Below are 103,051 nucleotides of genomic sequence, written 5' to 3' on the forward strand. Positions count from 1 at the left end.
GGAAAACCAAAGCAAGCCTGTTCTTCCTGGCTACATGCTCACTCTCACAAACTCCTTGGGTGATCTGGTGACTGTATTCTGGTCAATGACTTGGAAATAGGAGAGTGGGTTCTGGAAAATATTTTTTCCTCCATAAAAAGAATATGTTCCCTTTTCCAATGGAATCCTTTTCTTTCTATTATAGAGGAGAGAAAAGGCTTTTTTCCCTCTATCCTCCTAGGGTCTCTAACTGGGGCCTTGCATATTAGACAGTGAAAATACATATTAATAAGAGAAAAAGAATTAGAGTTTATTAATACGTATCAGGCATAGATGCAGAAGAAACTCAGTGATGAGTAACTCAAAGGGGCAGTTAGAAACTGGGCTTAGAGAACATTTTCACAAGAACAATAAGCTTGTATAGAAATGACAAGACAAAGGAAAAGGGGGTTTAGGCTTTTAGAGGCAGCAAACTGTGGGAAGGCAAATATTAGGGGAAACCTAAGGAAAGGGAAGAATTCCTTTAATACGATTTGTTTGCAGACTTACCATGGTGCAGGGTTCCTATCCTCTTCATGGCCTTACAGTATCCCAGGACAGGGGATGTACGGTAATCCTCACTTCTCAGAAGTTTCTGCTTTTAGTCATATAAGGGAAACTCTAAGAAGGCTTCTTTCTGCAACTGTTGGTTCTCATTTTCCTCTGGTTCAAAATAATCCTCATGCCTAAGCGGCATATTTTGCCATGGCATATTTGAATCCCCTACACTGTCTTGAATGTGGTTTGTAAGGATATGGTTTTTAAGGCAATGGCAGCCATTTTGTAACCACACAGTGATAAAATCTATTTAGAGTCCAGTACTGGGCAGAATGGGCTTCTCTAGTGGGTCAGTGGTAAAGAATCCACCTGCCAACACAGGAGACATGGGTTTGATCCTTGGATCAGGAAGATCTCCTGGAGGAGGAAATGGCAACCCACTCCAGTATTCTTGCCCAGGAAATCTCATGGACAGAGGAGTCTGTTGAGCTACAATCCATGGGGTTGCAAAAGAACTGGACACAATTTAGCAACTAAAGAATAACAACTGGGCAGAATGCATGGATATATAAAAAAAAAAGTTATATAGTCCCTGAGCCAAAAAGTGTAATACAAAGTGTCAAGATACACACATATGAATTAACCAGAAAACAATTACAAAATAACTTACAGTATGACTCAGCATGCAGCACTGATGGGAGTCCTCAAGAATTGATGGTTGCTAACTTCCTCCTGTCGATCAGATCAGATCAGATCAGATCAGTCGCTCAGTCATGTCCAATTCTTTGAGACCCCATGAATTGCAGCACGCCAGGCCTCCCTGTCCATCACCAACTCCCAGAGTTCACCCAGACTCACATCCATCGAGTCAGTGATGCCATCCAGCCATCTCATCCTCTGTCGTCCCCTTCTCCTCCTGCCCCCAATCCCTCCCAGCATCAGGGTCTTTTCCAATGAGTCAACTCTTTGCATCAGGTGGCCAAAGTCCTGGAGTTTCAGCTTTAGCATCATTCCTTCCAAAGAAATCCCAGGGCTGATCTCCTTCAGCATGGACTGGTTGGATCTCCTTGCACTCCAAGGGACTCTCAAGAGCCTTCTCCAACACCACAGTTCAAAAGCATCAATTCTTCCACGCTCATCCTTCTTCACAGTCCAACTCTCACATCCATACATGACGACAGGGAAAACCATAGCCTTAACTAGATGAACCTTTGTTGGCAAATTAATGTCTTTGCTTTTTAATATGCTATCTAGGTTGGTCATAACTTTCCTTCCAAGGAGTAAGCATCTTTTAATTTCATGGCTACAATCACCATCTGTAGTGATTTTGGAGCCCAGAAAAATAAAGTCTGACACTGTTTCCACTGTTTCCCCATCTATTTCCCATGAAGTGGTGGGACCGGATGCCATGATCTTCGTTTTCTGAATGTTGAGCTTTAAGCCAACTTTTTCACTCTCCACTTTCACTTTCATCAAGAGGCTTTTGAGTTCCTCTTCACTTTCTGCCATAAGGGTGGTGTCATCTGCATATCTGAGGTTATTGATATTTCTCCCCACAATCTTGATTGCCTTCTGTCGATACTTCTTGCCAATCCAGCTAAAATGATGAAGTTTTTAGGCAAGATGTAACATTTAGAGAAGATTCTCATCTCAAATTCTTATCCTTTTAAAATACAGTACTGCCCCTGTTTAAATGCCCCTAAGACCTTTCAGTTAGAACTGGACATGGAACAACAGACTGCTTCCAAATAGGAAAAGGAGTACGTCAAGGCTGTATATTGTCACCCTGCTTATTTAACTTATATGCAGAGTACATCATGAGAAACGCTGGGCTGGAAGAAGCACAAGTTGGAATCAAGATTGCCAGGAGAAATATCAATAACCTCAGATATGCAGATGACACCACCCTTATGGCAGAAAGTGAAGAGGAACCCAAAAGCCTCTTGATGAAAGTGAAAGTGGAGAGTGAAAAAGTTGGCTTAAAGCTCAACATTCAGAAAACTAAGACCATGGCATCTGGTCCCATCACTTCATGAGAAATAGATGCAGAAACAGTGGAAACAGGGTCAGACTTTATTTTGGGGGGCTCCAAAATCACTGCAGATGGTGATTGTAGCCATGAAATTAAAAGACGCTTACCCCTTGGAAGGAAAGTTATGACCAACCTAGATAGCATATTCAAAAGCAGAGACATTAATTTGCCAACAAAGGTCCGTCTAGTCAAGACTTTGTTTTTTCCAGTGGTCATTTATGGATGTGAGAGTTGGACTGTGAAGAAAACTGAGCACTGAAGAATTGATGCTTTTGAACTGTGGAGTTGGAGAAGGCTCTTGAGAGTCCCTTGGAGTGCAAGGAGATCCAACCAGTCCATGCTAAAGGAGATCAGCCTTGGGTGTTCATTGAAAGGACTGATGCTGAAGCTGAAACTCCAATACTTTGGCCACCTCATGCAAAGAGTTGACTCACTGGAAAAGACCCTGATGCTGGGAGGGATTGGGGGCAGGAGGAGAAGGGGATGATGGAGGATGAGATGGCTGAATGGCATCACCAACTGGATGCAGATGAGTTTGGGTAAACGCCAGGATTTGGTGATGGACAGGGAGTCCTGGCGTGCTGCAATTCATGGGGTCGCAAAAAGTCAGACACGACTGAGCTCTGAGCGACTGAACTGAACTGAAATGAACTGAACTGAAGACCTTTCACTAAGAAAGGAAACAGACTATCAAAAAAGCATTGGGCTGGACCCTGGGCTTTAGTCTTGGTAAAGGCTCTGAACAGCTGTGAGACATCACAAAGTTTATTTAAATATCTGGCATTTTGATTCCTGATTTATAAATTAGAGTAATGATTCATTTAATTTGCTGAGCCCTTAATAGTGTAGCTTTAGGTGACAGAGATTTAGCAGCAAAAAAAGAGACATAGCCCCTGCCCTCAAAAACAGTAGAGAGACAATAAACAAATATATACTCTATCAGAATGCAGTAGGAAGTCTGCTAGAAACACATAAAGCAGGCTAGGGAGGACAGGAAGAATGACAGGTAAAGGGGGAGGGAGCTGCTATTGCATATAGAATGGATGAGAACACATCTTTGATAGGAAGGCTGTATTTCCTTTTCCTTGTGGCGTGAAGTGTATCTGTGTTCATGTGTCTGTGAACACATTGCCCTGCTTCTCCAGGGTCAGAGAAGAAGTCAAATAACTGAAAATATGTAAAAAGTGCTTGGTAAATTACTGGGCATTATGTGGACATAACGTATTGTTATTGTCATTATAATTTCAGGTTAAGTCTAAACTCCATAACTTGACATTTAAGATGCTTTACAAAACAATTTTCTAATCTACCTTTCCAGCTTTATCTCCACTCCCCTGCATAAACCTAACTTGCAAATAAAATTTTCACTTTAATTCACTTGGCAATTAATCATGTACCGACTCACATTGCTTCTCCTATTGTTTCTTCTGTTCAAATCCTTTATTATTTTCATTTCCCACAAACTCTGTGTTCCTAATGATATTTTAAACTTGTGTATGTCAGTCTTTCTATAAATTCCTTAAGGTATTCAATAATATGATTTGGCTTTGCTTCATGTACTGATATACTATTTATCATCACTCTGATAGTTATTATGTTTTGGAATTTGGTGTTATACTCAATTTTGTATGGGTTTTGAATTGCTTTATTCATCATGGAACAACGTACCCTTGAGAAGCAGAATTTTTTAAAAAAATTCTGTATTGCTGAAATGAGCCTATAACTGTGGTTAGGACTTGCCTTAAGGATTACGTCAGTTCACTCAGACCAATAAGCACCTCCTAATCCTCTGCGTCCACTTCATGACCACAGTCCTAGCCATCCTCTTGGCTTTTTCATGGCCTTGGGATTTCTCTTGCTGGTATACATTTGTTATTGTCTCTTGAATGACTTTCAAGTGATTTTTTGCATTGAAAGAACTTCCCAGCAGTCTGAGAAATCAAGCAGAAGAGATGGATGAGTAAAATATAGTAGAAACTATAGGATAAGTACTAAGTGAAGCTTTGGTAGACATAATGATCCTACCAAAATAGCTAATCCCTGGAACCTCTATCTTACCTTGAATCACAAAAGGGCCTTTGCAGATATGATAAATTAAGGATTTTGAGATGGGGATATCATTCTGGGTTATCTGGATTAACCCAAAATAATCACAAGAGACTTTATAAAAGAGGGATGCAGGAGAGTCAGAGTCAGGGTAGAGGATAAAAGAGGTCTGAGTGATGTGGTCACAAGCCAAGAAAGGCAGGTGCCTCTAGAAACTGAGCAAAGAACAGTCAGGAACAGATTCTCCCCGTAGAGCTTTCAGAAGGAATACATAGCCCTGATGAACCTTTGATTTTAGCCCCATAAAACCAATTTTCAGGCATTGTACCTCAAAAACTATAAAATAATAAATTTGTGTTGTATTAAGCCACTAAATTTGTGGCAATCTGTTATAGCAACAGGAGAAAACTACTGCAGGAGACCTGGGTTTGATCCCTGGATTGGGAAAACCCCTTGGAGAAGGGAACAGGAACCCACTCCAGTATTCTTGCCTGGAGAATCTATGGACAGAGGACCCTGGCAGGCTACAGTCCATGGGGTCACAAAGAGTCAGACATGACTAAGTGACTAACAGGAAACTAATAGAGTAGTTTAATAATTTAAAAAAAAAAAAAGCCTGAGCTAGGGATCTGTCACAATCTAGCCCCTATCACCTTTTTAGTTGTGTAATATCAGGAAAATTGCTCTACCTCAGTTTCCTTTCCTGTAAAGTAAAATTATACCTGCCTTACAGAGTCATTATGAAGACAGATGAAATCATTCATACGAGCATTTTGTAAAGTATTTTGTGTTATGTAAACGTGAAGTGTAAAACTTTAAGTTAAGGCTTTCTTTTTTTTTTTTTTTCTTAACAAGGGTTGGGTATGGAATGAAGACACCCATCCTTATATGTTGCATTATAATAATTCTCAATAATCAACATGTTATTTTAAAAGTGGTAGAAATAGCCTACTGCCGGGATGGCCACCCAGCACACTTGTCACAAACTTCCCTCTATTAACCAAACTGGACATGGCGAATGTGCTTCCCTGGTGGCTCAGATGGTAAAGAATCTGCCTGCAATGCAGGGGACCTGGGTTTGATCCCTGGGTTAGGAAGATCCCCTGGAGAAAGGAATGGCTACCCACTCCACTATTCTTGCCTGGAGAACTCCATGGAGGAGCCCAACAGGCTACAGTCCGTGGGGTCACAAAGAGTCAGATACAACTGAGCAACTAACACACACACACAATGGAGTGCAACATTCTTTGTGCAAGAGCCAAGACACAGCCTTAGAATCCTTCTTAACCTACCTTTAGGAAGTTGCAATCAATCATCTAGAGCTGGCATAAAAGAAGAAATTTATTAAAATCCCTGACTTAGTGGTTTAGAAAGTTTGGTCCCTTGGCCAGCAACACAAACACCCCCTGTGAACTTGTTAGTAACCACAGATCCACAGGTCCACCCAAGGCCTACTGAGTCAGAACCTACATTTTAACAAGATCCCCAGGTGATCCCCATGAATGAGAGAATCTCTTTTGCAGTGTTTTGAATTCCAGTTATGCAGTTACTACTGTGTGACCTGAAGCAAAGTGTCTAAATCATTGAAGCTTTAGTTTTCTCATCAGTAAAGTGGAGAATATCACTCACTTCATTGGGTCCTTAAGAGAATTATAGAGACTGCATATAAGGCATTTTGCACAGTGCCTGCCAACAAATAGTCGGTGAGCATTACCTCTTTTCAGTTTCATTTGCACCATCTGCAGCTGCTAACCATACTACACATCCATTCAGTGTTGCTGGAGCCACTTTCAGTGGACGCTTTCCAAAACCATCCATGCCCAGGAGAGGGGAGTTGGGGCGGTAGGGGGCAGGGGGCAGGAACACTGTCAGCAATGCATTCTCCAAATACGCGGGGCATCATACTTTTTGCAACACCGAGGAAACCTCGGATGGTCTCCTTGGTTTCAGATCTCTGCACTTGGCTCTACTGGAACCCGTGTGCTGGAGTCAAGACACAGCCATGGAGTCTGGCGACCTGCGGGTGGAGCGAGGGCCAGAATTCCTGCGGAGCTGCTCTGGGCCCCGGCCCTCTATCTTAATCTCCTTCTGAACTTTCCACCTGCTGCTGGTCTCCTTGCAGCAACACCGCAACCCGCCAGCGGGGACCCGGATGCCCCCTGGCCCGCAGCAGCCGCCGCCGCAACCCCTTCCCGCGGGACGGAAGGCTGGGCGGGGGCGCGGCGGAGGCGGAGCTCGGCGTCCTGCTGCTGCTGCTGCTGCTGCCGCCGCCGCCGCCGGTGCTGCCGGTGCTTCGGCCGCCGCTCTCTGCGCTCCTGCCGCCCCTTCCTCGGATACTCAGGCAGGGCAACACTGTCCGGCGAGGACAGATGGGCGCAGCCCGGGCCTGACGGACGAGCAGTCGGGGACGTGAACTCCCACCTCCAGTTTGGCTCAGTGCCGGGCGGCGGCGGCTGCAGTCCCGGAGTGTGGGGTGGCCCCCGCGGTCTCCGCCCGGCTCCTGCGCGCCGCCTCTGCTCTTTGCATAGTAATTTCAGTTCCTGCTAGCACCCGGCTCCCTACCGGAACAGGTCTGAAAAGGACCGCCGCTCCCGAGCCCGCTGAGGCATCGGTGTGGCGCCGGGAGCCCCTGCGTGTGATATGCGACGGGAAGCCCTTGCCAAAGCGCAGGCAGCGGCCCCGCCACGCCGGAGACAGCCGGGCAACAGCAGGTAGGTGACCGGCGGCCGCGGGAGGAGACGCCCCCCGCGCCACCTCTGCCCATCTTGCAACCCTGGGAGACCACAGCTTTGCGGTGTGCTCGGTACTGATGGGAGATGGATTCGGTCCCACATTTTGCCAGGTGATCCTTTTTGCCTGTTGCTCTCGTTCCCATCCCGTCCTGAGCTCCAGGAGGGGCAGCCTTTCGCGCAGGTGATAAATTTCTCGGCAAGGTCATTGCTCCTTTAGGCTCTGGCTTTGAAGGTAAACCGGCGAAGACGCCTGTTGTTCTTGTTCTTGAGAGAGGGGGATTTGCAATCAGGTCTGCATACTGTGAATATCCAAATAGGGGTGCGTGTGTGTATGTGTGTGTGTGTGTGTGGCAATACTACACATTTTTCTCATTTTTCTACACTTACTCCGTTTAAGGTCCGCATACTATCGTTCTATATAATATACATGCTTTTGTATGCGTGTGTATACACACATTACATACATAGTTTTTCTTGAGATAGGCAGAGAGAGAAGGGCAGGCAGAGGTTGATAAAGGGAAATCATTGTAGAGACCTGTTCAATATCTAGAGGTGAACTTTGGAACCACATTAAATCAGGGTAGACTAGAGGCTATAAACAGTTCTTTGGAGATGGATTTTAGAAAAGAAATCACTGAAAAACAGTCAACCAATACACACAAAAGATCCCTACGCCATCCAGGCAGATCCAAAAGATACAGACAAAATTTCAGACGCAACAATGGGCAGTGAAAGAGTGGGGGGGTGGGGGGAAGAAGGGGGAAGAATTTAGACACTCGAAAGTGATTTTGGCTGGTAGGAAGGCAGCAAAGTCTGGTCAGGTTTAAAGTGCTTTTTAGAGGGGCCTTGGCTTGGGGTGTAGGTAGTTCAAGGTTAAGATGATGTAAATGTCCTGAGAGAAGCATAGGCAGTGGGGAAAAGGCAATGGTTTGGAGGGGAAGGGGAGAAAGGAGGCTCTGAAAGTCATCAAGAAGCAACCACCTTTATTAAGGTATACTCTTCTTCCTGTCAAGGCAATACCTTGGATATGCTCTATCTGTTAATAAATATTTTTCACACCACATTTGTTAAAGATCCATTGGATCGTGTTTTCATTTTGTTTTTGCAAAGAATCTGGGTCATGGTGGGACTGGAGGAAACTGAAGTGTTTACAACACCAGCAAGATTTGGAGAGAGTTGATTAAGGCTTTAGCTTCATGAAATATTTACACATCTCTTGCGTGGGCTTTTGTTTGCTCTTGTTGATAATGCTGCATATTTTACTTTGATAATGCTTTGAGTGTACTTCTTCTGAATGTGCTTATTTTCCAGTTATAAACTCTTCTTTCTTTTCCATTGTGTTCACCACTGGCCTGCCCTGAGTAGCAGCTGTGGGAATAAAGATACAATGAGTCACAGTATAAAGAAGAAAATCTTCTCTGTTGCTATCTGGGAATGGCAGGAGTTTGTATTAGGGAATATTCTTTTCAAATAGGATCGCAAAGAACATCTTTCAAGAGTTTTGCTGCTTTTAGTTTATTGGCAGGGTGGGGGGTTGGTTGTTGATTCATAAACATAAAAAAAGTAGTAATTGCCATGGCAAGCCTAGATGTTATATGACTGGAATTTATTCTGGAAATAGTGCAAAGGAACTTATGAAAATCCATGCAGAATGTGTGTGTGAGACTTCACCTAATCACTAACCAGACTAATGAAAATGATGAGGACAAAATCGCAAGTGCATAGCTTCATGTGGGAAATGGAGATCTGAGGCATGGTCAGAACCCTAACTGGAGGTCAGGGTGGGTTCCAACCAGCAGTTTTGTGTTTTTTTTTTTTTTTTAATTAATTATTTTTTGGAGGCTAATTACTTTACAATATTGTATTGGTTTTGCCATACATTGACATGAATCCACCACGGGTGTACATGTGTTGCCCATCCTGAACCCTCCTCCCACCTCCCTCCCCCTCCCATCCCTCTGGGTCATCCCAGGGCACCAGCCCCGGGCACCCTGTATCATGCATCAAACCTGGACTGGCAACCCATTTCACATATGATATTATACATGTTTCAATGCCAGTCTCCCAAACCATCCCACCCTCACCCTCTCCCACAGAGTCCAAAAGACTGTTCTAAACTTCTGTGTCTCTTTTGCTGTCTCTCATACAGGGTTATCGTTACCATCTTTCTAAATTCCATATATATGCATTAGTATACTGTATTGGTGTTTTTCTTTCTGGCTTACTTCACTCTGTATAATAGGCTCCAGCAGTTTTAAAATCTGAGTAATTTTTTAAAATTGCCTCAGTACACTTGCCCAATATACTACTTTATTTGTCCCTTCAAAACACCCTTGTTTGTGCCCTACATAAAATTGAAAGAATGTATTAGACACAGCTGTCCTTCACTATATGAATTTCCAGTCACAAAATCTGCACCCTTGAGGGAAACACTAAAATCATGGTCATAGAATCATAAAGTCATGAACGACTGGCCTTGGAGGGTCAAGACACACAATTCCAGTCCCAGATCACATTCAAGCTTTTTCAGTGGCCATTCTTTATGAGGTCACTTGTTGATTCATTTATGCCTTCTCCATATTTTTATCCTGAATTCAACATGGCCCTAGATTGTAGAATAGAAGTCTCAGCCTATAAATCTCGGGAGGGAGGGAGGAAGAGCACAGGGTGCTATGAAAGTCACATTGTGGGAGAGGAGAGGAGTAAGGACAGTTCCCAGGGATTTGAAGGATGAGGAACTAGCCTGGTAAAGAGGACAAAGAAGGGCATTCCTTGTATAGAGACCAAAATATACAGAGGCCGAAGAAGAACAAGTAGTTCTAGGTGGCTGAAAAACTGAGGCGATGAAGATGCAAAGATGGGGATAGAGAAGGAAGTGGATCCATCTTCAAACTGAAGTTCAGAAGAGCTGTTAACTCATTTGATCCAGACGAGTTAGGTAAATACATTCATACTGAGGCTCTGTGTTGTTCACATTACCCAAGTTTATCTCTTTTAAATGTCTAGTAACCATATTTACCTGAATTTATAATAGCCTGATTAAAAGGGAGATATGTCATTGAGAAAGTCAGAATTCTCTGTGCCTAAATTTCTTCATCCATGAAATGTCTACCACCTACCGTGCATATTGTGAAAATAAAAGAGAATGAGGGAATGGAGATTTCAGTTTTACAGAAATTCAGGGAATCTTATCTTTTGACCAGCAGTACTCAGGGCAAAAGAATGGAAAATACTGCATACGCCAAGCATTTAATTGTCCCAGATGACTCCACACATTGGACTACGGTAAAATGGATATCATATCATGCATCGTTTTAAAAAGTCTGAAATCTACTGCTTTAAGTGATACAAAGAAGAGATACTTCCAGTTTGCAAGTCACCTAGAGATCTACTACACAAGCATTTACACCATATTCTGAATAGCAATCAGAATATAGGGCTTCCCTTGTAGCTCAGTCAGTAAAGAATCTGCCTGCAATGCAGGAGCCCTGGGTTTGATCCCTGGGTTGGGTAGATCCTCTAGAGAAGGAAATGGCAACCTACTCTGGTATTGTTGCCTGGAGAATCCCATGGACAGAGGAGCCTGGTGGACAACAGTCTGTGGGATTTCAAGAGTCAGACCCAGCTTAGTGACTAAACCACCTTATAGCAAACTTGTCTTGAGAAAGGTAAAAAAAAAAAAATGAGTATCAAGGTGGGGGGAGAAAATAACAGCAGAATTTCTGTTTAGACTAAAATACGACTCGAAAATTGTTATTTATTTTCTATCTAAGGTTTCTTTTCTCAGTCCTACTACTTTAAGAATGCTAGACAGAAAGGCCATAACGTCAGTCACTTATCTGTTATTTTCTGCCATATTTTTTATTTCTTTTGCAATAATTTACTGGCTAAGCCTTGCTTCAAATGAATTTAATAGTTGAACTACTGAAATTATATGACATACCACAATATAGCATGATTATTTCATTTCTCGGAACACAAATATAGTCTTTGGCACAGAGCAGCAAGGGTGATCAAGTGATTGTCTTACATGGAGCAAATCTTGCTTCTGTTCTCAACAGGCTTCTTTCCTGAGTGCCTTATAGGTGTAGGCTCCCATGCTCGATACTGGCAGCTCTGTGAGGATGAATCAGACCACCTGATACTCAGAATCCCAAAAGGAAGGGATTCTGCCAGAATTTCTTTTACAGTTGCTCTGTGACTTGTCCATCATTTTAATTAAATCTGTAAATATATCTGTATGCATTTTGAGAAATTAACATCTACTGTAACTAAACAGTTATTTTAAGAAGATAAAATCAGAGAAGAAAGTGCGTTATGTGTATTTCTGAAAACTTTTGGTGGGCTTCTGTTAGCTCTTGCTGTCTTTCCTAAGCAATAAAACAATCTTAGAATTTGATATCCTCTTGAATAAACCTTTAACCAAAAGAACCATTGCCAGTTAAAAATAGAGCCTCATGTGCTTCAATTAGTTGATTTGGAAGGCAATCAATATGGAAATTCACTTTTTATAAATATGTCTCGGACTTCTCTTTCATCTTTCTCCACTTCAGAATGTTTACATTCGTGATAATCTAACTTTTTTGCATGAGACAAGTCTGGGTAATAAAAACATGTAGGGGCTGCATTTGAGTTGAAAAGGCATTTGTTAAATTTCATGGAGGAAGACATAAATACATACATATATATACATACTGTTACAATTCAAAGTACTGTCTTGAATGCCAGTGAGAAAAATTTTCATAGCTTTTGATCTGGGCATGTTACAGTTGGCAATACAATAGCAGCTTTCTAATTTTACATGCCTGTAATTAGACTGACAGCTTTATTTTGAAGCTAGCAGCATAACTGAGGGCCTGAATTATTAATTCCAGTCAGTAATAACTCACCCTTAGCTGCTGTGACCTATGGAATCTGAATCTGTAGGTAGGGCTTAGAAATCTATATTCTATAATAGTTAACAAAGGATTTTAATCGCCAGTTGTGGACACTCCTGTTTAGTGTCCAGCCTTTACTTATAAGGAAGAGGAAAGATTACAGATGCGTCCCAGAGAAGTTAATAAATTGTCCGAAACCACTGAGGCAAAACAACCTAGACCTCCGCTTTCTAGTTCACTGATTCTCTGCAAAGGAGAGGAGGAGCAGGACCTGAAGTGAGGGTCTGAGGGGCTCCTGAGTGGTAGGGGGAGGGAAATCCAATTACTCCTGCCTCTTTCTTCCTGGATTGTGAGTCAGTACAGTGATCTCTGTCTCAAGGGTCTAATGAGGCAGAAAAATTTTGAGGATCTACTGTGTGATCTGAGACCAGGCCACTTTCTTGGCCTCACAAATCAGATTCCATTTTAAAATGTTAATTCTTGGGTCCTAAACCTCGTAGATCCCCAAGCTATCCCTAGGAAGATTGCTTTAATCAGTAGTCACAGCCTGTGACACTAGCAGAACCAAGCAAATCCTGAAAAAACTTAAGACTAGAGAGTGAAAATCTATAAAGTCACAAGCACCTTGAAGGACCTCAGGACTGCTGCTAATTCAGTAATGGAAAGCTGGACAGAGACCTCAGAGCTCCTTAAAAAATCACATTTGCATCTACTAATTTTCTGGAGGGAAAGGAGTTAGAATACCTTTTTTTTTTTAAGCCTGAATTGCATACGGCCCAACAAAGTAAGAGATCTAGTTTAGGGGGTATTAATCAAGATGGTTTATGTGGATAGCTTCTTGATTTTGTTTTTTCAGAATATTGACTTCTAAATAGACTCAAATTAAGCGAACCATATTGTGTCTATGGGAGACTCTTTCTTTATAACATAAAGCTTGGAGTAAATGAAATGCTTGAGGGAGTTAACTGTTCAGCGTATTTTCTGAGTAATAAGAGCATCTTTTTGTTTGAATTCTTGTTGAAATTTTTTCTGAAATCTAATACCCTATGCTTGTATGTCTGCCTTAATAAGGACAATATGGCAAATATTATCAGGATTCAGAATTTTGTATTGCCTCTGGGTTTTTATTCTGAATTATATCTGTGTAGGACAGGGCTGCTGAATATAACATAGGATTTTTGAACTGTTTTTTATTCATTCTGATGTGTGTTTTCTCATGATGTACTTTAAAAACTTTTGTTGTTGTTCAAAAATGCAAAAGATGTTTGATTCATTGTGGGTGTTACTTTGTTGGACTTTGATCTTTGCTTTTGCCGTTACATCATTTTGGAACGCTTACTTCATCTGAAATTAGTTTCTCAATCCCCTCAAAACATGGTTTAAAGCTCATTTAATTCAGCAAACTCTCCATGCTTCTTTAGACCTATTTCTAAGTACTATTTTATACATGAATTTGTAATTTATCCTTACTTGTGTTATTCTCTAAGCATGCCTTACTTTGAATCCTATAAATGATTTCTCCTTGAAATAGGCAAGCAAAAAATGAAGTGACTAGAATTTTTATGCTAATGAGATTTTTAAATCAGAGCTAAGGTTAATAAATCGATGTACATTTCCCCCTGCATCCTTGAATGAGTAAAAATTGCTTATGACAGATGAGTGTAGAGGACTGGCCTTGTTTTCGTGTTGAACAAGTTCTGAAATCAGTCTGAGAACAGAAAGAAATCTGTCAGTGTCAGGGTCAGGGGCTAAGCTCCGACTGAGTGAAAATGCCTCTGCCTTTCCTTTCACTTGGGGGGTGATTTCTTGTCTGCATATGTAGATTCACAGAGCAGGAGAGTCCTTTGTCATTAGCATCTGAGGGGCCTGGTGTGCTTCACTTAAACCTCTCAGACAGGTTTGAGGATGTATGTGTGTGCTAAGTTACTTCAGTCGGATTCTTTAGCGCTGAGCCACCCAGGAAGCCTGAGAATGTAGGTACTAGATCAGAAATTGAAAACTGGCCAACAGGAAGATCATGTTCTATCTGATCTGCAGGTATTTCTTTTTAATTAAGCCAATATTTAAAAATAAGAAGATCTATTATAAAAATGAAACACCAACCCACACTCTCTAAGCCAGAGTTGACTACAGTATGTGCCTTTATTACACCTCAGACTATATTACACTTCAGTCTTTATTACACTTCAGACCCCACTGCTCCCTATTGTCTCCCTGACACTAAAACTGCGTATAATCCCTTGTACTCAACAGCTTCGCTTAATTGTGCGAGCTATAGGTACTGGGTTCTCAAAGCCTGAACTAGATGTTTTCTGAGTCCCACTGAGCTCTCCAGTGCTCTGAGTGTGTTCATGAAATTGATGGGCCTCTACAGAGTAGAGAGATTATTGTGCAGTGTGTAGTTAATTCCTATACACTCTCATGAGAATCTAAACAGTTCTCATCATCAAAATATGTAAATTCTGTGAAAGGGTAATGAATGCAAACTGAGTTGACCTGGTCTGTTAAGAACAGACTAGTGGAAATTTTTGTTTGCTTGCATGCTTTTTATGGTACCACATTGGAAAATATAAAACAAAGAAGCAAAAAGTTTGATCAGTTATCAGTTTACATTGGGTTGCTTTATGTATTGAAGTACAGTTGAATTATAATATTGTGTTAGTTTAAGGTATACAGTAAAGTGATTCAGTTATGTGTGTGTGTGTGTATTCCTTTTCAGATTCTTTTTCCTTCTGGGTTATTACAAAATATTCAGTATAATTCCCTGTACTCTATAGTAGGTCCTTGTTGGTTAGCTTCATATATTTTTAATGCACCATATCTTTGTTTTATTCACAACTCTTTCTGTAGACTCTACACATGTGTAGCCTCCTAAAAGCGCAAAGCATATCTCAAGCTTTCAGTGGATGGTGTTTGGTAGACTGGGCAGTTGAGAGTAAACTGTCAGGGGTGGTATTGACTTGTGTCCCAGTTTGTGACTGTGTCTGTGCAACTGAGGAAGGGTCATCTAATGACGGTCGCTGGTAACGATTCCAACCCGTGGCCACAGCGGCCCGAATCCCTGTGCAGTCTGACCACTACACTGTGTGGAACTGCTCTGTTAATATGGCTGAAAATGAAGTGACCCTGTCAGTGTTGATTTATTCATGCTGCAAATAAAAGCAAATGCCCTTTGGAGACAACAGGCAGAAAACGCAGGCAGAGCCCTGAAGTAGACAAAGCTCTTCCCAGCTCTCTGAAATCTCTGCTACTTTCTCAACTTCAGCTGCCACTCTCCTTCCTCGTGCATACTTCATGCCTGCCACCCCCACATCGTGCCTCCCACTTTACTTCTAAAAACATCCTCGCACCTAATTATTAATCCCAAAGTGTCGGTGCTTCGGCAGCTTCACTCCAAGAAGACAATGCTGAGAATAGTATCAATGGAGGCCAACAGAGGACACGGTGCCACATCAACTGTATGCTTCCTTGGGACAAGAGTGCATTTCCTTCTAGAATATTGTCTGTCCTTAAGTAATAGGCATCATATCCCCTGAAGTATATTGATAATATATATAAAACCAGAGGTGCCCAGTGACTTAAATTGACTGACACTAAAACTTTTATGGTCTCTTATGAAACTATCCTCCTTTTCCCCTGGTGGTTATTTTGACGTTTAAAATTGCAGCGATGGGCTTTTAAAGATCATCCCTCTGGGGTTTGTGGCTTTTGAGTGCTGGGTCCAGGTCTCAGGAGGGATGATAAAAGTTAGTAATCTGAATTGGACTGGGTTGAGGGTACATCAGCACTTCCGTTTGGTAAATCAAATAAAAACATTCCTCAAACTGGAAATAGGAATCGAGTTAGGAGCTGAAGTACAGAATGTGAGAAGGGATTGGCAGAAGGCCCTGATTTAAGGAAGACGGATGTTTGGTTCATTTGGTAAGTTGGATATTGAGTACTTCATAAGTAAGACCCTATGCTATGTGCTAGGGATTCATAGTTGGATAAAACGTAGTCTGAATTCTCAAATAATTCCCAGACTACTGGATTAGATAAATTTATTGATCAATGTGGCTCAGCAAAGTGACAGTGAGCTCTTTTCCTGTCAGGATCTCCAGGAATTCCCCTAGTCGCCTAACAACCAGGCTCCTTTCTCAGTCCCAACCACACACACCCCCGTGCCTCCCTCTTCCTTACTTAGGCCCTAGTGATTCAGATCACTTTCCATCCATCTTCACAGCTTCACTACCTGTTCATCACACCTGGGTTCCTTTTTTCCCCAGCCAGGCCAGCATGGAAACTGGAAGTCTTTCCCCCCCCACTATACTTCCTTCATGAATTTGAAAATAAAAATGTAGACACATGTATTTTCAACTTTATCCTGCTAAAAACAACTAAGAAACAGAAGATCACAAGAGTGACCAAGATGGGGAAGAGAGAAGATCAAGAAATCTTCTGAGTTTCTGCTGGTAGCTAGTCTGAATACTGTAGGGAGTTTCTTCCCCATGAGTATATAAGAAACTCTGTGTAACTCCATCCCCTTCTCTTTTCTCTATTCAGGAAAATATCTACAAATGCAAGTGAGGTGAATAAGAGTAACATTATTATAGAAGTGACTTTATTATCGAGATCAGCATGGTTGACATTAGAAAGAACTGCTTTAATTATTCTTTTAAGAAATCATTTACTGTCATTGATACTTTATCTTTGCTCATAAACTGTTTGTGATACACTAGTGAATTATTAGATGGTTTAAAGGTCATGGTTTTAGAGTATTGCTTAGATTCTCAGGGTTCACGTCCACCCTGGGGGGATGACTTTGAGTTAGATCATTACTGGGTCGTGTACCCACTTCAGGGCACTGAAAATACCTGGCTGTTTTCATAGTTGCCTGGCAAAATGCCTCATACCCTCATGCTGTCTTTTGTTTCTAAGGTGGTGCTCATCACTTTCCCCTGGTTTTCCTCCTCGGAGTTAGGACCCTGGAAGTTCCAATGGTAATCCACGTCTCTGCAAAGCCCTGGTGAATGAGCCCATCTCTGTGTGCTTGCCCCTACTTACAGAACTTCCTAGCCTTGTTGCCTAGAAGGCAGTAGTGCAGGGAGAAGGGGGACGGTACCTGGATTACAGAACTAATGATGATGAGTGGAGAGAACAAAAGGCCAGCCGGACACAAGAGAGAAGAGGAATTTAAGTGGGATAAATAGGAGCAAGAGACCAAAGGACCCACTCTGGCCACTTTGTCATCTTGGTTCCGGCACATGAGAGAATGGACTACATTTCTTTTTATCTATTTGCTTTCCACTGTAAGGAAACTAAACATGAGCAGATTATACTGTGCTTAGTCTCTCAGTTGTGTCCTACTCTTCACGTCCCCATGGACTGTAGCCTGCCAGACTCATCTGTCTACGGGGATTCTCCAGGCAAGAATACTGGAGTGAGTTACCATGCCCTCCTCCAGGGAATTGTCCCAACCCAGGGATCGAACCCAAAACTCCCACGTGGCAGGTGGATTCTTTACTGTCTGAGCCACCAGGGAAGTTTATAGGTTGGTATAATTAATGACCTCCAGCTCTTTCAAAACTTCATTCTTTAGGCTCGTCTGCCAATAACATCTGCTAAACTCATTTCTCATTTAAACAAATCTATGAGGTTTGGACTTTCCTGGTGGGTCAGTGGTAAAGAATCCACCTTCCCTTGCAGGAGATATGAGTTCAATCCTCGGGTCAGGAATCCTCTGGAGAAGGAAATGCCAACCATTCCAGTATTCTTGCCTGGGAAATCCCACAGACAAAGAGCCTGGCAGGTTACAGTTCATGGGTTCGCAAAGAGCTGGACATGACTGGGCGACTACACAACAACATAGGTTTGTATAATACTATTATCTCCCCCATTTTGGAGAGAAGGAAACAGATTAAAAAACATCCCCAAAGTCCCTCAGATACTAAGTGATGGAGCTGAGAATCCAGAGTTGTCTAACTTTAAAGGCTACACCCTTTACCACTATGCTATATACCTTGCAATATTTTACTATGAACGTTATTAATACTGTGGGTCAAAATATTAGGAATGGACAGGATCTTACAGTCTGCTTTTTCCTATCTCAGATTTCATTCTGTGTTATTTAAAAGAAAATATGAAAGCTTCTAGATCAGTGATAAGTCATTCTTTTAGCAAACAGGGTGAGCTCAAGGACAAACATTTTAAGTTAAAACTTCATAAGTCATAGTATAGGCAGAAAAATTGCAGAACAAAATGTCTTTTCAGAATATCCAGGTGACACATATGTCATACAAACAACATCTTTGTTTCTTGAAAGAAAAACCAAATATATTCTACGCAGTCACAGGTTTACACATGTGCGCATACACACATATAACAAGAAAGAAAACCGGGCAAGTCTGTGTTTAGCTTCACCTCTGGACTTTGGACCTAGAAACTATTTATAGAACTAGTGTTTCCGTGATTGAGGTTTTAATCACAGACAGTCATTTACTTATGAAAGTGAGCAATTCCTTATTATAGTTTGCCGCTAAGTGTTCTATTTGCAGACTGAAAGATGAACAAAAGGTAATCTATGCACAGGAGGCCCATTTGAGACAAGTTTCTTCTTAAAACTCTATTTCTAATAAACTAATGGTACGTGACAGGAGGATGAGTATACATAGATTTGTCTGTTTTGAACATGAAAATTCACTCATTGCTTTAAAGTCATGATTGCTGCTTTAATTTTTTTAATATTAAAAATAAGCAATTGATTTTTTTTCTAGTTAAAAATAAAAACAAAACAGAAGTCCCCTGCAGGCACTAGGCTTATTGCTGGACTCTTAGCTTCAATCTGGAATGTCTTTACCACTTGGTGTTGTTTCAAAACCCAAAGTCTTTGTTCCAGAGTGTGGCACAGTAGAATGCACTGCTTTCCAAAGTGCGAGAGGTTTCTACCAGTGACCTGTGAGATGAGCTTAGGTAGTATACATATTTACTTTGTATTGAATAGTTACAAATTTATCTTGAAAGAAAAAAGAGTAAATTGTAAAGTATATAATTTTAAATATGCTATATGAAAAATATATCACTGATACAACAAACCTGTGACTTTACAGGTACCATTTCCTAAGGCTGGGCTAGTATTTTTAACTAGTGCACCAGTTACATTCAATTGAATGAAAAATATTAAGTAAAAAATCATTTAGATAAGAGGGCTTCCCTGGTAGCTCAGTTGGTAAAGAATCCACCCGCAATGCAGAAGACCCTGGTTTGATTCCTGGGTTGGGAAGATGTGCTGTAGAAGGGATAGGCTACCTATTCCAGTTTTCTTGGGCTTCCCTTGTGGCTCAGCTGGTAAAGAATCTGCCTGCGGTGTGGGAGACCCGGGTTTGATCCCTGAGTTGGGAAGATCCCCTGGAGAACAGAAAGGCTACCCACTCCAGTATTCTGGCCTGAAGAATTCCATGGGGTCACAAAGAAAACTATTAAGTAAAATATTTTGTAAATGAAAATATTAAGTGAAAAATCATTTAGATAAGAAGTACATAAACCAGAAATCATGAGAGAGGTACACAAATGTCGCAATCTGTGCAGGTGGTATATGAAACCATTGCCCTACGCAGTGCCCTAGGGCAAATGTCATTGCCCTAGGCATCTCAGATTCTCTCTAGGAATGAGAAGGCTGGTCCAGAAATCCCTAAGATCAACTCTAGCTCTAAAGCCCAATTATTTTTAACAGGCTTGCATTTTTTTCTTTATCCTTGGGCCCATTTACTGAATTTTAAGTCTTTCAGCCTTTTCCAGATCTTAAAGACACCCTTCTTAACTGCCCCCCTCCTCTGTCAGCACCAAGCACTCATGCATTCATTCATTTATGCCGGGTACTCCTGAAACAAATATTCTATGGAGAACGTACATCCTAGGTAATGTGGGCAAACAAGAAAGCTGCGCAATTCTATACCCTTGACTTCATTCTTAAATGAGTATACATGTCTGTGGTTCCCACTAAAGTTAAAACCCTCAGAAACGCTGGACTTACGTCATAATCTTTTCTTTGTACTTCCTGAATGACTAAGAGATCCTCAATGGAAAGTCCCTTCATTGATAAAAGCACATTATCAAGGCTCATATTACAAATTTAAAACATGTGCTGTATAAATCCTGAGTAGGATTATATATGAGAATAGACAAAAAGGACTTTCTATATTTCATAGCTAGAATGGTCTAATGCTTGGGCCATTTTGAACACGAAGGGAAAAATACAGTACTTTTTTTTTTTTTTTAAACTTTACATAATTGTATTAGTTTTGCCAAATATCAAAATGAATCCACCACAGGTATACATGTGTTCCCCATCCTGAACCCTCCTCCCTCCTCCCTCCCCATACCGTCCCTCTGGGTCGTCCCAGTGCACTAGCCCCAAGCATCCAGTATCGTGCATCGAACCTGTTCTGTAAAGGGTAATACAGTTGGTTGTCTAGACATTTTTACAGGTCTGAGTGAAATGAGGAATTTTAACACGTCAGGTGTTTTTTAATTCAGTGACACTGAGGGAGGAATTGAGTTTCAGCAGTGTTTACTGTTTTTCTGTATAATTTACCTGCAAACACATGATACTTAGTCACTTATCGTGTCTGACTCTGCGACCCCATGGACTGTAACCCTCCATGCTGCTCTGTCCATGGAATTTTCCAGGCAAGAATACTGGAGTGGGTTGCCACTTCTACTCTAGGGGCTCTTTTCAACCCAGGGATTGAACCTGCGTCTCCTGCATTGGTGGGCGGATTCTTCACCACTGAGCCACCTGGGAAGCCCAAACACATAGTTATGGTGTAACTATTATTATCACTAGTTTTCTTTGGGAATTTGTCCTTGAGAAATGTTTGAGAAAGTATTGTAAAGCACCTGAGTGTGGTGAGTAGAAATTGTCACAAACATCTGTGTGATGTCAGTAGAGTTCTTTTATGCTTGCCAGCAATTCATAAGATTTTCCTGTACTGGTAAAAAGGATATAGCTGTGGTTTCCTGCTGGGGTTTCTATATAATAGTGAGAAAAGCATCAGAGGATCAGTTCGTTGTGGTCGTTCATGCACTGCTGTTCTTTTCTTTTTTGCAAAAAAACAGGAAGTTGAAGTTTACTCTTTACTCAGTTCAATTATGTTTAATAAGGACTTATCCATGTCCTCCTGTAAAAGAGGATATAAAGATGAAAAATGCCTTTAAAGACCATAAACTCTTAATATTAAGAAAAAGTAAAGAGGTTGATGTACATACATTGTGATTAAAAACTGTGAAATTGTTATCAAAAGTTTAACGTTTATGTTTTATCTTAGCATATATAAGATTCCAAGTGTCACACTGAAACATATTTTGAAGAAACAGCTAGTTAAACAGGTGATTTTTAATGCTAGTAGTTACACCAAAGTTCAAATTATAGTAGTTTCTTAGTTCTGTATTCTCTAGTGATAGCCCAAAATCTTGATTTCCTAGCCCAGTAATTTTGAGGAGAATTGGGCAGAAGAGCATAGTCCAAGTCCTTTTCTCAAAGACAAAGTAAAATGATGTACTTAGATTTAATAAATCAGTATGATTACACTTAACACTATTATACATTTAAAAAGAAAGAAAGCCATGCACAAAAAGAACATTTGTAACCAAGTATGTATTCTGAATGGGGCTTTCCAGGTGGCTCAGTGGTAAAGAATCCGCCTTCCAATGCAGGAGAGGCAGGAAATGTGGGTTTGATCCCTGGATTGGGAAGATCGCCTGGAGGAGGGCATGGCAACCCACTGCAGTATTCTTGCCTAGAGAATCCCATGGACAGAGAAGCCTGGTGGGCTACAGTCCATGGGGTCGCAAACAGTCAGACATGACTGAGCGACTGAGTGTGCATACACATATATTCTGAATAAAAATGATTTAATGGAAACTGTATCAGTTAGGAAAGCAGTACTGTATGGTACTGAGCACACCGAAGAATTGATGCTTTTGAACTGTTGTGTTGGAAAAGACTCGAGAGTCCCTTGGACTGCAAGGAGATCCAACCAATCTATCCGAAAGGAAATCAGTCCTGGGTGTTCATTGGAAGCACTGATGCTGAAGCTGAAACTCCAATACTTTGGCTCCCTGATGCAAAAAACTGACTCATTCGAAAAAGACCCTGATGCTGGACAAGATTGAAGGCAGGAGGAGAAGGGGATGACAGAGGATGAGATGGTTGGATGGCATCACCGACTCAATGGACATGAGTTTGAGTAAACTCCAGGAGTTGGTGATGGTCAGGGAGGCCTGGCGTGCTGCAGTCCCTGGGATCGCAAAGAGTCGGACATGAGTGAGCAACTGAACCGACTCACCACTATGGTGATATGGAATAATGGGTTTATTATAAATTTTAGACCTTGCACAATTGTGGGAGCTTATAGAAAAGTTTATGAAAAGTAGTTGCTTTTGCATCTGGTATTGGGTCTGAAGTCATCATAGGTTAACAGAGCTGGTGTGTGTTGTGTGTGTGTTAGTCAGTCATGTCTGACTCTTTGTGACCCTGTGGATTGTAGCCCGCCAGGCTCCTCTGTCCACAGAATTCTCCAGGCAAGAATACTGGAGTGGGTAGCCATTTCCTTCTCCAGGGGATATTCCTGATCCAGGGATGGAATCCGTGTCTCCTGAATTGCAGGCAGATGCTTTGCCATCTGAGCTACTAGGGAAGCCCTAACAGAGCTGGTAGTGGGAAGAAAAGCTGGATGTTAAGTGAGGATGGGCAAAGGCACACTGGAAGCTATGTCGGACAACTGTCCCATCCAGTCCCAGTGATCTGGGAGAACTGTAGAAGGAGCTGGCACTCTGCATTGCAAAGCTGTTTGTGCACCTGGCCCAGAAGGTGAAGATGGGGATCTGTGTGCTCAGTCATGTCCAATTCTTTGTGACCCCATGGACTGTAGTCTGCCAGGCTCCTCTACCCATGGGATTTTCCAGGCAGGAATACTGGAGCGGGTTGCCGTTCCTTCTTCATGGGATGTGGATTTGGTGGGAGGCAAAGAACCACAACCTGGCTGCTACTTGACTTCACCAAGGTGAGCTGGAAGATCTGTGCCAGCACCTGTTGCACCACATGGCCCTTCTGAGAGTTGTAACACTACTGCTTCACTTCTGCCTTCCAAAGCTCACCTAGATTTTCCTTGTAGCCAAGTGTAATGAAGAAACATTTAGAGAAGAGAATTCTGGAAATGGGTTTCCATCTAAACTAAATTGGCAACTGGTACAAAACCATCACGGAAACTAGTCAATAAATAGAGAAATGTCTACGGTCAGACAGCCCCTTGTTTTTGAGTTCTGTGAGAATCCTTTAAACTGAAGGACTCAGGTTCCAGTCTGCTCATGGATTATGTTTAAGATGTTTTCTTCTATTTATACAAATTTTCTTCTGTGTGCAACTATGAGTTGTTGGTTTACTTACACTCAAAGACTAAAGCTTCAAAAGTAGTATCTATTAAAAAAAAAAGTTCCTGGATTCATGTCATTTAAGCCACTGAGCTCATCACTTCAAAATATATATCATCTTGCAATACAGAAGTTAATGAGATTAACTCAGCACATGGCTGAATGATGTAATGATGAACATATTTTCTGCCACAATAGATTCCAAACTCCATTTTTAGATTTCCGTAGGTGCTGCAGAAGGTTCATATAATATAATGTTACAGAAAAGAAAAGGTTCATTTAGAGATAAGCTGCCTTCTCCACCTCTTTGCAACCCCATGGACTGTAGCCCACCTGGCTCTTCTGTCATGGGATTCTCCAGGCAAGAATACTGGAGTGGGTTGCCATTCCCTTCTCCAGGGGATCTTCCCGACCCAGGGATCAAACCTGGGTCTCCTGCATTGCAGGCAGATTACCATCTGAATCACCAGGGAAGCCCAATGCAGCATGTGTCATTTGCCTATTGCTGCAAATCTCTGCACTGGGTTAGGGTGACAGTGCGCTGGCACCCCACTCCAGCACTCTTGCCTGGAAAATCCCATGGACGGAGGAGCCTGGTGGGCTGCAGTCCATGGAGTCGCTAAGAGTCGGACACGACTGAGCGACTTCACTTTCACTTTTCACTTTCATGCATTGGAGAAGGAAATGGCAACCCACTCCAGTGTTCTTGCCTGGAGGATCCCAGGGACGGGGGAGCCTGGTGGGCTGCCGTCCATGGGGTCGCACAGGGTTGGACACGACTGAAGCGACTTAGCAGCAGCAGGGCTATACATACAAAGGTGGCTAAGATTTACTCCGTGTGCGTGCTCAGTCACTTCAGTCACGTCTGACTCTTTGAGACCCTGTGAACTGTAGCATGCCAGGCTCCTCTGTCCATGAGAGTCTCCAGGCAAGAATACTAGAGTGAGTTGCCATGCCCTCCTCCAGAGGATCTTCACAACCTGGGGGTCAAACCTACGTCTCCTGCATCTTCTGCATTGCAGGCAGATTCTTTACTGCTGAGCCACTGGGGAAGCCCAAGATTTACTTCTTACCAAGAATAAATCTGTAATCTAGTGGGAGAGATAATACAGAGATTCAAGTGAGGGAGAGCAAGTGTTTAATGTGGGCCTAATATGGAAATAGAAATATTCTGGTTCTAAAAAGATGAAGTGTTAAAATACTGTCCCACACTATGCATATAGAATGACAAGGACAAAACAAAAACTTGACAATACCAAGTGTTGGCAAAGCTGTGGTATAACTGGAACTCTCACATGTCACCAATAGGAATACAAAATGGTACAGGGACTATGGAACGTATTTTGGCGGTTGCTTATAGAGTTAAACATTCAGTTACCCCATGATCTGGCACCTCCACTCCTATTAACTTAAGTGAAATTAAAACCTACAGTAACCCAAAGATCTATTTCTAGTGGCTTTATTCATAATTGCCATAACAAGACATACTGAAAATATAGCTCAACTAGAGAATGTATAACCAATCAGTGGCACACTTGTGCAATGGAATACTATCCAGCAGTGAAAAGGAAGAAATTATCGATACAACCAACAGCACAGATGAATTTCAAATATATTATGCCAAATAAAGAAGGCAGTCTGAAATAGCTCTGTACTTTTACTGTTACATGACAATCTGGAAAAAGCAAAGTCAAGTGGAAAACAAATGAGTGGTTAAGAGTGGGGGAGAATTTGACTCCAAATGAATGGTCAACAGTCAAGGACTTTCTTTGGGGAATGACAGGATAGTTTTGTATCTTGACTGTGGTGGTGGTTATACAGCATTTATCAAAACACATAGAATTGTACCCCCCAAAAGTAAATATTACTGTACATATTTTTTTTAATTCTTAAAAAAATAAATTCAGCTTTGAATCATGGTCCATAGTTTAGCATCCTCTTTGTTCTGAGATCAGAAAATCAAGCCATATGGAGAAGATGCTAATCCTATTCTCTGTTTATTGACATAGAAAAATGTGCAGACTGAACAGATTTGTGCTCTGATGTCCAGAAATCTTGGGTTAGTTTAGATCTCAAAACTCTCTTTAAATGGATGGAGGCAGGGATCATGGGGCCCTGAATATCAGCTAAGAATTCTGTTGCCAAAAATGCTGTTACGTTAACCATATGGTGGATGTAGGTGAGGGTATTGTGCGCTTGCTGTGTCTTCTACTGGCTGTGTGTGAATGGGCTATGACCCCTTCTCTCACCATATCTCACGTTCACAGACCCTGAAGGTGACTGTTCACTCCAATCTAATTTATTAAGGTCTTATAAAGGAAGTGCTAAACTACATGCTGTGAGCACTAATACCGAGCTACTTAGAGTCTATATCAAAAATGGAGCTTACAACCTAGGGTGAGAGATAAGACATGATAAATCCTGTAATAAAGGTCTTCTCACTGGACTGTGGCTGTTGAGAGATGGAAGTCACCACTTCCTGCCAGGAGTATCAGAAAGGTTTACTTTGAGGAGAAGATGGTGTTTGTCCTGAACTTTGAGATTCTTAGTTCCTAAGGTCTTTGAGAAATGGGTCTTTTCTATCTTATTTACTAGTTTCTTCCATATTTCATCCAGTCCCTGATACACTATGTTTTATTGATACATCAATGTTTTAAAATTAATAAATGAAATAAAAGACAGAGGTGGAGAGCACACACCAGGGGGACATGGGCTGAGCACAGAAATTCAGGCAAATGCTTGAGAGATGCATGTTTGAGAAACTGAGAGTTGTTCTGTCTGGCTGGAGTATTAGGGGGCTTGTGGAAACCAATGTGGTGAAATCAAAATGGTGTTGAAATCAAACTGGAGGTATTCTTCAGTGAATGTTAAATAATATGAACATGTTTCAGTATAGGAAGCCTCTGAAGGATTCTAAGCTGAAAGTGAAGTGATCAGTCTTTTAAGATAATGTCATTTGACAGTGATTATAAGACAGTGACTATTACTGATTATATAAGCTGTATTGAAGCAAAGCAAAAAAACCATACCTTAGGCACCTATACCAGCTCAAGCATGACTTGGAGAGCTCAAGGGTTGGAAGATCGAAACTGGAAAACAAGAGTCAGAAGCCCTGGGATCAATTCCTAACTCTGCTTCTGAGCTATGGTATAAATCACAGAAGTTCCTGAAGCCTTACTCTTTTTAATCTGTAAGGTTAATGTGGAAATTATAAGAAAGAATATCTGTGGGAGCTTTGTATATTCAAAAGAGCTATATAAATGTGAGAAGTATTGTTATTTGAGTCTTGGTTATAGGCAGGAAAGTTGCAAATATTTCTGGCAGAGCTGTGACAGGAGTTGGGGACTGCATGATTATAGGGGATGAGGGATCTGAAGCTGTCAAAACCGTTCCAGGATTTTAAGCCAGACCTGGCTGGGTGACCACTGGTGCTATTAATAGGAACAGAGATGTCAAGAGGGAAAGTTCATTTTGGCAGAATGATGTCGAATATGGGATAGCCAAATTCACCATCCAGTCGCTGTACCATGTTGAGTTTGGGATACTGGCATAACATGCAGGTACGCAGTTGTAAAATGTAGGAGGATGGGAGAGTGGGGAAAAGTGGTGCCTGTAAAGAAGTTACAGCTATTAGATCAGCACCATTAGATACTCTAAGTGTGAAAGAGATTTCCAAGGACAGGAAAGAAGAGGACTAAAGAGAAAAATTCCTGATAAAACCCATGTTTAAGGGTCAGAAAAGGAAACAGTTTCATCTAAGGCTACAAAGGGACTGTCCAAAAGTGGAAATGAAAGTCAACTAGGAAGAATGTCAGAAGGGTTCAGTGGTGAAAACCATGCCTGGAGTTCTCGGCAGATGAGTAATAAAATTCAGTTTCCTTATTTTAAAATTAATAAAGTAATACTTTCCTTGCTGGCTTATTGTGGAAAATAAATAAGACTTAGAGCAATATCTTATACATAATAGTCTTAAAATACGAGCTGTTATTATAGCATTTCTATTGCTATTAGAAATGAAGTCTCATTTTCAATATCTTTTAGGAATTAAAAAAAAATGTAATTACCCAGGCCTTGTGAGTTTTGTGTGTGTCGTGTTCCTTTATAAAACATAAATCATAGGCTAAATTTGCAGCATAATTAACGTCTACCAACCTTTAAAGCATAAAACCGAGCTCCACCATCATTTAAGAAGAGCTCCATACTGTCCTGACAAGAGCATACTATTTTTCAGTGATTCATGAAGGTGTCCTGCTTGAAAAAAATTTCTTCTATCCCTGCCAAAGTTAAAGCAAAGATACACAGGTTAAGAACTTGCCTGTCTGTTTCCTGCTGCTTCCCTAATGTGAAATGTATGATTTATATGGAATTAATGCTATATTTCAATCCTGAAGGTGGAAATGTAAACTTAGTTAACTCAGAAAATCACTAGTGGGGGGGAGAAAAATTAAAAGAATATCAGTTTTATATGTACACTTTTACACTGTCTTATGAATAAGTGACCAGACAGCATAGAATAATCATAAAATCTATTTGTACCATGCTGATTATTTTTTAGATTTATCTAAAAAACTGAGCATCTCTGCTTTGATTCAGGTAAAAACCAGTTTCCTTTAAAACAGTGGAAAAAAATCTTCCAGGATCACATCTTGTGTCTCATCTCAAACCAGCCACCTTGAAAATGTACGCTATTAAAGAAACAGAAAGCACAAAAGGCTTGGGGACGTTGGCAGTTACTCTGGGGAACACTATCCAAGGCAAGGAGCAGGATACTGTATCTTTTAAGATCCTCAGGGCTCTGAAATTCACTGGCACATTGAATATAAGTCCCTTGGTTTTCAAAGCCAGATGTTCTGGGCTTGTTTTCCTGGTGTAGGACCCCAAGCTCAGCCCTTTGTAGGCTTGGACCCTTTGCTCCTTGGGGAGGACCTGTGATTGGGACATTCCTTCCATTCATGGCTCACAGTCCAGGGGGATGAGTCCTGACTACACTGTGTATCTGCTCCTCCTACTCATATTGCTGTGATTTCTCCTTTGTGTCTTTAGTTGTGGAAATCTTTTCTGCACGTCTCCAGGTTGTTCTCATGGATAGTTGCTCTGTAAGTTTGGTGTGTCTGTGGGAGGAGGTGAGCTCAGAGTCTTCCTACTATGCCATCTTGGCCACTTTCCCTCTACAAGTTTTGATTAATCATTTAAACACATGAAGTAATGTGCCATTGAATTTCAGAGCCATGAGGATCTTAAAAGATCAGAGCATAATAGCCCCTTATCAGCTTCTCTCTGAGTCCTGGCACAGGCAGCAGTTTGAAAGAAGCCAGGGTCAAACCTACTTGATGATCTTGGAGAGCCTCCTGGAAAAACAGGAGGCAGCTGGGACTCCCCCTGGGAGCCTTCTTTGGGAACTCATTCTACCACAATAACATCAGCGTTGGCAATCACTATTTTGGAATTGTCTCTATAACCTATTAGTGTTAGGGACACAGCCTTGCCCACCAGTAGGCCATGCCAACCCCCAAAAGACTGTGTAGCACTTTATTTATAATGAAAAAAATCTGCATATAGGTGGACCTGAGCAGCTCAAAACCACACTGTTCAAGAGTCAACTGAATACACAATGGAATATTAGTCAGCCATAAAAACGAAAGCTTGTTATTTTTGACCACGTTTATGGATCTAGAGATTACTGTGAAAAAAGTCAATAAAAAAGCAAATACTGTATGATCTTGCTTATATGTGGGAATCTAAAAAATGAAACAAACAAAATGAAATGAAACTAGACAAATAGAAAACAAATGAGTGATTGCTAGAGGGAAGGGATGCAGGGGGCAAAATAGGTTAAGGAGATGAAAAGGTACAAATCTCCAGTTATAAATAAGCCACTAGGATGTTATACAGCATAACAAAGATGGTCAATAATATTGTAATGACTTTGTATAGTGACAGATGGTTACTAACTTGTGGTGATCATTGTATGGTATATGCAAATGTTGAATCACTGTGTAGTATAATTCTAAAATTAACGTAATATTGTAGGTCAACTATATGTCAATTAAAAAAAACTATGGGACCTCCCAAAGAAATTGATAACACATTTTGTCATCATTTGATATGAGTTGCTGCCCCAACACTGAAATCAAGCACATTTTCTTCTATATAGCAATCAGTAAAAATGAATCTTATCATGGAACCAGCTCATCAATATTTCTCTTTTCTCTTTTTTATTTTGTAAATTATGAAAGTATGATAACACATTTACAAGAGACTTGGAAAATACAGAATGAAGTTACATATAGTCCCACTATATATTACAATTATTTTTAAGTAGATAAATTAAGATCATCAATCTTTCTTTAGGATTTATTGTGATTTGCTGAATTTTCAGAAACATCTCTAAATATACACATTTCTTTCTGTACTTTCATTCTACATTTTAGTTAGTGATTTATTCTTTACTTATTTCAACGTATAGGCCTTTGAAATAATTTCTAGAATAAAATTCAATTTCTTAACTTGGCACTGAAGTCTATTCATAATAGACTTGGGCTGAGAGCCATATTTCCCAATGAATATCCCAAACCATACCCCATTTTCACACAACTCCCAGCTCTCCTCCTTTATATACTCTTAAGTTCCAGGCACAATGGACCACAGTAAGTCTATAATTTCCCATGTTTGAATCTTTCCTTAGGCTGTCTCCTCACTCCCAAAGCTCAACTTTAAAACCTCAACTAACACCCTTACCATGTGCTATGAAATAGCACACCGTCCAGTTTAGTCAGTTCAAATGTGTAAGCCACAGTAGACTAATTTCTAATAACATATAACCCCAAAATGTCAAGGCTTAAGGAAATAACCTTATATGTGTTTCTTAAAATCTTTACCAGCACTTGCAAAAAGCCTTTGAATTTTACTCTAGTGTCATTGAACATTTGCCCTCCTGTACTCTCCTAGCGCTTTCCTTAGTAAGCCTAGTACGGTAGTTGTTCTTAGAGGTATATCTTCCTTAAAATGTTCAGTTCTGGAGCCTATCAGCCAGCTTTTCTGGCATAGCCCACCCCCCAAACTTAACATAATGCCTTAAGCATAGCACTCCTCAATAACTGTTTACTTAGTTCAGTTTTCCATTGAGTTCAGTGTTGAAATTCTTCAGGAATTTGAGACTAGCATAGTAGAGTAAAAAATAATAATAATTTGCTTTATAAGTATTTTCGTGGTACTTCTAAATCCTTATAAAATTAACAGTTTTTTTTTAAGTGGCTGTATTGTATCTAAGATATTTATCATATTTAAAGCATCTTTAATGTAATGAAATAAAGCATATATTTCCCAGTCAGTACTTGGTGACTTTTCTTCCTTGAGGTTTTTGTTTTCTACTCATTCTGAAAGTCAAAAAACTCCTGGAACCAATGATAAGAGATAAAATAGATAGGAATGTATTTATAATGTATAAGAGGAGATGTATAAAGAAAATGCAAATACATTGAAGCTGGAGTCACATTTTTTAAATGAAAAAAAGGACAAAGGATCTATAGTATTTTTTTAAAGTAAGCTTTCCAATTATGAGGTAGATTCTCAGATGAAAAGAACCTTTATCTGATGTCTTTATCTGATGTGATAAAGACAGAATACAGGAAAGCACCAATGAAAGGTGAATTTTGCTGGAAGAGAAATATCAAAGCCGGTCTGAAGTCAGTCCCAGCCAGAGTATGAAGAATTAAAACGCTGAGGACAAGATTTCTAGGTCATCATGATAGAATGGTTATAATGAGCATCACCCACCTGATAATGTTATCTATATAACTTTAACAAGATGATCAGCAAAAAACCACAATTTTGTTGAAGCAGTTCAGCTTTTGAAATGAACATTTTTGTGTTTTGCAAATCAGTATCCTTGACTTTTATTGACAATTCCTTTTACCACTTTTGTTAAAACATTCAGAGAACATGACAACTACTTAAGTATTGTGTCCTCTTAATCTTTATGTGTAATTACATGAGGAAAATATATTCCTTCTATTAGAAAGAAGGGGTGAGTGTGATTGAGCAACCTCTATGAAAAGGAAAATGTCTATCAGTTAAAGAAAAAGATACATAGATATTTTGCAAAAGAAAAAGGGAAAAAGTTGAAAAGATAAGCAACTGATGAAGTCAAGCTAGGAAATGATGTATCTAGGTGGAAAACTAGTGTATGACTTCTTGTCCACTGAGGATAGATTAAGCAGCTGGAGTAGCAGAGTTAGAGATTTAGGCAAAGAGTGGATGTTCTAATGAGCTCCTTGCTCATAGTGATTCCTTCCCAAACACCCAGTTTCTCTGCCAGTTCTTGTATGCTGAATTACTTTATGTGCCTTTTCCCCAATCTGTGTCAATTCCATTTTGTATAAAAGGTGAATCTTGATAATTTCTTTTGGAAATAATTATGCAGAAAGGACATAGTAAGATTTGAGAAAAGCAAAAAGAAGTGCATTGGAGGACAGAGTCGAGAACTGAGATCTTTTCAGTGCAGCCTAAGGTTCCAAAATATTTTCAGAATTAAAATGTCAAGTTATGGACCATGACCTTTGGTGGTTCTGTGATTATGGAGTGGATGGAGTAAGGGAAGGCAGGTGGGGAAGGGGCAGTGGACTTGGAAGGTTACCTGGCAGTAAGTTGATTAGTAAGAACCTGCAAGTGGTTGTACTGCGACTAACACCACATATGCTGCTGCTGCTGCTGCTAGCCAACACTGTGCAAAGCCTTCTTCCAAGAGCTCACAACAACCCCATGAGGTAGATGCTACTTCCATCCCTCTGTTATAAGCTCTAGGCGCCGAGGAGTTAAGTCATTTACCCAAGGCCACACAGTTCATAAGTGGCAAGCTGGGTGTGAATCCAAATCATCAGATTCTAGAAAATTCTTAACAGTCTTGCTAATGGAGCCTCTCCCACAGAGAAATGTTTCTCAAAGATAAGGTCCACAGTAACTCTAAACTGCTAGTAGTTCTCTAATGCCTTGTGTTCAGTCTCCTGCCCCTGCTCATGCTGTTTTCTTTGCCTTGAGTGACCTCCTCCCTTCCACCCTTTCCTTCACGTGGCTAACTCTTCACCCTTCAGGTCTCAGTTCAGGGGTCATCCTGCTCAGCAAAGCTTTCTAGAACCCTCCTGAAGGTGGTGGGGTCCCTTCCCTCACAGACTTATATGGTGTCTTATGAGCACCTTCATCACAGCACTTACCTGTTACTGTACTGCCTCATCTTGACATCTTGGATAGCCCAGCTAACTCATCCCTCGCATCCAGTCAGTCATGGTGCACAGGAGGTTTCATAGCTTCAGTATTTCTAGATCCATCCCTTCCTCTCTGTTCCTGTGACCATACCTTGGTTCTCTCAGTACCTCCTGCAGTCACCTTCTGAAAGGTCCTTTTCCCTCCAGTCTCCACACACCTGCCCCGTCAGGCCCGCAGTGACTTGCCTGTTGGCAAGGGGAAAGCCCAGCGCAGTCTCAGTTTGTTGCTCCCTTTAGTCTCATCTCTTGATAGATGGCTGCTTTGCACTATCAGCCCTGATCTGGATGGAGCTCCAGCAATGCTCAACAATACATCGTTCCAACCCCACCCCACCCTCAACCACTCCTGCCAACAAGCTGTCTGTCTCTTCTAACATCTGTCCATGAGTTGTTCTCAATGTGCACATGAAATGCCCTCTCCCCTTCGCTGACAACTCCTGCTCAACTTTCTTTTTTTTTTAAATTGAGATATAGTTGATTTACAGTATTATGGTAGTCTCAGATATACAGCATAGTGATTCAGTATTTTTACAGATTATCTCCATTAGAGTTATTATAAATTATTATAAGACAGTGGTGACAATTCCCTAAAATATAATCTATTTTATACTTAGTAGTTTGTATCTGTTCATCTCATGCCCATGATTTGTACTCCCTCCCCTCTCCCCATTGGTAACCACTAGTTTGCTTTCTGTATCCATGAGTCTTTTCTGTTTTGCTACTTACATTTGTTTTATTTTTTAGATTCTATAAGTAATATCATGTAGTATTTGTATTTCTCTGACTTATTTCACGAGTCATAATATTCTCTAGGTCCATCATATTGCTCCAAATGACATTATTTCATTCTTTTTTATGACTGAATAATATTCCATTATCTATTTTTACCACATCTTCTTTATTCATCTGTTGATGGACATTTGAGTTGCTTCCATATCTTACCTATTGTAAATAGTGTGCTCTGAACATTGAGGTGGACGTATCTTTTCTAATTAGTGTTTTTTTCTTTTTCTGGATATACCCAAAGTGGAATTGCAGGATCGTATGATAGTTCTATTTTTAGTTTTTTGAGGAAACTGCATACCAGTTTCCATAGTGGCTGCACCAATTTATATTCCCACCCAAGGTGTACACGTTCCCTTTTCTCTACATCCTCACTGGTATTTATTATTTGTAGTCTTTTTAATGACAGCCATTCTGACTGGTGTGGTCATGTTGACATATGTTCCCTCTATATTCACTTTGATGAGAGTCTTTATCCTGAATTTTGTCAGATGCCTTTTCTGTGTCTACTGAGATGCTTGTGTGATTTTTATCCTTCCCTTTATTAATATGGTGTATCACAGATTTGCACATACTGAACCATCCTTGTGTCTCTGGCAAAAGTCCACCTTAATCACCATGTATGATCTCTTTTGGAGAAGGCAATGGCACCCCACTCCAGTACTCTTGCCTGGAAAATCCCATGGACGGAGGAGCCTGGTAGGCTGCAGTCCATGGGGTCACTAAGAGTCGGACACGACTGAGCGACTTCACTTTGACTTTTCAGTTTCATGCATTGGAGAAGGAAATGGCAACCCACTCCAGTGTTCTTGCCTGGAGAATCCCATGGACAGAGGAGCCTGGTGGGCTGCTGTCTATGGGGTCACACAGAATCGGACACGACTGAAGCGACTTAGCATGATCTCTTTTATATATTGTTGGATTAGATTTGTTAATATGCTGTTGAGGATTCCTGCTTGACTTTCAAGGCAGCCTTGCTGTCACTTACTCTCAGATTCCCTAGGTAGGCCCTCTCTCAGTTTCACCAACAGTGTGATCTCCTAATGCCCTATATCTCATTCCTTCATGAAGCTCATTATATTATATTCCAATCAACCCTTTTTGTTTCTTCCTTCCCCCCTAGGGAGGAACTTCCTGAAGGTGAGAACTGGTATATTTATCATGATACTGTCAGTGCCTGGGATGTAGCAAAAGCTAGATAATGTTTGATGAATGAATTAATGAGTTAATATACATGTTTAAATGTCACATATATAAATACATATAAATAACATTATTTCCACCTTTTGTGCCTGCTGCCTTACCATTTCTCCTTCCCCCTTACTCCTCATTAAACTTGGAGCTGTTCCCGAAGTCCACTTTGCATGTACCATGATCTTTGTGGTTACTTCCACTGACTGCACAGATTGGAATGAGTCCTTTTCCTCTTGTGTTCCTGTTGAAATCTCTGGCACTTAAATTGCCTCTGTCCCCAGCAGATGCCAACCCCTATAGGCCGGAATGAAGTTTTGCTCATTTCTGTGTCTCTCTAGTACCTACCCCAGGCCCAGCACTAGTGTATGTTAAAAAATTTTGAATAGCTAAAAAAAAGTAGTATGTTTCATATTTAGTACTTCAGGCCCTTTATTTAGCTGTATAAGAGTTGAGTGGATACAAAAATAATTACTGTGAAGGCCCTACCTTCATCTCATCTTATAGCCTTCAGTTAAGCAAGAGGTTTTACAAAGCTACATGCTGAGGTCCTTGGCAAGCTTGGTTAATCTTAATAACATGTGGTCTTCTTAGGCCTGAGCAGATGTGGGTGATGTTCTTATCACTTTTAGAAAAAAATAGCCTCCATTACCATCTGAGAGTAATATAATTGCATGTATGACAAATTATTATATTAATGAATTCTTAAAAGCAAACAAGTCCAGCTCATTATAACTATATTAGGTGAATTTCCACAGATTTGTGAGATTTCTGACATAAATTCATAATCCCCATGATAATCAAGTGGGAATAGCCCACTAAGCCACTTCAGGCCATAAAGAGGTCATTTTTAATGAAAAGCACCAACACATCTGCAAAGTAAGTTCTCAGGGTAGCGCCTACACATTTTGGATTGATCCTTTTTAATTAATTCTTCTAAACCTGTGGGTTTATCCCAATAAAGAATGTGCACTGCTGAAGCAAGAGAGAGAACACAGCTACTCATGGTCAGGCTGACAAGGCATGATGTAAACTTGCCTGGATTCCATTTATTTTATTGTTTAAAAAGGATATAGAATATTTATTTTTGTTAAAAACTGCTAGACAAAGCAGTGAATAAAAATGCAGAGCAAACAATTAATGAGTTGCGATGGCATGGACATGATTCTCATCATAGCTAGTGAATAAAAACTTCAATAATAGAAACAGCTCTTCCTTTATGTTAAAGTGATTTTGTTGGCAATACATTGCACATTATTGGTCTAATGTGAGATCTTATTTTCCCATTAACTTATGTCCACTCTACTTGATGATTTATAACTTTCTATTTGAAGGAAATAAGAGCACACTGCTTTTGAGGCATGTTAAACTTTTACCAGTGTTAACTGCACGCGTTTTTTTTTTCTTGCCAGTGCCAGGGAGGATACCAGGCCTGCCAGATAGGCACTCTCTTTACACTCTTAGACCTTACTGCTTAACAAATAAAAACAAAGGAACACAACTCAATGTTTGACAGCAAAGCAATACCTTATAAAGGGGCCATGCCCCTGCACCGATGCAATGAGAACAGAGGGGAGGTATCTAAATCAGGGGTTGGGAAACGCTTAGGGTGGGAGAGGTCTAAAAAAGTTACCCAGAGGAGGAGATGCTGAGCTGAACTGAGGTTCACAAGGGAATAAAGAGTTAGGAGGAGTGTATTAGTTTCCTAGATCTGTCATAGAAAAATGCCACAAACTGGGTGGCTTGAAACAACAGGGATTTGTTCTCTTGCTGTTCTGCGGGCTAGAACCCGAGACCAAGGTGTGGGCAGAGTTGGTTCCTTCTGGTGGCTCTAAGAATCTGTTCCATGTCCCTCTCCTAGCTTCTGGTGGTTGCCCACAGTGCTCAGATTGTAAACACATCACTCCAGGCTCTGCTCCTGTCTCTTCACAGGAGCTTCTCCCCAGTATTTGTGTCTAGGTCCATTTTCCCCTCTTCTTAATGAACTAGTCATATTGGATTTAGGACTTAACCTAACCCAATGTGACCTCGTGCTGCTGCTGCTGCTGCTAAGTCACGTCAGTCGTGTCCGACTCTGTGCGACCCCAGAGACGGCAGCCCACCAGGCTCCACCATCCCGGGGATTCTCCAGGCAAGAACGCTGGAGTGGGTTGCCATTTCCTTCTCCAGTACAGGAAAGTGGAATGTGAAAGTGAAGTCGCTCAGTCCTGTCTGACTCTTAGCGACTCCATGGACTGCAGCCTACCAGGCTCCTCCATCCATGGGATTTTCCAGGCAAGAGTACTGGAGTGGGGTGCCATTGCCTTCTACAAAGACACTAGTTGTGGGTTAAGCTTACATTCACAGGTTATGGGTGGATCTGAATTTTGGCGACAGTATTGAGAGTATAGAGGGCATTCAAGAAACAGGAAGCATCATGGATGCTTGTTTACAGTTGGATTAAAAGGCTCTGGAGATCCTAACAAGTTATGAGGCTTAGAGGCAACAGGAGCTTCATCACAAAGAGTTTTGTGTGCCAAGCTCAGGAATTTGAATTTCCTCATGGAATGTGTGGGTGTCACAGAAGGATTTTAATTCTGGAAGTTACATGATTATATTTGCATTTTAGAAAAATCTTTCTGGCAGCAGTGTGGAGAATAGAAGAAGGTACAGATTGGAGATAGAGAGATTATATAGGAAGTCCTTGAAATAATTCTGGCAAGAAGTGATAAGTGCCTACATCACATCAGCAGTAGGGAGACTCAAGAGAAAGTGGTCGATAAAGGAGATATTTAAAAAGAAGAATCTCTAAGACATGGTGGCTAGTTGTGTGTGAGGGAGAAGAACAGAGAGACAAGAGTGGCTTTGAAGTTTCTGGCTCTATGTGAGGAGATGGAGGTGACATTCGCTTAGCTAATTGAGAAGAAGGAACATGATTAGAGATCAAGGTGTGTTAGCATTTGAACCTACTTGAGGTAATAACACTTCTAAGTGGAGGGCTGCTGTTTTGGAGACTGACTGACAATTCTGGCTTGAGATTTGAGATTCATGAACATATAAGTAATGGTGCCCCTCAAGTTGAAAGTAAAAAGTGAGACAAGCAGAAGTTCTGGGAAATGCCAACATTTAGGAAATTAACTGAAAAAAAAAAAAGTCAAAGACTGCATTATGAAGGAGACTTCTATAGAAAAGAGGAAAAAACTCTCATATCTGTGAGATAAGAGAGCTTCCAGAAGGACAAGGTGTTCAGACTGTCAGTGCTGCTGAGAAGTCTACAAAGATAAGGAGAGAAAAGTGTTTGTTTTGGCAAAATACAATCATTGGTGGTTTTAGCAAGGGCAGTGTTGGTGGAATGACAGGAATGTCAGAGGAAGAAAAAAGACCATGGTTATCTGGAAGTGACTCTACAGGAAGGGAGGTATGTCGGGATCGTGGACTGTCATTTCAAGATGGTGGATTGTGAGGAATCAGAGCTCTGGTGGAATCAGTAGCTCCATGGGGTTAGGGAAGAGTTTTCCCCTGATGGAGATTTAAACAAGCTGTGATTCAATTCAAATGGGAGAATATGAGGTCTACGGAGTGGCCTTGGGGCAGAGGTGGAAGGTGGGAAATGAGTAGGGACATCTCTCCCAAATAAAGAAGTCTATGAGGGCATGTTCTTAAGGCAGTTCTGGGCTCTCTCGGAGAGCTGCTATGTGGTCATTGTGTTATATGAATAAAAATCTTTCATTCTCCATGAAATGGGCATGTTTTGCTGGCTACCTTTCCCAAACCTTAGAACTATCACATGAGGGGACCTATCCTCCTCCAGGCAAGGTCAGTTATGCCTCTCTCCTTGGGCTTTGCATCTGGAGCATTTAATTGATGCAGGCAGGGGTTTGGGAGATGTCAGTGGGGGTGATTAGAAATAACTTATCCCAGTGACAGTTTTTTACCATACCCTGGTTTCTTCCTCTTCTACCCTACTTCTGTAGCTTTCTCTTCCATTCTACGGCTACCCTGTGTCTTTTGATAGGCTATAGTGCCAAACTCTGGGAACCACATGGCCTGGGTTCAAATCCAGACTAGCCACACTCTAACTGTGTGATTTGGAGCATGTTACCATTTAACTTCTCTGTGCCTTGGTTTCCACATCTGTGAGACTAGAGATGATGCCTATATACAGGGTTCTCTAGGAATTGATGATTTTAATGCTTAGAATGGTCTCTACTCAAAGCAGATGCTCTAGGTGTTTGTTATTACTTTTCTGATAAATTCCCCTTCTCTGTAAGCTAGTCCGGATCATCTGTTTCTGTGTGCCACCAAGGAATCTTTATGGATACCTCCTTCATTCCAAGTGGGTAACATTATATGATAGTATACTAAACTTGAATATCTCATGTAATTAATACTTTCATAGGGATTAACCACTACCATGGTTTAGAGAGAGGTGAAAGTTCTCATTTAAGTATCAGATAAAGGAGGTTAGCAAGAGACACTAATGGCATATTTGTACAGAATTTTAGAGAACAAATATGGGTGAATTTTTAAAAATTATTTTGAAATGTGATAACTCCACATTGTCTATTGATAGAAATGAGATGGATATGATAGTTCCTTTCTAAGTTCATAATACATAGAAAATGCAGTGGCCGGAGCATCAGATTTGGAGGCTTATGTCACTCATGTCCCCTATAAGAAGGTAGTATTTCTGAGTCTCAGTTTCCTCAGGCAGAAAATGCTCATGGCTATCTGACATTGAATTCTAGGGTAGTTTGTTAAACAGCAATATTGCAGCAAAGATAAGGAGGCTGATAAAGCGATGGGATTAAGATCTCCTTTAAAGGAAAATAGGGGATAGTGAAAAAAGCCAAGGAATAAATCTAACAAACTCTGGCAGTTAGAACTAAGGAAAAAAAGCTACCCAAGGCAGTCTAGACCAAAACACAGAAGAAAACCAAATAAACTGTGGGTCATAGAGGCTAAAAGAGACACACATCTCAGAGAAGAAACCTTCATGTGTTGAACCTGGCTAAGAGGTAAACTAAGATGAAGCCAGAAAGTGTTTTGGATTCGCATATGTCAGGGTCAGCAGTGATGACAGCATGAGGCTGGGTGGAATGCAGGGATGAAGGCTTATGAGTCAATCATGAGCAACTAGTGACAAGAAAATATTATATATCCAGGAGCCTCAGAACCCAAGGACAGAGGATGGAAAAAGGGAATTTGAAATGACTAAGGCCCAGCAGATGGCCCAGCAAACAAACATGACAATTTTTTCTTGTCTGATTACCGCAGACAAGTAACCAGAAGGTCACCATTGTGGACTGACTCTCCAAGGTCCCATGACAAAAGGGGAAAAGCCAAGTCGAAGATCTGACAGGTGGAGCAGTGAAGGGCAGGCAGCCGCACAGAACAGTATCTGCACGAGGAAGCACAGTGGTTCCGAAGCAGAAGAGTTCAGCCTGTGCTCCCTGGGGCTCCTCGCCTCTCTCCTGGAGTGCACAGTGTGTAGACTGCACACTGTTCCTTGGGGACAGGTGTTCTGCTTTTGCAGGTCTCTCATGCCTTTCCCTGAGATCATCTTGCCTCCCACCTAGACACAGACCCCACAAGGGCAGAATCTGCCACTTCTCCTGAAAGGTCAGCCCACAAAAAGAGGGAACAGTGGCCACTTTCTTCACCATTTAGGCTGGAATCTAAAATTCCTAAAACATTTTGAGAATTCAGCTGTGATCTCAAAAGCCACTGTTATGGAGAATGGACACTTCTGAGGTCAAAATACTCCCCAACTTTAAAGGTTCTGGGAGAAAAATTCTTTGTTTGGGCTGAAGGCCCTTCCCAAAATGTGTGAGAAGCTAATGAATCAGAATGAACTGCTGAAAAGGAAAAAAGATATTTAAAAAGTGTTATGTTTAGGTCTGCCCAAACAAGCATGTGTGTGTGCTTAGTCACTCAGTCATGTCCAGCTCTCTGTGACCCCATGGACAACAGCCCGCCAGGCTTCTCAGTTCATGGAGTGGGATGTCATACCCTTCTTCAGGAGATCTTCCCAACCCAGGGATCCAACTCAGGTCTCCAGCATTGCAGGTGGATTCTTTACTGTCTGAGCCACCAAGGAAGCACTAGAATACTGGAGTGAGTAGCCTATCCCTTCTCCAGGGGATCTTCCCGACCCAGGAGTTGAACCAGGGCCTCCTGCATTGCTGGAGAAGGAAATGGCAACCCACTCCAGTACGCCTGCCTGGAAAATCCCAGTTGAGAAGAGTCAGACACGACTGAGTGACTTCACTTTCACTTTCATGTATTGGATAAGGAAATGGCAACCCACTCCAGTATTCTTGCCTGGAGAATCCCAGGGACAGAGGAGCCTGGTGGGCTGCCGTCTATGGGATCGCACAGAGTCGGATGTGACTGAAGTGACTTAGCAGTAGCAGCAGCTCCTGCATTGCAAGTGGATTCTTTAGCAGCTGAGCTACCAGGGAAGCCCCCAAACAAGCATATTTGACACATACTTTTTTTCTTTTAAAAAAAATGATTCAGTTATACATATACACATATATGTATTCTTTTTTAGATTTCTTTCCATTATAGATTATTACATGATATTGAATATATTTCCCTGTGTGATACAGTATCCTTCTTGTTTATCTACTTTATGTATAACAGTCTGTATCTGTCAATCCCAAACTCCTAATTTATCCCTCCCTGCCCCCCTTTTTTCTTTAGTAACTATAAGTTTGTTTTCTGTGTCTGTGAGTCTATTTCTATTCTGTAAATAAGTTTGTTTGTATCATCTTTTTAAATTTCACATGTAAGTGAGATCGTATGATATTTGTCTTTCTCTGTCTGATTTACTGCACTTAGTATGATAACCTCTAGGTCCATCCATATTGTTGCAAGTGGCATATATTGCACTTTGGCACATATTGCAAGTTGGCCAGGAGGTTTGTTTGGGTTTTTCTCAGGGGAAAAAAAAAACACAGTATGATATATATGTATATCACATCTCTATGTATGTATATACACCATGTATCTTCTTTGTCCATTTATCTGTTGATGAACACAGGTTGCTTCTATGTCTTGACTATTGTAAATAGTGCTGCTATGAACACTTGAGTACATGTATCTTTTTGAATTAGTTCTTTTTTTTTTTTTTTTTGATATATGCCCAGGAGTGGGATTCCTGGATTATATGGCAACTCAATTTTTAGCTTCTTAAGGAAGCTCCAGACTGTCCTCCATAGTAGTAGCACCAGTTTGCATTCCCACCAACAGCGTAGGATGGTTCCCTCTTCTCCACACCCTCTCCAGCATTTATTATTTGTAGATTTTTTGATAATGGCCGTTCTGAGTGGTGTGAAGTGATATCTCCTGTAGTTTTGATTTGCGTTGCTCTAATGATCAGCAATGTTGAGAACCTTTTCATGTGACTATTTGACATCTATGTCTTCTTTGGAGAAATGTCTGTTGAAATCTGCCCATTTTTTTGATTGGGTTGTTTGTTTTCTTGATATGGGGCTATATGAGTTGTTTGTATATTTTGGAAATGAATCCCTTGTCAATCACATCAATTGCAGATATTTTTCCCATTCTGTAGGTTGCCCTGTTTTGTTTATGGTTTCCTTTGCTGTTCAAAAGCTTTTACATTTGATTAGGTCATATTTGTTTATTTTTGCTTTTATTTCTATTACTCTAGGAGATGAATCCAAAAAATGTTGCTGCAGTTTATATCAAAAAATGTTCTGCCTATGTTTTGTCTAGGAGATTTATAGTATCTGGTCTTACATTATCATATCCAGCCTTACTTTTGACATGTATTCTTATATGCTATCATTTTAAGAGTATATCTTCCCTCTACCCATTATGGGAATATTAAGTATATGTTCAAACTGAAGTTGCAGGAGCACAACTCCTGCTGCTAGATTCTTGGCAGGCAGAGCATCTCCCAGCTAACATATCCACTCGACAAATGAAGGTGGGAGAAATGATCCATCAAAGATCCCTTTGACTTCCTATCATAGGGATCGCAGAGAAGAGGCTAGGAAACAATGACAATTCGCCTGACAACAATAATAATAATAATCTGTGACTGGTCTTTCCCCATTTCTTTGCATATTACGAAGAATTCACATTATTTTCTAGTACATTTATGTTTCTTCTCTTTTACTTTCAGAGGCTTTGGGGTGAGTGAGGGGAGGATGTACTTCTCATGTGTACCAGATTACTTGTTATTTCTATAGAGAAACATAACAGCAATGTCGAGTTTATCAAAGGAAACTAACCACCATTTATATTAGCCTCCCCCAAATGAAATACTTGAGTATAAATTTAACAAAATAGGTAGAAACTTTATGAGGAAAGCTATAAGACTCTGGTGAATGAAATCAAATGAAGAGATATTTCCATGTTCTAGGATAGGAAGATTCAAAAATGGCAAAATGCGAGTTCTTCCCAACTTGATTTATAAATTTAATGCAACACCAATTGAAATCTCAGCGTTATTTTGTGATCTTGCCAAACTGATTCTAAAGTTTATGTGGAGAGGCAAAATACCTAGAATAGCCAACACAATATTAAAGAAGAACAAAATTGAAGGACTGATGCTACCAAACTTCATGGCTTCCTATATAGGTACAATAATCAAGGCAGTCTGATCTTGGTTAAAGAACAGACAAATAAATCAATAGAGTAATAAAATGTCATCAGAGTTCAGATTTTGGCCCATATAAATATAGTCAACTGATCATCAAGAAAAGAGCAAAGGTAATCCAAAATCACTGCAGATGGTGACTACAGCCATGAAATTAAAAGACGCTTACTCCTTGGAAGGAAAGTTATGACCAACCTAGATAGCATATTCAAAAGCAGAGACAGTACTTTGCCAACAAAGGTCCGTCTAGTCAAGGCTATGGTTTTTCCAGTGGTCATATATGGATGTGAGAGTTGGACTGTGAAGAAGGCTGAGGGCCGAAGAATTGATGCTTTTGAACTGTGGTGTTGGAGAAGACTCTTGAGAGTCCCTTGGACTGCAAGGAGATCCAACCAGTCCATTCTGAAGGAAATCAGCCCTGGGATTTCTTTGGAAGGAATGATGCTAAAGCTGAAACTCCATTACTTTGGCCACCTCATTCGAAGAGTTGATTCATTGGAAAAGATTCTGATGCCGGGAGGGATTGGGACAGGAGAAGATGGGGACGACAGAAGATGAGATGGCTGGATGGCATCACTGACTCGATGGACGTGAGTCTGGGTGAACTCCAGGAATTGGTGATGGACAGGGAGGCCTGGCGTGCTGCGATTCATGGGGTCACAAAGAGTCAGACACGACTGAGCGACTGAACTGAACTGAACTGAAGCAAAAAATTAGTCCAGAAACAGACCTTGCACCCTTCACAAAAACTAATTCAAAATGGTGGATCATAAACCTAAATGCAAAATGTGAAACTATTAAACTAGAAAATCACAGAGGAGAAAACTCAGATGACCTTGGGTATGGTGATGACCTTTTAGATACGACACGAAAGGCACAATCCATGAAAGAAAGAATTGATAAACTGAACTTCATTTAAATTAAAAACGTATGCTCTACGAAAGATGATGCCAAGAGAATGAGAAGACCAACTATAGACTGGGAGAAAATATTTTTAAAAGACATATCTGGAAAATGACTGTTAACTCAAAATATACAAAGAACTCTTAAAATTCAATGAGGAAACAAACAATCTGATTTTAAAATGGGCCAAAAATCTTTAAGAGACACTTCACCAAAGAAAATATACAAAGAGCAGATAAGCGTATGAGAAGCTGCTCCACATCATACTTCATTAGAGAAAAGCAAATTAAAACAACAACCAGATGCCATTACACATCATTTAGAATGACTAAAATCCAAAAAATCAAAATAACACCAAAGGCTGGTGAGGATGTAGAATAAGAACTCTCATTCATTGCTGCTGCTACTGCTGCTGCTAAGTCACTTCAATCATGTCCAACTCTGTGTGACTCCATAGACGGCAGCCCACCACGCTCCCCTGCCCCTGGGATTCTCCAGGCAAGAACACTGGAGTGGGTTGCCATTTCCTTCTCCAATGCATGAAAGTGAAAAGTGAAAGTGAAGTTGCTCAGTTGTGTCCGACTTAGCGACCCCAGGGACTGCAGCCCACCAGGCCCCTCCATCCATGGGATTTTCCAGGCAAGAGTACTGGAGTGGGTTGCCATTGCCTTCTCCAGAATATCATTAGCAAACCTATAATAATTTAATTAAAATAAATATTCTGAAAGGAACCTAAAGATCAGTGTATATTTTAATTTATATGTGGAATCTAAAAGATTAAACAAATGTAAGAAAACGGAAACAGACAAATAGAACAAACTGATGGGTTGCTCTCTGAGGCTAAGGGGTTCAGAGGATGGGCAAAATAGGCGAAGGGAATTAAGAGGTACAAACTACCAGTTCTAAAATAAAAAAGTCCTGGGGATGTAATGTACTGCACAGGAGATATAGTCAGTAATATCACAATAACACTGTATGGTGTATAAGCTATAAAAATAATTGAATCACTATATCATATACTTGAATCTAATAAAATGTTGTAAGTCAATCACACTTGAATAAAATGTTTTAAATCAATTTTTAAAAAATCAGTACATAGACGGTAGAATAAATACAAGGCGTAAGAATTGTTTAAAGTATAATTATACATGATTATACCTAATATATAGTAGGTGATCAATAAATATGAGAGAATGGTTACTAAATTCATTGTTAGTATCAAAAATACTCTATTATTTGCTATATGGCAGAGGGATAAAATAGCTCTGAGCTCTGAGACAGGTAATTCTTTTTTTAAGCAAGAATTTCCTGGATTCAAGCCCCTTGAGACAGGTAAGGCTCAGAGAACCTTCCCTTAAAATTAAGTCTGCCTGGCCTAGGTTAATTGTAGACATTATGGAACTGAGAGCTCCACATGAAACTGACCCACTGTTAAGATCAGTTAAGCAGGTTGGGGTTTTGATTTTCCCTTTTTTTTTTTATGAAATGTGTTGGCAGGACCCAGATTGTATTACGGTGACAACATTACAGTTTGTTATTCCTGTTGACGTGGACAGGGAGACAGACAAAGGTCTATTTCACTAAGGAAGAAATAAACAGCCGAGTAAGGGATTGCACAATTACTTTTCCTAGAGCTCTTTGCAGGGCTGGCAGGAAATGAGTGAGGAGGAAGGAGGGCTACTTTGTGCTCCTCCTCCAAGGATGGACACAGTTCTCAAATGTCAGCAGGAGCACAGGACTGCCAGAGCAGATCTAGTACAACTGTCGGGGAATCCAAATCTGTTCTCAAGAAGGAAGAAGAAAGCTATCCTATTGTCTTTTATCTCTGATTTGATTCCTTTTTTCCTGATACCAAAATTACTCAAATACAATCAGGATCAAGAATGTGCTGACTCAGCCTGGCATTGAGTGGCTGCTGGCTCTAGGCAGGATGCTACTATTTTATTATTGATTAGAATATCTTGAATAATAAAATGTAGACATCCTTGGTAAAGCTTTAAAATTAGAGATCCAGCATTTGTTCTATTATTCAAGTCACAGGGCCAAACCTGTCTTCTATTTGAGTTCTCTTCTCAGGCAAAGGCACTGCTTTACTCTAAAGTTGCTTCCATTCCCCCCATACCCATGTGTGATTGTACACACTGAGCGTGCACACACACACACACACACACATACATACATACACAGAGGTTGCCTGTCCCCATCCTGGAAAATGTAGAAGTCACCATGACACAGTGCTTGCCATAGCAACTGAAGCTCCTCTGGCTACATCTATAGCTCCTATTGCCTGTCCATGAAGTTCAGATGATTTTAAACTCCTATTTGTTGTGGCTGTTGGATTTAATGCTACAGTTGGGATTGTCTGGGACTTGGGGACAAATTTACTAAGTTTGCAGATGGCATAAACTGAGATAGTCATGCAATGAATTTACCAAATCTTTTTTAAGAAAAATGGAGGATCTACCCAAAAGATGTGATTCCTTCCCTCTTTCCTATTTGCAACATTTCTAAAGCTTTACATGTTAGATTCTGTGTGGGCACCAGAGGCCCAAGATGACCACCTGGTTACCTGTTATTTGAAGCTCTCAGTTAAGCTGTCTGTTTTTCAATCTTTGGGTCACTATAGATATAAATTTGATGGATTTTAGTCAACACTTTTTAAAAATGTATTTTATTGACACATAGTTGCTTTACAACATTGTGTTTTTGGTGTATGATTTAGTTTTATGTATATAATACTTCATATATATATATTATAATATATATGCTATGCTATGCTATCCTAAGTCGCTTCAGTCGTGTCCGACTCTGTGCAACCCCAGAGACGGCAGCCCACCAGGCTCCCCTGTCCCTGGGACTCTCCAGGCAGGAACACTGGAGTGGGTTGCCATTTCCTTCTCCAATGCATGAAAGTGAAAAGTGAAAGCAAAGTCACTCAGTCGTGTCTGATTCTTAACGACCCCATGGACTACAGCCCACCAGGCTCCTCCATCCATGGGATTTTCCAGGCAAAAGTACCAGAGTGGAGTGCCATTGCCTTCTCCGAATAATATATATATATTGGCTTAAAATTAAATATTCAAAAAACTAAGATCATGGCATCCAGTCCTATCACTTCATGGAAAATAGATGGGGAAAATGTGGAAACAGTGTCAGATTTCATTTTCCTGAGCTCCAAAATCAATGCAAATGGTGACTACAGCCACAAAAGTAAAAGATGCTTGCCCCTTGGAAGAATAGCTATGTCAAACCTAGACGGTGTTTTAAAAAGCAGAGACATCACTTTACCAACAAAGATCCATATAGTAAAAGCTATATTTTTTTCAGTAGTCATGTATGGATGTGAGAGTTGCACCATAAAGAAGGCTGAGCACCAAAGAATTGACACTTTGACACTGTGATGTTGGAGAAGACTCTTGAGAGTCCCTTGGACAGCAAGATCAAACCAGTCAACCCTAAAGGAAATCAACCCTGAATATTCATTGGAAGGATTGATGTGAAGCTGAAGCTCCAATACTTTGGCCACCTGATGAGAAGAGTTGACTCATTGGAAAAGACCCTGATGCTGGAAAAAATTGAGGGCAAGAAGAGAAGAGGGCAACAGAGGATGAGATAGTTGGATGACATCACCCATTCAAGGGACATGGGTTTGAGGAAACTCCAAGAGATAGTGATGGACAGAGAAGCCTGCCTGGTGTGCTGCAGTTCACGGAGTCACAGAGTTGGACACAACTTAGCAACTGAACAACAACAACAACAATATAAGAATACACACACACACACACACACACACATATATTCTTTTTCATATCCTTTTCCATTATGGTTTATTATAGGATATTGAAATAGTTCCTGTGCTATACAGTATGCTCTTCTTGTTTATCCAATCTATATGTAAGTCTGCATCTAGTCAGCATTTTTAAATGGGATGGAATTGAAATATCAGAAGTATTGTTTTTAGTACCATTTTATTTTAGTGGGCTAAACAATTGTATAAAAATGTGTGTACTGGATTGTGAGGTAATTTTTTAAAGATACATTGTGTCAAAAAAACAAAAAGCTCGAAATCCACTAGTATAGCTAATATATTGACAGAAAAATTTGTGATAGCCTAAGTATTCCATTGAAGCAAAAATCCCATTAATTGCAGTTGTTTTCAAACAGTTGGAAACATGCCATCAGGAAATCAGTGGGAATGAAAGTTTGAATTGAATGGCCAAAGAGTGATTAAAAACATGAAAAAAAAATATTTTTAGAAATCATAAAATAGTAAGTGCTAAGATAATCATGACTGCCATAGTGATATGACCCACCATAAAGCTCTGAAAGGAGATTCCTTATGGGATTAGCAGAGTCAAGAAAATGCACTGATCATAATAAACACCCTCTTCCAACAACATAAGAGAAGACTCTACACATGGACATCACCAGATGGTCAACACCGAAATCAGATTGATTATATTCTTTGCAGCCAAAGATGGAGAAGCTCTATACAGTCAGCAAAAACAAGACCAGGAGCTGACTGTGGCTCAGATCATGAACTCCTTATTGCCAAATTCAGACTGAAATTGAAGAAAATAGGGAAAACCACTAGACCATACAGGTATGACCTAAATCAAATCCCTTATGATTATACAGTGGAAGTCAGAAATAGATTTAACGGCCTAGATCTGATAGAGTGCCTGATGAACTATGGAATGAGGTTTGTGACATTGTACAGGAGACAGGGATGAAGACCATTCCCATGGAAAAGAAATGCAAAAAAGCAAAATGGCTATCTGGGAGGCCTTACAAATAGCTATGAAAAGAAGAGAAGCGAAAAGCAAAGGAGAAAAGGACAGATATAAGCATCTGAATGCAGAGTTCCAAAGAATAGCAAGAAGAGATAAGAAAGCCTTCTTCAGTGATCAATGCAAAGAAAAGGAGGAAAACAACAGAATGGGAAAGACTAGAGATCTCTTCAAGAAAATCAGAGATACCAAGGGAACATTTCATGCAAAGATGGGCACGATAAAGGACAGAAATGGTATGGACCTAACAGAAGCAGAAGATATTAAGAACAGATGGCAAGAATACACAGAAGAACTGTACAAAAAAGATCTTCACGACCCAGATAATCACGATGGTGTGTGTGATCACTAACCTAGAGCCAGACATCCTGGAATGTGAAGTCAAGTGGGCCTTAGAAAGCATCACTACGAACAAAGCTAGTGGAGGTGATGGAATTCCAGTTGAGCTATTGCAAATCCTGAAAGATGATGCTGTGAGAGTGCTGCACTCAATATGCCAGCAAATTTGGAAAACTCAGCAGTAGCCACAGGACTGGAAAAGGTCAGTTTTCATTCCAATCTCAAAGAAAGGCAATGCCAAAGAATGCTCAAACTACCGCACAATTGCACTCATCTCACACGCTAGTAAAGTAATGCTCAAAATTCTCCAAGCCAGGCTTCAGCAATATGTGAACTGTGAACTTCCAGATGTTCAAGCTGGTTTTAGAAAAGGCAGAGGAACCAGAGATCAAAGTGCCAACATCCGCTGGATCATGGAAAAAGCAAGAGAGTTCCAGAAAAACATCTATTTCTGCTTTATTGACTATGCCAAAGCCTTTGACTGTGTGGATCACAATAAACTGTGGAAAATTCTGAAAGAGATGGGAATACCAGACCACCAGATCTGCCTCTTGAGAAATCTGTATGCAGGTCAGGAAGCAACAGTTAGAACTGGACATGGAACAACAGACTGGTTCCAAATAGGAAAAGGAGTTCATCAAGGCTGTATATTGTCACCCTGCTTATTTTTTTTTTAATTTTATTTTTAAACTTTACATAATTGTATTAGTTTTGCCAAATATCAAAATGAATCCACCACAGGTATACATGTGTTTAACTTATATGCAGAGTACATCATGAGAAATGCTGGACTGGAAGAAACACAAGCTGGAATCAAGATTGCGGGGAGAAATATCAATAACCTCAGATATGCAGATGACGCCACCCTTATGGCAGAAAGTGAAAAGGAACTAAAAAGCCTCTTGATGAAAGTGAAAGTGGACAGTGAAAAAGTTGGCTTAAAGCTCAACATTCAGAAAACGAAGATCATGGCATCTGGTCACATCACTTTTGGGAAATAGATTGGGAAACAGTGGAAACAGTGTCAGACTTTATTTTTTTGGGCTCCCAAATCACTGCAGATGGTGACTGCAACCATGAAATTAAAAGACGCTTACTCCTTGGAAGGAAAGTTATGACCAACCTAGATATATTCAAAAGCAGAGACATTACTTTGCCAACAAAGGTCCATCTAGTCAAGGCTATGGTTATTCCTGTGGTCATGTATGGATGTGAGAGTTGGACTGTGAAGAAGGCTGAACGCCGAAGAACTGATGCCTTTGAACTGTGGTGTTGGAGAAGACTCTTAAGAGTCCCTTGGACTGCAAGGAGATCCAACCAGTCCATTCTGAAGGAGATCAGCCCTGGGATTTCTTTGGAAGGAATGATGCTAAAGCTGAAACTCCGTTACTTTGGCCACCTCATGAGAAGAGTTGACTCATTGGAAAAGACTCTGATGCTGGGAGGGATTGGGGGCAGGAGGAGAAGGGGACGACAGAGGATGAGATGGCTGGATGGCATCACTGACTCGATGGACGTGAGTCTGGGTGAACTCCGGGAATTGGTGATGGACAGGGAGGCCTGGCGTGCTGCGATTCATGGGGTCACAAAGAGTCGGACACAACTGAGTGACGGAACTGAACTGTGTGGTGTGATACAGTGTGACCTGTCTCAGTACTCAACATCAGCAGTTCCATTTTGTGACTCTATTGCCTTCCCCTCTCTATCCACTCCCTGCAGTCTTATATTAAAAACCTAATTTTTGCAGCCTTCTCACCAACATGTAGGCCCCGTTTCCAGTTTTTCCATTATTCTCTCTAACTAGTTAGAATTCAAGTCCTGGTAATTCTTCCTTGAAAAGATGTATCGCATCCATGTCCTTCATCTTTCCACTCCCCGTCTCACTGTTAGTCCAGACTGTTGTTTTAACCACCTGTCCATTGCCTTGCTTCCCAGGTGGTGCAGTGGTAAATAATCCGTCTGCCAATGCAGGAGACTCAAGAGTCAGGGGTTTAATTATCTCTGGATAGGGAAGATCCTCTCGAGTAGGAAATGGCAAACCACTTCAGTATTCTCGCCTGAAGAATCCCATGGACAGAGGAGCCTGACAGGCTACAGTCCATGGGGTCACAAACAGTCGGACATAACTTAGCCACTAAATAACAACAAAAAGGGTTATTGTGGGTTTTAAATGAGATAAAGCTTATGAAGTCTTTAGGACACGAGAACACCTGGAGCATAGTACGTGCTCAGTAAATACGTTTCCATATCGTAACACATCGCTAACCTATATGATGGAGTGTACGTGCTTCCAAACAATACTCATCTTCCCTTAGTGTGACGTGCTGAATTTGTATTGTCAAATCCTCCTGATTCACAGACTTCCCACTGTAGCTGTCCTTGAACATGGCAGCCTGAGATGGTTGCCTTCTCCCTCAGTTGCTGCCTTTCCCATGCACTCTAATCCTTCTCTGCTGTGCCACGTTCCAACTTCTGCATCATTTTGCACCTTGTTTTCTGCCATCGTTTGGCTTTTAGCGATATGTGTGATGAGGTATTGTTTCTTCTATGTGTATCTCTAAGCATGAGATTTATAGGAGAGGTGCCATAGCAAATGAAAAGGTTAAAATGCCAGATACGATGAATTACATATAAGAAAAAATATGTTTGAAAGAGTAACAAATAGATGAACCATTTGTATTTCCAAACACAGTGGGGTCTGCATTTGTCTGGCAACTTTGATAAGCTAATTTGATTCTAGTTAACTGAACTTTGTTTTCTTAGTATCAAAGCAGATTGCAGGGAGAATGACTTAGTCACCAGATTTGATATAGGCCCCAGAGGGTATCAATGTGAAGCCACTTTCTTCACCCCTGAGAAACTGTACTAAGACCAGCAGATAAAGTGAAGCCTTTTATCTCTCTTTTTTCCCCACTCCTGTTGTCCTTTTGTACATCAATTTACCACATCCCTTTCCTCACTTCCTTTATACTTTTTCATGTCACTATGTATTCTGCTTTGGTAATTTTAAAATAGTAATTAATCAATAGGTCTCATAATATTTTCCCCCCAGAGAAGTAAAAATACTCAAGCTAAGAATAAATACTCAAGCTTTACATGCTATTAGTTGGTTAAATTAGGCTGACAGTTATACAATAGAATTTTAAATGAAAGGGACATGTATTGCCTAAGTTCCTCAAATATTTGATTTAAAACTTAGTGCAATGAGAACTCTACTGCTACAGAAAAATACTCCTGTCACTCCACAAATATTTTTGAGCACCAATTATGTATTAAACCACAGAACAAGAGATTGGATTCTTTGATAATGCCTAATCATTTCCTTAGGGCTTCCCAGGTAGCTCAGCTGGTAAAGAATCTGCCTGCAATGCAGGAGCCCCCGTTTCAATTCCTAGGTCAGGAAGATCCCCTGGAGAAGGGACAGGCTACCCACTCCAGTATTCTTGGGCTTCCCTGGTGGCTCAGATGGTAAAGAATCCACCTGTAATACAGGAGTCCTAGGTTCGATTCCTGGTTTGGGAAGATCCCCTGGGGGAGGGCATGGCAACCCACTCTAGTATTTTTGCCTGGAGAATCCCGTGGACAGAAGCCCTGGTGGGCTACAGTCCATAGGGTCGCAAAGAATCAAACATGGCTGAGTGACTAAGCACAGCACAGCACAGCCATCATTGTCTTGAAAATTACATGGGAATCTCTGTCACTCAATCTATAGTTTTTTCTAATACTTACGGAGGCTTGAAGAACTGTATTTTGTCCTGTATGGGAAAATATGGTTCTAAATAATGGGGATCTTAACCATGGACCACGACTGAGTAACCTGACTTTCACTTTTCACTTTCATGCCTTGGAGAAGGAAATGGCAACCCACTCCAGTGTTCTTGCCTGGAGAATCCCAGGGACAGGGAAGCCTGGTGGGCTGCCATCTATGGGGTCACACAGAGTCGGACACGACTGAAGCGACTTAGCAGCAACAGCAGCAGCCATGGACCATAGATCTTAACCTTAATCCAAACAAAATGTCATTTAGGCATAATAACCTATTGTATCCTGTCTGCTCTGGTTAATAATTTCTGTAATAAATTTCACAGTTGAGGGATTAAGCCTTAGAAATAATTATGAAATGAGTGAATACAAACTACATTAGCTGTTTGTAGGAGGGAGGAGAAAGACCAGGCAGATGGGGTTGTAGAGGGATGGGGTAGATGTTTTAACACAGACCTAGTTCCAGAAAGGTGCCCTAAAAGAGAAGTTTAGTAATATAACTTTGAGATGAATTACTATCTTTTTAAATAACTGTTTTACATATTGGGCTTCCCTGGTGACTCAGACAGTAAAGAATCTGCCTGTAATGCAGGAAACTCAGGTTCAATCCCTGGGTCAGGAAGATCCCCTGGAGAAGGAAATGGCTACCAATTCTTGCCTGGAGAATTCTATGGACAGAGGAGCCCGGCAGGCTATATTCCATGGGGTCACAAAGAATCAGACATGACTGAATGACTAACACTCACATATTAAGTATGCTAGCCTGCTGAAGAAAAGTCATTATTGCACAGTTGAATAATTCACCAGACTTGTAGAGGAAATCCAGCAGGATAACTGCTACAGGAAGGATAAGAAGCAGGAATTGCCTACAGTGGTCATCTTTGAAAAATATATTTATGCCAGAGTATTAAATATTGTTTTAAAAATCAAAAGCTTTTCCTTCAAGGAAACAATAGCTAACTTAGAAATATTTAGAAATTCCTTCTAAGTGGGAATAAATTCTGCCATCCCACCTTGCCTGAACCTTGATAGCAGGTATATCAAGCATACCTCAACACTATATGCTTCTACCTTTTCTCCTTCCAACTGATATTCTTAAATGTTGCCTTACAATCATTCAAGAGCATATATAAAATTTCACTATTTTTCTTGCTTTCATAGCCAATTTCTCAAGACAGGTATACATATTTAATAACTGGCTCTCTAGGAGAAAAACAGCCCTTTGTTTATAGTTTGGCAGTTTCTGTGTTGCCAGTATTACAGTATTCTGTAAATACTCCCACCATGGCCAGTTTCAAGCTACATGATGTTACTGATAGAGCTGCTGATTATGGAGATCCAGCCCAGCACTGCTTGTAGGCCTGCTATTCCCATCATTCATCACTTAGGTATCTTAGTAGTGGCTCCATAATTTCTATATAAAAAGGAATACACAGGACCAATGTCATTGGAAAGAGAAGCTGTATATTAAGTGCACTGTTTTTATTGGGTTATATGTTTATTTGGAGTTAAGAGGCACAGACAGACAGAGCAGTGCAAGAGCAGTGAAGAGGAGTAACCCCATTCATGCCATTTGCCAGCTTTCACACAGACACCCATTAAAAGTCTTCCAGTCCAGCTTTGGTCCTTGTTCAGTTTCTTTTTTTTTCTTCAGGTTAGAGCTTCTTTATTTTTTAAAAAGTTTTTATTTTATACTGGAATGTAGTTGATTAACAGTGCTGTCATGGTTTCAGATGTACAGCAAAGTGACTCAGTTATACATTTACATGTATCTATTCTTTTTCCAATTCTTTTCTCATTTAGGTTGTTACATAATACTGAGCGGAGTTCCCTGTGTTATACAGTAGGTTCTTGTTGGTTATCCATTTTAAATATAGCTATGTGTACATGTGCTTCCCTGTTCTTTAATCATCTTGTCAACCTTCCCAACATCCTCCCAGTCACTCTGATTTGAAATCTTGGAATCATCTTTGATTCCTCCCTAGCCTTGCTTCCCTCCCACATGGCACCTCTGCCCTAGTTTTCTTATCTCTTTTCTTTTTATATTCTTTATATTAACAACATTGATGGACTCTCCCTACCTTTTTAGGTGGCAGTAGCCTTGTAACTGATCTCCCTCACTGGATTCTTTTCTACTAGTCAGTGTAATTTGAAATCCGCTTCATTTGTAAACTTTCTAACTGTCTCACTGGCCTGTTGGAAAAGCTCTAGTAGCTTTATACTGCCCACTGAAGAAACCCAAATTTGTTAACAAAGCCAATAAAGGCTTTCCAGTCTCACCTGATGTATGGTATCAGCTTTTGGCTCCCCATAGCCATTTTTATGTAACTACATACCAGTATTGGTTGTTTTATACATAGCCTTGCATCCGATAAGTCAGGCACACGTAGGCATGTATTAACTGGTAAACATGTTTAGTGATACTCCTGCTTATGAGTACACTATATTTGAATTTTCAGGACAACCTACTCTTCCTTGAACAACTAGTATATTTTCCCCATGTCTGTGTCTTCTTTTTGTGGATTCTTCTGAATTCCTCCCCACTACAGTTGAAATCTTCTCTTATCATTCAAGGGCAGAGTCAAATTCATGTAGAACTTAAAGATATTAACAAACAAAAAGAGGATATATAATATGTCTTAAAACAAGCAGTAAGAGAGAGAAATGGCTGTGCCTTTTCAACGGCTTAAACCAGAAGCTAGAGACTGACTGCAGGCCAGAATGGAAAGAATGCCAAGGGCTGATGAAGAGCAGTGATAACTCCTAGAAAAGGCATGTTAATGCTGTTGAACCAGAAACATCAGGGTGATTGTAAACCTTTAAGGCAGCAACTACCTCAATGAGGCAGGTTTAACCCCAGATTTCTTCTCAGGTATCCAGTGGAGTCTCATTGTATACTTAGGACTAGAGGGCAGAACTGATTTAGTTAGACAAAGTAAAGAGCTGGTGTAACATCTGAAAATCCAAAGTGAATCGAGAGAAAATAAGATCTGAAAGTGCAATGTTAGAGAAAAACATCCTTCTTACTGATACCCTTAGCAATGGGGAACCCAGAGTTTTCACCTGGGTTATAAAATAGGAAACCTCAGGGTTCTGGAGTTTGATTTGGCAGTAATAATATTTTTCCATTCTTTACATTTTTTACTAAGTTTTACACAGTGGAAATAAGACTACAGGGTTTTAAAAGTACAAAAGAATAAAATTTTTTAAGTCATCCATAAAACTACCATATATCGCACACTAATATTTTCTATATTTCCTTCTATATTTTTTCTGTATATGTGTTTTCTCTACATATTACATTAGATATAAATTTCTTATAGCCTATAGCATCACAGCTTACTGATATAATTGATCAAAACTAGAGAACATAAGAAATTATGAAATGATATGTATATTCTTATTATTTTCCTTCCAACATAAAACATTTCAATTTTCATCATTCACTAGCCATTTGACACAGGGCAGATGGAACCACTAGTTTGAGTTTTGTATCCTTTTTCTTATATAAACTCATAATGGACTCTTTGATACTTTTCTACTTCAGTTTTATTAGAGTAAAGCAAAGAATTTCTAATTAAGAATAAGAATACTAATACTAAATGTTGTTATTTTCCCCTTTTATAGCCATCTTACCCATTCCTAATTTGATCACTCCTTTTTTTTTTTTTTTAGTGACCTACCTTTGTCAAGTCTTACCAAAGCATTCACCTTGGTTTCCAAGAAGCAAAAACACTTTTGTTATCAAGTTTTATCCTTTTTTATGCAATACAGTAGTCAAATGATGTGGTGGTGAAAACACAAGCAATTGACATGAGCAAGTTTAGGAAGAGCCACTGACTCTTGGTTTTGATACAATGTAAGTGATAGAAACAGAATTGGGCAGGACCACCAGAGAAGGGGCTACCTTCTGTGAAGGTTCCATGAGTCACGATTCTCACCAGTAAAGCCTACATTGAGAATGGAAAGCTCTTTAGCTGGATGGAGGTTATTTAGAGAGCTCCTGCTGTGTAACCCTCCAATGAATGTCATTGTTCACCAACACTTGCACGTTGTTTTGTTTGCTTCTTTAGGCTCACTTCTCAGAAGTAGAATTATACATAAGCTTAGTAGGACTTCAGAAGTAACAGAGAGTGGAAATCAGAGATTGGCAATTTAATAATGGGCTGGTCTGGAGGACCTCATTGGGAAGCCAATACCTGAGCAAAGGCATTCAGAAGCCCTGTGCTGTCCCTTCACCTGCTTTCACTCCCTTGCCCTCCTGTTCAGCTCCAGCTGCCACGCTGAGCTCTCACCCTTACCCGCAAGTTCCCACCTTTGTACTAGTTGTGCCTCTGCCTGGAGCACAAAGGGTGAGGTAAGAAGTGCCATTGGTACAACAGTTAACTACAGGAGATGAGAGACAGGACAATCAGAAAAGGTCCCAGGGAGACATTATAATTCCAAAAAGCTATGCATATTTACCCTTCTTGCTGTCTTTAATATGCATACATCATGAATTCATTTTTACCTCATTTTGTGCTTTTGGAAGCAGTAGAGTGTGGGTTCAGACTCACCAGGATTAGAATTCCAACTATTCCACTTACTGAATTTGCAACTTTGGTGAGCTGGATTTCTCTGAGCCAGTTTTCTCATCTGTAAAATAAAGATAATAACCCTCTCTGAAGCTTGTTGAAAGAAGAGTAAGCAACATACAAGGTCTGACAGATGATGAGAGAGGATGTCACTATTAAAAGACAACCGGATCAGATAGTGATGGACATTTTTTAAACTGTGTTAAGGAGCATGTATCTTATTTTATAGGCAATGGAGAACCATTAAAATTGTTTTGAACAGAGAAGTGACATAGTGTATGTTTGTTTTAGGAAGATAACACGGGCAGCAAGTGGAGGGTACGTTTTCAGAATTGGCTAAATGAGACCAAGTAGTATGGTACTGCACTGTTGTGAGACATGATAAATTCAGTTAAGCCTGGTAGAGACACAAGAGGTGGATTTGATAACTGGCAATTAAAATATGTTTTCTAAACTGTATATCTTAATATTTAGTCAATTCTCAAAATATAAACAAAATAATTTTAATCATTCTCATTGATGTTTTGACCCAGTTTCCCAGAGTCTGGCTTTAGGCCATTCTTGGATTTATTGAGGACCAACTGCTCAAGCTACCAGGAATAGGAAAGGAGGGAGGGAAAAAAAGGAAATCAACTGATAAACAGGAGTCAGAGAGTCTGGGAAAAGAATCTTAAGTAAACTTTATTTTGTGGCCCAACAGACATCGCTTTAAAAAGCATTTCTCAGCTGTTGACTTTGAAAAATAATTATATCGCCTAGCTTGGAGCTTGTAGATAACCAAGATGGATACGGAAATTATGGCTTCTTTTTAACTGGTTGCATTCCAGACTGATCTCCTTACAGAACAAAGAGTAGATGGAAAGAGTGTGAAAGGATAGATCAGCACAAATCCATCAACACTGATAGAAAAGATTCAGGGTGCAGATTTTTCTCAGTTTTGCCTAGGAGGGGAGCACGAGCTTTTAAATTTTTAATTATTTTTTAATATGTGTACATTCATATAACTTAAAATTTTAAAAGTACCAAAGAATATGAATGAAGTCTTCCACCCATCGTATTCCCCTAGACACCCAGTTCCCCTCCTCTGAAAACAATTTCTTATTTATCCTTGCAGAAATATTTTATGTATACACAAGCAAAAGCTACTCATTTTTCCCTTTCTAATATAGTTAGTAGCATTGGAAACATACTGCTCTGTATCTTAGGGATTTTTTTTTTTTAACTATCATTATGTTTTTGTCTTACTTGTTGTTTTTCCTAACAATATGTTTTGGACTATTCCATATCATTGGAGAAGGCAATGGCACCCTACTCCAGTACTCTTGCCTGGAAAATCCCATGGACTGTGGAGCCTGGTAGGCTGCAGTCCATGGGGTCGATAAGAGTCGGACACGACTGAGCGACTTCACTTTCACTTTTCACTTTCATGCATTGGAGAAGGAAGTGGCAACCCACTCCAGTGTTCTTGCCTGGAGAATCCCAGAGACGGGGGAGCCTGGTGGGCTGCCATCTATGGGATCGCACAGAGTCAGACACAACTGAAGCGACTTAGCAGCAGCAGCATTCCATATCAATATATAAAAGTTTCCTCATTATTAAATCTGACTGCTTATATAGCAAAGAATCTGCCTGCAATGCAGGAGACCCCAATTCGATTCCTACGTTGGAAGATCCTCTGGAGAAGGGATAGGCTACCCACTCCAGTATTCTTGGGTTTCCCTTGTGGCTCAGCTAGTAAAGAATCCTTCCGCAGTGCGGGAGACCTCAGTTTGATCCCTGGGTTGGGAAGATTCTCTGGCGAAGGGAAAGGCTACCCACTCCAGTATTCTGGCCTGGAGAAATCCATGGACTATATAGTCCATGGGGTCACAAAGAGTCAGACACAACTGAGCAACTTTCACCTAGTTGAACTTAGATGGACATGCCATAAATTTTGTAACTAACCTGCTCCCTATTAATGGATATTTAGAGTACATGTATCAATTAGTACATGTATTTTACTCATAAGTACCTAAGGTGAAATTGTTGAGTCAAAGTGTATTTGACCTTGTATCTTTGATAAATAGTGCCAAAAATGTTGTATTAATTTGCATTCTCAAAAAAATTTGCATCTCACAGGTAGAATATGAAGAACACTATGTTTGACCTGAAAGCAGAAAACTGTATCATTAATTCATATGTACCTGGAGTAAATTCAAAGGCTGTCACATCTACTCATGGTATTCATTCTGAAGATGCTGCTTTCTATCCAAGTGGATACATTTGTCTCCTAGATCAGAGGTTCTCAACTGGGGACAGTTTTGCCTCCCAGGAGACATTTGGCAATGTCTGGAGACATTTTTTATTATCACTAAAAGGAGGTGGAGGTGCCATTAGGGTACAGGCACAGGACCGTCATTCCTCTGTCCCTCCCCACAAAGGGTTATCTGGTCCAAAACATCAGTAGTGCAAAGTAAGAACACCTACCATAGATCAATGTCTACATCCTCCCGATCGTATTAAATATATCTTACAAAACTGCAGCTCCTCGACTCTGTAACCAAATGAAATAATGAGACCTCTGTGCTTTCACAGTACATTTGCTTTTGTTTTTTCCCCAACATTTATGTTGTATTGAAATTAACGATTTACAGGAACTGTGAGCTCCTCAAAAAAGATCAATGTATCTTATTTATATCTGAATATCCAGCATCAAGAAGGTACTCAGCTTATTAAATGAGTGAATGGATATAGAAATACTTTCTAGTTGTCTCATTGTGACTTAAAGTGTGACTTATTTTATATATTTATTTTTTTACTCTTACTTGCTCACTTTCTCTTACTTTCAGTTTTCTTCAGACTTACACAAGTAATTTTTTCTAGCAGACAGAGGAATTGTACCAGGAAGTGTCAGCTGAAGAAGTATGGGCCCCTCCCCTGACTTAAACTTCTATAAACTCTGGTTTATTACTATATCATTAATCACTTAATCATAGACTAGCTTGCTCATTTATAGCTCTGGATTGAATTTGTCTTGTCTCCTCAAATGGACTGAAATCTTCTGAAGGGCAAAATCAAAAATTTTAAGGACCTCAGTGAGGCCTAACTTAGGACTTTACAGACTATAATGCAGGAGAGTGACAGGTTGGTTCATCTTTTTGGCTAATCACAACTCAGACTTCACCCAAAGCAGATTCTGAACTCAACAAGGAAACTGCTGCTGCTGCTACTGCTAAGTCGCTTCAGTCATGTCTGACTCTGTTCCACCCCAGAGATGGCATCCCACCAGGCTTCCCCGTCCCTGGGATTCTCCAGGCAAGAACACTGGAGTAGGTTGCCATTTCCTTCTCCAATGCATGAAAGTGAAAGTGAAGTTGCTCAGTCGTGTCCGACTCCTAGAGACTCCATAGACTGCAGCCTACCAGGCTCCTCTGTCCATGGGATTTGCCAGGCAAGAGTACTGGAGTGGGTTGCCATTGCCTTCTCCCAACAAGGAAACTACTCCTTCTCAAAAGCAGAACACCCATGGGAATTCTCTTGAAGTCCTGTGGTTAGGGCTCTGTGCTTCCACTGAAGGGGGCACAGGTTCCGTCCCTGGTTAGGGAACTAAGACCTTGCAGTGCAGTGCAGCCAAAAATAAATAAAGACTAACCATTTGAAGAAAAAAAAAAAGAGCAGAGTATCCCAGACTGTCCCAGACATGCAGGTCAACAGCAGAAGGTCTGTGCTGCGAGGGATCCATCAGCTTCCTCACTTGGCTTTCTCCCTCCTCCCCACCTTGTTCTCTAAGAGAGGATGAAACAAGAGGAAAGGGAGCAGGGCATGACCTTTGAAAGAATGACATGGCCATAGAGACATGACAAAGACAGGTTAGAACCAGCTAGGTCCAAGATTCAACTTGCAGTAAACCTTGAGTTTCATGACAGGCTCATTGTAATATATTAGCATGTAAATGCCATACCCACCAGCACCATGACAGTTCTGAGGCGGAAGAGAAAAGGCCAAGAAGTGGGCGGTGGCCCAGTTCCTAGAAATCCCTGCCCCTTCCCCAAAATAATTAGTACAGTCCTCCCACTTCTTAGCCTAGGAAATTACTCAGCCCATAAAAACTAACCACGCTATATTTTTAATTTCTCTCTTTCTCTGTCTCTCTCTGTCCTTCTCTTGCACTCTCGCACACTCTCGCATTCTCTCTCCTTCTGAAGTGGGCCTTCTGAGGCCCACACTCCGCATGTGTGTGGGCGGATAAATAAATCCACTTCGTACCTATAAGTTCCTCTCGGAATTCTTTCCCAGGTAAGCAGGAACCTCAAATCCACTGGCCTTAAGAAGAGCCCTGACTGACAGTTGGGGAAGAGCTCTCTTTTCACATGTGTGTCTGGTCACCACAAATCCTGCCATCAGACACTTCATTGTCCGATTCAAGGCCCCAGTGTGACTTGAACTAAATGGCCAAAATCACTAGTAAGCTTTCCTACCACTGGCTGCTAGCTGCGGTCTCCGCCCAGCAGCCCCCTCCAGGGCTGCCACACGTGGGGAGGCACGTGGCCAGAAGGGAAGTGGGTGGAGCCAGAGGCCAGGTTTTAATGAGACGCACCAGTGTGGGTGGGGGAAGGGTGGCAACAGGCCTGCAAGGTCAAACGAAGCGAAGACGAGAATCCTGGTTTGTAACTCTCCCTGGCGCTAATGGATCTTGGAGAAAACTGGGCTGAGGGCAGCTTTGATCCTGTCTATCACAGCAGTTTAAAATGCAAATACAAAAAAAATATGCAAATATTGACTGCTGGGTTTATTTCAACCGCTTGTTGTTTATCTACCTTTAGCCCTGAGATCCTGTTGCCTTCTTTCCAATTAAGACAAGCTTGCAGCTGAAGATCTTCAAAGCTGAGTTGTGGGAGAAAACATTCAGATTCAAATATCTAGAAAGCAAAAGCCGAGTAAATGATACGAGACAGCTTGATTAGGAAAAGGTTAAAAAAAAAAGGCAAAACAAATGTTTAGTCACTCTTCCCTGGAATAGTTCAAGTTTAAATATTTTTAAGACGGTTTTGAAACAGCAACTTTGATATTTGATACCTTAGATACTTAAGTATCTTGGATATTTATAGAAATGATCTTAGGTAACTTTAGATAGTTATCTTCACAGGTAGGACAGTGGACCTACTGAGGGGTTAATTTTTGAAGGTTACTAAAGCTTGAGTCTTGACTTTGCTGAGAAAAAACCCGAAAAGGTCACATTTCCTACTATGATCTAAAAAGAATAGAGCTCACTGTTGTGTTTATTTTTAAGTTAGCTAAAACTTTCCTCTTCAAATGATGGTGTTTGGTCAGGGATTTGGGAGAACATATTGTAAACTTATTTAAGTATTGGGACGTTTAAGTTGGCTTTCTAGAAATAGATTGCATGGTTTCTACCTTCTTAGGTAAATGACTCCAAAATAATATTTTTAAATGATAATAATTTCTGATTGTGTATCTGTTATTTTCCAAGAACCAGCAGAGTGTTTAACTTATTTAAGCTCTATAACAACCCTGGGGCAGGTAAATGCCATTTTGTAACATTCTTCCAAGGCTTCAGACAAAAGGATATTCATGTGCAGTCTTAGAAAGTTTTCCAGACATGAATTTCCTAAAATTATGTACATACATATATGTGTGTATACACATATGTTTTTCTAGAAAGAGTACATAGTTTTCATCAGCTTCTGAGAAAACTCTGTGACCCTTAATGCATTCAAATTGGATAAATCATTATGAAGAGCAGGAATTTCTGTGTTGCCTCGTCTACCTCTATTAGCCTGAGCTAGTAAATGGTTTCAAGGCTATGTTTTCTGAGTTTTCTCTTGTTTCTTTCATTGTCGGGCTACGCTTCTTTCTTGCCCAGGTCATTGAGCTTGCCTCTAGAAGAAATGCCCATCTCTCTCCTGTGTAAAATTGGTTAACAACTTGGACTCTGGAGCCATATGGTCTGGATTTAAATCTGTTCTCTCTTACTGCTTGCTTGCATGACCTTGCCTCAGCTTTCAGTTCTGCAACATGGAACTCAGAGTAGGACCATCCACCTGGAGTTGTTCTGAGTCAAATAAATTCACATACAGAACAATGTTTGGAATATAGAGAACAGTAAGGGAATGCTTGCTGTACTGTGTGCTTCTAATCAGTTGTGAACTTAGAAGTCATCTTTTCAAATCATATTTGACAAAAAGGAAGGATATATTTGTGGTCTTCATGCTTTTCAAAGCTCATTTTTACACCTTTGTTTTTGTCCAGCGCTGCTTACCATGGAATTCAATGAGCTCACAAGCCATGCATTTGTTTTTCTGAAAAACTGTGGAACAAAAGAAAAGCTGAATGGGGAAGGGATGCAGCCTGTTTCTCATGTGCCTTTATTAAAATGACCATTATAACCCAAAGTCTGGGACACAAAAGTCTTGGCGCACAGCAGAGACTGCCTGTCTCTTGAGCCTTCTGATTGACTTTAGATGCAGTTCGAAGGGAAGAACCAGTTTTTCAGCTGATATCTTTGAAGAGTGCATTTGAGGCAGCTATTAGTGTGAGGGTATGATTTTTTAAAGAAAGAAGCAGCAACTGCTTTTCCTAGCCTGTGGGTGTTTTCCTGGGACTGAATCACCTCCCGCTAAAGCTGTGCACTGGCAGGATCTGCTGGGTTCAGAATGCAAATGATCTAGGCAAAGGTTCCAAGTAAAGGGAGCAAATCAAATCGGATTGAATAGGAAACCAGATGATATTTTTTCTTTATCCTTATTTTGAGGATTAACAGTCTCTTATCTCTCACCCCACTGTTCTCCAAGGGTCTTTGTGAACATCCAAATGATGGCTGCAGTCAGATGAGTGTAAGCAGGGACACCGGGGTCCCTGTAACGCTTTCCTAATGTCACTAAAGAGATCTGATGACATCCTGGAGCCCTTGTTCTAGCAGCGCAGACGTCGTTAAGTAGGCAAAGGTCATTGCTACCACAGGATTGTCACCATGATCTGCAGCATATTGGCATCTTGCTGGCCCAGGACTGCCAAGCCTCTCCCCATTCTTTGTTTGCATCTGCAGCAGCAGCAGCAATGCTCTTCCCGCCAGAGCAGCTTTGGAGCAAGTCACAAAGGGCTGCAATTCCCTGCTGCCCGTCTTATTAAGCGTGGGTGTCTGTTATGAAAATAGGCAGCGCGGCTGAGTAGTGGAACCCACTATTTTCAGAATGAGCAGTGGCGGTGTCAGCTTTCAACAAGTCGAGCTTTTCATAACGTGACCAGTGATGAATGCCATTGTAGTCGGTGTTAGTACCGTCTAAGCTGCTGCTAAGTTGCAAACCACTTACAGAAAGAAACTTCCCTCTCCTCTGAAGATACTTTTCTTTCCCCTCTTTTTTTACATTTTCTTTCCAGAGTTAGAGATAATAAGGAGGCAGCATAGAAGGGGCCCAGGCATTACCATTCATAAGAATTCAGTTATAACAAGAATTAGATTGGCCTCGAGTCAGTCTCTGGGCCTCAGTTACCTTCCCTGTAAAAAGTCAGTAGTGTTTACCCTGCAGGCTTGCTGCATTGCTGGAACAAGGCTTAAGCCTTTGTTCACAATTTTAAAGGCAAAAGCCAAAGGGACCTGCTGTCAAAAGGTCAGTTCTCCAACAGACTTAAAAACAAACTGACTTAATGATACCATCAGCTTCTGTGGAATTCATGCCCAATTCAGAAAGAAGTCATAATGCCCCAGAGAGTCTTGTAAGAAAATTCTTATTTGCTGCTGCTAATGAGATGAGATGATAAGGACTCTTTCCTTTACTCACCTCAAGTTGGGCTCCTGTGAGCCCATTTCTTAATTAGATCTCAGTCTTGGTCGTTCTCAATTTGTTGTTGTTCAGTTGCTAAGTCGTGTCTGACTCTTTGTGGACCCTATGAACTGCAGCACGCCAGGCTTCCCTGTCCTTCACTATCTCCCGGAAGTTCACTCAGACTCAGGTGCATTGAGTCGGTGATGCCATCCAACCATCTCATCCTCTGTCACCCCCTTCTCCTCCTACACTCAGTCTTTCCCAGCATCAGGGTCTTTTCCAGTGAGTCATCTCTGTGCATCAGGTGGGCTAAGTATTGGAGCTTAGCTCCAGCATCAGTCCTTCCAATGAATATTCAGAGTTGATTTCCTTTAGGATTGACTGGTTTGATTTCCTTGCTATCCAAGGGACACTCAAGAGTCTGCCAGCACTACAGTTCAAAAGTATCAATTCTTCGGCACTCAGCTTTCTTTCAGTTCAGTTCAGTCGCTCAGTCGTGTCTGACTCTTTGCGACCTCATGGACTGCAGCACACCAGGCCTCCCTGTCCATCACCAACTCCTGGAGCTTACTCAAACTCATGTCCATTGAGTCAGTGATGCCATCCAACCGTCTCATCCTCTGTCGTCCCCTTCTCCTCCTGCCTTCAATCTTTCCCAGCATCGGGGTCTTTTCAAATGAGTCAGCTCTTCGCATCAGGTGGCCAAAGTATTGGAGTTTCAGCTTCAACATCGGCCCTTCCAATGAACACTCAGGACTGATCAGCTTTCTTTATGGTCTATCTTTCACATCCATACATGACTACTGGAAAAACCACAGCTTTGACTATATGGACCTTTGTCAGCAAAGTGATGTCTCTGCTTTTTTATATGCTAAGTCTGTCATAGCTTTTCTTCCAAGGAGCAAGTGTCTTTTAATTTCATGACTGCAGTTACTGTCCACATTGATTTTGGAGCCCAAGAAAATAAAGTCTGTCACTGTTTCCGTTGTTTCCCCACCTATTTTCCATGAAGTAATGGGACCAGATGCCATGATCTTAGTTTTTTGAATGCTGAATTTTAAGATTGTTGCCTTCAGCAACAGTCCCCCTACCCTTGATGTCTCTTCTTAATCATTTTTCATACACTGACCTGCCCCCACCCCACCCCCATTCACATACAAACCTACTCCTTGGTCATAAATCCCTACACATTTTTGTGTATTTGGAGTTGAACACAGTCTTTCTTTCCTCCTGCCATGGGCTTTACCCCTAATGCAATAGCCTAAATGAAGTCTTTCTTATCATTTTAACAAGTGTCAGAATAAATTTCTCTTTAACACAGACCAAAGTTTGCACTCGTACTTCGTCGTGTCCATTGTGTCCAACTCTATGTGACCCAATGGACTGTAGCCCACCAGGCTCCTCTTTCTATGGGATTCTCCGGGCAAGAATATTGGAGTGGGTTGTCATGCCCTCCTCCAGGGCATCTTCCCGAACCCGTGTCTCTTATGTCTCCTGCATTGGCAGACGGGTTCCTAACCACTAGTGCCACCTGGGAAGCCCCAGATCAAAGTATAAATATGAGGTTTTTTAAAGAGGCTAACACTTCTTTGGTGCTTAACATGAGCCAAGACATAACTTGTTTTAAGAGCTAAGTCTATTCCTCACAAGAGCTCAGTGAGGCTGTATTATTATTATTAGCCTCAATTTATGGATTACACTGGGGCCCTGAGATGTTAAATTACTTGCCCAAGCACACAAAGCTAGAGCTATGTGGTGGAACTGATATGTGGTGGAACCCGGGGCCTGGCCCCAGGGTTCATGTTCTTAAACACAATGCCCGCCTGTCCTCAGAAGACTGAAAATTAGGTTGGGAAGTCTACTGTGTCAGTGCTCTTAAAACAAAGCTCTCAAACTTACCCGTCCATAGGAGCCAGGGTAAATTATGCAAAGGAGTGAAGCAGGCTAGGTGAGGAAGGGTTGTGTGGAGTCTGAAATGCCCCTGCCCTCTAGAAAGACTGACCTTCACATCGCCACCTTGTTTTGTCTTCTGAGGTGGGCGGGAGGGCGGGGGAAGGCAGAGAAAGAGAAGAGAGAAATATGGATTTTTATGAATGATATCTTCAATAGACAAAGAGAAGAGAAAAAGGGAAAGGAGAGAGAGGGGAAGAGAAAGGAAATGGAAGGGAAAGTTGTGCAAGAAACACACAGACAGACCTGCAGAAGGAATTTATTCAGTCTGTGGGCCACCTCATTTAATAACCTCAATTTTAAAGGTTATTAAATCTTATCACAATGTGATCCTACTGATTTTAAAGACTTACTCCTCACTCTAAACCACCAAGTCATTACATTTTTTAAATAACCTATCTGTGTAACCTATTAGAGACTGTGCTGCTGCTACTGCTAAGTCGCTTCAGTCGTGTCCGACCCTGTACGACCCCATTGACGGCAGCCCACCAGGCTCCCCCATCCCTGGGATTCTCCAGGCAAGAACACTGGAGTGGGTTGCCATTTCCTTCTCCAATGCATGAAAGTGAAAAGTGAAAATGAAGTCGCTCAGTCGTGTCCGACTGTTAGCGACCTCATGGACTACAGCCCACCAGGCTCCTCCGTCCATGGGATTTTCCAGGCAAGAGTACTAGAGTGGGGTGCCATTGCCTTCTTCGATTAGAGACTGTAGATTTCTGCTACTTAGTTGGAGAGGAAAGGAGCAAAAGGAGGAGAATTGTTTCTTGAGGTTAAGCAGTCTGTCCAGGGCTCATGGAGATGCAGTGACAATTACAATAGCAAATATGTTTCAAGTAGTGTTGATTTCCTATCTACTCATGAATCAAGAGATTTCAAATTACGTGTGTTAACCAAGCAATCTGGGCTTTTCTTCTTGAATTGATGGATAATTTAACTGCTACTAACAAAGCAAACAAAAAGAAAATGTTCTTTTAAATGAAAACTAGTATAATCAGCTCTCTGTGGGAAATGGGGATCAACTCGGTGACTTATGAGATTTCAGTGAAGTCCCTCATCTTTTCTAAGTCTTCCAGCCTTCAGTTGCTGGACTCTGAGGTGTTCATATTTTACAGTCCTCTCTGGCAAGCCAGGCTTCTTGGCTCTAGCCATATAACAAGGAGATGTCCCCCAACCAGATGTTCTGACCTTCCAGCTTTTTATAGGAGGTGGCCAATGGACTTGTTTTTAATTATTTAAAGTCTCATAAATAAGATACAACTATTTTATTTCCAAAAAACAGCACTCTTTTAAATAGTGTTTTCATTACTATTTCATGTCATGGCTTAAATTTGCTTATTATTTTGAAATTTGGCAGGGCTTAATAATGGCCATTTTGGAGGGAAATGGGATCAATTAACACCTTTTTGTGCACAAGGTTCTGCACTGTGTCCTGAGGAGTGAACAGAAAAGAATCAATAAGATTGTCCCCTTCCCTCCTGGGACTTGAAGGACTTCTGGAGAAATGAGACATTTATACAAGCAACAACAGTACAAAAACAGTACATGAAAAGCACAATACAAAGAACACAGATGGCCATAGCTGTAGAATTTTGAAAAGAGAGAGAGATTTTATGACTTAAAAGGCCTTAGGAGCCTTCAGAAAGGATGGGGTTTAAGTGGGGTTTTGAAGAACAAGTCTGCTTTTTGAAGATGAGGTCAGATAGTAGTACTAAAGGTATAATAAAGACAGATGCCAAAGAGGCAGAGGGAAAATAAGCTTGGGGCACAACAAGTGACTGCAACAGAAAATTCTAGAAAGGAAGAAATGGAACATAAACCTGGGGAAGTGATTTGAATGAGCAGAAAGCAGTCAAGACCAAGGAAGGGAAAATCTTTAACCCATCAATATGAATAATGAAGTTAGAAGAAGAGCTGTTTGGGAAAGAAGATAAATTGGATTTATTGTTAAATGCCATATGATTGAGCAATCAAATACCATTAAACCAAAACACAAAAGTATTTATTTTCAAAATCTGGGCCCAACCAGATTGACCTTTGCCTTACTTTGACCCTAAAGCTGGAGTTATGATTGTGATGTTTGATTTATTATCTATCACATGCAAAAAGTAGGATCTTTGAAATTTGGAGCTGGAAGAGCCCTTAGAAATCATATAATTCATTTTGCCAATGAGTTAATTTGGGGTGCAGAAAGATTAAGTGATTCCCATGAGGTCATAGAACCTGTGAGTGATAGAAGTAATATCAAAACAGTCATCTGCTAATTTCTGAACCATTGCTGTGTCTTCATCACATAGTCTGGTTATTCTTTCTAAAAAAATGTTTATGCATGAACACACATGAATAAATTTTCATATATACTTTTAAAGACTCAGATATACTTGTTAACATCCAAAATTTTCCCACTTTTGGATACCTACATCTCTTTTTCCCTATTTCTAAGTCAGAAAACTCCATTTGCCACCTAATATGTCTCATTATGTATATTTTTGGGACTTATATAACTACACACAAACACACACATAACACATATGTATGTAGAGTTTTTGGTCATTGTTTTACAGAAATGAAAACATATATTCTTTTATGTACCTTGCTTTTCTCATTCAACCATACCTTGGTGAAATTTCTCCCAAGTGAAAAGTTATAACCTCATTAGCTATTTATTTTAATGGTTGTAAAATGCTCTACTGTAGAGCTATATCATGATTTATTCTGCCTCTCCGCCTTTTAAGGAAACCAGTTTGAGTTTTTTGCCTCTACAAATAGTTCTCCAATAGACATGTGTGCACGTGTTAGTCACTCAGTGGTGTCTAACTCTGTGATCTCATGGGTTGTAGCCCACCAGTCTCCTCTCTCCACAGAATTTTACAGGGAAGAATACTAGAGTGGGTTGCCATTTCCTTGTCCAGGGGATCTTCCCAACCCAGAGATTGAACCCAGGTCTCCTCCACTGCAGGTGGATTCTTTACCATCTGAGCTACCAGGGAAAGCATTTTTAATAAACATACTTGTATATTTATCTACATATGCTGGTATTTTATTTCTATTGATAGGATCACTGAGTGAAGGACATGTGTATTTTTAGTTTTAAAAGCTAAACTACTTCCCTAAGAAAGCTGCAACAATACACATTTGCACGTACAATTAATAGAAATACTTCCTTTCACAAGGTCTTCCCAGGCCATGGTGTTACAACATTTTTTAAAAGTTTTTGCAAGTGCAGTTGGTATAGAGTAAAATCTCATTGTTTCTTTATTTGCATTTCTTTGATCACAAATGAATTTGATCATCTTTTCATCAAGTTGTTGGCTATTGGATTTCCTACCTTATAAACTGTGCTTCCATATCCATTTTTCCAATGGATTAATTTGTCTCCTTATAAGTTTTTAAGAACTTCTACTATATTTCAGATATTTTTGCCTGTCCTCTAGGGTTGAAAACACTTTTTTAAACCTGTTGTACCTGTTTGTGTCATCTTTTGCCATGCACAAGTTTTGTCATTTTTTTTAGTCATCTGTGCTGATGTTTTCTCTCATAATTCTGGGTATATTTTCTGCCTTGCCAAAGAAACCTATCTACCATGCTCCTAGATATATTTATGAGCTTATATTTTCTTAACAGAGTTTTTTATTTAAATATTTATATTTTAACCTTTAATCTCTCTAAGTCTATCTAAGATTTATTTTTGGTATAAGAGAGAGTTTTCTTTTATTTAAGATGACTAATGAGTTTGCCAGCCCCTTATATTAAATAATCCATCCTTTTGTCACTAGATTGAAATGCCTCTTTTGTCATATATTAAATCCTCATTTTATATCTGGATCTATTTCAAGATAATCTAGTCTACATATCTGTTTGGGTATTTCTTATTTTAATACTTATTCATTTGATTATAGTTGCTTTATAGGATTTTCTGATATCTGGTAAATCAGATTACACAAATGACTTGAAGTTGTTAGTAAGTGCATATGTAAGTATTAATATGTTAAAAGCCTATTTTCTAGACAGCAATGGGATGAAGCAGAAACTAACATATCAAGATAATACTTGTATAATTAAAATAATTTTTCCATAATCTTTCTTCCCAAGATCTGCATTTATATCAACAGTTGTGGAAAGAAAAGATTTCATGTGCTTGTGAGATCCTATACAAGTGACAAATTGGTATAGTTTCAACCCTCAGATACTGTACTATATTAATGGTACTGTTTCCTTGATTCACAGATTGGTCCTTCAGAGGAATCACCCCTGATTGCATCTTCACTTTGAGCTTCGGCTGCTTCCCTAAAGGAGTGCTGTCCAGGTGCAAGCTCCAAGGTTTTTCCCGGAGAGAGATTCCATGGGGACTGTACCTGACCCTCTGAGATCAGCCAAAACATCCCTGATTGCAGCTTCTGGAGAAGAAGAGGGCCTGGGAGAGGTGCAGGTTGCCTCGCCCCAGCCTCGACCAGAAGTCCTGAGTGAGAACACCAATGGCCTTTCCAGCACTCCTGCAGAGCCAGACCTCAGCCCCAGAACAGCTGCCAAGGCCCTGATGCAGGCCAGTGAGCATGTGCCCACGCAGGCAGCCATGTCCTCTCCTGACATTGTCAGTGAGGTGGGGAAGGCATCTCCCACACTCAACTCTCCTGGCAATACTCAGCTGTCAGGGGGCAGAGAGCCCACAGTACCAGCCCTGTGTTCTGCAGCAGGCAAGGATCTAATACCTGCAACATTTACAATGCCAGCCAATCAGCACATCCACCCAGTTGTCCCAGGCAACCAGCCCCATGCCAGCCCCCAGTCAGGGCCTGAAGATACCCTGGTGAAATCACAGAGAACTGCAGATGGAGGGCAACCTGAGAAGTCAAGTTGTCCGGTGGTGGTCATCTGTGGCAAAGATCAAATGCCCTGTGATTTTCTTTCTCAAGAAACAATGCAGGGAATAGTGCAAACTGAAGATACAGCAGCCAGGTCGTTCAGTCCTACTTCCGCTACTGTAGGTGGACCCGAAGCAGAAAGGCAGCAAGCTGTTTGCACTTCCCAGACAAGGTCCTGTGGCTCTCCAACAGGAGAAGATGGATGTTCGGGGAACAAACCACCCTCTGCCGCCACCTCAGACACCCAGGCCATGACTTCGGTGATTCCTCAACCATCCCACCTCCCTAGCAACGGATCCACGTTTCCTCCAGATCCAGAGAAGGTGCCGCTGGCAGCACAGCCTCAAGTGTCAAGGTTTAAAGAAGCAAGTACGATGACCAGCCAAGCTGAAAATGAGATCAAGAAAACCCCGCCCAGGGCTCAGCAAGATGCCGAGGTGCAGGCAGTGGCGAGTGTCCAGAGCAGATCGGCGTCCACCAGCCCCAGCATCCTCGCTGCATTCTTAAAGGAAACCCCTGCTCCAGAGCGGTTCGAACAAGAACAGCTGCGTGTCATTTGCCACGGCAGCGCGAACCACACGTTGGAGCTGTCTGAGAACACCCTAGACCCCAGGGAGGCGGGTCAGTGCCGTGACCTTATGCCAGCGGTGCACATCCAGACAGCTACAGCTGTTTCTGCAGCTTTCCAAGGAGAAAATAAGTCAGGGAGCCTACCGGGGGAGGTCCTTAAAACCTCAGCCATCAACGTGTCATCCAGTGATGCTCAGGAGACGTGTAAACAAGACGGGAAATCAGCGGGAATGACCCTAGCAGGGCAAGAGCTTACCTTTAGACAGCTTTCGGGTACTACTTCTACCTCCCTGAAAGCTAGCCCCAGTGACCAGACTTCTCTTAGCGCAGGACGTCAAGTTGAAACAGGTCACGGATTAGGGAAATGTGAAACGAAGCCATCTGAGTTTGCAGTGGCAACCACCAGTGGCCACAAACCAGACCCCGACTGCAAACTCTCCGACTACTGTGGCCCTGCCAGCAGAGCCGACCAGTCCAGGAGCTTGGATCTCACTAATCAAGGGGATGCAAGAGAGAAGAAGCTTGCGTCTCCTCAGATAATGAAAGAACAAGAATCTCCTGGCATCGATATCCTGGAGGTGAGGGCAAGGGCAGAGGCCAAAAGCCTACTGCTCAATCCTAAATCTCAAGAAAGTGGAGGCGTGGCATCAGGTGCCAGCCCTACACCCTCCCCAGTTAGAAGGAGCCAGGAGGGCACTGGGGAAGAAAACAGACAGACCAAGACAGCTGCCAGCCTAAGCCTGCCGTCGGATGCCATTGGGGACTCTAGTCCTGGCTCTGGCAAAAGGACCCCTTCTCGCTCCGTCAAAGCCAGCCCCCGCCGGGCCAGCCGAGTCAGCGAGTTCCTCAAGGAGCAGAAGTTAAACGTGACAGCTGCTGCCGCCCAGGTGGGACTCACTCCAGGAGAGAAGAAGAAGCAGCTGAGTGCCGACTCCAAGCTCCAGTTGAAACAGTCCAAGCGTGTCCGGGACGTGGTGTGGGACGAGCAGGGCATGACCTGGGAGGTGTATGGCGCTTCCCTGGACCCGGAGTCCCTGGGCATCGCCATACAGAACCATTTACAAAGACAGATCAGAGAACACGAGAAGTTAATCAAAGCTCAAAGCGGCCAGAGCCGGAGGTCCATCTCCTCAGATACTTCTTCTAATAAAAAGCTCAAAGGCAGGCAGCACAGCGTTTTCCAGTCCATGCTGCAGAACTTTCGACGCCCCACCTGCTGCATTCGTCCTGCTCCTTCTTCTGTGTTAGATTGAAAAGGAACATGTCCAGAAGCCCTTGGATACTGCTACAAGCTTCAGAGGTGTCCATCTGTCTATGTCAGAGCTTACTTAATTTTCTTTCTGAGGGACCAGGAAGAGAAAGCATTAACTCACAGAAATTGCTACTAAGAATTGCTGGGTCCTTTGCTTGGGGCTCCATAAATAAAAAATATTGTTTCAATTTGAAAGGAAGTGAAGAAGTAAGCTTCACTGAAGGTTTACAACCTTAATTAAGAGGAAATAACACTGTTTTTTTTTAATATGATGTTTTTAGAATAACATGCTCATTACACATGTGTCATTTTATATTACTGCCTCAATTTATCACACTATGGTATTTCCATTAAAACCCCTGCTTTATATTAAAAGTAGCAAAGACACTGTTAGCAAATACAGTTATACTTTGTAGTCCAATGCAATAAGAATGCTGATACCACACAAAATTTAAGTAGGTGATGAGAAATATCATGGAAAAAAAATGGAAACAAATTTGACTCATTCCTCAGCTAGAGGATATAAATAAAGTACTTACATGCATAAAATGCCAAATATGAAATAATATTTGTAAACATCTGCATATAATCCTTTTTATAAACCTTGTTATACCTGTTAATAAACATAAGAAAGTTATATTAGGAAAAAAGTTAGCAAACCATTTGAATACTGCCCACATAAAACATGAATTTATGTATATACATTTTCCTACACTAAGGGCAAGGGTCATCTCTGTGATTGTGCTTAGATTAAATTCATATTTCCTTGCCCAAGAGGAAATACATGTGACTGAATTCTTGAAGAGAATTATCATATTATTGATAATACTGAGTTTTATGTTGTTCAGCTGTCTCCAATAACATTCTGCTGAGAATGTTAAGGTTCTGGTAAGGAATTATAAATAACCAATTACCCAACACTCCTTTTCTTATGTTGAAAAAAGGAAAGTCTCCTGAGTAACAAAAACAACAGGTTTAATTGTGGCTCCTGTAAACAGGATGCAGTTTGTATTTTTGTTTTGATTTGGTTCGGTAGCTTCTAATAGAAAATGTAGTCAAATAGAAATGAGCTCCCTTGCTGCTTTTGTATGCAGACTAATATCATCTAATTGCTTAAGACTAATCTGTGGTAAAAAAGGTAATCTCTTCAAGCCTATTAATTTTAAGAGAAATACCATCATATCTCATCCTTCCAACCCATTAAAAGAAGCTGCCTTTACTAAAACATCATTTACTAAAACAGCTTTAGTAAAGCTGCCTTTACTAAAACTAAGCTTTGGGTGAGCTTAGTCCTTGAGAATATAGGCACCTGTTTGAGCTGAGCCCTCACCTGTCTCCATAATGGAAGCGTGTCCTTGGGGCCCATGAGTGTTGTGCAGGGCACTGGCTGGGTGACCAACAGGGCTTGAGTGGGGCTCGTGGGGAAGAGAGGAGTGAGCCCTGGAGGTTGTTGGTTTCCACCTTGCATTTAGAGAATCACTGTTAGTGATGAAGGGGCGTTGGCTGCTTTCTCTAAACTCACTGCCCTGATGAGCCAGGAAAGAATTGTCCAGCTGTATACTATCTCTCCAGAGATTCATAAATGCCATTTGTGTAGTCAATGCAAAGTTTCTATTTTTTTTTTAATTTGGATTCTCTTTTGCAGATTCTGAACATATTGCAGGAGGATATCATACCTCAACTTTAACACCACAAGCTACATCAGACATAAATTAGTCAATAGTCATCAATTTCTTTCAAAGTAATTGGACTGTCTATGAAGCGTACATAAGCAGACCACAGAGCCATTCTCAGAGTCAGAGCCAGAGAATGGCAATTACAGGTGTTAGAATTGAAACTTACAATGAATTTTTAAATAAAGCACATGTTTGTTTCTTACCAGTTGGCCTCTACTAAGAAGACTATCTAAGTAGAAATTACCATCAAATTAGCAGCCAAAATTATTAATAATGAATTGCGTCTAAAACTCTCTCTTTGGGACTTAAATACCCATTGGCTGCAGTGTTCATGTCACTTCTGTAGGAGATGCCTTTGCCAGAGTTTAACCTCCCTCCTGTCTCACTCACTGGCTGTCTCCCTCCCACGTGCTGTGTACACATAGAGAACACCCTCTGTACACAGTGGCAGCTGTCAACAGTACCCGCTCCAGATGGGTGGGCCCAGGTCACCCTCTGCTCTGAACTGTCTAGAACAGGCTGTCCCTGCATTAAAATGGGAAAAAAGGAAGAATTTAGCATCTGGTAATAATATTAGTTTTCATGAGGTTGGAGTAACCATGTGATTTATAAATAGTGAAAGGAAACAGAGGCCAAAGAGAGTTGTAGACATTGTTGTTGTCACACATTAGAAGCAAATTAATAAAATTCAATCAATTAAAACTTAAAGTGTGCTAGAGTCACTTTGGTTTTTCTGGGGACTGAAACTAACCTTTACTTCTTAATCTTCAATTTTTTACTTTCAATCTTTACCACACTCTAAAGATTGTCACAAAATGTTACAAAAGCTTTCTTCTCACTTACTGAATCTTACAGAAGGAAAAGACCTGAAAAAAATTGTCACAGACATAGCTCATCAAATAGATAAATAAGACAGGAGCCTATTCAAAACAGTGGTGTTTCTGCATTATGATCCCCCAAAGATTCTCAGGATAAAACCTTGTTTTGAAAACGCTCTTTCACTTGGATCTATGACACATACACATTCAGGACATCATTTGTGATTCCTTAGGTTCACTCAGCAAATGAAGTTGCAAAACAATTTTCATGGCAGACTCTTTGAACTTGCTCTGCTTATTCGTTACCTGCATGACACACACAGTGTTGAAAGCTGTTTTTGTCCTTATTTCTTTTAGTTATCTTTTGGTCCTTTTAAATGTATTTTAGTTGTTGAAATAAATGGAGGGAATACTTTATTAAGTAGATCAGTATAAGATATTTTTTAAACCAGCAGGAAAAAAGGGATGACTTAGGCCATCCATATGTTTAACATGGGAAGATGTATACCCAGTGAAAATTTTTCATTTAAATACCGATTTTTCTATTTTATGACTACAAGAAAAATGTGACCATTTCAACTGTCATGTATCTACTTATCTTCAGTGTTTTTCTAATTATGTCTTTCTGGAGTATTACCCTTGATGCCACAGACCAACTACTTTACATACACTGAAATCCTAATTAAGCTTTGTGTTTTGGATCCATGGCACGTGTTAAATGTTTTGTTAGGCCAAAGTGGACCAGAAACCTTTTTTGTTTGCATCCAAAATGAAATATTTATAAAAAAATATTACTGTGTTTTCCTACCTTGACAAGTCAGCTCTATTGAATATAATTTGATTTCTGATGATCTTTAATCTTTAGAATGGTCGAATATTTATTATTTTGGATATCAGTGTTCTCCATGTTATAGGTTAAATATCATAACTGGAATAAATTGGACTGAATATGCATGTGTACCATATACCCTAGAGGTTGAATTTTGGAACCAAGTTCTTAACAAGAGCTTGTCATCTTAAGAAAGCAGAAAAGGAAAACTGCTTTGGGTTGTATCTAAGAGTATTAAGGTTTTTATTGTTCTAGCTTATTCTGATAGTCTTCCTCTCATCTCTGGGATTTCCTATCATTTGGGAAATATCTGTATATACCACATGAAGACTAGGATATGATGTGACTTTAAGATTTGTTTACAGAGGACCTATATGAATAGGCTGTTAATGTAAATTGTTTGGCCTCTGTTGTATCCTCTTTGTTACTGTTTTGCTTCCAAAATGTGAGAAACTGTCTTTTCTTCCTCCTACATATTGTGCAAGTGTTTAACAATTTGTCCATTTCTAGTACCGCATAATTTACCACAGCCCTTGTCTACTTTTTAAGAATCAGTATAAAGGAAAACAATACATTAGGATAAGGTTTGCATATATATATGTGTGTGTGTGTTTACTGAATATCACAAATGTCACTTGTAGCCTTGTGTAGGCCTCTACGTGTCTGATTTACTAATCATCTCCAATGCTGCCATGGAGATGACGCTGTTTACTCTCTCCAGCTTTGTCCTAAGCGGTATTTGAAAAACAGAGCCTATGAACTTCCCTTTGTGATAATAATGCAGTGAACTCAGCAGTATCTTGGATAAATAAACTGACCATCTTGTCTCTATCCCTGTTCTGTCTACACAGTGAACCAGAAGTCTCGCCCTCCTCTGCCTCAGTGCTTGCTGTTTTATATTCCCATCTGAGCATTTTCTTTTCTGTTAGCAATGTTCTTGGTTCCATGTGTGGCCCTTTGGGTTGAATCTCCAAAGGTGGGTCAGCTGCTGCCACCTGGCAAATAACAGGTAACGTGCCAGATCTCCTGTCCAACTTTGAAACTTTATCCTTCTTAATGAAATTCTGCAGCCAGCTGAGTAATTTATAAATGTCATTGTGTAGACACATAGGCTGAAGGATATCTACAAAGTTTTAGACATTTTTTTGCAAAAGGGGAAAAATTAGTCTTGGAAAGACTGAAACATATTTCCATGACCTTTACCCTACTGTTGGAAAAAAATGAATTCTCCTTGGCTACAGAAATAAACTTGATTTGCAATGACCAAGGACATAAATGAAGATGGATTGAAGTGGAAAAATTCTGTCTCACAAATCAGTGACATCTACCAGAGTTCATTACAGCTACTTTTAACTGTGAACATTCACCAGCTAAACTACTCACTTGCCACAACCAAATAACCTCTCTCAAAGCAAATCCAGTACATTGGTATATATGTGTAGATAGGAACAAACAAAACAAAAAAACCCTGAAAAATTACTGTTGGCTGTTAGGTGAATCAAGGTGATAATCAAAAGGACATTTGAATAACGGCAAGCCTTGGTGAAATGACTGTGAGGGCCAGAATGGTGCAACAAGGTGTTATTCCCAAGTTTGGTGTGTTTTTCTAAGACCCAGATATCTCAGCTACTCATCCTGAGAATAAAGACTGTTGATAATGAAATTAAAGTCAAGCAATAATGTGCCAAAAAGAGGCAGTTATATCACCAAGTGCATCTATTATGGGCACACCATTATATATTTATGGTTTGCTCCATGAAGACTGACCATAACCCATGGGATAAAAGTAGCAAAGGCATAATTTCTGCTTTCTTGCTGGAAAAACTTACGTAAGAGCTCCATAGAGAGGTACAACACTAGTGAACATTAGATCTGATGGTTAACAGCTCTGTTTTAACATTAGTCAAGACCAAAGGAATCACCAAGAGTCTTGCTAGCTTAAAATTCAAGACAGCTTCATCCAGAAACACGGTTGAAATGGAAGGTTAAATGTATAGTAATTACTCTCCCTGGATACTAGCCTATAAGAAAGCAATTCAGTTAACTCTGCCTGGAAGATTACCAGATTTAGCTATGAAATAAATGGGTTCTCAAATGAGGACTAGCTAAAACGTGAATATGATGTTGTAGATGGGCGTTTCTAAATACTAATTCTTCACCAAGTATTCTTTTGGGTTCAAGCTCGAAATCAACTGGCTGGAGTAAAGATCACGTGTTTCCGACTCAAGCGACTTAGCAGCAGCAGCATTTTACACTTTAGAAAAAGGTACTGATGATCAACCAGCATGATGATAGTTGTGATGACAAATACCCTAATGATTTAAGTGTGTTAAAGAGAATTGAGTGGGGAAGAAACACTAACTTCTTTCTCGATCTTTTAAGATATGGGAGGCCATCCGTTTATTTTGGAGTGAAAAGGATAGCTTGCTTTTTGACCTTGCTGCTAGCATTACTCTTTGTTCCTTTAAAAATTAAATTATTTTTAAGCAAAACTTTTGAGAAGTTAAACATTTTTTTATGGTTCATATTGTTTTTGTGTTATGTATAGAGCAAACTATGAAATGAGCAGAAGGGGCTTACCCATTTAGACTTCGTAGCATTTATTTAACCACATCTTTGAATAAATTATTTTGTAAAATGTTTTCCATCATTTCTGATGTTGGTAACTTGGAAGATTACAGTATTATTCTCACACTCCCCATTCCCTAAAGGGTTGGAGAGACTAAGTCTTGTTTTTAAGGGCATCTGGAAATACCTTTCCCAGGTATTTGAGAAAGGTCTTCAGGGCCTGTAAACCCAAGAAGGAAATATACTAAGAATTACTAAACTTCTAAATGTATTTATCTCTGCTGTACTAACATGTAAACACTATATTGTGCATTACCCTGTAGCTGGTTGTGGTACATCAGTACATTTTGTAAGTATGTACAGTCTGTGAGCAGTTGGTTTTCTATTTTTATGTGTAGGAAAAAAAAAACAAAACAAAACAAAAAAAAACGCTGCATCCCATTTTAAGGCCAAGTTCTGTCATCAGGTAGGCACATGGCCGAAAGTGAATAAAACCAACAGAAGTGTGCATGTGTGTTAAGTGACAGAATTTGTCCTTTCGTTTTTGAAGGTCAGAAAGGGCTGTTGTTTTCTTCTTTTAATCATCTCCCAGAGTAGATAACATAATTATCACAAAGGCTGAATGCAGTCATCAGTAGATTGGCCTGTTACCAAATATGCCAGGGCTAATTCCCCATGCCATTAGTCACAGGTAAGGTCAGTTCTTTGACCACTGGGTTGATTTACATTCCTCACACATCTTCTCTGTGTTGTGTGATTAGGATGTACATACTATGGGTGTGATTGTGTACATACCTTGTATGAATTATCTAAATTCTCAAAGCAGTGGAAAGTAGGAAGAAGAAACAGTTGTTCAAAAGCCTCAAAAAGGCTAATCAATGTGAATTTTCGTTTTCTACACATAAAAATGTATACGTAACATAACTGTAAATAGATTACCCACATATATATGCACACGTAAAGGCATTTTATTCATACTGGTACATTTAAATCGATCACAAATTAAAACAACTAATTGAAAATTGCATCTTTTCATGACTGTTTGGTTTCACGCAGATTGATACCAGATTATATGCTCCTCATTTAACGGTGTTACTCCCTCGTAGCACATTTCCTAAGCGCCAAGAAAGCCCAGCCCCACCGAGTCACGAAAATCTAGGTGATATTACTTGAGACACAGACAGGTACTTGAGCAGCTGCAAAGGTTTAGTGCTGTTCTTTAAGTACCTAATGTTTTATCTGGAAATGACAAACACCGGGGGAAACCAGTTGTGCTTCATAGACTCCTTTTGTGCGTTCGGTGGCGCGTTTATGTGCACAGGCTCAGAAAAGCTCTGTATTGTAGAGCTGTATCTCTAGATTTCAAAAGGGTATATAATCACTCAAGGTGAAACATGATTGCAGGCATTCTTCTCTTGAGATTGGCAAAACAATGTTTAGCAACACCAAAGACAAGTCAAAGAGTAAAGATTTTATTTTTAGAAGTTAGAAATGACACTGGTAGAATAACAGGATGTTAGCAATTGGGATTTCCTTAAAATGGACTCAAATAAATGACTGTTATTGACAGTTGGTGACACTGTGTGGATTAGATAACAAGATTAGAGTCATTAGCCAGCACATGTCAGTACTGGACAGTAGTCAATTTATCACAGTTCCAGTCAGTGAATCGATGTTGTTTTAGTTTCTCTCATTTCTTCAAAAGGAAGTACTCTGTTAGACATCGAAAAGTCTAATCTGGTCCTTAAAACCTAATATGAGTTGATCCTGATATTTTGACACTAATAATTATATTGGCTGGATATTAGGTTGAAGTTATGAAAAGAAATACCAGAATTGCCATCAACAGAAACTTCTGTATGGCAAAGTACAAATATAACCACTTCTCAATAGAAAGTCAATTATACCATTTCATAGGTACTCATATTTTAAAGACTGAATGTGCCATCTTTATATCTTAGATTAAAAAAGGTTAAACACCATAAAAATACTATAATTACAACTACACCTAGCTGTGTTTTTTAACTACCAAAAATGGATGTTAGAAAAGCATACATGAAATCTTCATGTCAATATTTACTGTTGCTTAAAAGATAAATTTAAATTTATGTAATTATTTTGGAAGTCATGTATTAATTTAAGTGCCAACCAGAAAAATTATAGACATCAATATAAGAATCATTTATGTGTGTACTCAGTGGATAAAGACCAAAAGTGTAGTATGATGTTAAATCACTGAAGAAACAGTAATAAAGTGAAATTCCATTTATGAATCTAAAGTTATGTCTTTTCATGATGCCTATAGACAAAGGTCATTAAATTGCTTACTTAAGAAAGTTCCCATCCTCTGTAAATTGACCTATCAATAAAATTTCATTACCTAGGAGAAAAGATGGAATATTATGATTTACATGAGGATAGATCAAGATTTTGAAATTACCTACACATCCACCCTCATTTTGGATTTGAGTTTTGAATGGATGAATGAATGAAATTCAACTGATGACTTAGTTTTATCCTTAAAAAATGTCAAATATGATTTTGTTGCTTTTTTTCACTTTCCATAATAAACGTAATATAGATTAAGAGATACAGTCTTTGTTTTTTGTTATTATTGTTTCTGCCATTGCTGGCAAAGTTGTTCCTTAGCCCTAGGATGTTTAGAATCAACTGATTTTCAGTATGACACAATTCTGCAGTGAAGCTGAAAGTATTTACACTGAAAGTATCAATTCCATTCATTAAAATAGAATTCCCATGCCTGCAGCTCATCTGAGACAGTGGTTTTTCCTGCTCAGCACAGCACAGTGGTATGTGTATACGTGTCCATGTGGCTGTCCATGTATGAACTTTTGCTCAGTGAGAGGTGATGAGAGGTTGATGTACATGGAAATATAGGAAGAGGTAGGGTGCAGGGTATATCTACTCTTATGGAAGCATAGAAACCTATATTCAAGCTTATATTGTCTCATGCCTCTGCCCATGGCCACCAGGTGTGTTGCTGTGGGGTTTCAGCTTTTCTGCCCGCTCCTTGGTAAATAAACCAGCATCCTGCAGTTTATGTTTCCAGAAGGAGATAGAAAACCCAGCCATGGCCTTAAATCCAGTTTAACCATGAATAAAACTAACACTATAGTTAGATCCCTTTTTGCCTCCTTGAATCTGTGAGAACTGGTGAGTTGGATAGATAAAACATTTATGAACTCTAAGGCTCAGATGGGAAAGAACCTGCCTGCAATGTGGGAGACCCAGGTTTGATCCCTGGGTTAGGAAGATCCCCTGGAGAAGGGAATAGCAACCACTCCAGTATCCTTGCCTGGAGAATCCCATGGACAGAGGAGCCTGGCAGGCCATAGTCCGTGGAGTCACAAAGTGTCAGACACAACTAGCACTTTCACTTTCTTTCAATCTTAAAAAATGATTTAGTGAACTTTCCATGAACCTTAAACAGTGATTGTTTCAAAACTTCCAAGGGCCTTGCTCTCCAATGATTGTATGTATAAATACACACTATTCCAGCCTAAATTGATGTCCTGGGGCTGCCATTACCTAACTCTTGAACACTGAGACATTCATTTTGGCAAATGAAACTTCATACATTTCCAAAGATATAAATGCTATTTGTGGAGAAGTTAGATGGTGCAAGGATCCTCAGGAGGGCTGAGATGTTTTATCTTGTGCCTGTAGCTGTTTATGTGCCACCAGCAGGCATTCCTATCATTAGGTGCCATTTACAGCCAACTGTTCTCACACACCCACATCTTTAATGTTAAGTAGTAAACACAAAACAGCCTTAGCATAATCTGGCTTCACTGGACTGACTGTGAATTCAAAATACTTATTTCTTGTAAAGAGTACACCTTTTGTAGACCATACAGGAACTCTTTAAGTCTAACATATATTCTTAATGAACTCATGAATACCAATATTGTTTAATTTCCCTTAACACCATTCTAGACTATCAGTAAGCTAAGTTACAGAGTTCTAAATTCTTTAGACTCTTTGAATCATCTTAATGTCCTATAGCCAGTTTTTCTAAAAATATCATACAGGACTAACATAGTAGAAATTCATATTATCAGGATGGAAGCTGCAAGTGCTCAAAGAAATTTCTGGTGGGAGCACTGGCTTCCCAGGGATGATATTTTCCTACGCCTTTTTTTTTTTTATTCCCACTTGACACCTCTCAATCAAACTACACAAGGACCTTGGCCTGTCATTCAAAACAAGAAAAAAAAGACCTAAACAGAATGTCACTGTCTAAGTGTTTAGAAGCAAGGTAAGACTTCTTAAAAGGCTGAAAGTATTTGATTATTTTCTGTGTTCTTTTTTCCTAAAGTCAATACAAAGAGTAATGATCAAGGGCTAAATATTCTTCTGGGCACTTCTACATATATCTCCACCTTGGGAAGTATTGTATAAAATTGCACATTTTTTCAGGGTTGGATACTTGAAATGGATGTTCAAAAAATGGATGTTCAAAAAGATATCATGGTAATTACCCAGGCTTAGAACCAAAGAATCCTGGGTTCAAATTTCAGCTTTAAAACTAAATTTCTTGGCCCAGTCACTTAATCATTTTAAGCTTCAGTGAGCTCACCTGTGAAATGGAGATAACAATACTTACTCTGCAATATTATGAGGATTAAATGACACAGGGAGAACAAATGTTAGGTCCTCTGGCTACTCCTTTGAGTTTTGTATTCTTTGCTTGAACTTTACCATTAGATTATAAAAAGGCTGGCATTTTGCCACTTTCTTCTATTTAGTAAACTTTTTAATAAATCTAGAAAAGCACTAAGACTGGTTTAAATATGACTATGACATACCTAAATTGTCACTTTAAGTATATTTCCCTTTTTGTTCAAAACATAAGGGTAACACTATTCCAATGTTTAGAGTTATCAGATCCTTAAGAATTAGTAAAAGATTTTGATTAGTTTAACTTTGTCACATCAAATATGATTTTTAAAATATAAAGTTAAATGCTAATTAAAATATTACCAATTCAAAAAAGGAGCAAAGGGGAGAAACAATTGGTAACTTTACATGAATATTTGAAACTTAGATATGATAAAAAAGATTCCATATGCAAATTAAGAGAGGTGATATAACTGACAAAATATTGGAATCTAGAAAAATAGGAAGAACACCTACAAACCAGTTACAAAAAGATGAATACAACACAGAGATTCATCAAACTGCACAAGCAAGCATCATGAACTTGTGAAAATATGCTCAACTCCACTAACAAATCTCTACCCCTCACAGCTGAGTGCTTTTGGAGGAGACCATCCAGATTTACAAAGGCTGAGTTAGGAGCTTTACATGCAAGAGTAGGAAGAGAGTGCTTCACCTGTATTAAAAAAAAAAAAAAATCTGCAAGTTGGAGAACCCTAGAGATGTGTGCATGAGAGGGAGGGAGAGAGAATCAGTGTGTGCGTGCATGCACCCAGAAACAGCACATGTTTGCATGTAAGGGAGGCAGAGGCACGGGGAGAAATCTTAAAAGAATCTGCAGAATGCCCACCAGCGTAGGTTCAAATAAGCCCTTGCCAGAGAGTGCAACACTCAGCAAAGTATGAACTTTCCAGATCCCCTCTGTTCCTACCTCTCCCTGGTCTTCATCCAGATTATCTGGCAGAAATAGAATCTTTTAGGGGTGTAGAAACAAAAAGCCAAATCACAACCCCCTTCTTTGTGTGGGTCTGTGAGGCTGATAAGGAGGGAACTTCCAGTTGTAAACAGAAAAATGATTACTCCATGAGACTGGGCATTTAAAATTTGTGTTGAGACTGCATTTGCAATTTGAATGAACTGTGCCTGCTGAATCGGGGAGGGTCCCCAAAGCTGAAACAGATGATGTCACTAATGATGACCTTGCCACCTGATGGAAAGCTTTGTGTGGACAGAAAATACTGGAAGTTCATGTGACTGAGCCCTGCTACCTGCTTGGCCCCTGAAAACAATTGCATTTGCAACTGCCACTAGTCCAGAGGCTCCAAATCTACCCCTGATTTTAGAAATCGGCAACATCAAACTTTGCATGGGTTGTGGAGGCAGGTGATTCCCAGGTGATTCCTCTTCCGCTTATCCAGACCCACTGCTGCTGCTGCTGCTGCTGCTAAGTCGCTTCAGTCTTGTCCGACTCTGTGCGACCCCATAGACAGCAGCCCACCAGGCTCCCCCATCCCTGGGATTCTCCAGGCAAGAACACTGGAGTGGGTTGCCATTTCCTTCTTCAATGCATGAAAGTGAAAAGTGAAAGTGAAGTTGCTCAGTCGTGTCCAACTCTTCGAGACCCCATTGACTGCAGCCCACCAGGCTCCTCCGTCCATGGGATTTTCCAGGCAAGAGTACTGGAGTGGGTTGCCATTGCCTTCTCCACCAGATGCACTGAGGTAGGCAGAATTCTAAGAGGGCCCTGGAGATTCCCTGCCTCTGATAAGCACATATCTTCCCTCAGTTATTCAGTCAAGCACAGCTGGGGGGGTGATTTTGTAATTAAAGTCCCAGGTCAGCTGACCTTAAAATAGAAAGATTATCTGAGTGGGCCAGACCTAATCACATAGTCCTTTAAAAGATAGTATTTTTTCCAGCTGGTACCAGAAGTCAAGGAGACACATTCTGTCTGGCCTAGGGGAAAACAAGCATCCCATTTGGCTGGTAGAGAGGAGGCCAAGTGGCAAGGAATTGGGACACCTTCGAGGGGCTGGGAGTCTCCTTGCCATCTGACTAGGAGAAGTAAAAACAGCAACTCAGCCCTACAGCCACAAGGAAATGAATTCTGCCAACAGCCAATGAGCTTGGCAGAGGACTCCTAAACTCAGGTGAGAATTGCAGCCTGGACCAACACCTTGATTTCAGGCAGGCAGGACCTGGAAGAGACTCCAGACATGCCGGACCTGTACTTCTGACAGTGGCGCAGTGGTGAAGAATCCACCTGCCAATGTAAGGGAGGCAAGATATGCTGGCTCGATCCCTGGGTCAAGAAGATCCCCTGGAGGAGGAAATGGCGCCCCACTCCAGAATTCTTGCCTGAAAAATTTCAAGGGTGGAAGAGCTTGGCGGGCTACAGTCCTGTAGGGCTGCAAAGAATCAGACGGGAATGAGTGACGGAGCACCAGCACAACAACAGAAATTGTTAAGATAACAAGTGTATACTGTTTTAAGTTTCTGAATCTCTGGTAACTTGTTACATAGCAATGGAAAACTGATACAACTCTCAATTAAGGATTTGAAATTGCCAAAGACCAGTTGCTAAGTCAAGAACTTGTTTCTATCTCTGCCACCCAAATCAAGACATAGGAAGCCTTCCATTCTGGAGTATCCATTTTCCTGAAACATCTGATGGGAGCTTTAATGGGTAAGTACCTGAGTCACTTTACCAATGAAGCGATCCTGGATGTTTTTAGTTGTGCTGGTTCTCTCTCCTGTGCTCTTCACCCTGACTCATCCTGCTCTGTGCACTTGGAGGCTGACCTGGACAGATGGGTACCTCAGCCCCTGTGCCATGCTGCTTCCCCACAACACCCATGTGCTGGCTGCAGACGGGTGGCAGGGAGAAGAGAGAGGAAGGCTGGGACATTTATTTCCCGGATTGGCCCCATGCGTTGTGTTATGCTTGACCAAGCCAGAACCCCTGCCGACAGACCTCTCCATTAGGTGACTCCTGGTTACTTCTCCTGCCTTTGACTTCTCAAGCCTAGGACTCATGTGCTGGGGGCCCCCACCCAGTCACTAGCCCCCTGGTCCTCCACTACTATTTAGTGATTGCCCTAAAACCTACCTATATTTGCACAAATCTCTTTGTAGAATTCTCTTCAGTTATGCTATTTTACAATGCCAACAGTTTCTTAACAGAATTTGACTGTTAGAGTACTCAAAGTGTCCATTTTTAAATGATAAAATGTGGGACTTAAGATACCTTTCTGTATCTTTTGGCTGGCTATGTCCAGCTGTGCCCCTTGACCTTAAAGTATTATTATCTTCTTATTCCCACCTCCCTGTTAGAATACTGCATAAAATTGGAAAACCATTTGTTGGTGTAAATAATGTAGATCCTATGAATATAAGATTTTCTTTACTGTATGATGTGTATGCTTTGTCACTCAGTTTGTGTCTGACTCTTTGTGACCCCAGCCTATAGCCCCCCAGGGTCCTCTGTCCATGGGGATTCTCCAGGCAAGAATACTGGAGTGGGTTGCCATGCCCTCCTCCAGGGGATCTTCCCAACCCTGGTCTTCCGTATTGCAGGTGGATTCTTTACAGTCTGAGCCACCAGGAAATGTCATTTTCAGTAAAGGAGAAGCCTCCTGGTGTGAAACAGGTACCAGAGTGTTACAAGATGCCTCAGATACCAGTGCGTGGCAGGGCTTTTAAGACAAAAGCTTATAAAATTAAAAAAAAAAGACAAAAGCTTAATGAAATGATCTGCCTCATCTTCCCCATTTGCAAAACAGGACAATTAGTATTATTTGTCCCCTACTCACAAATTAAATTAAATTTCATATACAAAAGATTATACTTTAGTAATTTTTTTTGTATTATTGCTATTAATAATAATAACTAAGGTGTATTGATGGTTGACTACATAATAGTCTTAATTCTAAGTTTCTTAGATACATTTCCTATTCAGTCAGTTCAGTCGCTCAATCGTGTCTGACTCTGTGACCCTATGGACTGCAGCATGCCAGGCCTCCCTGTCTATCACCAACTCCCGGAGTTTACTCAAACTCATGTCCATTGAGTCGTTGACGCCATCCAACCATCTCATCCTCTGTCATCCCCTTCTCCTCCTGCCTTCAATCTTTCCCAGCATCAGGGTCTTTTCAAATGAGTCAGCTCTTCGCATCAGGTGGCCAAAGTATTGGCGTTTCACCTTCAGCATCAATCCTTCCAATGAATATTCAGGACTGATTTCCTTTAGGATGGACAGGTTGGATCTCCTTGCAGTCCAAGGGACTCTCAAGAGTCTTCTCCAACACCACAGTTCAAAAGCATCAATTCTTCAGTGCTCAGCTTTCTTTATAGTCCAACTCCCACATCCATACTCGACTACTGGAAAAACCATAGCTTTGACTAGACCGACCTTTCTTGGCAATGTCTCTGCTTTTGAATATGTTGTCTAGGTTGGTCATAACTTTCCTTCCAAGGAGTAAGCATCTTTTAATGTCGTGGTTGCAGTTACCATCTCCAGTGATTTTGGAGCCCCCCAAAATAAAGTCTTTCACTGTTCCCATTGTTTTCCCATCTATTTGCCATGAAGTGATGGGACCAGATTCCATGACCTTAGTTTTCTGAATGTTGAGTTTTAAGCCAACTTTTTCACTCTCCTGTTTCCCTTTCATCAAAAGGCTCTTTAGTTCTTCTTCACTTTCTGCCATAAGGGTGATGTCATCTGCATATCTGAGGTTATTGATATTTCTCCCGGCAATCTTGATTCCAGCTTGTGCTTTATCCAGCCCAGCATTTCTCATGATGTACTCTGCATATAAGTTAAATAAGCAGGGTGACAATATACAGCCTTGACGTACTCCTTTCCTTATTTGGAATCAGTCTGTTGTTCCATGTCCAGTTCTAACTGTTGCTTCCTGACCTCCATACAGATTTCTCAAGAGGCAGGTCAGGTGGTCTGGTATTCCCATCTCTTGAAGAATTTCCCAGAGTTTATTGTGATCCACACAGTCAAAGGCTTTGGCATAGTCAATAAAGCAGAAGTAGACATTTCCTACTACTCTTCACAATAACTCTGTGATGGAAATATTATAGTCCTGCCCATTGTACATATGAATGATAAAATGAAATTTGTAGATGAAATGAAATGCAAAGAGATTCAGTGCATATAGCTAGTGGATGGTGACACCAAGATTCAAACCTACTCAAGCAGTGTTATTGACTTACATCTCACGAGTTCACTAAGGCTGCCTTACTGTACACAAAATGCTGATGACCAAAAGAAAAGGGGGGGGCAATATCAGGATGTTAGATACTACTTCAACAAAATCTAGGGGTTTTCTCAAGATCTATCTATTGGCCCTTACAAAGTTGTATTAACTCAGGCTTCCAAAGTGTTATGTAATGCCTCTCTCAAAGGAACAAACCTTCTCTAACCAGGGGAGGAGTATTAAGAAAACAGAACAATTACTTCTAGGAGAAAATGAAGTTTTCTCAAATGTATTTCCTCTAATTAGTGTGGAAATGGGAGGGAATTTTAAAAAGAAACATGTTTAGGTATCAAAATATCCATTCATACTCTATGTGAACCTCATATTCACAATCACAACACGTAACTATGCTAAGACTGCAAAAAACAGGAGAATGCTTACTGAAACTGTATAAAATTACATGCCCTTATCTGGAAAAAGAAAAAAAAAAGGATCCAGGTGTATGAAGTCATTATTTTATGTGCAATCTGAAGTACAGTTAACACAAATTGATTGAAAGTTATTTCTTGTCTCATAGCAAATGAGATTGCTTTCTACCCTCACAAGTGTTTTAATAATTATTAAGTTAAATTTTTATGAACTTTAGAAATGTAACTCAAAATATATGAACAAGCCTTGAGCATATTTTAAAATAATTGATACAGTTATTAGAAGGTATAAATTTTTAATTATAGTTGCCTTTGTGAAAAAAACAAGGCCCAGTACAACCTCATTTTTCCCTTGAAGGTGAAATCCTCATTTAAAGATACTAATTCTAATAACATTGGCCAAATGTACGGACTGAAACGTTTAAAGTAATTATGAATTTGTAAGTGATGTAATAATTTCATTTTGAGAAGATTTTTTTACTTAATCTTCTAAGGCTTTTGAACTTCCCTGGTGGCTCAGATGGTAAAGCGTCTGCCTACAATACAGGAGACCCAGGTTCAATCCCTGGGTCGGGAAGATCCTCTGGAGAAGGAAATGGCAACCCACTCCAGTACTCTTGCCTGGAAAATCCCATGGGTGGAGGAACCTGGTAGGCTACAGTCCATGGGGTCACAGTCGGACATGACTGAGTGACTTTACTTTCTTTTTTTCCCAAGGCGTTGGATGACTTGGAAGAAATATTCTCAATCTTTAAAAAGTGAAAACAAATCATTTCTCCTTCTGAGAACTTTCCAGGTCATTATAACCAGTTTTGCCTTTAACTGGGGGAATTTTTCTACAGTAGGTCAAATGTCAACCAGAATCTTAATCCAAGAACCTATTATAGACTTAAACAAAATGACATCAAAAGAGCCATTGTTTCATTCAGTAAACATAAATTAGATACCTCCACCAAGCACATGTGTGACATTGACAAACAGGTGTGTTGAAAATGTGAATTACCCACACTCTAATAGCTTCCCAGATATGTAAACCACGAAGCACAGCAGTATCAGAAAGTCCGCAGTGGAACTCTTATCAGTTACCACAGGAGCCCAGAAGGTGAAGCTCTGACTCCCTCTCTGGAGTTCAAGCCAGAAGTTAGAGGATGGGAACAGGAGAACACAGTGCGTAGTGTGTCACACTGTGCATTTGCACGCCTGTGTAGTTGTAGTAACTTGTACTGAAAATGAAAGTGAAGTCGCTCAGTTGTGTCTGACTCTTTGTGATCCCATGTCCATGGGATTCTCCAGGCCAGAATACTGGAGTGGGTTGCCATTTCCTTCTCCAGAGGACCTTCCCGACACAGGGATGGAACCCAAGTCTCCCACACTTCAGGCAGACTCTTTACTGTCTCAGCCACCATGGGCTTCCCTTGTGGTTCAGCTGGTGAAGAATCCACCTGCAATGCGGGAGACCTGGATTCGATCCCTGGGTTGGGAAGATCCCCTGGAGAAGGGAAAGGCTATTCATTCCAGTATTCTGGCCTGGTGAATTCCATGGACTGTATAGTCCATGGGGTTGCAAAGAGTCGGACATGACTGAACTTGTAATGTCACAAATTATTTGTCAGTGGATATATTATATCATAATACTGGTAAAGTTTAATGTATATTCTCACACATTCACACATTTATCAGTGAGCTGTGATCATTTTAAGTGGATAGTACCATGAAATGAGCCCCGAAGAATTGATGCTTTTGAACTGTGGTCTTGGAGAAGACTCTTGAGAGTCCCTTGGACTGCAAGGAGATCCAACCAGTCCATTCTGAAGGAGATCAGTCCTGGGATTTCTTTGGAAGGACTGATGCTAAAGCTGAAACTCCAGTACTTTGGCCACCTCATGCAAAGAGTTGACTCATTGGAAAAGACTCTGATGCTGGGAAGGGTTGGGGGCAGGAGGAGAACAATGGAGGATGAGACGGCTGGATGGCATCACCGACTCGATGGACATGAGTTTGGGTGAATTCCGGGAGTTGGTGATGGACAGGGAGGCCTGGCGTGCTGCAATTCATGGGGTTGCAAAGAGTCGGACACGACTGAGACTGAACTGAACTGAACTGAACCATGAAAAATAATTGAGTGAACACTTACAGATAGTATATTTACTATATAAAACATGTATTAGTAAGATATGAGGTAACATGTGGTGAGGTATGATGTGTAGAAATGAGCCCTCTTTATCCAAAACCCCTAAATCATTTTTGGAACCAGCAGTTGAGGGCAGCACATCATGACCTAATATAATGTTTTAGAGTATACTTTGTTATAGAAAAAAAATGTGAGGCCATTGTTTCCTTTCACCTTGACACTATTGAGTTCATGATCTCTGAAACATGAGCATGACAAAGAATACCATATGTCAGAGTAGGATTAAAAAGATCTACTGGCGTCCAGGGTTTGTTAACACAAAACTGTAAGTCACATGGCATTCTTGAGTGGAGATGACATGTGGGTCAAAACAGGTGAGAACTAGAATGTCAGTTGCTCATTGTATTCTCCTTGGGCCTCTGATGAAGTCCACCCTGAGGTGCTCAGACTGCCCCCCAGGACTTACAGCATGAGGGGGGGTGCCTCACGCAGCCATCAGGGTCCGGTATGTAAGGGTTTGAGGTGGACGCAGGGTAATGGCCGCCCACCTGTGGTAAGACCGCACTGGTGCCTCTAAGAAGTCAGTTCGGACCACCAGGCCCGTCACTGTCCACATCTTGCCTGTTGTGATGAACCTCAAAATGAAATGCCAAGAAGCAACAGAAGTCAATCAGAAATTATGCCATTAATCAAAAACTCTCTATCATGTCCTTCCATGTTAAAAGAAACGGTTATTTTCCAGCCTGGAACTCAAGGGTTAGAGGTTGCCCAGTTCTACCTCATAATGCTTATCTCATGTGTGAAGCCTGTCTTCATCACAGAGAAAGGCAGGTTAGCGTGGTCTGGGTTTTCTTTCTGTCTCTACTTCCACTCTTGGGATATTGGAGAGTCTTCAAAATGAAAATTCTCCCAGTTTAATGTAAAAGGGTCAGAGAGAAGCAAACCTCCTCTTTTCACTACTGGCTATTCCGTCTGCAGATTTCAGTTTCTCCTCCCATAGTATGAATAGGATTCAAATCTGAGTCCTCTGAGCCCACATCATTGCCTATAGTAGAAAATGGTATCTCAAAAATGTTAAGAATTTGTAGCTATCAGCCCCACTCCTCCTTCAATGCCCCTCCATCTGGGCACACAATCCTATATTCCTTTACGATGAGAGGGAGAGGCAGAAACTCAGTACTTTTTAGGATTTAGCATTGGATATCTCATACCATTGCTACTGAGATATCCATTAGTCAAGGACCAGACTCTAGGGAGAGAGGGAGCAAGAGAACATAAATCCCACTGAGAGGAGTGTCAATCACCTTGTAAGAAAAGCATGTGAGATTGAATAAACAGACTGATGCAACCATCTTTAGAGCATATAATCTTCAGTCTGTCACACCCTCTATCCGAGTAAGAAGGGCCCAGTCCTTAGAGATATAATGGCTGTTCTCTTCTTCTTCTCAGGGTAGGGAAAATAATTTTATTTATTCTCTTACAAGGATGGACAAAATGTTTCCTCTTAAATGAAAATTGCATTAAATATATTCATATCCAATTGGAAGTATATAAACTTGCTTCTGCCAAATGAATCCATCAGTGGGAATAATTAAACCAAGGTTCGTGTAGGAATTGGCAGAATTAGGAGGGAGATTGTGGACTCAAATTTCTGATTAGGTTGCTGTAGTCTGTAAGAAGTAAATATTTTATCTTCATCCTGTTTCCAGCACAGAGCTAACCCTGTTGGAATTTCCTAAATGATGAGAGCTTTAAAGGTGTCTTTTGTTCTGTAACTTAGGTGGGTTTTGGACCAAAACCTAAGGATGGGGGCTAGTTGCCGGGGAAACTAATCATGTGATTAGAGGTTCACTCAGAGAAGGATTCTTGCCTGGAGAATCCCATGGACAGAGAAGACTGCCAGGCTACAGTCCATGAGGTAGCTAAGAGTCAGACACAACTGAAGTGACAACTTAGCATGCACACACAGAGAAGGAAAGGCTTCCCATGAGAGTCCCATGGACAGCAAGGAATTCAAACCAGTCAATCCTAAAGGAAATCAACCCTGAATATTCATTGGAAGGACTTGTGCTGAAGCTGAAGCTCCAATACTTTGACCACCTGATGCGAAGAGCCAACTCATTAGAAAAGACCCTGATGCTGGGAAAGATTGAGGGCAGGAGAAGAAGTGGGTGACAGAGGACAAAGATGGTTGGATAGCAAAACCAACTCAATGGATATGAGTTTGAGCAAAGAGATAATGAAGGACAGGGAAGCCTCACATGCTGCAGTCCATGGGGTTGCAAAGAGTCAGACACGACTTAGCAAATGAACAACAGAGAAGAGGGGCTGGAAGCTAGTTCAATCACCAACGGCCAGTGATTTAATCATGTCTATGTAATGCTGCTACTGCTAAGTCACTTCAGTCGTGTCCAACTCTGTGCAACCCCATAGACAGCAGCCCACCAGGCTTCCCTGTCCCTGGGATTCTCCAGGCAAGAACACTGGAGTGGGCTGCCATTTCCTTCTCCAATGCATGAAAGTGAAAAGTGAAAGTGAAGTCACTCAGTCATGTCCAACTCTTAGCGACCCCATGGACTGCAGCCTACCAGGCTCCTCCATCCATGGGATCTTCCAGGCAAGAGTACTGGAGTGGGGTGCCATTGCCTTCTCTGGTCTATGTAATGAAGCCTCCAGAAAATCCAGAAAGGATGGGAATCAAAGAGCTTCCAGGTTGGTAACATATGAAGTTTCAAGGAGATTGGTGAAATGGAATGCACATGGGAGCTTTGTGCCCTTCCGCATTGCCTTGCCTTACGTATCTCTTCCATTTGGCTATTCCTGAGTTGTATCTTTTTATGATAAACCAGTAATCTAGTAAGTAAAATGTTTCTCTGAGTTCTGTGAGCTGCTCTAGCAAATTAATCAAGCTCAAGGAGGTGGACATTGGAACCTCTGACCTATAGCTTGTTGGTCAGAAAGACAGGTGGCAGCCTGGACTTGGACTGTCTCCAGGTAGAGAGTGTCAGAATTGAGTTGAATTGTAGGTCACCAGAACTGTTTGGTAATTTGAGGAAACATCCCCCACCCCTGATACACATACACACTAAAATTGGATGATGAATCTTTGAGAACAATTTAGAACCAAAGAGTACTTTACTTGTTATAATATCAGTAACTAGTAGCTTTATATCCATCATGAAAATATGTCCAAAAAGTACATAATAAAGAATGCTTTATAAAGCATTTTAAAAATAATTTTTATATTTTTTATAATAAAGGTAACACAATATTGTAAATCAACTATACTTCAATTTACAAAAAGAATGCAGTAGGTAAAAGTTTATTAGAAAAAATACTCAGCAGTTTATTGGAAAGTTAAGTCTCTTGCAACAACTTCCCTGTAGGGACAGAAAAACAGCATGGATAATTTGGCTAAAACACCCTTTGAATCCCAAACTCAAAAAAAGAGCAATTAATTTAAAACATTTGTACCACATAATGATCTAAGACTTGGTTATTAGTAAGAATGGAATAGCATTTCATTTTCCTATTAATAAATACAGAGTACAGAGTAAATTAACAAAAGAGTTGTAGACTATGGACTTGAGTAAATCATTCTAAGGGAGGAAAAAGAATTTTTCCACTATCTGTCTGAGTTCTTACCTGAGACCTCTTTAGTAAAACATAGATTAATAAGAAAAAAGCAAGCAGGTTATTAGCGTGTATACTTCATGAATACATGGGAGAAACCCAGGAAAAAAAAAAAGTGCATCTCTCTGAGGTAGGTTAGAATTCGGGCTTACATATCATCATAGGGAAAAGGGAAAGGGAAATAGACCTTTTGGGGCAGGGTAAATGATTTTTAGGAAAAGTGAATGGTCCCTTAGAAGAATAGATTGAAGTTATGGTAGTTAGTGACAAAGTTTGTCTGGGTGTCTGCTGTAATGTAACTCCTCAGAAGAGGATTTATGACAATTTAGTTTCTTTTGGAGGATCTGTCTTTTGGAGGAGGGTAGTTCAGAGAGAGTGTGTCTGTACAGTTGCCATTTCTCAAGTATCTACAGTTCAAAATAACCAGTATACTAAAGGGCACATTCTGAGGTGGTGCGCTACTCTTTATTATCAAGAATTTCTAGTAAAATAATTGATACAAGTACCTGCCTTCTAGGTGTTTGAAGTCCCTGAAGTAGGTGTTTGTTTTTTTTTTTCTTATACATTTCTGAAATCTGTTAAATACTTTAGGTTTTCTACATTTAATCACCTATATTTCCTCTCTTGCAAGAAATTTTCGGTTAAGCAACGATAATTTCAGTCAAACCTTTGTCTAACATACTGCATTTTGAACAGACATGGTCTAAAGAGAGAACTGGTCAAACTTGAGAGCAGGGAAGCAAAAAGAAAATCTTGGTGGATGGATCCTCAGTTCTGTGCCCTGAAAGAGAAAATGTAGCTAAGTTTCCAAGGTCCTGTCTGGATTTTGAGACCTTGATAAAAAGCCTTTTCCCTCTCTATGGACTGGGGGAGACTCCTCCTGCAGAAAAGAGAGAGCCGCCCTACCCCGTGCTTGAGACTCCAGAGTTAGCTCAGACCAAGGTGTGAAAGCTTGGAGTGCCTGAGAAAAACCAAGCTGTGACTGCCCTCTGCTGGACAGGCCTAGATGACCAACCTCTCTGAGACTGCATAGGACTAGATGCCAGCTCCCCTTCACTCTCCCTCCTGCCTACTAAGCTCATCACTACTCTCGCTAGGCTACTTGCTACAGCCTCTATGCCACCATGCTGGCCCTTTCTTCTCCTGAGATGTGTACTGTGGCTTCTTAGGTAGTGCTAAGTATGCACTGCATTTTTACTTTGCCCAATTTTTAAGCAAGGTGACATTCTGCCACAAGTCTGAGATACCATTCTCTCCTCAGTTCCACCCAAAACTCCAACGTACTTTATCTCTAGGATGTAATGGAATACCAGCAAATGTGACTACTTTGCAATTCACTAATTTCTCTTTACATTTGCCGAGTTCCCTTCTATGTAACAGATGGCTATGGGCTAGTGATCTTAAAATTGACTGAGAGGAACAGAGAATAAGAATAGAGAACCACTGAGTTAGAAAAAGAGAGCTGAGTTCCAATACTAACTTTATCACTCCAGGCCTCATTTATCTCTGTATGGAAAAAGATAAACTATATCACTATTCCGAATTTAAGGTCCTTAAGAGTTTAAAATGTAATCACAAATATCTGGGAAATACAAACAACCTATGCATATGTTAGCCAAAACATCACATTTCTAAAGACATAATTATATAATTATTAGTTAAAATATATAATTTAATAATTATTACTTTCAGTTCAGTCGCTCAGTCATGTCTGACTCGGTGATCCCGTGGACTACAGCACACCAGTCTTCCCTGTCCATCACCAACTCGCGGAGCTCGCTCAAATTCATGTCCATCAAGTCAGTGATGTCATTCAACCATCTCATCCTCTGTCGTCCCCTTCTCCTCCTGCCTTCAATCTTTCTCAGCATCAGGGTCTTTTCAAATGAGTCAGTTCTTCCCATCAGGTGGCCAAAGTATTGGTTTCAGCTTCACCATCAGTCCTTCCAATGAATATTCAGGACTGATTTCCTTAGGATTGACTGGTTTGATCTCCTTGCAATCCAAGGCACCCTCAAGAGTCTTCTCCAACACCACAGTTCAAAAGCATCAATTCTTTGGCACTCAGCTTTCTCTATAGTCCAACTCTCACATCCATACATGGCTACTGGAAAAACCATAGCTTTGACTTGATGGACCTTTGTCAGCAAAGTAATGTCTCTGCTTTTTAATATGCTGTCTATGTTTGTCATAGCTTTTCTTCCAAGGAGTAAGCATCTTTTAATTTCATGGCTGCAGTCACCATCTGCAGTGATCTTGGAGCCCCCAAAAATAAAGTCTGTCGCTGTTTCCATTGTTTCCCCATCTATTTGCCATGAAGTGATGGGACCGGATGCCATGATCTTAGTTTTCTGAATGTTGAATTTTAAGCCAACTTTTTCAGTCTCCTGTTTCCCTTTCATCAAGAGTCTCTTTAGTTCTTCTTCGCTTTCTGCCATAAGGGTGGTGTCATTTGCATATCTGAGGTTATTGATATTTCTCCCAGCAATCTTGATTCCAGCTTGTGCTTCATCCATCCCGGAATTTCACATAATGTACTCTGCATATAAGTTAAATGAGCAGGGTGACAGTATACAGCCTTGACATACTCCTTTCCCAATTGGAACCAGTCTGTTTTTCCATGTCCAGTTCTAACTGTTGCTTATTGACCTGAGAAATTGCAGATTTCTCAGGAGGCAGGTAAGGTGGTCTGGGTTTTGTTGTTGTTGTTATTATTACTTTGGCACTAGACTGATTATTACTTTGGCTCTAGACTAATGCATTTGGTTATTTTTGCTTTAATTTGTAAATTATCTACATAATACAAAAATCTTGGGACCACATCCTTCTGTGGATTTAAATGACTTTATCATTTAATCCAGAATTTATCTGATACATCACCCTCGTCCGTATAACTATCAGGTACCTCCTTAATCATTTTTCCCATAGTTACTTCTGAGAATACCTGGCTGCTAAGTCGCTTCAGTCATGTCCAACTCTGTACGACCCCATAGACGGCAGCCCACCAGGCTCCCCCATCCCTGGGATTCTCCAGGCAAGAACACTGAAGTGGGCTGCCATTTCCTTCTCCAATGCATGAAAGTAAAAAGTGAAAATGAAGTCGCTCAGTCATGTCCAACTCTTAGCGACCCCATGGACTGCAGCCTACCAGGCTCCTCCGTCCATGGGATTTTCCAGGCAAGAGTACTGGAGTGGGGTGCCATTGCCTTCTCCGGAGAATACCTGGAGAGTTATACAAATACCCACAAACCAGTGAACTCCTGTTTGCCCTCCTACCAACTCGATGATAACTCCACTCTGCAAATCCGAGATCGTAAGCACCACCACCTGGGTTGCAGACACTGTCTAGGGAGGTCCGCCAGGCCCATGAGGTTGTCTGCTTGACTTTCAGTGCTACAGGACTCTTGAGTTGCTGATAAGCTTGTACACCCTGTAGTTTTTGTTACACTGAGGTTAAGCCAGATTCAGCACAGAATGAAGCAGAATGGCTTCTCCCCATAAAGCCCAGATAAAGCCATGGGCCCTAGCCAAGTTGAAAGCTAAAGAACACATGCTGTCAACCACTGTCTTACAATCTCTGAAGCCCCACCCAACCCTTCTTCATTCTCCTCGACAGGAAAAAGAGGGGAAAGCATTCTCCTGTCCAGACTCTGTTCCCCCACGCTTGAGTTAATCCACTGGAACATCAGAGCTCTTGGTGAAACAGATTAATTCAAGGGAGTCAGTGGAGGAAAAGTAATAAAAAAAGATCTTAGTGGTGATAAAATTTGAGAACTCTGAGCTGGGTGACGCTTAAGCCCCCATTCAGTACTCTTGATGGTATAGCCCTCCTGGCATCACCTTGTCTCACCAGGAATGTGGGAGTTTTCTTGATTGGCTTTCTTGGAATACTTTGTCTCTGTTATTGTTGTTGTTCAGTCACTAGGTCGTGTCCAACTCTTTGTGACCCCATGGACTGTAGCATGCCAGGCTTCCCTGTCCTTCACTATCTCTTGGCGTTTGTTCACACTTACGTCCATTGAGTCAGTGATGCCATTTCTACTGCTCTGACCTGCCACCAATTCCACACTTGTTCTTCATTCTCTTTTTTCCTAACATGCATTACACATCTTGTCTAAGCAGTACAATTTCTATTGTTTGTAGTGAATTTATTTTTCCTACTTAGATGTCACCAGAGAATAATTTGATATTAATGAGCTTCTTTATATATTATAAAGGAGACAATATCCTCAAATTTGAGTACTTAGATGCTTTAGAGATATCACCTATTTTGTGATATCATGTAATATATGTGACAGATCATTCTAATACCATTTAGAGAACAAAGAATATGGACTATTTTATTTGTTGCCAATAAAATGGCAAAACAAAGATTTAAAACCAGTTCAGTCTTCAAATCCATTCTCTTAAATCTCTTCTCAGAAAAGCTAAGAAAAAAGGAAGCAAAAAAAGCTTTTGCAATCAAAATAAATTTCACATATCCATGCACTAAAGCTTATTAACTCTTCTCTAAGGGAATCTCTCAGACTCTGAATCAGAGCCTAGAATATTCACTCTAATCCCAATCCCGTTTCTAAATTATCTGTTTTCTAAATCTATGTCAGATAGAAAACAGCCTGTTGACAGCTGTGAGAGGAATAAATGATGTAATTATCAGATTCAGAGAAAAGAGGAGACAGGAAAGTTATAAAACTTAGTCTCACAAACTGAAAAATTCCCAGAAGGGTAGGCCTGCTTAGAGGCACACAGCGGTACATTCTAATATCAGATGAGTGCAATCGTTGGTGTTCATCAATTCTGAGGCCATTTTGTCACCCTTATACCCTACTTACAATAACTCCATTAAATTTTCCAAAAGACATGAATCAGCAGCTTCAAGTTCTCATTTATACACCTTTTTTCAAAACTTAAAGATAACTTTATGCATTGAGTATTCTAGAACCACTGTTGGAAAACAATTGATTTTATCCAACATGAAAGTTGAATTTTTAAGAGTTATATAAATCTGTTTTTGTAAAGCTCAAGAAGAAGCAAAGTAAAACACTGTTTTGTTTAAAGTGAAAAGAGAAAGTGAAGTCACTCAGTCATGTCCGACTCTTTGTGACCCCATGGACTGGGGTCTACCAGGCTCCTCCATGCATGGGATTCTCCAGGCAAGAATACTGGAGTGGGTTGCCATTTCCTTCTCCAGGGGATCTTCCTGACCCAGGGATTGAACCCAGGTCTCCCTCATTGAAAGCAGACGCTTTTAATCTCTGAGCCACCAGTTTTGTTTAAAAATATATGATAAAATAATTTTTTAAGCCATACATTATAAAAACAAAACTTTTATACACAAAGGAATAATGGTCCTAAAATTTGAGACAGTGATTTCCTCCAAGAGGAGACAGGGAGATGAAATAAGCAAGTAACCCAATTCAAAAATGGACAAAGGCAAAACCAATACAATATTGTAAAGTTAAAAAATAAAATTAAAAAAATGAATAATGCCAAAAAAATAAATAAATAAATGAAAAAAAATGGACAAAGGATTTGAATACACATTTATCCAAAGAAACTATCAATAAACCAATAAGGACATGAAAAGATTCTCAACGTCATTCTTTACTCATTAGGAAAATGTGTATGAAAACCACAGACACCATTTCTCACCCACTAAGGTGGGTATACAAAAAAGACAAGCAGTAACAAAGGTTGCCAAAGATGTGCAGAAACTGGCACTCACGCATGGCTGGTGAGAATGTAAAATGATAATTATATTGGAAAACAGATTATCATTTCCTAAAAAACATTAAACAAACTTACCATGCGACCTTGCAATTCCAGTCTTTCACATCTACCTAAGAGAAATGGGTAAATTCTAGGATACATAAAATATCTCAATAAAACTTTTTTTTAAGAGCATAACAGATTTCAACTTTTTCCTCTAACATTTTAGTAGGCTACCCACATATTCAAAGCCCCTGTGAAATTGTTCTTAATTGAAGCAACACATGACTGTGCTGTTAGGCTCCTTCTAGTTTGCATAACTGACAGGTGGAAAGGAGAGGCTTAATTACCCGCAAATTACTCTCATTATCATTCCTTCCAATTTAAACAGCCAAAGTGCGGTTGTGAGTAATGTCACTAAAAATGTGCCAGTTTGCACTCCTGAAAACAACAGGAAAAATACTGATGACTGGCGACCTTTGAGTCACTGGCCCTGGTAACATGGGCACAGTCAGCTTTGCCTCTGCCTTGGATCAGCCAGAATATGTCACATGTTTTACCTTAAAGTCAAAGAAAAGGAGTTGATAGTAACTCTTATTTAAAAGAAAATGATCAACTTTTGATTCACCTTTAAAATTATATATGTAGATGATTATCTACAGGGCAAAATAGAAAAGCAGATGAACATGAACATAGCTGAAATGCATCAAATCCAAAAAGGAAAAAGAAGATTCACTTGGAGACATACGTGCTGTTCCTCTGAGAAACTATTCCTTTGGTTCTTCACATAGGACTTGACAAGGTTCAACATGGCCTCTCATCCATATTTCTCTGGAGACTCAGGTGACTGTTTCTGTGATGGTTGTTTTGAATGGACACATATTCTAAATTTATGTCTAGTGTATTATTGCTCTATGGAGTTTATGGTGGTTGTTTTTTTAATGTAACTGTTCTGAAAGCCTTTTAGAAGACCTAGGATGAACTTAATGGCTTTGTTTATGCTGTTTTGGAGAGCAGGTTCTTTCTGCCCTGCAAAATGAAAAAGTTATTTGGGGAAACACAACCAGACTGGCATATTTTTTCTCAGATCTGTGGTAATGTTACCATGAGGCTAGAACTGTCAGACCAAGACTGCAAAGCCATCGAGAGTGCCATT

The 103,051-nt window shown here is 40.5% G+C and overlaps 1 protein-coding gene across 1 annotated transcript; it reads left to right on the forward strand.

The window, feature by feature from the left end:
• The first annotated feature begins 6,872 nt into the window (after positions 1–6,872).
• Positions 6,873–82,687, forward strand: GPRIN3 (GPRIN family member 3). Its single transcript, XM_070372151.1, has 2 exons — positions 6,873–7,305; positions 71,760–82,687. Exon 2 carries the CDS (start codon positions 71,875–71,877, stop codon positions 74,215–74,217), a length of 2,343 nt encoding a protein of 780 aa, XP_070228252.1. The 5' UTR covers positions 6,873–7,305; positions 71,760–71,874; the 3' UTR covers positions 74,218–82,687.
• Positions 82,688–103,051: the final 20,364 nt, after the last annotated feature.

Source organism: Bos mutus, chromosome 6 (assembly GCF_027580195.1).
Source record: "Bos mutus isolate GX-2022 chromosome 6, NWIPB_WYAK_1.1, whole genome shotgun sequence".
In the NCBI taxonomy this organism is placed as follows: domain Eukaryota; kingdom Metazoa; phylum Chordata; class Mammalia; order Artiodactyla; family Bovidae; genus Bos; species Bos mutus.

Coding starts and splice junctions, on each gene's coding strand:
- GPRIN3 (XM_070372151.1), top strand. CDS start 71,875: ATGGGGACTGTACCTGACCCTCTGAGATCAGCCAAAACATCCCTGATT.